The 118,935-nt window shown below is 45.0% G+C and overlaps 1 protein-coding gene across 2 annotated transcripts; it reads right to left on the bottom strand.

Annotated features, from left to right (window-relative positions):
- Positions 1-10,786: 10,786 nt before the first annotated feature.
- Positions 10,787-95,055, bottom strand: ANO1 (anoctamin 1). 2 transcript variants are annotated; one of them, XM_075280993.1, is made up of 26 exons: positions 94,608-95,055; positions 60,853-61,019; positions 49,394-49,726; positions 43,822-43,920; positions 42,053-42,204; positions 40,568-40,622; positions 39,964-40,015; positions 37,076-37,131; positions 34,589-34,627; positions 32,095-32,159; positions 31,838-31,972; positions 30,342-30,502; positions 26,893-26,975; positions 25,620-25,691; positions 22,949-23,026; positions 21,704-21,778; positions 21,089-21,290; positions 20,734-20,845; positions 20,027-20,084; positions 19,709-19,809; positions 19,481-19,626; positions 19,179-19,331; positions 17,570-17,622; positions 16,511-16,695; positions 16,314-16,419; positions 10,787-13,808 (listed from the first exon to the last, which is right to left on the bottom strand). In XM_075280993.1, exons 1-26 carry the CDS (start codon positions 94,669-94,671, stop codon positions 13,545-13,547), a joined length of 3,066 nt encoding a protein of 1,021 aa, XP_075137094.1. In that variant the 5' UTR covers positions 94,672-95,055; the 3' UTR covers positions 10,787-13,544. The 2 variants fall into 2 exon arrangements, with proteins under 2 accessions (XP_075137094.1, XP_075137095.1); XM_075280994.1 differs by lacking the exon at positions 22,949-23,026.
- Between the last annotated feature and the right edge of the window lie 23,880 nt (positions 95,056-118,935).

Genomic DNA, 118,935 nt, shown 5'->3' with positions numbered 1-118,935 from the left:
TGAAAAAAACCCGAAATAAATCATAAAATTTGAGAATTTCCTGCCTGTTTACCCTCTGACTACAGACTACAATGGGAGGGGTGACGTCCCTGATAGGAGTATGGGGGGTTCAGCTCCTCGATTTGAGTATTAAAAGGGTTTCCCACTAACGGGTCCGACCACTTGGATCCCACCGATCAGCGGAACGGGGACTTTCATATAGGGGAGGAGTGATCATTTATGCATACCTCCTAACCGTCCCGATTTCCACGGGACATTCACGATTCCGGTGACGTGTCCCGCGGTCCCGGTTGGAGGGAGGTATGTCCCGATTTCAACTCAGATCTGCGTCCAGAGGACGCAGATCTGAGTTGAACACATACGCGGCTGAAGCAAGGAGCTGTCACAGTTCAGCTCCTTGCTTCGCCGCCACACGCCGCCTACTGGCTGTGTAGACGCGATGTGATGACGTCACATCGCGTCTACAACTGTGCGCGCGAGAGAGAGAGCGGCGAGGGAACGTGGAGAAGGTACGTGTAATGTGTACACTGAGGTGGAACGTGAAACTGGGGGCTGATGAAGGAGAGGACGGCATGACACTGGGGCAGAGATGGAGGGACATGAATCTGTGGGCAGAGATGAAGGGACATGAATCTGGGGGCAGAGATGGAGGGGACATGAATCTGGGGGCAGAGATGGAGGGACATGAATCTGGGGGCAGAGATGGAGAGGACATGAATCTGGGGGCAGAGATGGAGAGGACATGAATCTGGGGGTAGAGATGGGGGGACATGAATCTGGGGGCAGAGATGGGGGACATGAATCTGGGGGTAGAGCTGGGGGAACATGAATCTGGGGGCAGAGATGGGGGGACATGAATCTGAAGACAGAGATGGAGGGGACATGAATCTGGGGGCAGAGATGGAGGGGACATGTATCTGGGGGCAGAGATGGAGGGACATGAATCTGGGGGCAAAGATGGAGAGGACATGAATCTAGGGGCAGAGATGGAGAGGACATAAATCTGGGGGTAGAGATGGGGGGACATGAATCTGGGGGCAGAGATGGGGGACATGAATCTGGGGGTAGAGATGGGGGAACATGAATCTAGGGACAGAGATGGAGGGGACATGAATCTGGGGGCAGAGATGGAGAGGACATGAATCTGGGGGCAGAGATGGGGGACATGAATCTGGGGGTAGAGATGGGGGAACATGAATCTGGGGGCAGAGATGGGGGACATGAATCTGGGGACAGAGATGGAGGGGACATGAATCTGGGGGCAGAGATGGAGGGGACAATTATCTGGGGGCAGAGATGGGGGGACATGAATCTGGGGGCAGAGATGGAGGGGACATGAATCTGGGGCAGAGATGGAGGGGACATGTATCTGGGGGCAGAGATGGGGGGACATGAATCTGGGGGCAGAGATGGAGAGGACAAGAATCTGGGGGCAGAGATGGGGGACATGAATCTGGGGGCAGAGATGGAGGACATGAATCTGGGGGCAGAGATGGAGGGGACATGAAACTGGGGGCAGAGATGGGGGACATGAATCTGGGGGCAGAGATGGGGGACATGAATCTGAGCAGAGATGGAGGGGACATGAATCTGGGGGCAGAGATGGAGGGGACATGAATCTGAGGGCAGAGATGTGGGGACATGAAACTGGAGGCAGAGATGGAGGGGGGACATATAACTTACGGGTGACTGTAGGAGGATTATACTGTGTACGGGCACATGAAAAATTAATGAGAATGGGCGGGGTCAACACAAAAGTGGGCGGGGCTAAATTTACCGCTACGCGGTTCTTGAAAAGTTGGGAGGTATGTTTATGGGATCGCTCAGCCCACATACGTTTATGTCAGCAGCACATTCCCTGCAGGGACCCCATCTGTTCTGAGAATGGGGGGCCAACAACCCCCACCAAAGCCGAGTGTGCACCGTTGTAGTCTCTGTAGCTCCCCTTTACTGAAATGGACACAGTAACCCGGCCCTCCCACTAGGGTGGAGCTGTGCACATGGCCACAATCTCAGTGTTAATTTCTGTGCTGCCCAATTCCGCAGCTGATCTGTGAGGGTGCCAGATGTTGATACCAGATCAGAGGGGTCTGACTCAGACCCCTCTGATCTGATATCAATCACCTGTCCTAAGAATCTCCCCCGAACGGAAACCCAAACGCAGATGTGAATAGGGTCTGACCCCTCAGGTGCTGTGATCAGTAGCCATTATGGCATCTGGGTGGTTAGAGGGTGCAGGTGTTCCTTGTTTCGGCCCTTGAGTCCCCCTTAGCACTGCGACATCACGGTTTCTCCATAGCTGATGCAGAAATAACAAAAAAAAAAAATAACAAGTCACTTTTCCTTCCTTTTTTCTCCTGAAATAACTGCAAACTAATTTCCTTGTGGAACGGCGACAAAATTTCAGTAGCAGCCGCAATAATCCGTAAAAAGTATGACGGTGGTAGACTGCCACCTAGTGGTGAAAGACATTAGTGCAGGTTCTAAATCAACCGTGTCTATCTAGTGACGGGGTGGTCCCATAGCATAGATCAAAATATGGTGTATTTTTTGTCACTTTATTCTCTTTCCATGACCTTTGGGCCAATTCCAAATACCTCCCCCCTTATTTGCTAACATTGCGCTTCCTTTGGAGGGGGCAGATCCATGGAGGTGCAGACATAGCCCTATTGCTTAGTGTGGCTGGGGTGATGACATTTATGGCCTCTAACACCTTCTTATTCAGGTGTGTCATTATACACTGATGTGTTTGCATTTTATTCAGGTTATGGATTATGGTTTGTACTGTCCATTGGAGTGAAGCGGGTCTCATCTACTCATCTATTTATAGTGGCCGTGTATGGCTTGTAAAGCAACAAAAAGATCCGTTTTCGGCACAGTGACGTGGTCCACGAGCCCCTGAAGAACCTGATATTTCTGAATGTGGATCAGCAGAGGAACACCTATGACTGTGGGGTATTTGCTATAGTGTTTGCCTACAAGCTCCTGGCAGAAGATGGTGACCCCACAGTCATGTATGACCACGAGAGAATGAGAAACCATCTTATATCCTGCCTGCAGAATGGCAAGATCACAGGAGGAAAGAACCGCAGAGCGTTCACGCCATGGTTCTTTCCGCAGCGTTTACGCCCAGTGGGGCCTTAGCCTAAGAGGATATAATATGATTCTTTATATTTCAGGTTTTATTTATACGCCCGTGTTCACACTGACCCGGCCAGCACAGCTATAATATATTCAGTGATAATATTTCCTCTGCTGTCATTAGAATTTTATGGGCATCCATTACTATTTCTTTTCAGCGTGTTTTCACTTTTTGGCAATAGGTCGCCTTTTTGCAGACGATGCATTGATACACATGTCCTCTAGGGGGCAGCCAGGTTCACAAGTAAAATTTACAGAGGCTGCAAGAGGATTTTTCCCACAGTGACATCTATGTAGTACGGGTGAGATGTGAAATATTCTGTAAGATCCTGCACATACGTCACGCAATAGCTCAGGCCTCTGTAAGATTCTGACCCACCTTCACCATCATAGCTGTCTTCATGTGACTTTAAAGGGGTTCTTAAAGGGGCTCTCTGAAGTCAGATGGATCTGTGTTTGATCCACGGTGTTTATACAGATACAGCGCCATCCATATGGTTGTGGTTGTGCTTGGTACTGCAGGTCAGCCCCATACTCTCAAATGAATCGGCATATCTAAAGTGTACAAATAGTGAAAAGGTTGTAGGTGTAACAGGAGCCCCTCAGACAATGAGATAGGACAGTGATGCCCTAGCCTAAGGGTGGCCATGTTTCTCTAGCCCCCACCATTCCTGAGCAATCTGTGTAGCAAGCTGTGCAGTTAGTCTCAGTACCCAATATGCTAATTAGGCTCTCTACTGTCAAGTGGGCCGTCCTAACCTGGGAGCAGATCGTCTGTGACACCAGAGAGCCTAAACTAACAACATTCATTGCTCAAGAATGGTGGGGGCTAGAGAAAAAAATTCCAATTGTGCCAGAATCGGCGGAGGGGAGCCCAACTGAATGATCCAAAAGGATGGAGGAGGTGGTGAAAAGGTCCCTTTAAGGATCCAAGAGAGCACAGTCAGATTTACGTTTCTGGGTGCAGGTCCTCTTTAACCCCTTCTGCTTTACACAAGGATCCTCGATCTTTTTCACGCGCAGTCTGGGCAGCCGGACACCTCTTCACATCTTCATCCCCCGACTGTTGTCTCCAAAGCAAAGAAACTTTCTCGAAAGAGAAACATTTAGATTTGTTAACACCAGGCGAGTAAATTGTCTGCTGGAGCCACAATAAGTCCATACAAGGGCAGCGCCGCAGCCAAAAACCGTCCACATACATCAATAATCGCACCGAGTTTATGCAACGCCGGGATCATCTGCAGCCTCCCACATCTCACAAGAGCCCGAGGAGCAAACATCTGCCAGCAGCTCCCGGCCAAGGCTACAATTACCGAGCGCTCGCTCTGTCATTACACCGTCCTCTGCTCACACGCATGGAAAAGAAGATGAGCTTCTGCCCTGGAAACCAATGGCCGCCGCCCGGGGATGGCAAACTATGGACTACACAGAAATACTGCATGTTACAGTACACGCCTCCGTCATACGTGTATTACATGGTCGGCCGTTCGTTTGATACTATATTACGATCACTGATCTTAGTGATCGCCGCTGATCACAATGGATTCACCATTGTCAGGCAATCCCTTTAATAGTAGGGACTTATTTATAGGGGGTGCGGAGGTCGCGGTCACACTTTGGGGCCATAACAACTTTTGACCCATCAGGGACACCGTTCCTTTAAATCAGGGGTCAGAAACCCTTGCACTCCTGCTTCTAAGGACAACTGTGCATGCTGGGACTTGTAGTCTCACAACCACTGGAGTGCCGCAGGTTGCTACCACTGCTTTAAATGATGCATAATAATTGGGGGCCCCTTTAAAAATTACACATTGGGGCCCAGGAGCTTCAACATAACATACTTAATTCTCCATTCACTACCAGAGCTGCATTCACAATGCTGCGCTTGAGGATGTAAGTTTTGTTTATATCACAGGATTATAGGTTGCCTGCTGTACAATTGACAGCTCCACCAGAGCACGAACCAGCAGGGGGCAGTAGTAACATTGAGAATTAATAGGAGATGAACAGAATTTTGAAGGCAGCTCTGGATGTGAATGGAGTATAGAACATGTATAAACTATTGCTTGGCTTTTTCTGAGGACCCTTTTGCTCATCAGATTTATTCTTTTAAGTTTAATGTCCCCCCTCTATCTATCCCCACAGTTTCTTGTCATTTGTCGTATGTAATGTGTAGTATAGGTGGTATAGATGGAATATAATAGAAGAACTGCCAACGTTTAAAGGGGTTGTCCTATACTGCTAGTTTATGTGGATATAAGACTTTTTCTAAATACATTGCTTTATCAAAACTGCTTTGTTTGGCGGCTATCTTAATTTATTCACTTCATTGTTTACACTGCGTTTCTATGACCACTGGCCCTGGACAACACGACGGGCTTATCTTTTCAGTCCCCAAGTGACATAGCTGTCTGCTCTCAGGGGGGGAGGGAAGGGCTGAGTGCTCGGCCGCAGCTCTGAGCTGTGTATGTCTCTGCCACATACGGAGCTCCTCAGATAGGGGAGGGGGGAGGTGAGAGCTCCGGGATTTCTGAGCTCTTATCAGTCGGTTTAATTGAATTTGGCTGATAAGGGCTGAGATAGGGAGTCCGGTACCTCTGTATGTATTACACACTGACTCAAGTCCAGCTCTGCTACATCAGCTTCATACTGTGGTAACTCATTTACAACCAATTCCTCATTACTGCCTGCAAACATAGCAGAGCAAGTGAAACCCCGCCCACCAATGTGCTGAGAAAACCAGGAAGTGAAGAGAGGACAAAGCCTGCAGGCTGGTGAACAAGCATGATGGGAATACCCCTTTAACATAAAAAAAAACCACTGCCCTCCCTGCTGCTCTGTCCCAGGTTTCTTGTCCTGCAGAGATGTGAGTGATGTCATCACATTGCGCCTACAGCTTCTGGAGCCAGAGCCCATAAGGGACACAATGTTGAGGCGGGGCTGTCTGCTCCTGCCTCCCCACTGTATTCAACACGTTTCTGCGAACGCAGATGAGTTACTGTATATCCGGGATATACCTCCCACCAACCGGGACCACGGGACTGTCCTGCAGAATCCGGGACGGTTCATAGGAGATTGCATCATCCCTAAGCAAGGACCAGGTGTATGACAGCAGATGGGACATGTAGTTCTCACCAACCTCTCCATATCTGCCTAGATCTTGAGCCCGTATCCCTGATAAGTATAAAAAGTACAGGGATTGTACAGTATGCCGTCTAAGGACCAGAACAATGGACAGGCAAACTGCTAGTGGTTACGGACACCATTGACTGGCAGTGGATTAGGCTGTTCTAATACCGTTCATTCATAATGTCTACGAGTCTATTCACATGTCGTTTTGTTTTTTTGGATGGACTGTTTCTGTGGTGTCAAAAAACACATGCTCGACCTTTACCCATTTTGACGGACATAAAGATATCCTTGTGAATGGACTCATAGACATTCATTGGCGTTAAAATAGCCATGTCATGTGAATAAGCCCCTTTGACGGACGGCTGCCGCTGTTTTGTTGAAACCTGAAGGTCAGATGTAGTAGAAAACAAACCGTTCTGGAAGTTTTTTGCCATTTCTGGTTGCAGTAGAAGACGCTGCAGAATATCCGATCATCATCCATCTTTATAGATTGCAGAATTTTTGATTTTCTTAGGATACATTTTGCAACCTGCTCATGGACCATAAGATCCCAAGGTTCCCATAGACTGTTCTATTCCGCAGAGCTACCTCCATGTTGAAGCCTCTGTCCTGCAAAAATCGTAGAATACTCCGCAATGCCGTCTCGCCCCCCTCCGAGTCCTTCTAATGAGTCATTATTTCAGGTTACCAATTAATTCCACATTGCAGAAGGTCAGGGTGTCGTTCTGTTCCTGACACAGGAAATACCTTTTCCTCCTGCTTCTTGTCACCAGTCACTCCGAGATTCTGTATACACAACCGTACTAAAGAAAAAAAAAAAAAAAAAAAGTTGCATCTTCTGGTCCTCAAAATAGCCACCTCTACTTCATCATCTGGAGCCAGCCGGCCCATAAGACGGATCTGCGTGCTTACTGTCTAAGGTCATCTCCTTGTTAATTCATAACTTTCAGCCGTTACATAAAACTTTAATTATGGCCCTGGATTCCACAAGGACTGGAGCTGGCACCGGGGCCCGGAACATCTGGCCAGGGTTCAGCTGTTAAGTCATTGAGCCACAGTATAACCGAGATGAGAGGAACTGGGCGCGCGGCTGCGTTCCACCGCTTGCGATGAGTGACAACCCTGGCATCGCGCGCTTGATTAATCAATTCCACATTCCGACTGAGGGGAAAAAAAAGGGAACAAATTTGTAAAATTTTTTGGTTTCGATTTAAAGGGGTTGTCCAACTGGAGCAGAGGGTGAGAATTGTATAAAGTTGGTAGAGGAAACAACACAAGGCTACGATCGTATCTGTGCTGGAGACTTCGTTGGAGACTCCCTCAACCAAAAAAGTTCTGCGTGGAGGACACCCAACAGACCCCAGACATAGTCAATGGGGTCCATTGGATTTTGTGTTACTGCCTGTACGTTGATCGGGTCTGCCGACTGTTCTGAACAATGGAGAGGCAATGCCAGTACAAATCTAAGGGTAAGTTCACAAGGCGATTTTTGGTCCGGAACCTGTGGTGGAGGCCACCTCAGGTTCTGGACCAAAAGCCGGGTAGCCGCGACTGAAAGCCAGTGCACTGCTCCGGCATCCAGCCGCGCACTCCACTCCAAATTAGGACCAATGAATGGGCCTAGTCCGGAGGAGGGAGTGTCTTCAGGTCGAATCGCGATGCAACTCAGCCTGGAGAATGAGCACCTTGCTTTTTTTTTTTTTCCCGAGAGCCGGAACAAATGGCTCCCGGGAAAAACTCCTGAGTTGCCCCCATTGATTTCAATGGGAGCTGTCTTTTTGGTCAGGATTTTGAGGCGGATACGGCTTCAAAATCCTGACCAAAATACTATGTGTGACCTTACCCTAACGCAACTCACCTTTAAGTCCCCGTTACAGCACCGGCAGCCTTGTCCTTGCTGGACAAGAAGTGATGATATGGTGGCCAAAGTTTTTTAATCCAACCCTATGTTGGTCATACGTGACTATCACCATAGACTTCAACAAAATTTGTGCATGAACGCAACGTATCGGTGATTTGGCAATTGCACAAATGTTTTTAGACTTAAGCTGAAGGAAATTGGGGTAAAGGAGTAAAAATTTGGGACTGGGAGTGCAGGGGAGTTTGATAATATCTGGCCAGATTCATCTAGGATGACGTAGAGGTTGTGTACGCCGGAGGACCTGTTACCTTAAGATGGAGCTGCTTCATGTAACGCACCATTCGTCACAGACAGCTAATACCCGGAAGGTTCCTGTACAAAGCTTTTCTAAGGTTAATGGTAAATCTGTTTCCTGTCATGGTGGAGCTGTAACAATAGACATTAATGTGACGGCCCGCTCTGCCAAGAATGTGTTTGCATCATTGGACCCCGTACTGTAAACTGTTGTACAAGCCGTCATACTTGGCCGTGTGTCACTGGAGGCCGCGGGAGATGACAGTAATAATATAATATTAGGATGTACAGGACCGCGCTGGTATCTGTGAAGGCCTGGGGCAAAGAGATAGACTTGGTCGGAAGAGACAAATTTGTATTCTCTCTGGGACGTGATGGTGAAGACCCCTAAAATCATGGGGGGAGGGGGGAAGCTACCACTTTAACAGGGCTGCTCTTTGCCTACATTGATATTGTTACCCTATGTAAATCAGAGGAGGGCCACTCGTTGGTGCATGCCATGTCAACCCAGGCCTGAAGGGGGCAACACTAACTACAGTCGTCCTCAATACCACTCCCTCTAGGATAGATTGGACCTGACTAAGGGCTTATTCCATACAAAGTTTTCTGTGTCTGAATGGAGACCAAACTGGCACAGGGGCGAGCTGACGATTTATAAAGAGGGTCGTGCCCTTAATAAAGACTGGCGTACAAATCACCAGTCTTAATAAATCTGCCCCTTTGTCTGCAATGTGACTGTTCACACGCATTTTTATGGTCAATTTAAGAGTCCTATTTTTGACAGTTCGTCACTGTATGAGGGTCCCAAAATGGACATGAAAAAACAGACCATGTGTTTGACAGTCATTACTACCCAAGACATTGTGAATATGTAGGACTTTCAATCTTTACGGGGCAAAGGGATTAGGCCGAGCCAGGTCCTTCTCTTCTCATGGGCCCTATTGCAACCACATGGTATGCATGCCATTGACTTCTAGTGCACAGAGTTGTCCTTAGATCCTACAGCTTATTGCAACCACATGTTATGCATGCCGTTGGCTTCTAGTGCACAGAGTTGTCCTTAGATCCTACAGGCTATTGCAACCACAGGGTATGCATGCCATTGGCTTCTAGTGCACAGAGTTGTCCTTAGATCCTACAACCTATTGCAACCACATGGTATGCATGCCGTTGGCTTCTAGTGCACAGAGTTGTCCTTAGATCCTACAACCTATTGCAACCACATGGTATGCATGCCGTTGGCTTCTAGTGCACAGAGTTGTCCTTAGATCCTACAGCCTATTGCAACCACATGGTATGTATGTCGTTGGCTTCTAGTGCACAGAGTTGTCCTTAGATCCTACAGCCTATTGCAACCACATGGTATGCATTCCATTGACTTCTAGTGCACAGAGTTGTCCTTAGATCCTACAGCTTATTGCAACCACATGTTATGCATGCCGTTGGCTTCTAGTGCACAGAGTTGTCCTTAGATCCTACAGGCTATTGCAACCACATGGTATGCATGCCGTTGGCTTCTAGTGCACAGAGTTGTCCTTAGATCCTACAGCCTATTGCAACCACATGGTATGTATGTCGTTGGCTTCTAGTGCACAGAGTTGTCCTTAGATCCTACAGCCTATTGCAACCACATGGTATGCATGCCGTTGGCTTCTAGTGCACAGAGTTGTCCTTAGATCCTACAACCTATTGCAACCACATGGTATGCATGCCGTTGGCTTCTAGTGCACAGAGTTGTCCTTAGATCCTACAACCTATTGCAACCACATGGTATGCATGCCGTTGGCTTCTAGTGCACAGAGTTGTCCTTAGATCCTACAGCCTATTGCAACCACATGGTATGTATGTCGTTGGCTTCTAGTGCACAGAGTTGTCCTTAGATCCTACAGCCTATTGCAACCACATGGTATGCATTCCATTGACTTCTAGTGCACAGAGTTGTCCTTAGATCCTACAGCTTATTGCAACCACATGTTATGCATGCCGTTGGCTTCTAGTGCACAGAGTTGTCCTTAGATCCTACAGGCTATTGCAACCACATGGTATGCATGCCGTTGGCTTCTAGTGCACAGAGTTGTCCTTAGATCCTACAGCCTATTGCAACCACATGGTATGTATGTCGTTGGCTTCTAGTGCACAGAGTTGTCCTTAGATCCTACAGCCTATTGCAACCACATGGTATGCATGCCGTTGGCTTCTAGTGCACAGAGTTGTTCTTAGATCCTACAGCTTATTGCAACCACATGGTATGCATGCCGTTGGCTTCTAGTGCACAGAGTTGTCCTTAGATCCTACAGAGTCCACTGTCCATTGGTGCGCCCAGGATCCATCAGGAATAACGCAGTCCACTCCTCCTCATAGAATTGCATATTTACTTTATTAGGAATAGGATTTAGATCATTTTCTAGAATAGATTTATAGAGATTTACAACTTTTCTTAAAAAAAAAACACACACACGCACACAAAACATGACACAAGGAACCTGACTAATGACTTTAATGTGCTGCCTAGCTCTCTACAGGACGTCAGCCATGGTTCACATTCACGCTTATCCCACGTGGAACCTTCTCCTGCAGCCGTCAGCGGTGTACATGGCCTGTGGTTACACAAATATACAGGAATGTCATTGAATAGAAGACACTGGACGGTGTGAGCACCAAGGGTTAATTCACAAAAGGCAAAGACTATGAAGTGTGTCCCGAGCTTATGACCTCAGAGTGGAAGGATCTTCTGGCCTGAAGGTCCACCATTGCTTTACAGTACTGAGGTGCTGCTGCGTCATAGGCAGAGACCATGCCAAGCCACTACATGCCCTATTTCCTTGTCCTTTGTAAAACAGCACCACACCAGGCCACAGGTCGTTTCTGGTATTGCACCTTCAACTTCATTAAAGTATATGATAAGTCATTCATTCAACCCCTGGACAGGCGTGGTACCGTTTTGGGAAGTAAGTTTTAGGACTCCTTCCAATGCTTTTGAAACCTTGTCTATCGTAGGCTTCTATATAGGAGAGTGACTTGAGACGTATGGATGTATGGCAAGAACCTGTATAGCCAGCTATACAGTCAGGTCTTCCGTAAATATCCTCACACCCTCGTATGACATTCCAGGGAGGGAACCATCACAACTGCTAATAATTTATAGGGTTTTTGGGCACATTGAAATTTAGGACAAAATATATGAATAGTATGTGGGGGGGCGGAGGCAGCCATCGAGTGAATGGAACCAACGGTCATGAAAGTTCAGGCCATGGATCCAGAACCTGGTGGTCTACTAGACGTGCCATGACATGGTGAAGCTTGCTTGGTAGCAAATTATGGTAAATTTTCCTGAGTATTGGTTGGGTTCATCTAACCTCACTATGGGTTTGTTTCCTCCTCACTATGTAGGCGTAAGGGTTTCCCCTACCTTTTCGATATTACGTAACTGGTTCACACACACATAGAACAGAGAACACAGAGAACCGGGTGGCGGAGGCAACCATTGAGCTGACGGAACGAATGGTCATGAAAGTTTAGGCCATGGGTCTAGAACATGGTGGTGTACTAGAGGTGCCGTGACCTGGAGGAGGCTTGTTTGGTAACAAATTATGGTAAATTTTAATGAGCATTGGTTGGGTTCACTTGACTTGCCTCCTCACTATGTAAGCGCAAGAGTTTCCCCTACCTTTTCAGCATTACATAACTGGATCACACACACGTTACAGAGAACCGGGTGGCGGAGGCAGCCATTGAGCTAACGGAACCAATGGTCATGAAAATTTACAAGAACATGGTGAAAGACTAGAGATTCTATGATCTATGTTGACCTGAACCTGCTTGGTGCAAGATACGGTAGATTTTCATGAGTATTAGTTGGGTTCACACCACATTTGCCTCTTCGCTACGTAGGTGATGGCTTCACCAAAAGTTCTACCTTCTGTTGACATGATGGAGCTGGATCATGTCAATAATGGAGAACCAGGTGGCAGAGGCATCCATTAAGTGGACAGAACCAATAGTCATGAACATTTAGGCCATCCTCTAGCACTTGGCCACATACTAGGGGTGACGTGAACTGTACAATGACGGGAAACTGCTTGAGAGCAAAATATGGTGGATTTTCATGAGGATTAGTTGGACTCACACAATAGTTGTCTCCTTGCTACGCAAGTGATGGATTCCCCAAAAGTTCTCCCTTCCTTTTCTGGACATGACATAACTGGATCACACACACGTTAAGGAGAAACTCTTACAAAACATATGGGAAAACAAAAACAATAACCATAAAATTTAGTGTCGTTGGGTGTTGCACTAACCACAAGGGGCGCCACCCACAATCCATAGCACTTCATAGGTTAAACCAGGGGTCTCCATCGCCGGTCAGTGCTAGTTTACCGAGAGGAATTGACAAGTCTGACCATAAACTTCACGTCAATAAATAGATTATAAAAAGATCCATACAAAGAGGGGAGGGGGAGGGAAAGAGGCGTCTTTACATTGCATAGGTAGTGTCTAAAAAAATATCTTCTCTGCAAGCTTAACCCCTGTAGTGCTGGAGGTTAAGCTCCAGTCCGACAAAAATTAAGGAAATTCTTCTCCGTGTCCATAGAATTGGTGCAGCATAAAAAGACGGAGGAGCTCAACGTCAGATTTGGCTACTGGAGGAGATCTCCAAGAGTCTTGTGTAGGTCGAGAAGACTCCGGGCATGTTCACAGATTGCTCAGGAGGAATGTCAGCAGCGAGCTGTCCGTTCATAGACCCATGAGGTCGTGCCCATGTCCCATCCAAACCTTACTTACAATAAAAGACAGAGGTGCAGTTTATGGTTATGCTGCTGCTAAAAATATTCCCCCGCAAGTGACCCAGCAGAAGGCACAATAGACTCAAGACAGAGGAAATACATTCTACCGCTACTGTGTAACATGCAGTGGTGACTCTGAAGTCATCGAGCCTGCCAAGAAATCCCCTGCCGCACTGCTCGTCCCCAAGAGCATGGTCCTCTGGCCTCACAAGGTGCCAGCCAAGATAGGCTGCACAGACAATAGGCGGCCAAATGCTCAAGAGTCAAATCTTGGAAGACCTTTCCGTCAGTGGAATGAATGCCCAAACAACGTGTCCTCCCGGTGACTTACTCTACGCGTCCACGCGGTTCGAGTACGCGGAGGCGGTGCTCCCCGTGTTGCTGCGCGAGAGTCTGGGGCTTTGGTTGTTGCAGTTTTCGTTTCTTTTCTTATCGTGTTGTTCCTTCCAGGTTTCCAGCATCTGTAGCTTACCCTGCTCTTCCTTCAAGAAGACCTCCACCATTAAGACTTTCTCCCTGTGGATCTGCTCGCTGATGTCTTTGGGAATGTCCGGGATTATCCAATCCACAAATTCGCTCATGAACATGACCAGATTCTGCAACAGAAGGAGAGGACGTGAGGCAAGGTCGAGAGCGCAGGTATGGAGATAGTATCCAGAAGAGATGGAACGCTTAGGGTTGAATTAAAAAACTGCTTAGTAGACAAGGCCGGGTGTGAACCATTCATTATTCATATGAGCACCACCAAGGAAAAGAAGGGCAAGATGTTCTAGCTTTCCTTTCTTAATGAAATCCGGTCGCCTCTTCCGACCGGTTTGTCATTCTGCATTAAATAACGATTCTGGAGTATCTTTTCTTAGAACTGTTCCTCTGTTATTCCTCTTGGAAATGGTTGAACTAGTTAGTAACAATATGTGAACATTCCCCTGATCAGCAGGGTGTGTCCCTATGGTCTGCACTGATTGGATAGTGTCAGACTGTTCAGGTGCACCCCGATTGATCAGGGGGAGGAGTGAAATTCCCAGGAGGAATAACAAAGGAACGCAAAACAATCTGGAACAGAAGATGCTCCAAAATTATTATAATCGATTTGTTTTTTTGGTTTTTTTTTTAAAGGGATCCTATCACTCAGACATGATTTTTTCTAAGTACCACGTCGGAATAGCCTTAAGAAAGGCTATTCGTCTCCTACCTTGCATTGGAAGCGGCCATTTTTTCATGGCCTGTGGGCATGCACAGACTCTGCCCAAGGCCCGAGGCCTTAGAAGTTACAAGCCACGGCCGGAAGAAGAGGATGAAGATGACGCTGCTGAAGAAGAGGAGTTCTCTCGCAGCATTGGGAAAGCCCCTAGTGCTGTCTGAGCGCTGGGGTCCGCCCCCAGTGCTGCGAGACAGCTCATTAGCATACCGACAAGAACCGGGATTGTAGGCAAACGGCGGCGTGGAGAAGATGACGAAAGGTAGGAGACAAATAGCCTTTCTTAAGGCTATTCCAATGTGGTACTTAGAAAAAAAAGTCATGTCTGAGTGATAGGATCCCTTTAAAGCAGACATGTCAGGAGAGCCAAAAGATCCACTGAAAGGAGGAGTGGGGATGCGTGGGGATTTGAGGCAAGTTATTATTTCTTCAGTTTTTAGCTGAGGTTTTTTATTTCACAACACCCAAAAAGGAAAAATAGCTGCAAATTTTTCAACAGAACGAGTCTCCTCTCCTGCCATGTCTGATTTGGCAACTACTTGTATACTTGTACTACTCCTGCCATACCTCTGCTACTCCTCCTGGAAATATAGGAATACATTGACATCGGGGTGTTATTAGTTAGGGTGTATTCCTACACACACACACAAACTGTGTGTTCTGGCAAAGCGATACTTTGTAGGGACTCTGGCTAGCAGAATGGTAACGCCCAGTTGTCAATTTATTCATAAGTTTCCTAAAGGAATGGCACAACACAGAATTATAACAGAAGAGGTTTCGAAATTATTATTTCATGAGGATTTACTAAGATAGGCATATCAGGGTGAGAGGAAAAAGGTAACACCCCTGTGATAGTGCCAGCCATAAAGTGAATCCCAGATGACTCTATTAAGGCTGAAAAACTCAAACCCGATCCTCAGCTGTGATAGTCTAAAGCCTGTTTGGCTTGGAGGGGTCTGAGCCAGGCAATTCATTAGTATTCATAGTGACAGCACTACAGTGACTACTAGTGAGGAGGGGTCTGGGCCAGGCGATTCATTAGTATTCATTGCACTGTGACAGCACTACAGTGACTACTAGTGAGGAGGGGGCTGGGACAGGCGATTCATTAGTATTCATAGTGACAGCACTACAGTGACTACTAGTGAGGAGGGGGTCTGGGCCAGGCGATTCATTAGTATTTATTGCACTGTGACAGCACTACAGTGACTACTAGTGAGGAGGGGGCTGGGCCAGATGAGTCATTAATATTCATTGCACTGTGACAGCACTACAGTGACTACTAGTGAGGAGGGGTCTTGGCCAGGCGATTCATTAGTATTTACTGCACTGTGACAGCACTACAGTGACTACTAGTGAGGAGGGCGCTGGGCCAGGCGATTCATTAGTATTCATTGCACTGTGACAGCACTACAGTAACTACTAGTGAGGAGGGGGCTGGGCCAGGCGATTCATTAGTATTTATTGCACTGTGACAGCACTACAGTGACTACTAGTGAGGAGGGGGCTGGGCCAGGCGATTCATTAGTATTCATTGCACTGTGACAGCACTACAGTGACTACGAGCGAGGAGGGGGCTGGGCCAGGCGATTCATTAGTATTCATTGCACTGTGACAGCACTACAGTAACTACTAGTGAGGAGGGGGCTGGGCCAGGCGATTCATTAGTATTTATTGCACTGTGACAGCACTACAGTGACTACTAGTGAGGAGGGGGCTATTTACACCTTCATTACGTCTGTCCCAGGTTTCAAACACAGAGCCTTGTGTATGGCAGGCAGGTAACCTTATAGTAGAGCCATGTTATTGATATTTTAATGTCCTGTTGCTCAGTTGCTATATTGAATTCAAGTTACCCCTCTATGTAGCAATGAGGGTCCAGGCTACCTCTGACCCAACATACCTGAAATACTATGACGAAAGCCAATCTTGCAGCCAGAACGGCCCAGAACTCCTTCGTGATATCATATTTATTCTCAGCCCATGGAGGTTCCCGATAATCTTTGTATCTGGAGAAGAAAAGATTCCCACTCAGTAAGACACATCTGGTATACAGGGGGTGCAGGGGAGACAAGACAGAGGTGCACAAGGCACGGCTACCTGCAGATCTCCACTGGGTAGGCTACTTCTTGCTCTATATTTGGCCCGGTACCAGGTTTAAAGTCACTGACATTAAAGTAGGCGAGTGTGTTGTTGAGAAAGCCATGCATGGTGCCATCTGGACTGTACATGTAGAGGTACACGAGGCGTGGGATGAAGTCAGAGGTGAAGGAGATGACAAAGGCCTGGGAGGGAATGTCAAATGAGAGGAATTAAATATATGGTAAATTCAAGTACAAGTTCCCTGGTATCTTCCTATAGGGCAAAGACCTTTGGTTCCACTTAGCCTTCACGGCTCTGCACCTTCTATAACATCCCGGGGTATGCGCACATTTCCACTATATGGAGGTGAAACATTGATGTCTAGACAGGCTCTGTGCATCGAGGGGGAGGAGATAGGCTGTGACATCATCAATTGTCAGAAGTGATGTCATTATGGCTCAGAGGTGTTATTTTCTATTGTAATCGCGTCTATAATGTAAATGAGCTGACCGCTGCAAAGGAAGAAACCCCCTAAAAGATTGGCAAGTGTCAGTCTATTATTAGGCTTTGCGGTCGGGGTATAGCTTTAAAACAAAAAAAAACTAAATTAAATAAATTGAAAGACTTATGGGGGCTTTACAGGAGGGTCTCCTAAAACGCAGACTTTGGAAACACTAACTTTACAGTAAGTCAGAGGACAGTATAATGCCGTATATCAGGGGGAAGAATGTAGCAGCACAGATGGTGCCTTGGCTATGAAAACGTATCTGTTATATGGCAGCACATGAAAGCGATATTGGGTTATTTATGAACGTCTACAGAAAGTGGAGACCTTAGGAGGACGAGCTTCATGGAGAACTCCCCCCAATAGTCCTATTTCTGATTGGAAACCCCACTAGATGCCCGAATACGGACAGACGATCACCGGTCTGTTATTTACAGCGCGCCGACCTGACTACCTGCAGGACGGACTCCCTCGTTCAGTTCCCCACCGCTCTGTAATTGACACGTTATCCATGGTTTCTCTTTGCAACCCACTGTTGACAAGGACATGACCTACAATGTGACGTCACTTACATTTATTATCACCGCCAGCTTTCCAATCCCTCGCAGAATATTATACCAAATACCTGCAAAGAAATAGCAATTATTGATCATTGCTAGATCAGAGCGCCCCCTAGGTTTTATATTCTCACACAGTTGACTTAAAAAAATCCAGGATTATTTTAATTACATATGTATACAAAGTTCCAAATCCCTGCACAGAATCAACTTAAATTCTGGCTTCTTGCTTCCACCACTAAGGGGGGGGGGGGGATCAGGAGTTTATTGCATACTGTGGTGCTCTTGGGTTCAATGTGTAACCAGTCTGCAGTGAGGGCCCCCTAGTGGTGGCTTCAGGTAGCTAGATTTTTATCTTTTTGCTTAATGCTTATGCAGAATTTGAGATTAATAGCCCCATGAGCCGTCTCTATGGGGCGCTATTTCTTAGAAAAAACAAACTTATTGCCAAATCCAAAAAACAGAGATTGGCAAATTTTCTGGTATCCAACAAGCTGGCCATCAGATGTGAAACCTATCGTAGCATTGTGTCTGGATTTATCACCAGGCTGTGATGACAGCTAAGGCCGAGCAAACACTGCAGATCCTGGAGAACAGAGATCCTTCTGATAGTGTGACACTTTATTAATAGCCATGGGTGCAAGTTATGTAAAGTGCTGCGCGTAGTTTACGTAGAGTCAGGCCTGGAGGCGACAGGGAACATTCTCCTTCTAAACCCTTCACAATCTCCAGGATAAGCATCCCCGAGGCTGCCGTATTGTTCTGGGGTATCACTAGGAGGAAAGGAGGTTTGGTGGTGTAGGTGCACTGGGTGCCCCCTGTCTTGGCCAAGAAGAGATAGATAGGAGACTCCTGTGCCACAGCCAATGTTCGTGGATGTGTGTGTGGCTGCCTTCATTCACGTCAATGGGAGTTTCGACAATAGCCGGGCACACACTACTAGGCGTCATTTCCTTTTTGCAGGAGAGGGGCCCCCCTGAGGTACCAGGGCCTGTGTGCAACTGCATCTACATCCCCTATAGCTACAACCATAAAGGCTCACGGGTTCTACAGAGCAACAACTATATGCTGTTCCCCATCCAACTATTTTAGCAGGATTTGCATTTCCCTTGCCTTCTCTGTTATGACCCAGAGCACCATTTGCCACAACATATCTATGCACACAAGCTTCCCATCATTCTCATGTTTCCTATGTCCCCCCTTTTGTAAAACAGTCTCCTCCACAGAATACCTCTGTGTCATTATATATTTGCTACTAACCAGCTGCTATTTTTGCCATTAAAAGGTTACTTTTCTCCTTTCTGACAGTGGAAGGCTGTGCAACATAAATCTTCTCCCACCAGTGCACCATAGGGTAGGGAGGATAACGTCACTATACACAGACTGCCAGTCATCAAAGACGTTTATATAGCCCTAGTGGGGTGAGTGTGACCCATGGGCCCCCTGAGCTTTGGGCCTGTTTCTGCTGCAACCACTGTGACCCCTATAGTTACACCAGTGATGTACCCCCCAAATAATAACAGATTGTTGCCAGCTGATATAAATATGTATATTAAAATACTCATCTGGCTCTGCTACATCCCATCAAGTCAGCACCATGCCGCTACGCTATACCGTGACGTACCAATGTCTTTTGCTCTGACGGCTACCGGTCTTCTGAGCTCGGTGATGAATTTCTTGGCGTCCAGTCTTATTTCAATGATGTTATTCAGTAAAGCAAAGAGAGGAGCCAGGGGAAAGGAGGCGACAAACAGGGTGACGAATCCAAACTGGATAACTGCGGAGAGGGACAAAGGAGCTGTGAGCTAAGGGTTAACTATAACTAGTAATGGAGTAACAAAAGTTGCCCTTCTGCCTTAATTTTGAGGGGAACTCCATTTACAAGCAATAAGATAATTTCAGGGTGACAACAATTCTTTCACATACTCATTTCCATATACTCTGGAGTCAGTCCGGCAAAAGGTTCCAGGTCATAATCCAATTCATAGCGTTGCTTCTTCTTCATTTGCTCCTCGTGGTCCATGTAGGTTTGTCGCCTTGACTTTAAGTATCGAATCAGCTTCTTCATTTTCCTAGAAGGAGCAGGAAGAGAGGTTCAGCACATTCAGGAATAACTGCACCGACACGGGTTATATCAGGATACCAAGCACTCACGGGATTCCTATCTCGAAGAGATTGTTCTGGATCAGCTGCTTCCCCAACATGATGATGCTCAGCTGGATGCACAGTTCCATTAAACAACCACCAGGGGCACACTGCAAAAGAACCTGCATGTGAGTACACACACCATCCTGCAGAATTAACACTTGTGCATGGCTTGGTGGTCTCAGTGCCGAGGCTGAACATCTTCTGACTCAGCTGATGCCCTCAACTAGGTCAGCTGCCTGTCTAATTCCATTCCACTCCATTTCTCGGGCATACCTGAGCCCATCAGCCCAACAGATGAGGCCTCGAACCTCTAGGGATACATACCTCTTCCATTCTGAAGGAGCCAAATATGTAGAGGTAGTCCCCTGGACGCCCAATAAACCTAAAGAGAAGAGGAAAGCAGTTTCCGTTAGATCTTTTACCTCCATTTGTGCAAGGTGAGCAAGAAACAAAGGCAGGCAGTGCAAGCAAAACCTCAGCAACGGCATAACATGGTGGAGGAGACAGACTAGGAGGCCATCTGAGACTACGCTATCCAGTGGTGTTCAAGTCTGTTTCCTCTACACAATGGACTGAAGTAGTGCATGCTACAGTTGTGTGAAATGCAGTCTAGACTATGGTTGTAGTGCGCGTTCAGCCAAAAATATGGCCGTCTGGAGGGGGCCTAAGTGATGGGCTATAATCTGTGCAGAAACCTAGCAGCGGATATTCAGATGACCTGCAACACCACCGCAGAGTAAGTGAAACATATCATGGTGCCCATTAAAGTCAACTGGTCGTAAGTGAGACATGCAGAGTTATCTAGAGCAAACTATTGTAGTCGCTATTGGTTCTGGATAATGGGTCTCCATCCTGACAGAGGAGGTTCCTAGGTAGAGAACCCCCTTAGGTAGACCATATGACTAAGACATGTCAAAGGGCTCACAAATAGGATCTTTGAACATCTGGTCACTGAACTCTAGATATCACGGGGCAGGTATTTTCTGGACTCACTCTCAGGTTAAGCAGTGTAATAGTAACCCTTTACTTACCGACCCTTGAAGAACGCAACGTAGAAGATGGGTGTGTAGGCATTGACAAACTTCAGAAGGAAGGCCTTGAATATCAAACGCTCCTCAAAAGTCTTATCAGTTTTCGGAACCTCTGTCCAGGACAAAACAAATGGATTGTATTAAGTCACCAGGCAATGTATGACTGCAACAAGAACAATACGGACCAGTCATATTTGCTCAGACCTAACTGGTTGTGAGTCTCCGAAATCTTCAGTCTCTGGAACATATCCCAAGTAGGAACAGTGCTGAGCTCTGCAGCTGCCCCATTTGGAAGGTGTATTGAGTGTACGGAGCAAAAAAAGTAAAGAATATGGTGCCATATATATCTACTTACCGATCTGGGTCAACCACCGTGCTATACAGCCATAAACCTCATCCAGAATCAGGATCACCACCAAATTGATGATGACGGCCGTCGCAGTCACAGTCACCCTGACATTAGCGCGGGCAGAAGGGCTAGAACTCATGGCTAATGCGGCCGCGGTGGAGACACGATATACAATGACGCCAAAGACAATGGCAAAGGTCAAACCAACCTGGTGGAAGAACAAGGAAAATATTATAGCTATAGGTTTCAGACTGGACCATGAATTTGGAGCTGCCTAGGACAATATATGAAAGAAAGTTGTAGGTTACTGTTGTGTTTGAAAGGGGTTTACTCCAGGTTTTTTTTAGATCGTTTGACACAAAATATTGGGCCATATCTCAATAATAGCGGGCCATGATAGTTACTGATGAGTAGATGGCAATTATTGGATAGAGGCTTTCCTTTGCTTAGGACGAAGATTCAGTTCACCCTGTACACCCTGGATAGGCAATGTGACTTGTTGGCACCCCGTGGCCCTGGGGTACTTGAGCTACCAGACCCCTTAGTAGTGTTAAAAGAAATCTTCACCACAACACCTGTTAGGACTACCGAAGGACAAAATATTGGTATATTACCACTTACCATGAAAATGATGCCCACTAAATTGGTGACGTAAGCCGGAACCCTGTCCCTCCAGGTCAGCTTTTCCTTTTCAGTCTAAAATGCATTGGAGAAAGAACAAAAATAAAAAAAAATTGACTGCGACATCATCGGAAAGCGTGAGCAACAAGTGGAGGAGATCCAAATGTGAACACACACAAGGCGGATGAAGTGTCAATGGACCACAGGCACACAGGAGTCAGTGTCTGGGGGCGTGGGGAAGGGGTCGCATCTGTTTAAAGATGTACAAGGGAACCCAGTGTTGCTCGATAGAAAAAAAAATTCTCAATGTTTTTATCCATCTTGGATTGAGTCTGTTACAATACATCTGTGTTGTAGCTACAAATCCCGTCTCGTCTGTGGGCCTGATAACCCGATACAGCAGCATTATAGGGATATAGAGTACCGTGACTGTCGGTCATTAGACTCCTGGTCGGGACGGGATTTGTGGCTGTAATTTGGACTGACGGTGTGAATCCAGTATAAAGATCCTGGACTCTCCACAAGCTGAGCCTACAATAGTCTTTCCCAAATTGTGGTTCTCTAGCTGTTGCAATATTATAACTCCCACCATGGCCTGATAGATGCGGACCCTAGGTTGGACCCTTCAGGACCTGGTTCTACACCAATGAATGGACCATTAATTGTTTGTACCGGCTACTGATTGATCGAATTGTCCAGACTAAGACTAGTAATCCACATGGATATAACTGGGAACATTCTACGTATAGAGGTTAAGCCCCGCCGCTACCCAACTTTAAATTCCAAAGTTCCCAGTTATGTCAATAGGTCACCACCAGCAATGGTAATGGGGTACGTTAGCAATGAGCCGTAATATTGAGGTTATAATAGATGAAGAATAGACAACACTAGAGCAGTCCCCTCGTACATGGTGCAGCATGCTCACAAACACAACACGGAGACTTTCCATACAATGTGCAGCAAGACAGAGCCAACGGGAGTAACGAGGAGCCATGCATCGACTGGGTGGTGGGGGAAGGTGGACACAGAGATGATATTAACATGGGAAAAAAAATAAAAAAAATTATTGTTAAAAAACTAAGCAGCCCGAGGGGATCATTCAATGGTCAGGGCTCGCCCTCCTCCGCCTGGCATTGGGAAGCCTTCCTGTGCTCAAATAATCCCCTCAGTATGCCAAACACAGTCAACCACGGTGTTGTCTAAATAAACCAAATCTTAACCCTACAAATTGGGCGTAACATGTACCAATTTCACCCCAGCCATGGCTGTCTTAACTCTCTGCCTCCACTTGTTTGTGTTCTCCTCAGGAACAGGCGGATGCTTCTGAAGGCATTTGAAGGAAACAAAAAGGACCATGCGATAGTGTTATAAAGCACTGTACAATCAGCAGCAATGAATGAGAAACAAGGTGTGTGTGTGCACTGCCCCCAGAATATCCCAGGCCAAGCTAGGAACTGCGTACACAATGACAGAATGGCCACGATATCTAGACTAGGCACGCATCTCTGGTCAAAAGTTAAAGAGGATCTGACAATTCCCATGGTAGGTCGGTTTTAGGATTTCCTATAATAAAATAACAGCCATTTTTTCTTACAGCTCTGGGTTTAGTCTTCTTGTAAATGTAACAATAAATTGACAATCACCTCCTTAGTCAAATGGGTGTGTTCATCCACAGTTTGATTTGGTTAGTAAAGACAATGCAGGGACATGACCCCAACTGGCCTAGCCTATGGGTTTGCATAACCAAGGCCTAGCCTATGGGTTTGTGTAACCGAGGCCTAGTCTACGGATTTGCATTACCAAAGCCTAGCTTAAGGCCTAGCCCACGGGTTTGCGTTACCGAGGCCTAGCCTATGGGTTTGCATTACCGAGGGCTATCCTATGGGTTTGCGTTACCGAGGCCTAGCCTACGGGTTTGCATTACCGAGGGCTATCCTATGGGTTTGCGTTACCGAGGCCTAGCCTACGGGTTTGCATTACCGAGGGCTATCCTATGGGTTTGCGTTACAGAGGCCTAGACTACGGGTTTGCGTTACTGAGGCCTAGACTAGGGGTTTGCGTTACTGAGGCCTAGCCTACAGGTTTGCATTATCGAGGCCTAGCCTACGGGTTTGCGTTACCGAGGCCTAGCCTACAGGTTTGCGTTACCGAGGCCTAGCCTACAGGTTTGCGTTACCGAGGCCTAGCCTACAGGTTTGCGTAACAGAGGCCTAGCCTGCGGGTTTGCGTTACCGAGGCCTAGCTTACGGGTTTGCATTACCGAGGCCTAGCTTACGGGTTTGCGTTACCGAGGCCTAGCCTATGGATTTGCGTAACCAAGGCCTAGTCTACAGATTTGCGTCACCGAGGCCTAGTCTACGGGGTTTGCGTTACCGAGGCCTAGTCTATGGGTTTGCGTTACCGAGGCCTCGTCTGTGGTTCTTCATACAGACATTAAGTGTTGACTAGTCTTCCAATAGGTCAAGCCCTTCACCTTTAAGGCAGTTCCCTTTAATGAAATATGGGCCCACCAAGGTAAATGAAGCCGGCTCCTAGAGGCCTGTGATGGTCGGGGCAGTGCACACGCTCATTCAATATCAGTCATACAGATACAGCAGTAAGGCAGCTGGAGACAGAAGAAGATATTAAACCAGTTTTGCGTCATGGAGAAAAGGTATTTTGCATAAGAAGGACTACACGGCAAATGGTGGGTGTGCAACAGAAGATCGCAATGTTGTGCTGCTATCCAATTGTTAATGTAGTTGCGTTGTGACCTGTGGGACAACGCGCCAAGACCATCGGCCAAAATCCAAACCACATTTACCATCACTATTAGCGGCATGACATTGCAATCTTATGTCTTGTGCCCGCATGTTGCCATGTAGTCCATAAGGGTCAATTCACAAGTGGCAGATGTAACATAGAAATTGCTGCAGGGGGTAATCCATTCCATTCATGGGGTTGTTTGGCGGCAAGCACATGGATTTCTGCAAGCTTCATTCAGATGAATGGGACGGATTTCTGCAACACATCTGCAGCGTGTGAATTCACCCGGTATGTCTAGCTTCAGATTTACAACATCTGAGTGAAGGTTAGTAACATGCTACTACTCTACATACGAAGTAGACGGAGCAGACCAGTGACACAGCATAGTAATAGGAGACGCGGGTGGACAATAGCGCCATTGCCTTCACTTACAGGTTACCTGATCCCGGGTTTGTGGATCAGATTGACTTTAGAATAAAACAAACCATTGTGTACAGGTGGACGCTGCACAAACACGGCCATACAGGGCAGGAGCGTGACCGCCTCAGGATTGGGTTACAGGACGTAAGGCTAATCACAACCACAGGGCGAGCGACGCAGTGACGAAAATGTCATGATTTATTTATGGACATGGAATATACAATAATAATCACCTTAGATCGACACGTATCCGGCCTCAGATTTGGCCAGGAAGGTTTATCCTAGTACTTCTAGACAGTGAATACACTCCAGTCTTGGAGACATCATACCCCGTGGCCACCCCTGAGGCCTATGATTGGGTCATTAATCGTCACATGGACACACCAAGTGCCATGACACTCAGCGGTCCCAATCACTGACCTCAGTGGTGATCCCGGGTACAGAAGAGACTGAACGAGAGCACCAGACACCACAAGGAGGCCATAAAAGAAGAGATAGGGCGAGCATAAATGTTTCTTACAACTCCCTCTATTATAATCTGGAATCTTGAAGAGACCCCAAAGTATAATAACTGCACTTCCGGTTCAATCCGAAACGAATCAGGAACCGGGCCACCTGAAACTAAAGGAATCTTAAGAGGTCTGTCCATCTCTATTCCCTGCCCAGTTACACAAGTAGACATGACAAGGCTAGCCCACTACAGGACTTGTTCCTATTCCTATTCCTGATCTGGTAAGACTGATCTCCGTACCTCTTTGCGCCGGCGCTCCTTTCTTAACGATTTTTGAAGGACCTTGGCTTCATATTCAGCCCTGGGATGATCCTGTAGGTAACAAGGAGAACAGAAGATAAGTTATCTGGTAGCGTACATCGGCCCGAGCAGATTAATTTCTGTGTCAAGATTGTAGCGCAGATCTGAAGGCGCAGGCAGGCAATGACGGACGCGGATCAGTACATAGATTGGTACGATGCGTTACCATCGGCGGACATACAAGTGCTGCTGTGAAACAGAATCAGGATTTGTGATGGACGCAAAACACGAGACAACGTAAACGAAGAGCCGATGCTTGCAGACAAGACAAGGTGCAACGTGTTCATTTGGGTTGGTGGGATCAGCCACAGAGCAGTGACGCACACGCATGACACATATATTGAGGCCTTTGCTGGGCATGATTTAAGAAGAGGGTGCAAAGAAAATTTGCTGAAGGAGATAGAAAAATATGAATAAATGAGTCCAAACCTTGACCATGCCCTTTAGGATACAAGACACAACACAAAGGGGAAAAAAAAAGATGATTATTAATCGGGGGTCCGGGAGGGGTCACAGTTAGTGTTGGGGTATTGGCTGGTCTACCAGATACACTATGGGGTATATCAAGGACACCCAATACTACAACATTACAATGCGGACATGAAGGGCATGAACTGGAGGACAAAGGGGTCTATTATGAACAATGGGGAAGATGATATGTGGACACAGGTGCGTATATATGGTATCACACACACTATATACATAGAAACACACACAAATACAAGTTTGACATTGTGTTGCACAAATACTTGCATTGTATTTGAATAGAAATCGTATAATTTAAAGGGAGTCTGTCAGCAGAACGCAGCCCCGCCAATGGATAGGTTAGGGTCACCTGAATAACACAGTCTCTTCCCCTTGTGAATTGGGGCCTCTGTTGCGGAGATAGCACCTTTCTTGTCAATGTGGCCACACCATTGCTTCAAAAATCTCATTTGTATATTGACAAAAACGGCGATATCTCCGCGATGGAGGCAATGAAGAGGTAACCTATCTATCTGCAAGGCCGGGGTCTGGCGATCGGCTCCCTAAAATTCCCTATGGAGCGATCATATTAACTCATTGCTTACCAATAAAGCAAATATTAGGAAGGACTATCCCATAGAAACCTGCCGTGTCCTTGAACCCTTTCTGTCGTTTAATTGGCCCCTAGGATAACACCTCCTGTCACTGTAGGAGGATTAGCATCTTCTTCATGGTTTTTCTTACTCACCTCTTCTTCTTCAAAACCGGTCAGGTCCCATCGGTAGTTGAGCCTCATTTGTCGCCGTTTCCAGTGTTCCATGAATGTGGCAGCTGTAAACACAATGAGGGGTTTCGAAAATGGTTACGGGGGATGGACAAGGAGCAGACAAAGACAGGAACTTCATAGACTTCTGTATATTCAGGAGTGTTACTGACTGAGCCTTCCTTTTTGTTGAGATTACTTTTCAGCTTGTAAGGTTTACAATGGGGGCAGAGCCAGCCATAATCTTATTATAAGGTAGAGACAGATAACATAGGATCATGCCGGTGAGGATAGGTAATGGGACAGCTCCTCCTCCATCTACTAGGACACAGCATGCCCACTACATTCTCCATATAAGTCAATGGCGATGGCTATACTGCAGTGTGATGCAAGGGTGCCAGGATTGTAGGCAGTACCGTGCTCCAACCCAAATGGCCCAATACTGAAGGAAAGCAATAACTATGTAAGATTAGCACATGAGGCAAGAGTTATCCAACATCCTTATGTAACGTATGGGAAGGCGATTACATCAGAACACGTCCATAGGGAAGATCTCATCTGGAGACACAGGGGATTGATCTGTTACACGCATAGATTCATTACTACGCTATATGGCCACGTTATAGGATCTGAAGCGACTGGCCCCATAGAATCCCTCCGTCTATAGGCGTCTCCATCTACCAACCAGGCACATACAAGAGGAACCTGGCCCCTGGCCTTCACCAGCTTCCAAATCTACCCTCCATGGCTAACCAGTAATTACTGGAAATTAACGCCTATACATAGTTACGTCCTAGACACCCATGTTAGAGGTTGCATTCATCTGACACGCAGCTCAGACGCGGCTGCAATACCAAACACAGCCACTATACAATGTATGGCGCTATGCCTGGCCCCCCAACTTTAATCTTGCCCTGATTGCCTTCTACATGATCTATTGCGGATTTCAGTCGTTCACCTCTCATCCGTATATACAGTATATCTCTTCCAGTGTACTTTGCCCGGGAGGAGGCAGTAACATAAGGTTACATCATAGTATTAAACGTGCAGTTTCGTACAAGGGGGTCAGTATGTAAGGGATTTACGATCATGGGATCAGCGCACTCACGAGTTGCTAAAATAGTTCAGGAAATGTGCGACTTCCCAGCTCCATCCTTCAGCCCGGTGACACCGTCGTATTTACACTGAGCAGATTTATTTAACTTTGTGGCTCCGCAGAGAAGCAGGAAATGGTCCAAACATCATAAACGCTTTCTTACAGGGTCTGCGTCTGTTCAGATTTTATTCTGTCACATTAACCCTTCAAATGCTGCATTGCAAAAATCATTTTTATGTGGGTTGGATTGTAGCACCGTATAGACCGGATCTTATACACATTTTAATACTGGAGAGCGAAACGCCCCCTACAGCCGAGTGTGCACTTTTTGCTTCTAATCCCTTTACAGTTGCAATGTGGCTACTATACTATACACTAATGATATTAACCCCCTATACAGAGGATAGGGGATAGAAGTTTGACCAATGGGTATAAATGCCACCGGGATCCAAAAAACAAGGGTCCACAAGAAGTGAGTGGAGCAGCGGTTCAGTATGTGCACCAATGCCCCATTCACATGGGGTGAATACAAACCTTCATATCCCCAGAGATCAAACCTTTATGCCATAGGGGATCATTTTTACAATTCTCTGCTTGCAGTCAGTGAATGAGATCACCCAGTTTACATTCAGAGAAAGTCATCCTGTTCTCACAATTGTAGCCAATGCTCTGTGAGCTAAACAGCCCAGACTGATACATTGTAGCAAACATGCAGCGAGGTTGCGCAGTTGTTACTAATGTATCTTGTCTAGACAATGCTCTGTGAGCAAACACTCGATCAGCTACAGTACTTTGGAGACCGGAGAGTATTGTCTAGACTGAATACAATTGTAACAGACAATGCTCTGTGTGCTAAACAAATCTGTGAGGCCTGGTTCACATCTGCGTTAGGGATTACGTTCGGGGAGTCCACATGGGGACAAGCGGTGAGCAATGAAAGTACATGGACCCCATAGACCATAATGGGGTCCGTGTGTTTTACGCACGGTGTCCGCACGGAACATACGAAGAGAAAAGTACTTTGTGAACTACTTTCGTTTTTGCATGACTCGTGCGGACACTGCACAGAAAACACAGACCCCATTATAGTCTATGGAGTCCATGTGCTTTCATTGCTCACCGCTCGTCAATGCGCTTGGTATTACATTCAGGAGGTCCCTCGAACGGCATACCGAATGCAGATGAGAACCAGGCCTGAGCCAAGGGCAGTATGAGCTATATACAGGGAGACTGCCTCTGAACATAACCAAGAGTGTCCTCCGTCACTGACAGCAAGCAGAGATTTTGGAAATGGTGAAGAAATTAAAGTCTATTAGAACGTTGTAGAGCTTTCCACCTATAGAGTGACAAGTATTAGTAACCTAGAAATAGAAATCATGTGACCCCCTATACTGTGTGTATATACCATGTACACTATGTATACACCGCCCGCCCCCGACATACAGACTTCAGCCGCCCCTCTATGCCATGCTCTAGTAGTTCTCAAAGGAAATGTGACTCAGATCTGGCTGGGAACAGCTCTTTAGCATATGGCGAACATGGTAATTGTTATAGAGGCAACTCCATCGAGAGCCGAACGTCTCAGGGGGACAGACGGGAACTAAATGCTAACAGATGCGTCTTCATCATCCTCATAGTACTAAATAAAAATAAGTCTTAAGATGCCAAAATAAGAACACCAAGAAAAAAAAAAAAAGTCCTGGGGGTATCGGGGAGGACAAGCAGGGATTTTGTGGGGAGAAAATCCCTCAACGCCGTCCTGGAAGGGGATGTGGATTTCAGAACATGAGAAACATCCAGACCGGAGATCTTCCGGCAGATGGGACACTTTCTCAGATAAAAACAAAACTTTCATGTCCGCTTCTTATTCAATATGTGGCCTTGTGCCAAAATTACGTAACGTCAAATAGAGGGAGCGATGGACGACTATTGGGGACTTGGTGGAGGGGGGGGGGGGATGCTGCAGATTGTCCCTAGTTGTTAAAAATACAAGGGGAGAAGACGTGCTTCCAAGAGGGGTGTAGCTGCACAAAGACTCTCGTCCTGAAAAAAAAAAATTGTGTGCGCACTCCCCGATGGAACCGGTTAAAAATTTGATTCCTACCCCTGTCACTATGGACAATGCAGCGTTATGAGGAATGGTGTTAGCAGGACATGAGCGTGATGGTCAAGGTGATGGTCTATGACAATAGCTGCTCAGAGAGCTGTAGGGTCTGTTACATTGTAACGAACCCTGCAGCTGTGTGAGCGGGATGTGTGCGCCCAGCTATGGGGAATTGCTCCCCTCTTATAAAGAGGTTCTGTCCATTACAGAAAAAAAAAAAAAAATCCTCCTTACCCCATAAAGCCATGAAGACAGAGAAGAAAACCGTGGCTGGGTTGTCGAAGAGATGACTGGCACGGGCCGTGGCACAGGCAGAGCTGATCCTCCAGTAGTTACAGGTCTTGTCACATAACGGGCACATGACAATGTTGTTTCGCTGGTCACACATCTCCATGCTGGGAAAAAGATGGAAACTTAGAAGAAACTTTGTGTATATAAAGGATTAGAGGCCCCGAGAGGCGCAGTGTGAAACGCCATGAATATAAACAATGGATCCCAGCTATAGAGAGGACACTATGGGGTTGTATATAGAGAGGACACTACGGGGTTAATAGGCCTTAAAGGGGCTCCACATATTCAATATTGCAACTTTGCAATGAACCCTACGAGGACATTTGGGCACCATCGGGCTCCGCAGTAGATCTTGAGTTATAGTCGCTGACTCTTTTAGGGACAGTTGGGGAAATATTGGGGGCCTTTCAAGGCTTACAATAGACCACATCCTCGTGGACACCTAATAGACCCAGTTATCATCAAAGGGGTCCCTTGGGATCCATCGTTATCCGTTATATTAACGTTTCCCATTTAGCCCGTTCTTCTGTAATGTAAAACCTCATAAGTGTGCTCGCTTACAAACCGTACAGCACTTTGCAGAGTTCCTTCCCCTTTGTTAGTTTCCCCCGCTGTGCCGGCCTGCATGTTATTCTCCATATGGCCCCGATAGAGGAGACGTCCTGCCGTCCTCGTTTTATGAGTTTATCATCATTTGGAGAGTGCGGCTCCTGCCCTGCCAGTCTGTGTGAAGGGTTACGCTGGGCTGGAGGTTCGCCCTCACATTGGCAGTGCAAGGCTCGCTTGGTTGCTTGGTTATACAGTGTTCACATTGCTGCTTTCATTTCTCTTGGCGCCTGTGTCAGATTTATGTCTTCCAATCTGTTTCCACGTGGTCTTGTAAACATTAGCAGAAACACAGCGCCGTGCGGGCCCGAGAGCCAAGTACTCACTATTGGGCTGTGTATTAGGATTCCAGGGGTCGCACTTGTAGATGGGCTAGAGGTGCAGCAATAGGTCACGCTAGAGGATCTAGCATATAATCACAGCAGGCTTTCAGGGCTTTGCTAGGCCCCAGACTGTCATGGCAGCCCATTTGTGTAGAAGGGGGCTAATGGGGGCTTCTGCCTAGATAAGGTGATCATATGGACTGTGAAGAAACCAAGTGATCATCAAGGATCAGTCATCTTCAGTCCCAACTGATGCAGCTGGAGTCTTGCCGTCAGTCACTGTCCATGTCCCATGACTTCCAACACTCCCTACAGATGATGAACATGTGCATCACTTTGCATTAAAAGGAGATTTCTGACCCAAACAGCAATCAGTGTGGGTCTGATGGCTTATGTGGAGACCAAAACCCCCCAATTTCTCAGATATCCACTCCAAAGCTCCTCAAACTATAAGTATAATATTATATAATAGCACAGACATGGCTGCAGAGTAGACAGTGTAAGAGATACCTTGGGATGTCGTGATCCACAGTCGCACATCCATAAAGGAACACAATGATCCCTACGAGGGATGCGGGAATAAGCATCTGAGTGTAGACACCGAGCCAAGCAAAGTACAGGGCGATCTTCTCACCAAAATATTTCCTGCAAAAGAGATAAGAGAAGGAGCTAGCGATGAAGAAGAAGGCGGCGGCCATAGTACCCCAACACTTCAGATCAATGATGATGGGAGTTATAGTTCTAGAACAGCTGAAACATAAACTTACCGGACAAGGTCAATTGGCTGATACTTGTAGAAGACGCCATAACTGGCCCACTCGTCACACAGAAGCTGAAATATGAAGGAAACGGGACAGAGGTTAGAACATGGCGGGCGGAGATGGAGATCTCTGGAGGTTGTAGAGAAGAAAAGTCACCAGTCTCTACTGCTTTAGAGGTTCAACGGGTGTCGACCACATAGGAATCCACCAGTATTATAAATGGCGTACCCCATTACAGATTCTGCATCGGAGTCAAGAGTGTTAAGTTACATTCCATGTTTATAACAAGGCAGAGAAAAGATGATACCTAGGAAAGCAGATTACTGCAAGGTGGTGGGCTGTGCAAGGACTAGGGCGACATGGCAAATTTGGCCACAAAACATGTTGCACGTTGCAGAGATCAGAGGGTCATACAGTCCTTGGGAGTAGTGAGAGTGCAGTAGCTACGACACAATGGTCTTGAGACATCCATCGGTCACTATCCCCAGAACACCCTGAGATTCAAGCAAGGGAACTTAGACCAACATGGAGTCCTATAGTGCTTGGATGGTCATGGCTTGTCTTGTGGATCATTGGCAGGCAATGGTATTTTGGACAACCGAGAGAGCGTAAGGGCTCATGGCCCCTTATAATATTCACAGATATTGTGGCCTCTAGAGGAGAATAACTATATTCACACACAATAAGATGGAACATGGCGCCATTTTTTTTGCTATGTTTCCTATGGATGAAATCAGAGGCATATGGAGGATCAAACTCTATCAAAGCCATATTAATGTGAACCACCTAATGGAAAGTGGGGGTCTCCTGCCTTTACCACCATGGCATATGTCTAGGGGATAGAAGGATATCAACATGCCCAATCCTTTAGTTCTCAGGGCAGATGATTGGTTTACTCCACTCTCCCCATTCCGAATATACTCATGTTGATCTGGACTTGGTATAGGGGGAAGTCAGGGGGACTGACTGGCAGGTGAGAAGTGTATGGCCAACCTTATAGAGTGCAGGCATGGAGGACGTCCATTAAAAACCCATATTAATATAGCGCTTGCCATATCAGTTCAGGTCGTAAAGATGCGATCCACTACAGCTTTGTGGATTGTGGCCAGTGCGTAACAATGAAACACATCTGCTAAGAAATCTCCTGTTGGTTCCCTGACAGGATCAGCCAAGGAACTCCCCTTTAATGAGCACAAAGGCATCAATGTTTAATTTTCCCATCAATCTTCCTACACCCACACCAGCCCCATGGCAGGGACCAAAAGAAGTGGAGTGTACAGAGAACACAAAGCGCACGGCTCACATTGTGTATCTGCCCCAACGAGAGACTGCAAACTGCGGGTTAGAGGCAGGAACCCCACACTGTATGGAGATTGTTCTCCTCGACAAGGCCATACTTAGAGATGATGCCCAAGACATTGAGTGAGGGCCCCCCATTATTACTGTACACATCCTTTACTCAGTGCCCCCTCCTCCAAAAGCTTTACTTAGAAAATGGGAGGTTTGTAATGTTCAAGTAGCAGATGAAGAAGAGCTCAATATATAGGAACTGAAACTACATAACGTGTAGGCTATGACATATTGTCCTAAACCAATGGTGGTCAGCCTATTACATAAGCTGTAAATGACGCCATATTGTCGAAGACCAACGGTGGTCAACCTGCTACAAAACAAAGGAGGCCATACTTTCCCAGACCAGTGGTGGTCAACCCATTACATGACGTATATGATGCCATGTTGTTATAGACTAGTTATGGTCAACCTACTACATCATATATATGATGCCATGCGGTCTTGACCGATGGTGGTCAACTGACTACCCAACATATATAATTCCATGTGTTTGTAGACCAATGGTGGTCAACCTACAACCTAATGTATAGAATGATGTGTTATCATAGACCAATAGTGGTCAACTGCCTACCCAACATATATGATGCCATGTTATTGTAAACCAATGGTGGCCAACTGCCTACCCAACATATATGATGTCATGTTATTGTAAACCAATGGTGGCCAACTGACTACCCAACATATGATGCCATGTTATTGTAGACCAATGGTGGCCAACTGACTACCCAACATATATGATGCCATGTTATTGTAGGCCAATGGTGGCCAACTGACTACCCAACATATATGATACCATGTTATTGTAGACCAATGGTGGCCAACTGACTACCCAACATGTATGATGCCGTGTTATTGTAGGCCAATGGTGGCCAACTGACTACCCAACATATATGATGTCCAAAGGACCCCATTGACTATAATGGAGTCTGTTGGATGGCTATCCTTTTAAAACTGAAACCTTGCAGGACTTTTTCTTCCACCGGTTTTCAGGTGAGATACCGCAACAGAGGTGAACCAAGCCTTACAACTACATAACAGGTGTATGATGCCATGCGGTCATAGGCATGCCAATGGTGGTCAACCTACTCCATACACATATACGCCATATTGTTAAAGAAACCAAGTACAAATCTGAAGGAGCGCTTACCTTTCGGTCATTGGGTTCAGGGTCATCTTCGTAGTCTCCCTGTGAACAGAAAAATAGCTCACGTTAGCGATCTACACTCCAATAAGAGGATCATTCATGTTCAGCCAAACCCACATTGGTCGGGGGTTGAGAGGAATCACACATGGTGAAATATTACACGCCTGACTACTGTCATGGCTTCCATTCTTGGTGGTCAATGGAGACCTGCTAGCCATGATGGAGCCCTGCCAGCCATTCTACATCCCAATGGATCTATTGTCATATAATGGAGTCCATCAAGATTCCATTGGGATCCCAATATTTTTGGCTACGAGACAATGCTACGCCTTCAGAGAACACTGTGTACTTTATGGTGAGCTTATAAAGACTGAAGGAAAGTGCGCACAATTAGTATCGGCTTTATTCTACGTCACAAGATGGAGTTTGCCAAACAGATTGGACCTTGGCCATGACAAATAAGAAACTCACACGATCACAATAGAAACCAATGCACGAGGCCAGGAACTGCCATACAGATATTCAGCTATAGTGTTATCACCTTCAACGAAACTGGTGTCAAAGAGAATATTTTGGGAGTTATACATTGCGCCGCATTCCCTTTAAATGTATTTTTTTCCCATTTTCTGTCCATGATTATGGGGGCGGCCATCTTGCCTGAGCTTCTCCTCTCCTCTGTTAACAGCATTTAGTGATCTGCTTTACAGTATAATCTTGGCCATAGGCAGCAATAGTCTGGAGCCGGCTCATTGAGATCTGTGCGAGTTTTCTAGAGGAGGGGGGAGGAGATAAGCTGTGACATCATCTATTGTCAGAAGTGATGTAATAGAAGTTCAGCGGTCTTATCTATAGAGGAGTTATCTTCTATCCTGCCTGTGCTGTATTATATTTTTTAGGTTTAGTGGTCAGGCTGAAAATTGGAGGATGTAGGACTTTTCCAAAAAATATTCAGTTATTGGACTACTCTAGAAGATCCCTTTCCAGGATCCACTGGATCCCACATATGGAAATATCCGATATTTTGCCATTTCTAATATAGCTTAGATATTAAACTTAAAATGGACTTTGGTCCATTTGTCTTTAAAAGAAGGGTTAAATCTGTTGGGAACTCTGGGTGTTTAATTTCCCTGCAGCGCCTCTAGAGGAGAAATGAGGTATTGCACAGGGATTCTAAAAACCAATGAGCTTTCTTTGTAACGTATACGGAGTGAAATGCTGTAGTCACTCTCAGATTTGGAGGGGTCTGAATGTTGGAACCCCCCTCCATTAAAGGCATATTTTAAATCAGGCAACCCCTTTAAAAGAAAATCCAAAAGAGCTGCAGATTCTGAGAACCTCATTTTCTCTCCGAGTCAGCTTTGTACTAAACCCGCTGGCTGTGTCTCCATGAACTTCTCAACTATATTACACAACACCTTGTGCGTTATCCCCTGGGGGGTCCCGGATAAATGATTTAATAGGGAACCTTCCCCTGTGTATTGCACGCGCTCCTTGGTCAGTTTAATATTTTAGAGCGTTCCTGCTGCGAGGCCTGGGAGAGGTGACAGCTCCTCTCCGCCATATAGACACAAAATTGCGATCGATGGCAAAAAGTGCAAAAAAAAGGTGATAAAATCTGAAGAACCGAGAAACGGCGGCAATGCAGTGCTGCAAAGGGTTAAAGAGGCTTCACATCCAGGATACCTCAAGACCTCCGCTTGCTGTCAGTAAGCAAGATCATTCCCATTTATATTCCGAGTCTACAAAGTGACCAAAGAGAGTAACACACGCCTGTTATTGCAATATTCAAGTGGTGCAATACCAGACACAACCCATGTGCAATGGTGGCGCTGTTTACAGAAATAATAAAAAAAAAAATCTGATCCCTTTAAGGCAGCATTATGGTCTTACATAAATATGGCTAATGTTTGTTTCCCCTGGGGGCCGACCTCAAGGGCCACAGCTGCAGGAAGAGATTGTTTGTTTACACAGGTTCATCCATTGACCTAGGATACATCCATAGGGATCTATATACGGCTCCAATACAAGAGGCCAGAAAATCTAAGCAGCGTTCCCTCCGACATAAGACTCCGTAACAGACTGTCCAAAAGTTGATACCCAAAAACCCATAATCTGCAGAACCCGAGATATTCTGCAGCGCGGTCGACAAGACCGTGTATGGTGTGTATCCAGCTCAGTACACTGGTCATACCCAGAAGCTGATCAGCAGGGGTGCCTTAAAGAGAATGGGTCATCGAAAAATGTTTGTTTCTTTTACATTTTCCATGTCATTATGTAGAATTTTTCCAAAAGTAGTATAGCCTGCAACTCCCACTCTGGCCACTAAGCCTAATAATAAACTGGCACTTATCCGTTTTGTAGGTCACACAGACGGTATTACAAGAGACGATAACACCTCTATAGATAACACTACTGACCCATCATTACATCACTACTAGCAAAAGATGATTTTGCAGCTTATCTCCTCTTGTCGCCATTGGTCATACTTACATCATGTAGCGGATAGGCAGCGCTGTACACGCCATTAGCAAGTAGGCTGGTAATTCCTATGAAATACAAAGCATATTATATAAGGAAACATATGGGTAAGGGGTTGGACTATTCCAATATTACGTAGGCGGAGGGATCCCCAGGCCTCCATGCTGACGTTCTCCCTACAGAGGATGCATTTGGTGTATTATTAAAGCTGTATTAAATCTAATGATAGACCTTACATTAGGCCCGGTAGACATGGCCTCCTTGTTCGCGCCAGGCCTTATACTTATACAGTGTTTAGCTGCTATTCTTTTCTTCTAAGGAGTCTCAGGGTAACCGTGTATAAAACGGGTCACTGCGCTCCGCAACGCCGGCAAGCTATTACTCACTTGGCCAGGGAAGCGTGTCCACGAGACAGATCCAGGCAGCTCGCCAGGCCGGCCATTTATAGCAGCCACACGTCTCATGTCTTAAGTATCAGGGATGCGCACTCACTTATTGTAAGGCCTGATGTGTATGGTGAGAATTTTGGGGAGGGGAAAATGCATCAAATCTTTTGAAAAGGAGGAGGAGTTACAGTCCATCGCGTCCAATCAGGTTTCAAAAACTATTACGTGGCATCTGTGATCGAAGCAAGAACCTGACAAGAAAGGGTTTCGTTTGCCTGCACTGCCTCCAGAGGGCAAAATAAGAATTACAACACTACTCCTATGTAAGGCGGAGGCCACGGGGTTAAAAATGCAGCAGAAAAGCCCAAACTTTTTGGGATTGCATTTTCCACTGTGTTTTTTTCTGCCGCTTTGTGTGGCCTTAACCTAACAGGGTTTGCAGGGCCTCTCCCAAATATAGCTAAGGGTGTGTGTGGGGGGGGGTGGGGGTAAAGTAAATTCAAAAACATAAACTCCCCACTGCCCCAGCCACAAAGCTCCAGTCCTTGGGGGCTGGTTTTTGGTTCCACTGTTCCAGTGCCAACATCAGTGGCTCCCCCATGTGGCTGCTGAACTTAGTCGGGTACATCATGTCTGACTACGGCATGTGAGAGCTGCGGCTAGTGACTGACTACAGCAGCCATATGGTGGGGGTATCGGAAACGGATGTAGAGGACTGGGTCCCTGTAATGGGGCACAGATTGGGTAGCAGGACCCCCACTGATCATTAGAACATGGGTTTGCATGTTCCCCCCATTTGATTGGGAATTTGCGCTGTCGGGCACAGCCTCGTACAGCCGGTCAGCAGCGGCCATGCTTTGTGAGCCAATTTGATAATGATTTGGTTAATTTTGCAATCCCTAATCCTATGAGCGTTCCCATCCCATAAAACTAAATCCTCGAATCCCCCTAAGGAGGATCCCCTTCCCATCACCTTGTACATGCTACAAGAGCGGATTGAAATCAGGAAACTCCCCCCTTATGTAGGTCATATAATGTTGGAATCCGATTAACCGAGCCTGATTATTTTCCGATCCTATATGGATTGCTTTATGGGTTTAGCCCAGCCCCGCAGGTGGAGCGGTGACAGCGACCCCGTCTACGCCATGAGTACAGAGTATCGAGTGTGTGTGATACAAGGGCTGAGCAGACGCCGTGTTCTTCGAAAGCTGGAAAAACTTACTGGCAAACGACGCCTAATCCCTGCCCTCGACCGTCATAGAGGGATGAAAAGATTATTATATGGTATGGCGGTGACAAATAACAGGAGCGGGCTTTCTACAATGCCTGGATTAATGCGCGCAGAGAGTAAACATTTCCCGGGGCCATCTGTAGAGCCACGGCTTCTGCTAGCGTGCATCCAAAAACAGGGAGACATTGAGGAATGTGAAGTGACACATCTACTGGGTGGAGGGGCCAACGCCTTCACGGCAAGACGCATCAAAGCAGAGGCATGTCGGGAGGTGTACGGGTGACACGCACATATGGGGGAAGACAAAAACATTCGGCAAGTCTGCAAAAACAGAGCGGGCAATTGCTCAAATAGGAATACCATAAACCAGCGATGGAAGAGAGAGAGGTTAATGATACGGAAGGAGGGGAAGGCTTGGATACCTGGCAGGGCAACAGTAAAAGGGGTATTCCTGAATCTACATGATCGGGGGGTATTGTTGCTGATCAGTGGGGGTCTAATCGCCAGGGTATCTACCAATCACGAGAATGGGGGTGTTTTCTACCCCAGTTTGAATGGAGTGGTTGTCGAAATCTTCAATCCTGGTCTATTCATCTCAGTAGGATAGCCAGAGATGGCCGAAGCGTACCTCCACCACGTTTCCGACCACCACGATAACCAAACTTGGGTGCAAAACATGGTTGGTGGGGTCGGAGTGCTGTGACCCGCACTCATTATGCACATAGGAGGTATCTTGTCACCGGACGACCCCTTTAAACAAATAAGAGTAAGGACCCATAGACTGGTTTATGAAGTAGGGATAGGTTTCCTTGGGTGGTGTAGTGTGGACATATTACAGGGTAGTAGCCATTTTTAGTTTCCGTCAACATCCCCTTTTTGAGGTGGTCGTTGTGCCCATTGCTCGTTTGCTTCTAAGGTTCTGCTCATACTTTGTTCACTCACTTCTAGGTATACGCTCAAGACGTACAAAGTTTCCAATTGTTCCAAAAGTTCCAAATTTTTGGAAACAATGCTGCCAAATTTAGGCTTGTAAAGGGGTTGAGTTGGCCCTATGCTGCATGTTGGCAAACCTTGGGGTTCGACGTTTCTACAGACCCAAATTTTTGAGGTCTGGACGAAGATCGAGCGATACCCATAACACACTTTGTTACGGAATTGACATTTAGGGACTCTACGTTTACGCGGTTAGGAGGACGTGACCCTTAAGGTAGAATTACACCCTTGGCTTTCTTTAACGAAACGATAGCCGCCATTAAATAAAAGTCATGAAATTTTGTGCTCACCCATGCTGTATTTGGCTTTGGTGCAGGTCGTCCTTTTCAAGATTTCGTACACCTGTACGAAGAAGATAGCAGATGAGATCACAGGTGGAACAAAAAAATTCTGCCCCCGACTATTAGGACAAGTGCAGATGTTCTGTGCAGATTTGTTCACAGCAGATTACAGTACCGGCCACTGAAAGTATATTTGCAAGGGAATTTGTCTCGCCCCCATGTCCCCTTTTGGTACCAAAGGTCCTTTGGATAGGTCACCAATATCAGATCCCTGTCAATCCAACCGATCATCACAGCACAGCACCATAGATTGTATAGTGTCTGTGCTTGGTATTGCAGCTCAGCCCTGTTCACTTGCAATTCCAGACACAGCCTATAGGTAAGAGGGGCGTCGTTTCTGGAAACCCTTCAGATAATTGTTTTATCTGCTATGAATCGGTCTATAACATCTGATGTCTTTAGAGGTGAAAAGCAGTGGAGGTTCTCTTGGGTACTGTGCACACCATGTGCAGTGATACATTGTACAGACTAATGACACTTTGTAGGTGTGAAAATCTAATTGGAAATCAATTAACACCTGACCAGCGAGGGACGGGGAGAGTTTAACACTTACAATTGAGCTTCTTGTTTTGCTGTCGAAGAACGAGTCTTTGTCTGACATATCGAACCTGGAAAATAGTGAAAGGTTATATAGTGAGCGGCAGATGCTGGAGGATTAGAAAATCCAAAAACAGTGCCACGCCTGGCTATAGGTCTTCTCTGGTACTGCAATTCAACTCCATTAAAATGAGTATAGTTGAACTGCAATACCAGGCACACTGTATGGACAGGGTGGTGCTGTTTTTTGATGTTTTTTTTTTTCCCCAATCCCGACAACCCCTTTAATAATAATAATAATACATTTTATTTATATAGCGCCAACATATTCCGCAGCACTGTACAATTTGTAGGGTTAAAATACACTACAGATACATTACAAAGAAAATCATTTCACACAATGGGACTGAGGGCCCTGCTCGTAAGAGCTTACAATCTATGAGGTAGAGGGGGTGACACAAGAGGTAGCAGGGGCAGCATTACTTATACAGGGGTCAGACACTTCTGTAATAGAGGTGACTGTCATTACACAAACACAAAAATTTATGAGCCGTCACCAGTCGTGTCCTGTAACATGTGGATGGAGCTTGGACCTATAAAGTTAGCATGAGATGACATCATATCATGTGGGGTAATGTGGGAGCGGGGACAGGACGGTTAAGGGTTTACGTTAGACATTGTGATAGGCTTGTCTGAAAAGATGCCTCTTTAGTTTGCATTTGAAACTGTAGAAATTGGGAGTTAATCTGATTGTCCGGGGTAGAGCATTCCAGAGAAGTGGTGCAGCTCGGGAGAAGTCTTGTATACGAGGGTGGGAGGTTCTGATAATAGAGGATGTAAGTGTTAGGTCATTGAGTGAGCGGAGAGCACGGGTTGGGCGGTAGACAGAGATGAGGGAGGAAATGTATGGAGGTGCGGCATTATGGAGAGCCTTGTGGATGAGTGTGATAACTTTATATTTTATTCTATAATGAATAGGCAGCCAATGTAGCGACTGGCACAGACCGGAGGCCTCGCTATAGCGTCTAGCCTGGTAGATGAGCCTGGCCGCTTTAAGGTTATGGCCACACGCTCTGGTCAAAAATACCATCATATTATTACACTTAGTGTTTAACAATGCCCAGTATATGGCACGGTCCTCCAGAGACTGGCTAAGGAACGTTTTTTTGGCCTAGAACCAGATTTTTTGGAATGAACAAAGAAGACCCGATGGAAAGCCACCAAGTACAAGTAGATACTATGTCCATGCACACGGCCTGATCCTTGGGCACCATATGGAGGGAAACCTAACCCCCTATGGTTGTCTAGGTTGGGCCGACCCAATTCTTTTCCAACTAGATGCTTCCAATATGACCATATGGTGGTCTACCGGCTCCCGAATCCATGGTTCTCCCTCCACGCCAATCCATCAAGATCAATGCCCATGACAAATCCAAGCTAGCCGTCCAGTACACTTGATATTATGGACAAGAGGGCAGCAGACTGTATCCCGTATACTTACATGTGTTGTCTTTCTCTGGAGAAGGGGTAGGAGAGATGTTTGACTGTCTGTGGTCGGTGACTAGCAACCTTGGGCTGGATGGGTTCTGTTATTTTCTGGAGGACAGAGTTGAGTTTCTGCATCAGGCCCTGTTTCTGATTGATGTGATAGATCTGGAAGGAATAACACAAAAATGTAGGATCAGTCCATGGAGGCAAAAAACAGCAGCAATGAGACACATTAAGGACAAGGACAGGTCTTTGTGAAGGGTATCCTTTATTCCAAGCTATGGACAGACCTTCATCTGAGTACAGGGAGGAGCTATAGACAGTATAGAACATTGCAATACCTCCCCCAGAAGATAGGTGGCGCTGGCACAATCCCATTAACCCTGATCCAATAAAATAACACCAATGTATGATAGATATCGAGGCTTTCTGACGTTAGATTTGAAGTCTTTGGACTGTCATAAGTCGCCCTTAAAACAGTGCCACCCTTGTTCATAGGCTGAGCCTGGTATTGCATCTCAAACATTTTCTATACTAAAAGAGCTAACAAATAAGAAAACCAAGACCCGACAAGTCTACTGCAGGTGTATAAAATTAGGTCTATAATAATAGTTTGGGATGTGGTCTGCAGGTTCCATTATTAGAACTAGGGTGACTCATGAGGACTTTCCATCGAATGTTCATGAGTAATGCTCTGGAGGTTTGTTAAGGCATTGCCCTAGATACACCCCGGGATTCCATTACATTTTGTGGTAAGAGCATTCGTCCTGCCTCCCGCCCCCAGTAGGGTAGTGGTCTACCCTCATCTGTACGGAGACTGGCACGGCGTCCCTCCACCTCGAGTCCAGGCCTGCAATAATAAGGCTGACACTGCATTAGAGGAAACTTACGGCAGGAACGAGACCTTTCATACTTTGCCAGATTGCTACTTAACAGAGACTAAACAAGTCTCTTTATAGGTTTCTAATAGTAAATGTAAGAGAGTAGTAATTGGCTCCTTCAAGTCATCTCCAATTTACTATTCCACTTCTACGGATCTACAGGGCAGCGAAGACAGACTAAGATCCCCAATTAAGACCTCTCGGGGATGGTCGCCAAAATTTCAAGCCTCGACCCGCAATGTTTTATAAGCAACATGTAGTAGGAAGAACAGAAGAATAAGTGGAAATCTCACAGTTGCCGCTTTCCCGCTATTGCTTGTGGATATGGAAGATGCCCGAGAGACCCTACACGACTGATATAGAGTATAAAGAACAGAGAAAGTATCCATTAGGAAACCGTCTGACAGGCGGGAGTCCAGTGGGGTTCCTTGACTCTTGTTTTGCAGGAAAGAAGAGACAATGACCAAGAGATAGAGTTCCACTAGCTACGGGAGTTATCAAAATATCCAAATATACTCTAATAAAAGAGCCCTGTCCACATCTTGTGGAGGCAATCAACTGTGTCAGGGCACCCCCCTCCACCATGGGTCCACCATGCCAAAGGCTTCTGCCTAGAGTCGCTTGGTGCGGATGCCCACTTGGATGTAGGAAAGCAATCTACGCACGATGCCAACATCACAGTGATGTCACTAGTTCTTACAGTAGGCTAGCCGCAAGTGATGTATCCATAGGTTATGGGAACACTTAATCCCTTTAATGGCAAACATACACAATCGTATAGGCCTGAAGCATTTCCTACAAATCATTGCCCTGAATGAAGCTTCGGCCTATATACAGTCACTATATATAAACGTGTCCCGGGGTTATTTATGAGCGGCCGGTAAAAATTGTGAGCACATACCTTCTTAGTTGGCATCTTAAGTTTCATAAACTCAGCTTCTCTGCAGAGAACATTCCAGGGAGCGTGAATCTTCACAAATCCAACACCGTGCATTTTAGTCTGGACCAAGAAAAAGAAATAGGAAGAGAGTTAGAATCTACGGCATAAAAGTAGTAAGAGTTCCCATGGGTCTGAGAAATATCCGTCACGCCATATTGAAGCTGTTTGCAGGATAGCCATTGCTGAGGAATGAGATTATAGGGGGCAAAAACCCCCTATGGTTGGAGGTAAGGTCTGCATCACTATAGGGTTAATAGGAAATGGAAAATACCCAATTGCCTACAATGACGTATTAACATGACCCATTTATGATCAGGCCTGATGTTTAGCGTAGGTATTCATGACACATGGAATCGAAAGACATGAAATTAACATATGCTATTGTCATTTTGTCACGTGAGGACAAGCCAACTAGGAGGACCTTGATCATCTCTGCACCTTCCATCACTACTTCACACATCTCCAGTTCCAAGATCCCACAAAAATATTACAAATTTTTGTGCACACAGCTCCTATACACAGCCTGGGACTGGCCCACCGGGGTACCAGTGAATCCCCCAGTGGGCCAGTGCCTTTTAGGCAGGGGCCAAAAGGGCCCTCAGGATCTGGAGCCAGTCCCGGCCGCATCTTTAACGGGAAGGGGTCCGGCATCTTGTGCCCCTTTAACAGGGCTCAGTGTCTTAATGGTTACAGACCGCAAACCTTGTGTAGTCTGATTTTAAAGCCAGTCACAGCCCGTCCGTTTGTCCCCTACTTTTTGCAAACCTATAGTATATAGTTGAGAGGATAGCAAGAAATAAAGACAGATGTATAGAAGGATCAGACTACACAGGATGGGTTTGTAGCCTATTAGAAAGAGCCAGAGTCGGAATCTACCACAAAGTGGTTTCCAGGATTAGAAAAACATGGCTGCCTTGTTCCAGACAACGCCACACCTGTCCATGTGTTGTTTATGGTATTGTAGATTAACCTCATTGGTGCAAAGCTTGGGTGTATTGCAATACCACACGTAACCAGGCGTGACGCCGTTCCTGGAAGAAAACAGAGATCATGATGATGTAACCTGATGTACAGGAAGTCACCTAATCTTCACTAGGCCCTGCGGCTCACAAAGCCCTCATTGTTCTTCCTGGCAGTCATGTCCACCTGCTCACCCAGCGTTGTTTATCCTGAGATCACCTATACATTGTGTCATGTGCTTACCAGGATGACACGCATCACGACGCCTGGACAGAAACGCATCTTTAATAGCCTTGTATTTGATCTCGGGAGAACTTCAAAAGGTCCCCATGTAAACTGAACGGCTACTAATGCCCCTTCTGTAAACAGCGGCACAAAAGCCGGGATCCTCTCCAATAACATGTCCCATCCGTCACCCATGGTGTACAGAGTAAATCTTCATTTTACAAAGCAGACGTGGATCCTCTTGCACCATTGTTCTTTATTGGTCATATACAGAACGTGCAGTCCCATCAAAACAATGAACCAAAAAACTGGAAGATTAAGACGTGCAAGTCATTCCTCGGTGTTGCCAAGGTCCTGTGAAATCTAGAACCTATCGGATGGAGGACCACAGAACGACCCCTCACCCGTTTTGCAAAGGCCTAGGATACAGCCCCATAATATATCATCCTAGGGACTGTGCGCTGCTCCGCAGGCTCCATAAAGCGCCCTTGTGGATTGTTCTATTCTGTAATACAAGCTTAAACTGGAATTGGGCAATGAGGACATTCTGTTTTTGGAGACCGCTTTAACCCTCGAGACTCCTGCCAATAATCACAACCTCTCCGGCTGTCAACACATACAATAACACTTTATTTCATTGAAAACTGCTGCAATTTCTAGAAACAGGTTCTATTTATCTCGGAGGGGGTCGGCAAGTTTAAGGCACAATCATCCTAGTCATCACCAGAGACTTTGCCCGGTCAGCCCTTAAAGAGACGCCCTCAGAATACATTCCTGCCCACTTCATAGAGACTGCGTCACGGACTCTGCACAGTCATCGTATCAGGCCAGTAAACCCCAGGAACTCCCGAATGGACCAAAGCCAAAGGAATAGTTCTAATCCAAGCTGTCAACTCTGTATACTGAGAATTTTTGATGTGGAAAGGTTCCCTCCGAGCCTTTACAGACAGAACTTATTGGGGCACGTGTCAAAAGGAAAGCGACCCATTGCAACGTTTTTGACTCTGCGGTGTCAACGTTGCACCCGAACCCGCCCAGATCACGACTCCAAAAAGAGAAGCCTCAGGTCCTTATCTAGTACATAGCAAAGCGTGTCTAAGACGCCATACATCTTTACTGTCATACAGGACCAAACTAATTTAGAATAACTTTGCATAGAACAATTTTTCTTTACCTTTTGCTCTCTTTAAAAGGATTGTTATATACACTACTAGGGAATTCTGGGGTAATGGGGCAGAAGGTCCTCATCTCTTATCGCTCACAAGAGTGGAGAGCGGTTATAAAGACCGTCTCTTGCTCTGGAGGACTTGTCCGTTCCTGCTTTACACAGACAACCCATTGATCTGAAGGGAAACAGTGTAATACTTTATATCGCCTGTGGTGGCGCTGCAGGGAAATTAACACTGCTTTCTAAGTTTGTTCACAGATTACAACTGGTTTCTGGAGGTCCTAACTGGCCGATAATTCATGACCCGCTTATAAAGCATGGACCCGTTTAACCAGTGCGGTTTTATCATATTGGTGGGCCCAGTGCAAAAGGTTTCAGAAGTCTCCCCAGTCTGACACTAAAGGGAAGGTTGTGTGTGTAAAGCCATACCCATAAGCCCACAAAGTCAACTTGTGCCTCCACTCAGGGCATTATAGGCACAAAGGGAGCTATGTCCCCCACATAGTATAATGCCCCCTTAGTGGTCCAGTACAGTATAAAGTTTAATATATAAAATTATACTGACCTAGACCCGTTCTCATGGAGCCGTCTGCAGGCACCGATTCTGGTGCAGTGTCCAGATAGGTGCTCAATACGCCGCCCTGCCGCAGACAACACTAGTCACTCCCTGAATGGTCAGCAGGGGCTCAATAGCTCCTTGCTCACCACTATATTCAGAGGAAAGATAAATTAGGACCTTTTGCCCAAAACAGTGCGAGGGGATTGTCCTGCTGGATCTGGGAAGGCTGGCATGGGCACCCCGACGGCCATAGTGCCAAGCCCAGGTGCAGCATTTGCTTTATGGTAAATATGGCCCTGCTTTTAAGTAGCGACTGTCCAGGTAGGAGTGCGTCATACACAAAGTATTATATGGGTAACCCTTAGCTGGGTCATGTAGAAAGGAAGGGGGGGGGGGGTTAAATTGGACCAGTAGACTGCACCTTATTTGGCCAAATTTCTACAGAAGCCAGAATGGTTTCGCCATGGATTAAACACGTCCGCTGCTTCCCACACTCTGAACAATGAGCTCAGATTAGATCAGGGACAGAATACTTTGGCGATGACTGGACTTGTCTTTATTAAGCTCTAAGGCCGCCATTAAAGGAGTCGGTGGAGAGGCCAGGGGGAAGCTTTCTACCGTAATGAGGAATCTATACATGGACCGATGAAATAAGATGAAAATCCTTCTAAACTTTTGTACAGAGCCCAAAAAAGTTGCCCAACAGATGTTTGGTTCTTTTTGCTTAGAAAGTGACCTATGAAGACTACAAGCCCAGAGCAAGCTCCGGCCACCGCGACATCTAAGACACCGTATATTACTTCTAAAGTTAGCAAGCTGTAAAAACGCCACATGACTTGGAGAAGCGCAAACATCTGCAAGCGTGCCTGCCGTCTGCCGACCTGCCAGAAAGTAAGAGGAGCTGCAACGTGACTTCATGTCTGCCGTGATAGATGGATATTAGTAGAAAACATTCATCTGCTGTAAAGACAAGATCTGGTCCTAGTTCTAGGATTCATGCAAACCTGCTTGTTGCCCCATTCAATTTCCATGGGTCTGATACAGTCAGGGGTTAACATGACAGCTGACCTACAAGTAGAACCACTTTTTTGGTGTTCCCAACTTCCAGCTTCTTCAATGGCTCAAGTCCCATTGACCATACAGAGTTATCCTACTGATTCCAGACTATGGGGTGACTGGATTTTGGGACTATAGGCATTATCGAGAACAGAAGAATGCATTGCAGAATGCTTAAGCCCACCATACTCCATACTCATGAGATAGTTGTCGACCAAAATGGCCAATTTGGTCATTTCGGCCAACGAATGGAAGTCGATCAGATGATTGTTTGCAGGTGGTCGATGGAAGACTTTAGTCTTCTGAAAGCAGAATTTGACATTACTGGCCACTTTTGGCTACCATTGGTCAACTTGTACAGACCCCTACCCCTACCCCTACTTGGGCAGTTTAGTTCAACAGGAGGGGTCCGTAAGTAGAGTGTAAAGGATTGATATAAAAAGCGCATAGTTGCAGATATACAGGAATCTGAGTAGAAAGGAAGGGGGAGGGCGGTGGATACCTGGTTTTGGTTGCCATCTTCAGGAGAATTGAACAGATCACCAACCCTCCCTATTTGGGTGGTATCCTGGTGTAAGGATCTGAATGACAGCACATGAGAAGGCGGTCTTGGTACAAAGTTATTGAATGGAGTGCTGGGGAGTCCCATTGGAGGTATGGTGACCCTTCTTAGTGGTTATGGAGAAATGGTGCTATCTTATAGAGCATAGTCCGGGTTGACAAGAGTTTGATATAAAGTGGAGGTGCAGCACCCTCTAAATAATTGTGACGGGGCTTTGCTCAACTGGGCACTACTTGGACAATTGCCTAAGAAGGATTCCTTCCAAGACTATTCAGGATGTTTAGAGGTTTACAATGTTCTGCTAGATTGTATATGTAAGAGCCATTAAAGTCTTATTATGGTATTATGTTAATAAAAAGGCCACCGTGGCTAATAATGTCAACCATCATGTGGCGAGTTGAGTTTTATACTACAAAAGGGGGTAAAAATCTGGGATTTAGTAGACCAACTCTACAATACCTAGTCATGCTTGTACTTATACCACCATATTCCAAATGTCTAGTTATCTTTCAGTCATGCCAATGTAGTAGGACATGGTTTCGGCACCCGCCATAGTGTCCGAGGACCACATGTCTTACCATTGATGTTCATCCACCTAACATAATAACATAGACAATTCTAACAAAGAAGTCATTCAAGTCTTAACGATTGGATGGAGAATGTGACAAATCTACAATCCAGAAACTTGGCACCAAGACTCGAAGACACGCCTGGTCAGAAGAAGTTTATCTGCACCACATTGTAATTTATCTGTATATTTAGGAAGCAGGGAGTGGAGCCTATCAGGTGGGTGGATGTTACCTTTCTAAATTCCACCAGAATTACGATGATTAATAACCAACATAATATTACACAATACTGTCAGACTAATTCACACCTTCTGTGTCGTCATAGATAATCTCAAGGCATTAAATTGTTAAGATCCTATGTCACACCTCCTGGTTGGTGCACGATAACCTTATCTAAATCGAGTTTCCTCCAGTGACCCAATCTTAAGACTCACCTCTTCATCTTTCTCCAGTTCGAGACCAGTTTCCATCAGGTTTCCCTCATACTCTTCTCTTCGAAACCTTTTGTCGTCCTCATGGTAATCTAGCTTGGGTTCCATTTCCACAAACTCTACGTCACCAGTTCCCCCAGGAAGGTGATGACTGTCTTTACTACTCCGAGATGTGTGCAAAGAGTTATTATGGAGAGACTTTCTACTTGGCGTTCTGCTACCTGAAGACTTTTTGTAGGTGTAAGCCAAAATATAATCCACTTTCCTCTGGCCATCTCTGAAGCACAAGCCATGTTTACCGGCAGAGTCCTGATCAGCACCCAGAGCGTTCAACAACTGCAAAAGAGAAGCGTAGGTTAAAGATAATGATAATAGACTAGTCAGAGGACTGTCGAAATAGAACGAAATATACGCTAAATTCAGGTATTGAAGTTTCCATGGTGGGTCTAAATGATGAGATGTATTCGACGAGAGACAAGAAGGAAATCCAGTTGATAAAGGGTCATTCCAGTACAACACTATTGACACAACCTCCTTGTCTAGTAGTCACACCTTCCACCTTACCTTTGTCGTAACAAACATCGCTCTTATCAGTGTTTTATGTCTGGCAGATTGCCCTATAAATCTTGACGTTCAGCCATAACAGGAGTCCTCGATTCCACCTGTTGGACCATCATCTACACCAAGCTCAAACTTTCCTCTTCCCAAATATATAAAACCCAGCCATGAGACTAGGTCCACAAATTTGATGAGCTATTGCAGCCAAACTTCTATCCCAGAATGGTTTCGTTGTGATCTATGTTTGGTTCAGTAGACCTACGGTGGGGGAAGTGGATGTGATTCACACCATTACAACGCCAAGCTGTGAGAAGGTGTAGGTTCTCTTAGTGGTTCCATCTGGTTACGAGCTTTTAGGGCAATGCTCCTTGGCAAAAAGTATGCAGAATAGATATTCATCACTATATAGATAGAAAACACTTTAGTGCCACCATTGGGTGGATACCCTGCAAGTCAATGTTTGACCCATTAAAAGACCTTAGGTTGGAATAGAGCAGAAGTTGAGTATGTGCCCTGCTATACAACTTTAGAAAACCATCTTTTGGCTCCATCAGTCCCATAGCTTTTTAATGGAAGTTAGTTGAGCAAGTGCATTGTCGCCCCACTGAGTAATGGGCAATCGGTGGGGGTCTCAAAGGTGAAGCCCTCAGTGATCTGACATGTATTACCTAATCTGTGAATAGGTGACAACACGTGTCCGCTCTAGAGAAACACATGTAGACAGCACTGTCTCGGATCCATTGCTCCTCCTCAGGTTTCAAGGCCTTTGAAAGGATCGGACATCATTGTACAGGAAAGCAAGAAAAACTCCGGATTCCATTACACCTCCTGCCACCTGTAGGATAGAGTCACCTTTCACCCTGGACAACATAACATAAGACAGATGGCAGACAACTTGTAATATTCTCACCTTGTAGCAAGGCTGCCTACTGGCTAAGGAATCCATTTTAAGACCTTGGTGGGTAATTACTAAGGAGCTTGGGTTACTTAAGATCGGTTCTCTACCATGGAGAATATCATTCAGTATTAAGAGGTTTTTTTTGCATCACAGTTTGTGAGATGGATGAAGACATGGGTTACACTAGTGCCCAGAACCTGATCCCTCCAGATGGTGGTAAACAGTGCTGATCCTCAAGAGGCTAGACATCCTAACCCTCGGTATGCAAGAGAAGACATCTGTGTTGTGCTATTAGCCTTCACTTTGCAAGCTTGCATAGATGGACATGAGTTTGGGATGACCTAAATGGATTACAGGATGGGTTTTAATGATAATTTGGATGATATAACATGGGAAAATGAAGCTGTAACTAGTATACAGGGAAATCTAGGTTGTCCATGTCATGTTTTAGGCTCACCATAGAAAGAGCATCAATCTTTGTATCCACCAAGATTTGGAAGCCCCATATGAATGAGCCATAGCTATAATAGCACAGATACAAAAGTGGCAACCAGGTGAGTGAGGGGGCTTTCCAGGAGAATGGCGGTGGCAGGAGTGCCACAGATTGGTGGTCCATTGGAAGAAACCAGGTGTTAGATAGCTATAGGAGATTGGGTTAGGCAGCAGATCAGACGGGAGAAGGCAAGTCAAGCCCATACAGTGAGGGAGGTCGCTTTGCAGTGAGTGGCATTAGTATACCACCAGGTACCTGCGGCTGGACTCTGACCTGAACAGAGATGAAGTTATTGACTAGAGATGAGTGAGTACTGTTCGGATCAGCCGATCCGAACAGCACGCTTGCATAGAAATGAATGGATGTAGCCGGCACGTGGGGGGTTAAGCGGCTGGCCGGCGTCAAAGCGGAAGTACCAGGTGCATCCATTCATTTCTATGGAGCGTGCTGTTCGGATCGGCTGATACGAACAGTACTCGCTCATCTCTATTATTGACAATAGCTGTATAAAAGTTGGACCTCTCCGAAATTGAGAAGAACAAAGAGACCCAAGAACAGTAAAAACTGTTGTGCAAAGCACCCAATGTGTATGTGTTTGTGCTACCCGATTGTTCCTATCCCTGACATATTTCGGGGAGATTTTGGAAGCCCCCACACATAAGATGGTTGGCCAGTCTAACTAAAATGTTGGTATGGCTGAGATCCCTCTTATGTGTATGGGGGTCTTCAGAACGAGTTGTGTTCTCAGTGTAGACTGTACTCAGCATTGACACCATCGTCCGGCTGCCGATCCTGGCTCCAGTGTTAATTATGACATTATGAATAAACTCATCAATTTCCAACAGATTGATGTTTAAACAAAGTGTGAATGTTGTATACAATGTGCGGGCGCGATGGCGACCCCTCTCATTTAGAGAACATAAACCCAACCATAGTTTATACAAGTGTGATATACAGTCAGGATGAACTGGTATAACCCTCTCTACATGGTTGACCCCTCTTCTCATAGACCCATTGATCAAGTTACATCTCAAGACATCAATGCGTTACGCTGAAGAGGATGGCGTTCCCGTCCATGGTGAAAAAAACCCCCAAAAGGATTCTGGAATTCATAGAGTGAATACATTAGAAGGAACCAGAAACACAAACCGACCTATTGTGTCTCTAAGAAGGAGCCTCTTATCTAAGAAGACATTCTGCCTTCCTCTAAGAACTGGGTAAGACCCTACCCAGCATCGCTGCTTCTCAGGACCTGCTTCTGGAAGCTGATAAGATACAAGAAACAGAAGATTTCGTAACAAATGTCACAAGGAAGGTGGCGACATATTAAGTAGAACTGCAAGAAGTTTGTAGACCTAAGAGTTCCTCAAGTACATGGTCCTTTAGTATTACAACCACAACGTGGGTCCAGTCTCAAAGCTGACGGAGCAGAAGACAGAGTTATTCCACTATGAAACATGATGAGATAATGTGCGACTTGTACCGAATATAGGCCCAAGTGATATCTGGACGTGAATGGTGAGGTCTGTGGTCTTAGATGTGTCCGTAGATTGTATAAAATGGAACAATCCTATGCCATAACCATAAAACTCCTGGACTCCAAGGCGACATCTGCATCAGCTTCCACCACCTACCATGTTCCATTTACAATTCTAATGTAGTCTTAGGTGGCGTAGGGGCTAATGTCAGCCCTGCACACATTTTGGATGGTCATCTGATCGATGATGGAAATATTTGTACAAATGTTCTCACCATCAACGCTACCTGTCCGATCAGATGTGCATGGTCTATGCAGGATGGCTGATGATCGGCCAAAAGTGACAAATTTCGCCGGGGTGGCTGATCTGTTTTGTGGCATCTATGGGTCAGATAGCTGACTCTTCATCTTGGCCAAATCGGCAATTTCGGCTGATGAAGATATAATGTGTATGGCCAAGTTCAAAACCGAAATGTGCCCCCCTCCCCAATACGTATATGTGACTAGCCTGACTATCAGCATGTTGTACCCCAATAGTGATCGTAGTACTCCACCTAAGTCTCAAGGATGCCAGAATCCTCCTGGTAGAGGTGTCCGTCTAATGGGCTCTTACTGGGGCGAAGGGAATAAACTCAGACCTCTCAGTTCCCCTCTGGGACAATCAGAGACACCCCCATACTCATCCACTTTCATCCATTCAATCTGTATTGGCATATGCCCCATCACAAAACAGAAAGCCCGCTGCCGCTCAGAAAAATAAATTCACACCAGGTGTAAAACCTTGCTTCGGGTTGAATTCACACATGCATTTATGGATGCAGTTTTTTGAGCCAGAAACAGATGCTAAAACCTAAAAGTAAGGCTCTGTTCACACATACATTGATCCAAGCACATGTGAACACAAAATGCTAAAGATTTTGGCATGCGGTCCCTATTGCAGAGTTCCATCCTCAGGAACAACCCAATGGCTGGGGGACTACAAGCTCCAGCCTAACTTCTGTCCTACTTCACATTACACAAGCCGTACAAGTTGGAAATGGTCCCGAAAAATTAAATAAAAAAAAAAATTGAAAAATTTCTACAATGTGAATTTCACGCAAGTGCAAGCAGGTTGCAAAATTCCAGAGGAACAAACAAAAATCTAAAAATGCAACAAAAAGGCAATACAATAAAGTAAAGAAGAAATGCAATGTATCCGAGAGAGAATACTCACATTTAGTGACACCATCGAGGTGCAGGGCGGCCGCTCGTCCTCCTTATGACTCTGGGGCATGCAGAGAAATGAGACAAGGAAACCTTAACCGGGGCGAGGGCAGGCAGAGGTGGGTGGGCACCAGTGTCACCCAACACCTCACAGAAACCCAACTGCTTACACTCACTACAGAGCGTGCACTGTGCCGCCCCTCCTGGATACACCCTGGACGACTCAGCCCAAAAACCTCACATTTCTAAGGAGATATTCACAGCCACATCTGCTCTGCCCAGCCGCAGGGACCATCTGCAGGTCAGGCACTGCCACCTACTGCCCCCACTGACCAGTGACCAGGTCATCACAAGGACCGCTCCTCTCCTTACCCAGACCAAAATGCATAAAAATAAAGGGTTAATCCTAAGGAGTTATGCCGTAGTGTTTTTGCGCTCCCTCCCATGCCACTAGTTTCCAGGGTCTATTTATGGGTTTTTATGGTACAAGCCTGACTCAGCTTCCTGCTCAGCCTATGATGTATGCAGCGCTGCGTGTGTCAGTACATACTGAAATTCTTCAATTCTATTCACTTCACAAGATATATCTGAATATTAACGGAAGTACGGTCAGCTAGGAGGGTGAAGCTGAATGGCAGTACAATATGGTTGGACCGGCTCACAGTGCAAAATTTATAACAGGGCCTGCAATGTGCTATTATATCGGTTTCTTCTAATGTGGCTCCTGCAGGAACCAGGGCCCATAGCTATGGGGGCCCCACGGGCTGGAAACGCCGCGATTTGCCCGTGGCGGAGATGCTGCGGGAAAAATCGCGGCGTTATACAGTATCTGCAAAGTGGATGGGATTCGTGCAAATTCCATCCCCACTTTGCAGAAGAAACCGTTGCGGTTTTGGAGATCGCAGCATATCAATTATATCTATGGAAACGCCGCAGATATACACAGCAGTTCTTCCCGCAGTGCTTTAGCACTGCATTTACGACCCGTGGGGCCTTAGCCTTAGGATAAGTTCACACTGAGTAAACGCTAGCTTATTTTGTAGAGTAAAATAACACTTGTAAATTTTGCTATCCCATTGACTTCAATGACATTTTACAGGCGTATTTTTACAAGCGTATTTTTACACGTGTAAAAAAATATCATTGAAGTCAATGGGATAGCAAAATTTACAAGTGTTTTTTTACTCTACAAAATAAGCTAGCGTTTACTCAGTGTGAATTTAAGGGAGATTTTATGGGATTTTGATATTGACGACTGATCCTTAAGATCGGTCATCAGCGGTAGATTGGTGGGGACTAGAGATGAGCGAGCACTATTTGAAACGGCAGTTTCAAATTGCACGCACCCATAGCAATGAATGGAGCCGTCCAGCACGCAGACGGGGCCGGCGTCCTGCCGCTTAACCCTCTGCGTGTTGGCTGCGTCCACTGCCGTTTCGAATAGTACTCGCTCATCTCTAGTGGTGACCCAACACTTCATCAGCTGCTATCGGGAGCCACAGATAGCAGAATTAGCACAAATGCACAGAAGTGGAAGCAGACAGCGCCATCCACTGTGTAGTGGCCATGCCAAGGTACTGCAGCTGAGCTCTCAAATCGGCGCAAACCCCCCCCCTCATGTGTTTCCCCCTACTTGGGGCTTAAGCCTTAGGATATGTGCACACGGTGCAGTTATAACTACATCAAAACCGGACTGGGAAAACACTGCCTGCAGTTCTGATGTGTTACATAAATGTGTCAAATTAAGAAACGGTACCAAAAACCTCATCGTAACTGCATGTAGATTTTACTGCACCGTGTGTATGCACCCTAACCCATACACGTAGAATAGGGACAAGGTCTGCACTTACTTTTATTAATCCAATCTCTTTGGTCAGATCTACACGTTTCGGAGGAACTGGAGACTCAAACACGCGCAGGTCAGCCTCTATAGAGGCCATGGTCAGGTATAGATCACTATGGCAGCTACTCACCTGCAAATAAATCTCTGACTCCACCCAGGCAGCGCCCGGGACATCTCAGGAGCTGCTAAACCAAACCCTGGTGAGTCCAAGCTGCAATCTGCTCTATGTTCTGAACATTTTGGTGCGTATTTGGTCTTGCAAATTATGCAAAAAATTTTTTAAAATCAATAGCTCTGAAAGTTGCAAATCTGCTGGTAATTTCCAATGGGGAAAACCTGAAAAATTTTACATGTCGTGGAGTTTCTACAGCAATGAGATTTTTAAAACTTCCACCATTTGCCTGCTATTGTAATCCATGGTAGATCCACAAGGAAAATCTGCAGCATGTCTATGTTTTCAAGTTACATGCACGCATTGCGGTAATAATTACTGCAGTTGTGGAACGATACGGTTTTTCACAACAATTTTTTTTCTGTGATTTTATACACCTCACTGCAGCAAATAATACATCTTAAGGCCAGGGCCCCATGGGACAGAAACGCCGCGGGAAAAAATCGCGGCGTTTTACGGTAATTGCAAAGTGAATGGGATTCTTGCAAATCCCCAGCCCACTGTGCAGGTAAAACCGCAGCACGAACATGCTGCAATTTCCAAAACTGGCGCAGTTTTAGAAATCACAGTATGGGTGCATTCACACTGAGTAAACGCTAGCTTATTCTGAACGTAAAACACGTTCAGAATAAGCGGCGTCTAAAGCAGCTCCATTCATTTCTATGGGAGCGGGGATACGAGCGCTCCCCATAGAAATGAATGGGCTGCTTCTTTCACTCCGTGCAGTCCCATTGAAGTGAATGGGGAGTGCCGGCGTGTACGCTCCGGCATGAGCAGAGCTTGCCGTATACGCCGGCACTCCCCATTCACTTCAATGGGACTGCACGGAGTGAAAGAAGCAGCCCATTCATTTCTATGGGGAGCGCTCGTATCCCTGCTCCCATAGAAATGAATGGAGCTGCTTTAGACGCCGCTTATTCTGAACGTGTTTTACGTTCAGAATAAGCTAGCGTTTACTCAGTGTGAATTCACCCTATGTTAATTATATTTACGGAAATGCCAGCGGCTTCCCCATAGGTATAAATGTACCAGAAAGTCCGTGCAGGAAAGCAACGAGAATTTTCTGCTTAAAGCGTTGCGGGAAGAACCGCAATGCGTTCCCACTGCGGTTTTTCCTGCAGCGCTTTAGAGCTCCGGAACGTCCCTTGGGGCCTTAGCCTAAGTCTATGTTCACACTTGCTTTGTGGTTTCCCTTTATGGTTTTCAGATATCCATGCGTTTTTGAACGTTGCAGCATATTAAATTTTTTTGGCGCGTTTTTTTCCCCATAGATTTAGCAGGGAAAGAAAAATCGCAGATGAAAATATAGCAAAAACTTAGAAAAAAATAATAATTTTTGCCGCGTTTTTTTTTCTACTGTGTTTTTTAGCTGCCTTTCACTACATGGCCCCAGGAAGGAAACCACACCACATTGCTGGATCCATTGTATGACAGATACCCCCATTGTTATATAATAGGGTCTGTCCTTTACCGCCATGTTGTCTATAGTTTGGATGGGAAAAATTGCGCTGCGTGAAAGTTGCGATTGAATTAGTGACGGAGCTAGATATACTAACCCAAATAGTAATATAGCGATGTTATATTTGTGTTTTAAAGGAGAAGTCACAGTGAGGCGTCAGAAGAGGATTATAAGACGGGTTCCCCTTCAAGTACAGGTCAGTATGACATTTTTAAGACGCAGCGTCAGCGCTTGGTTATTTTTGGATGTGGTTGTAACGTATTACTTTGTGACTGTCTAATATATGATAGAGATACCGTATGTGCATGAAATATTCACGTGTATAGGGACAGGGTAGTTTGCCGGGGCCGTAGGGGGGCTTTTATAGATCAAAAACCCTGCGAGGTACCAATCACAACGCAGCTTTCATTGTGTATTCTGCTCCTGAAACATGAAAGCTGCGCTGTGATTGGTTGCTATGAGGTACTAAGACAGTTTCGCTTTTGGACTGTCTTCCCCTTTGTGTCGCTGCAGTTTATTTCGGTTCACACAGGGGAACCATGACTCCGGCTATAATGTGTATATAATATGAACTACGTGGACAAAAGGGAAATGTGGTTGCCGTAATAGGCCTATAGGTTGTAGTCTGGTCCGTCTAAGACATCCCAAGACTGATTCATAAGTTCACATGATGCAAAGTATGAGAGATGGGAGGATGACTGCCAGGAAGAGTTGACAGAGGGAGAGGAGAACCCATTGCCCACTATGTGTATATGTATAGTATTGACTCCATTAATCCTAGCAGAGACCCTTCTTGTTGGGATCAGAGTCCATGTTTGTGGCCCAGTGGCCGCCCATGTGCACATCCTCTCCATTAAAGTCAATAATCTGGGGCATATTTACGCCAGTCTTCATATAGGACCCACGTGGCTGCATCATAAAGACACCCTGTGTGCCCCAATGCCAAATCTATGCCCCTTAGCCCCAGTTATCGGGATGCCAGTACTAATGGTAGGGTGGTATAAGAGGTCTCCCCTTGTTGTTGCTTTGAGCCTGGCATCTCAGGGGTTAAACGTCCAGGATCGGTCTTATCTTTGATCTTGGCCTGTCGCCTTATGTGAGCGATTTCTTCTATGAATCACCGCACTGTAATGTGTACAGAGATAAGCCACAGATGCCAACAGGATGCTGTGCAGGAAGGGGTTAAATAACTATAACAATTCGGTCTGGGGGATCATCCATAGATACGTCCACAACTGCTGCGTCCACACGTCCACCCAGTATAGACCTTGACACGTTGTGTGCAAGTGGAAACTTCGATGAAACGTCTCCTACCGTTTTGTGTATACAGCTACTATGCAAACATATGTGTGTCCGTGTTATCCATCGTATAGCATGCACACGTAATACAGGATATTTTATGATCTGGATTCATTCAATAACTGTAAATCTAACTGTGCAGCTCCTGTGTGGAGCGCAGATCGTCCGGGATGTAATAAACACCAGGTAGAGGATATAAAATATGTCTGTACATATTGACATAAGAGGACGCGGCACAGCCTGAATGTCTGCAACACCTGCAGGCACGTGCAAACTACTGAGCAGACACAATGTGCAATAGGTATAGTAGGGGGGTAGCTATAGGGGGTATCAGTAGATCCCAGGTCCTGGTGCTTGAATGGGTCCAAGTACCCCCCTTCCTTCCTTACAGTTTTAGTTACTTTTGCCTATGTGGGGCCACATTATAACCGTTTATGGATGACCCAGTGGTCAGCACTGTTCCCTTACAGGGGTCCTGGGTCTAAATCTGAGCAGGGGTAACATCTTCTTGGACATTATATTTTCTCTCCATGCCTACTAGTGAGCGGCCTTTGGATAAATTCACTTTTAGTGTGTTCAATATTTGAGAGTTAGACTGTGATCTTTAGTTCCATACCGATAAGAGGTGGCCTCAGAGCAAAAATCAAACTGGAGCCATTCATGGTGCGGGGTTTTGCTATGTAGACAGAATGTGTAGGCAACTGTTTACCCGTCACCCCTTTCCATGACCCTTGGACCAAACCTATTGTTAGCTGGTAGCAGAGATGAGCGCGTATATTCGATCGAATACCTCCCCTGCATATTTTTTGGTGTAAAAAAAAAAAAAAAGCGCCAGGGAAGGTGGGAGGGGAATTGAATGTTTACTGCGTGGTATTCAACTGAGTACACCAATAACTATGCAAAGGGAGGTATTCAATCGAGTACTACTCGCTCATCTCTAGCTGGTAATATAGGTCCTCTGGGGAGGGGTGCGCAGGTCCTCTGGGGAGGGGTGTGCAGCTCCTCTGGGGAGGGGTGTTTAGTTCCTCTGAGGACAGGTGTACCGCTCCCGTGGGAAGCAACTTTTCTGAGAAGGAAGGTGCAGCTCCTCCGGGGAGGGGTTTCCTGTACAGGTCCTTAACATCTAATTGGAAAGATAATACAACCAGGACTGAAGTCACCAACAGCCCCAAAGAAGCCACCTCTATGGTTTGTACCATTTTTGGGAAGACCAGAGCTGTTACCCTCATGCGTGCCGTGCCATGCGTGCTACAATAAACCACATAGAAGTCCTGTGCAGTGGACTTTTTTTGATACCCCATCCTTTTTGCTATCAAATATTATTTTTTTTACTTCCTCATTGATGTTAAACATAAATTGTAGAAATTTATTTCAAAAATTATTTTTTTTTTGCATTGTGCCCATCTCTGCCTTGCGCACCAGCCGCGCCTCGTGTCATCCTGCTTAGTTGTCCAATAAGTATAAACTTTTTGGCAAAGTCGAGGACAACTGCTGGGCGCGAGATTATCAGATTATTAATCCACCAGCAGGAGACAGTCTATTTTTGGGGGTTATTCAGCACCGGAGGGATATTTGGGATTGTCGAAGAGATATTGTTAACCCCTCCAGCCCCAGAACCCGTAATCTTACAGCACATTGACTGATAGGGATAGACTAGATACGGGCTCTTTGAGGGCAGCAGAGCTGAGATGGGGCTGCAGGTAAAGGCTAGGTTCACAGCAAATTTTGCCAAATTTTACCAAGAATCTCTGTATAGTAGTAAATGGAGGTAACTGCATAGGTAGAATATATGATATAGTGTGCGAATGTGATGCACAACGGAAACTAGCGACAAATTCACCTCTGCTACATTTCCAAAAATTCGCAGTGTTTTCATCGAAAAGCTAAAATTCTCAGCTGGCGGTGAAGGGGTTAAAAAAAGAATATTTACAGTAAAATTCCCCGAGGGTCTGGGATCTCCAGCTGCAGATACTGCGACCGTCCAGGCTCCTTGTAGATATGATGTACGGTGTGCCGGTGACATATGTTACATACAGGTCAGAGGAACATCTGTCACTTACCAAGGTGTCCGGTTGGATGTAGCCGATGTCTTCAATGGCCTTGATGTTGATGATGTGGATCCCTTTCTCCTGTTCGGACGTGACATGGTACTTGTCATTCTCCTTCATTGTGTCCTTTAAACTTTCTCCCGGCTGAGCCTTCGAGTCTCCACATGCAAAGTACTGGTCTGCAAGACACAAGAGGACGACATCCAACTGAGGCAGTGATCTGAGGCTGCCTCTCCCACGCCTCTAAAAACCTGCTCTCCCAAGCTCAGCCTCCCTTGTCTCCTTCCTTGCTCTGCCCAGCAGCATTAACTGAGGGCCCCCTGGGAAATTCATTGTCAAAGTCAATTACTCAGCAAAGGGCTAATTAATTCACACATTTGTTTACTAAAGGGCGGCTCTACTTAGAAGAAAGTTATTTTAGTGGGTGGTAAATCTGTGATGGGGACTCCTCGTAGTGCCAGGTGACTGGTACAATTGGCACTAGAAACCAGAAGTTACTACATAAACTCAGCATGTAAAAGGTAGAGGATATGAGGGTACCCCTGTCCAAATCCACTAGGCTAACGGAGTCTTAGATCTGATCCACCTGCTTAAGGAACAACTAGACCTGAGACACCCCCTTAATGGAGCACAAGATCAGATCCATCTAATTAACGGAACGGGAGGGGTGGGAGGGACATGATACAGTGGGGGCAACTTGGGAGGACACAAGACACAGTGGGGGCAACGAGAGTGGTGGGGGAATATAAATCTGGAGGGTAACCTGGAGGGGGACATGAAAATGTTTTGGCAACCTGGAAGTGGAAATTATGACATGCATTATATATGGGGCCACTAGGAAGGCATTATACTGTGTGAGAGCAACTAAGGGGCATTATTCTATGTGGGGGCCATTGAGGGGGCATTATTATTTGTGCAAGTCAAGTATTTGTAAGCGGTGGTGATGGGGGGGGGGGCACTTATTTAACTTTTGTACAAGACCCACCAATGTGTTAAAACAGCCCTGATCTGACCCACCTATTCATGAGCACTAAATCTGAGTCACCTCATACAGGATATAATTCATCCTGTATTATACTCCAGAGCTGCACTCACTATTCTGCTGGTACAGTCACTGTGTACATACATTACATTACTTATCCTGTATTATACTCCAGAGCTGCGCTCACTATTCTGCTGGTGCAGTCACTGTGTACATACATTACATTACTTATCCTGTATTATACTCCAGAGCTGCGCTCACTATTCTGCTGGTAGTCACTGTGTACATACATTACATTACTTATCCTGTATTATACTCCAGAGCTGCGCTCACTATTCTGCTGGTGCAGTCACTGTGTACATACATTACATTACTTATCCTGTATTATACTCCAGAGCTGCGCTCACTATTCTGCTGGTGGAGTCACTGTATACATACATTACATATCCTGTATTATACTCCAGAGCTGCGCTCACTATTCTGCTGGTACAGTCACTGTGTACATACATTACATTACTTATCCTGTATTATACCCCAGAGCTGCGCTCACTATTCTGCTGGTGCAGTCACTGTGTACATACATTACATTACTTATCCTGTATTATACTCCAGAGCTGCGCTCACTATTCTGCTGGTACAGTCACTGTGTACATACATTACATTACTTATCCTGTATTATACTCCAGAGCTGCGCTCACTATTCTGCTGGAGCAGTCACTGTGTACATACATTACATTACTTATCCTGTATTATACCCCAGAGCTGCGCTCACTATTCTGATGGTGAAGTCACTGTGCTCCTTCATGTAGTGCCGTGTCCTTTAAGCAGCTCTTGGGAGTGGATGACATTCTACACACTAAAGTAAACACACTAGAGCCCCGGTGTAATTAAAGGGTTAATGGTAAATTTATGCCGTTCACATCCTCTTCTGAGTCCCAAGATATTTAGGGAATTTTAGGCATAAATAATGTTGTAGCAAAATCTTCAAAGTTATAGAAAGGAGAAAAAAAAAAAAAAACAGCAAAACAAATGTAAAAATAGCAAAGAATCTCATTGTCCCCTGAAATATCCAAGAAGTTCATGAATGGGATGAAGAAAGTTGCAAGAAAGAAGGACAATATATTCTACTGCTGTGGCCTGTGACTACCCAGCTGTGGAGAAAAATCTACTACTGACATTAGTGATGTCATCACTACAAGTAACTTAGGAAATATAACCCACCCCCCCCCCCCCCAAAAAAAAAAAAAAAAAAAAAACAAAAACAAAACTTGAGAGTCTTCAGTAGTTGATACCTTTTTAATGGCAAACTAATAATGATGACAGATTACAACGTTTCGGAACTCTAGGCTCCTTTCTCGGCACTCTCCCTGCTGGACGCCAAGGGTTTCAAAAGTCGACCTTTGGCCCATCTTTTAGCCAGGACATAAAATTGGCGCACAACATTACACAGTGGGGCCCCTGATTTCATCGGGGGCCACATCACTATAGTGGGAACAAAAAGAAATTGGGACTCTAGTTGATGACCACTGATCGTGGGGGTTTCCAGTTGCAGAACTTCCCCTGAGATCAGCCGATCGTGAGATTATCTCCTGAAAAGTGATGATTCAAAGCAAGTGACCCCGGTGGCCCCCCAGCTATTATAAGCCTTAGTTATCAATGTCCTAATTCTCTGTTCTGACTAAATATAGTAATTGGGGAAATGACATCCAAACGTCTTCAGCATTTGATTAAATAATTTGTGGACATCTAGTTTTTTGCTATTTTTGTGGCCTAATGTTTCCCTTCGGATATTGAAGCTAAATTTGGCACTTGATGCATCATTCTTACGTGTCTGAACTGGGAGGATTTGCCATTTTTAGGGCCCCAAGTAAACATGTGAAAATACCCTGATACTGCAGCGTTAGTTTCCCCGGATACAGCACAATGCCCCCTATACTGTCCCCACACAATATAAATTACCCTTTAGGTGAAACATAATGAAGGGGGCCCATGAAACTGGGGGCAGATGAAGGGGGGCGGGGGTTGGGGGGGCGGCATGAAACTGGGCAGAGATTGGGGGACATGAATCTTAGGGCAGAGATGGGGGGCATGAATCTGGGGGCAGAGATGGAGAGGACATGAATCTGGGGGCAGAGATTGGGGGACATGAATCTGGGGGCAGAGATGGAGAGGACATGAATCTGGGGGCAGAGATGGGGGACATGAATATGGGGGCAGAGATGGAGAGGACATGAATCTGGGGGCAGAGATGGGGGACATGAATCTGAGGGCAGAGATGGGGGGACATGAATATGGGGGCAGAGATGGGGGGACATGAATCTGGGGGTAGAGATGGGGGGGACATGAATCTGGGGGTAGAGATGGAGGGGACATGAATCTGGGGGTAGAGATGGGGGGGACATGAATCTGGGGGTAGAGATGGGGGGGACATGAATCTGGGGGTAGAGATGGGGGGGACATGAATCTGGGGGTAGAGATGGGGGGGACATGAATCTGGGGGCAGAGATGGGGGGGACATGAATCTGGGGGCAGAGATGGGAGGGACATGAATCTGGGGGCAGAGATGGGAGGGACATGAATCTGGGGGCAGAGATGGGAGGGACATGAATCTGGGGGCAGAGATGGGAGGGACATGAATCTGGGGTAGACATGGGGGGGACATGAATCTGGGGCCAGAGATGGGGGGGACATGAATCTGGGGGCAGAGATGGGGGGGGACATGAATCTGGGGGCAGAGATGGGGAGGACATGAATCTGGGGGCAGAGATGGGAGACATGAATGATAATGGGCAGAGTCAACATAAAGGTAGGTGGAGCTAAATTTGTACATGCCACACATTTTGTCCCCCTCTTTCGGCTCTTCAGAAGTTGGGAGGTATGTGACCCCAATGTATAGTGATAGCAGTGTGTATTATGACCCCTCTGTATAATGGCTGCCGCCTCCTGGAGTGTCTCTGATTTATTACTAGTATTTTCTCTGCCTCTGGCTGTATGTGTGTGTAATATGTATATTGCATGTATTTGCAGCTTCCCCTATGTATTCCCCTGTTGGTTTGCCCCACTGTTTGTTCCACCTTCACACATGGTACAGCCCTAGTCTAGGAGATTTTCAGTCTCCTCAGGGCCTCAGTTGCAGTCAGTTGTGTCCGGTCAGTGTCGGCCATGTCAGTAACACTCCCTGAGGGGGAAGATTGTAGCCCAAGGCCTTGCTCAAGACAACCCTGAGACAGGGGAGAACTATCTTCTACCAGGCACAGTGCCAGGAGGAGAGAAGGAGTGCTGCCTGCCAGGAGGTGTTATCTGGGATCCACCTTATAAGGTAACTGGGCCCAGAAAGGACTTCCTTATTATCAGCCCCAGAACCAAGTACTGGCCGTGTCTAAGATACGGAGAGAGTGCTCGGAGTGGAGAACAAGGACCATCGCCACCAATCAGCCTGGGCATACATAACAGTGGGAGACGACTAGGGTCAGAGAGGACCCCACCCCAACTGGAAGCCCCCGGGGGAACTACTACCATCACCATCCGGGAGTGTGCAGGCCTCCATTGCCAGATTTCGGCCTAGGAGGTGTGCTGGAGGAGATAGGCCGAGTGCCCTCAACCTATCCAAATAATACAATAATAACCCGCGGGTCGGTGTGTGGGGTCAGCAGGGGCCCCCGATCTCTGGGCCCTCATTTGTAGATAACGTGGGGAACATCTACACAATTTGGGCCTCACCGAAGGGACCACAGGGATCGCCAACCCCCTTCAGCACAATCTTATACAATGCTTCAGTCTGAGTTCAATCCAAATCAATGGCGCGGTATAGCGAGTCGGTATTATCATATAGCTGACCTCTTGCCACGATAGCCTGCTCCCTGTATACGCTGTTATACTGCTCCCTGTATACGCTGTTATACTGCTCCCTGTATACGCTGTTATACTGCTCCCTGTATACGCTGTTATACCGCCCCCTGTATACGCTGTTATACTGCTCCCTGTATACGCTGTTATACTGCTCCCTGTATACGCTGTTATACTGCTCCCTGTATACGCTGTTATACCGCCCCCTGTATACGCTGTTATACCGCCCCCTGTATACGCTGTTATACCGCCCCCTGTATACGCTGTTATACTGCTCCCTGTATACGCTGTTATACTGCTCCCTGTATACGCTGTTATACTGCTCCCTGTATACGCTGTTATACTGCTCCCTGTATACGCTGTTATACTGCTCCCTGTATACGCTGTTATACTGCTCCCTGTATACGCTGTTATACTGCTCCCTGTATACGCTGTTATACTGCTCCCTGTATACGCTGTTATACTGCTCCCTGTATACGCTGTTATACTGCTCCCTGTATACGCTGTTATACTGCTCCCTGTATACGCTGTTATACTGCTCCCTGTATACGCTGTTATACTGCTCCCTGTATACGCTGTTATACTGCTCCCTGTATACGCTGTTATACTGCTCCCTGTATACGCTGTTATACTGCCCCCTGTATACTCTGTAGCGCTCTCCTCTGTCTTCCCTTTTTTCTGTTTGCTGCCAGCAACGATCCCCAACAGACTGCACAGCCGTGAGCTCCAGCATGAGGACACTATCCAAGGCCTACTGGGCCACCAGGGACCATAAAAGAGGCCGCACAAGACGGGAACACAGACTCCGATGATACAGAGTACTCTGTCAATACCAGAGGACACGTAACATGAAGCTCCAGGGTGCTCTGTCCATTTTGGATTATATTGGTAGACATAGAGACTACCATTCCCTTTGCTGTGGCTAATAAGATCTTGATTAATAGACGCCCCATTTATGGTGACATTGAAACGTACAATCCGCCGTTCAGGTTTTTCTATTTTTATTTTTTAACAAAATTGCTTATTTTTGAGACTCCATATCCCACCCAGTATATACGCAGTCCTGTATCCGCTGACGTAATATTTGATGCATTCTGTCACTTCACAGAGAACCAGCATGACGATCACAACTACGATAGATATGGGAGAACTGCAAGCAATGTAGCCCAGCAGGTAGGAATCAGGAACTGAGACGTTCAGATGGTTTCCTGAAACCAAAAAGTGGGTGATACCTGGCGATTCCCATGAGACTGAATGTGTAAATATCTATAGTTTCTACCTAGCCTGCAACAGCTGATGACAGAGAACAATAGACTGTATTCTATTGGCCTGTAAGAATAGGTATCAGGCGGTTCTCCCACGTAATTGATAGTGCAAAGCTAGGAAGTGAATAGTTGATAGTGACGAAGAAGTGCCAGCAGGACCAGCATGTCCCCAGTCACGCTATTTTTGCAACATAGTTCAGGCCCACTGTGAATTTTTGTGCTGGGGTCCATAGGTGACCCTCACCACATTATGGCTGGATAAATTTCTTTGATCCCCTTAATTTAAACCTCTGATGGCTGCCAGTCTTTGCTTCGTAAATTTATCACCCCTGACCTCTGGTGCACTGGAGTGAGAAGATTTATGATACACTGCCTTCCACTGTCAGAAAGGAGACAAATAACCCTTTAATGGCAAAAATAGCAGGTGGTCAGCAGCATATGGTCAAGGAGGTATTACGTGGGGGAGGATGTGGTACAAAAGAGGGTATGATAATTATTTGGGGGGCAATGGCAGCATGTGTGCACAGATATGTTGTGAGGAAGTCTTCATGGCGGTCTGGGCCGGATATAAAATGAAAGTGAGATGTAAATGCTGCTAAAATGTTGGATGGGACGCGGCTGATGGCTTTGACGAGAGGTTGCACAGGGAGTGCCCAACTTGAGCTTTTGCAGCAGGTACTACTAATTCAAAAACTGGACATTGCAGCCACTTGGAGCTAGCAGCTGAAGGGCTCCTCTCCACTCAGAGTTTTATTGCAGTTAGTGAGAATATTAAGAAATAATAGTGGAAAACTGAATATTGGGAGATCAATGAAAGGAAAGGAAGGGGAGACTAAAATAATTCTAAGCTTTCCATCTCCATAAGCTGCTGCCGGTGGTCATGGTGGAGTCGGACGTCACTTCACCCCATGGCTACTTGTATGACAGCTGAATATGAGTAGAGGCCTCTAAGACATGACATGAATGGAGGGCAGTGAGGGATGACCATCTTGTGCGCTCCTTCTCTCTGCAGTGTATTTTTAAGGCTGCATACCATGCCATCCTGAGACTTTCGGCATGTCAGGCGGCAGCATTTCAGACGTTTTGATCATCTGACATTTCCGGTAATGTGAGCGCTCCGTGTATTTGTGTTAGAATGTATGCAGCGTCCTTTATGTCTCTGGCAGAATGATCGAGGCGCCAACTTACATAAGTCTACACAGTCATTGAAGTAAGGGCCAAGGGCCCCATGCTATAGAATACCGTTCCGACCGTTCATCCAGTTATCTAAGTATATAATTAATCCCTCGTCACCCTCCGCCATACACATACAAGGCCGGGGCTTGTGCTTATAATAGGCTGGGTTCTGGTGACAGACTCCCTTTAATGCCCAGTGCAGTACATCTATGGCGCTGGGATCACATGGGCGAGCACAAGGGCACGGATCCCTTTTGGTTGGCAAATAATATTCATTGTCATGGTTGGTGGTTTTATCGGACAGCGCTGGGCATGACAAGACCGAGTGTGCAGGTCGAGGGAGTTTCGATTTTTGACAACTGAGAGCCTTCCATGCTACATTGATTTCATGGTGCGTTCCCTTCCATTTTTACGGAGCTGGATAGGACTTGGTACATAATTGTCAGAATGGAACGGACAATGGATCTGGACTGCACAACACTGAGTCGGAATGGGCATTTTTAGGTAGAGTTTGCACGAGCTAGGCCACTTTTTGGGTCAGGGCATGCCTAAATTTTTTGGGATTATTTTTGGAAATTTGAGTCCGGTCCGGGAGTCCCTTTCAGTCTTTGTGTATTATCCTGCAGTGCCGTATATGGACACGCCCGTTGCAGCTAATCCTTGTCTGAGCGGTGATGCCTACAGGTACGCCATACTTGACAACTATCCTGAAATATCTGGAAGACTCCTACTAAATGGGGTGGCCTCCTGGCATCTCAGAAGAGTTGGCCAATCTTCCGAGCCACTGGACTACGTCTTATAGCGGCTTGGGTACAAAAATGTGTGTAGATGGCACATTGTGTGTATATGTCATGACACGGTGTGTGGCATGCAACAAAAAGGGCAGGCTTGATCGAGAGGGGTTGTGGGCGCTGGGGCCTACTGGGTTTCCTGGTGGCCAACTTTGAACAGTGAGCAAGCTTGATGTGCGCCATGGAATTGTGGAGTGCTGCAGAGGTCGCATGTACACATATGGAGTGTCAAAAACACATACAAAAAATTTGTCACAGTCCGATAGTTGGCGTATCAATTTAATATACAATATATACACTCACCGGCCACTTTATTAGGTACACCTGTCCAACTGCTCGTTAACACTTAATTTCTAATCAGCCAATCACATGGCGGCAACTCAGTGCATTTAGGCATGTAGACATGGTCAAGACAATCTCCTGCAGTTCAAACCGAGCATCAGTATGGGGAAGAAAGGTGATTTGAGTGCCTTTGAACGTGGCATGGTTGTTGGTGCCAGAAGGGCTGGTCTGAGTATTTCAGAAACTGCTGATCTACTGGGATTTTCACGCACAACCATCTCTAGGGTTTACAGAGAATGGTCCGAAAAAGAAAAAACATCCAGTGAGCGGCAGTTCTGTGGGCGGAAATGCGTTGTTGATGCCAGAGGTCAGAGGAGAATGGCCAGACTGGTTCGAGCTGATAGAAAGGCAACAGTGACTCAAATAGCCACCCGTTACAACCAAGGTAGCCAGAAGAGCATCTCTGAACGCCGCACAGTATGTCGAACTTTGAGGCAGATGGGCTACAGCAGCAGAAGACCACACCGGGTGCCACTCCTTTCAGCTAAGAACAGGAAACTGAGGCTACAATTTGCACAAGCTCATCGAAATTGGACAATTGAAGATTGGAAAAACGTTGCCTGGTCTGATGAGTCTCGATTTCAGCTGCGACATTCGGATGGTAGGGTCAGAATTTGGCGTCAACAACATGAAAGCATGGATCCATCCTGCCTTGTATCAACGGTTCAGGCTGGTGGTGGTGGTGTCATGGTGTGGGGAATATTTTCTTGGCACTCTTTGGGCCCCTTGGTACCAATTGAGCATCGTTGCAACGCCAAAGCTTACCTGAGTATTGTTGCTGACCATGTCCATCCCTTTATGACCACAATGTACCCAACATCTGATGGCTACTTTCAGCAGGATAATGCAATGCCATGTCATAAAGCTGGAATCATCTCAGACTGGTTTCTTGAACATGACAATGAGTTCACTGTACTCCAATGGCCTCCACAGTCACCAGATCTCAATCCAATAGAGCATCTTTGGGATGTGGTGGAACGGGAGATTCGCATCATGGATGTGCAGCCGACAAATCTGCGGCAACTTTGTGATGCCATCATGTCAATATGGACCAAAATCTCTGAGGAATGCTTCCAGCACCTTGTTGAATCTATGCCATGAAGAATTGAGGCAGTTCTGAAGGCAAAAGGGGGTCCAACCCGTTACTAGCATGGTGTACCTAATAAAGTGGCCGGTGAGTGTATTTCCCTGGAAGAATTGCTGTGGTAATAAACCACTTCAGTAGCGTTATGACTAAGTTGCCACCACTTTGGCTGGAGGCACCACCGCCATGTGTTTCTACCAGAACCAGGACGGCGTGTTCTTATTTCTTAGGTATTACTTCCAGCTAATCCCATTTTCTTGCACACACCAAACAAAAGTTTTGTGATTTATTGGTATCTGTGTACCTGGATCCTTTAAAAATGAGGTTTGTACACCTGGTGGAAACATGGGCCGGGTAGTGAAGACATAAGAAGGCATGTTAGGGCAGATTTCTGGCCACTGGAGTCCACCAATCCGTCTCACTGATTGGATGCTATACATGGCGTCAGTGACTATAGACGTGTGGCGGGAAGCATTTGGTGAAGGGTATCTGTCTTTCCTGTGTTTGACTAGCTGCGAGGCTGATATCACCGACACATGTTGCACATTCTGCCGTCGGTATGATGACAGTGAGGTATCACCTGCCATGGGTCCGGCGGTCACGCCTGTCTTACTCCTCCTACATGTCTCCCAGATGCAGTCTGAGAAAACAATGCCCCAAGACATCACTTATGTCTGTAAACCTTGAGCTGACACCTGGCAGTAACCTGACGGAGCTGAGCAGACGAGGACGGTGACGCCTTTCTTATAAAACTGTCTTAATGACAGCTCTCGAGTTTGATTAGATTGGCGCGGTATGCGGCAGTGACTCATATAAAGGTGATGAATCAATAATGCTGATATCATCAGACTCGCCTATAGATAATGTTACATAAGGATTGTGAATATGGATGGAACAGACTGGTTGCGGTTCGGCCTCCTCTAACCATGAAGAAACTCGGGTCAGAAAAGCAGTTTCTTTCCAAAAACAGCGCCACACTTGTCTACAGGTTGTGTGTGGTTAAAACTCATCCCTGTTCACTTAAATGGAGTTGAGTTGTAATACCAGACACTACCCATGGACAGGTGTGGCGCTGTTTTTGGAAGAAAGCAGCCATGTTTCTCTAATTCTAGGCAAACCTCTTTAATGATTCTGTATAGTTCTGCTTATGGGAAGAATTTGGGCTGGGGGCAATTACAGGGACCTGTATTGCTGAGGTACCTATCAGGGTACCTGTGGCCTACATGCCACATGGAGGGGCATCATGAGGGAAACTGTTTGCTAACTCACCATCAATGTACTAGCAGTGTTATTTAGCCAGCAGTGTATGGACAGCTGAGTCATGTGATCACCAGCCCGCCTATCAGTCCAGAGGTGCATCTCCTGCGGTTGTCAGCCTCCCCATTGTGACTGACTTTCTGTGAACTATAGGGTTACCTAGTTAACCCTAAGGGCAGCTCTCGAACCTTTTCCAACCAAGCTCTGCCCTATCTAGTGGAAGAGCACTGATAAAGTAGGTGAGTACACTGGATTGATTCAGAGTTATAAAGCTCCCATGCACTATCTGTGAGTGCTATGTGCAGAATCTCCAATGTATTCTGTAAGACACTGCTTCACACTTCTTCCCTCTAACTCACACTGCCTGCCTATTATCTGTGAGTTCTGTATTCAGTATCTCCAGTGTACCTTATGAGATGCAGCTTCACACTTCTTACCCCTACTTCACACTGCCTGTCTATTCTGTGAGCGCTGTATGCAGAAGCTCCAGTGTATCCTATAAGATGTAACTTGACACTTCTCCCACTTGACTCGTACTGTCTGTCATCTGTGAGTGCTATGTGCAGAATCTTCAGTGTATGTTTTCTAAACATGATGTAACTCTTAGACTCTGTTTACTCTACTGTCATGACTTCCATTATTTGTAGGGACCCCATTAAACGTTCTAGGGTCTATTGAAGATTTTACATGAAAGAACAGAACTGCAGATGTAATGTAATGTCCGACAAACCCATGCCCGAGGTTGTTCATGTATTTGTGAACACAGCCCTTTATTTCCCATACAGGTAATATCCTAACAAACAAGCCTGGGCCGATTAATGATCTCATCAGCAATTCAGCAGTAAACTTGTATTTCTATAGAAAATGGGCGCATGTCAATAAAGAGACGCCTTAGTAAGTAATTTTCCAACCAGAGTTCTCTAAAGACATCGAGAGCGGGAGAGAGAGAGCGCCCACACCAAAACCAGGATCCACGTGATCTTGCACAACCTTGGTGACATCACACATGGACAGGGTAGGTAAGCGGCCATGTTTTCAAGTCCTGCACAAACCCTTTAAGTAACAGTCTAGACAGCAACTGGATCAGCCCACCGTTTTCCAAATATTCCAAAAAAACCCTCGGTTTTGGCTGCACCCAAAATTTTTGAGGTTCACTACCCCTGAATCATTTTTGTACTCTGACATTAGAAGCCCCAGGAGACCACTAAGGCCTAATTGCAGGTGACAGTGGTCCTATTGGGCCTGCAACGGCATTCACGAGGCTAAAGGAGGACCCCGATGGGGTTCCGGATGCCACAGGAGAGGTGAGGGAAGGTGAGTATCCTTGTGTATGTGTCGCACCTCCTCATGGCCTCTGTTTAGCAAGCGTCGCTATCTCGCCAATATTCGTAAAACCAATCTTGCAAGCTTCGCCCATCTCTAGTTTTGATCATTTTCCCCGTGATATTTGCTACTGTCCATTACAGCTCTTAGGATGACATCTCCGATACCAGCTGCCTCTGGCACTGCACAGCGCTCTAGATATGGACACGCTGCCAAGTGACCTGTCAGACTGGATCCTACTAAACCAAATGCCAGCCGCTGACTACACCCTGAAAGTAATCACAGACTTCTGGTGGACAAATATCCTGCAGGTCTGTCGTAGAAGCCGCCACTGTGTCACCCCCCCACCCTCCGCCGCAGGCACCCCCGCTCTGCAAACTTCAGCATATCGGACGCTTATTTATTCCCTCTTTGGTCGGCCTCTTCTGTATCCCGGATATAAAATATTATTGTGATGGGATATGAATCACGTACAGGGCGTGTTACACTGTATCCTGAATGTAAGGTTTTCCAGAGAAGCCGTGTAGTGTTTGCGGGTGGTGACTGTGGTATCCATGCAGGGTGTGAATTTGGATCACTGTACACGAGCCAAATAACACTTTCATATGGTTCCCTAAATGGCAATACCATATAATGCTGCCACCACCGCACACTGTGAATACGATGCACTGTACAGCACCACACAATACAAAAGTGAATACCGCCATACAGTGCTCAGATAATACCCACATACGTAGGAACATGATGCCATATCTGATCTAATAAAAGTGCTAAACATTTTGTTGTAATAATACTGCTATATATTAAAGGGATCCTATCTTTTAAACACAATTTTTTCTTCATAACATGTCGGAATAGCCTTAAAAAAAGGCTATTCGTCTCCTACCTTTCCTTTTCTACTCCGCGCCGCCGTTCGCCTGCAATCCCGGTTTTCCTCGGTATGCAAATGAGCTCTCTTGCAGCACTGGGGGCGGGCTCCAGCACTAACAGCACTGGCGGTGATCCCAAAGCTGCCAGAGAGCTCTCCAGTGCCGACTCCATCTTCTTCTGCAACGAGGTCTTCACCGCGTCTTCTTCTAGTGGTGTCTTCTAACTTCTAGGCCTCAGGCATAGGGCAAGCCGACTGCGCATGCCCGCCGGCCACGAAAAAATGGCCGCTTACAATACTATGGAAGCAGCCATTTTTCTTGTGGTCATGGGTATGCGCAGTCGGCTTCGCTGAGGCCTAGAAGTAAGAAGACGTCATCAGAAGAAGATTCGGTGAATCCCTCATTGTAGAAGAAGATGGAGGCGGCGCTGGAGAGCTCTCTGGCAGCATTGGGGACGCCCCCAGTGCTGTCTGAGCACTGGAGCCCGCCCCCAGTGCTGCGAAAGATACCATTTACATACCAAGAAAAACCAGGATTGCAGGCAAATGGCGGCGCAGAGAAGAAAAGGAAAGATAGGAGACAAATAGCTTTTCTTAAGGCTATTCCGACATTTTAGGAAGAAAAAATTGTGGTTAAAAGATAGGATCCCTTTAATGTTATTACGGCCAGATTTACATCGATTTCCGTCTTCCTTTCTGCTTCCATCAGGACGCATTTTTCATTCGGAAACCACACGTACACCATTATAGTCTATGGGTTCCGCGGGTTTCCTTCGGTAATTGCTTTTTTATGCAGATAGGTTTTTGTCCCCAAACGGACTTCCCAAATGGACACCTAAACACAGATGCGAATTGGGCCTTAGATAGAGAGCTATGGAGATGCAGAGACAATATCTAAATGAGGTTTGTATGGGTTTCCCATGTTTCCTCCAACACTCCAAAGACCTACATGATGGATTGCGAGCCAATATCTGTAGAGCGCTGCGGAATATGTTGGCGCTAAAGAAGTAAAACCGCTAAATAATGTCTAGATGTATAAATTGTTGCATCCGTGTTCTCTCCTCTGTCAATGACCTGAGTATCTTCTTAAAGGGCCACACGAAGTATCTCGGCACACCACACGGTCTTTGTCCTACTCCATCATGTTCTAGTGACGCGACGCCAGTTTATTTTGCAATATCGTTCCATTGGAAACCACAAAAACGACCATTATCATGGCTTACTAGTAAGGGACAAATACATTCCGCTGCGGCCGCAGAGAGGCCCCACTAGGACGCCCATTCAAGATTGATTTATGGATTTGATTCATAGCCATTTTCCCATAGAAGATAACGGTATAAATAGCAACAGATTGAAAGATTGGGCTCGCCAGCACGTGGACACTTCCTGTTGTGCAAAGGGATCCTGCACACAGCAGCGCTTGTTCGGTGCTACTAGTAACAGCTGGGTGGTGGGTAAGGAGGGAGGGCGCTCCGTAACCCTTGTACAAATAGAGGAAAAGTTATCCTGAAATATCCTGCAGAATCTTATAGGGGTAACCAGCGCCGGCCGTGAGTAGCGCAACCAAAAAGGGGGCCATACATTGCATTGAACTGACCGAAATTGGTAAAATAGGTGCATTTAACCCCCATCACCAAACTGTCTAGGCTTACCCTAAATCCAATGGATCCGCCCACTTTGGGTGCGGTTTAATAAACCACACCCTCATTTTAAACTGGGACATGTCTGACCCAGCAACCCTGTAGGATTGGAGGGAATTTGCTGCCACTTTGGATTTTTGCATAGATGATAATGTAACTAGAGTCTATAGATAGATTTGAGTATACGGACAAGAATTTGTCCCTAGATTCACATGTAGGGGTCAAGTTTTCACTATGTTTTGTACCCCTTTCATATCGTGTTATAGCAGGTTGTTACCCACGGGGGCAGCACTTGTGTTGCTGTGAGATTTTGGACTTTGGATCCTCCACCTCACACTCTACGCTTTCATCATTTTACTGACAGCTGAGACCAAGATCAAGAAACCCGACTCAAAGTCAAACCATCCCCTTATTAACATCCCAAGGTGTCACAGACGGAAAGTATCTGCCACCTGGCCCTGCAAGTCTATCACTGCCAGATCATCACACACCCCCACAAAAACTCCCTGACATGATCCGGGGCGGAAGGAACATCTGTGACCCTCCTGAAGAAGTCTCCAAATCCAAATATCTTACATCGAAAGTGTATGTGATTGTGTATTTGATACAATGTATCCAGAATGTAGAGGACTCAATGTACCAATAGTGTAGGGGATTAAATGTACCAATAGTGTATGGGATACAATGTACCCATAGTGTGCATGATACAATGTACCCATAGTGTACGGGATACAATGTACCAATAGTGTACGGGATACAATGTACCCATAGTGTGCATGATACAATGTACCCATAGTGTATGGGATACAATGTACCAATAGTCTACGGGATACAATGTACCCATAGTGTGCATGATACAATGTACCTATAGTCTACGGGATACAATGTACCAATAGTGTATGGGATACAATGTACCCATAGTGTGCATGATACAATGTACCCATAATGTACGGGATACAATGTGCGTTTAGTGTATGGGATACAATGTACCAATAGTTTATGGGATACAATGTACGATTAGTGTACGGGATACAACGTACCAATAGTGTATGAGATACAATGTACCAATAGTGTAGGGGATACAATGTACTAATAGTGTAGGCGACATAGTATACCAATATTGTAGGGGATACAATGTGCCCATAGTGTAGGGGATACTGTGCACCAATAGTGTAGGAGATACAGTCTGCCCATAGTATAGGGCAGGGGTAGGGAACGTACGGCTCTCTAGCTATTGTAAAACTACAACTCCCAGCATGCATACTTGCTCTGCTGTTCTTGGAACTCCCATGGAAGTGAATGGAGCATACTGGGAGTTGTAGTCTCACAGCAGCTGGAGAGCTGAAGGTTCCCTACCCCTGGTACAGGGGAATAATAATAATACATTTTATTTATATAGCGCCAACATATTCCGCAGCGCTGTACAATTTGTAGGGTTCAGATACAGACAGATACAAAACAAAGAACGTCATTTCACACAATGGGACTGAGGGCCCTGCTCACAAGAGCTTACAATCGATGAGGTAGAGGGGATGACACAAGAGGTAGCAGGGGCAGCATTGCTTATACAGGGGTCAGACAATTTTGTAATAGAGGTTGCAGCCATTACACAAACAAAGCTTTATGGGCCGTCACTAGTAGTGTCCTTTAACATTTGGATAGAGCATGGACAAATATGTTAGGCTGAAAAGGCATCAAGAAGGGTTTGCATTTGGAATTGTGATCAGCCTGTCTGAAAAAATGCGTCTTTAGTTTGCGTTTGAAACTGTAGAAATTGGGAGTTAATCTGATTGTCCGGGGTAGAGCATTCCAGAGAAGTGGTGCAGCTCGGGAGAAGTCTTGTATACAAGCGGGGGAGGTTCTGATAATAGAGGATGTAAGTGTTAGGTCATTGAGTGAGCGGAGAACACGGGTTGGGCGGTAGAGAGAGATGAAGGAGGAAATGTAGGGAGGTGCGGCATTATGGAGAGCCTTGTGGATGAGAGTGATAACTTTATATTTTATTCTATATTGAATGGGCAGCCAATGTAGCGACTGGCACAGACCGGAGGCCTCGCTGTAGCGTCTAGCCTGATAGATGAGCCTGGCCGCTGCATTCAGAATAGATTGTAGAGGAGAGAGTTTAGTGAGGGGAAGACCGATTAGTAAGGAGTTACAGTAGTCAAGGCGAGAATGAATCAGAGAGACAATAAGTGTCTTTAGTGTATCTCTGGTAAGGAAAGGGTGTATTCTGGAGATATTTTTGAGGTGGAGGTGACATGAACGTGCAAGTGATTCAATATGAGGGGTGAAGGAAAGGTCTGCGTCAAACATGACCCCGAGGCAGCGGGCCTGCTGCCTAGGAGTTATAGTAAGGCCTGAGACTGTAATGGATATATCAGGGACAGATCTGGGGATACTGTGTACTGATAATTCAGGTGATAGAAAGTACTGATACTGTATTAGCTTTATGTGCCGGGTGCCTGGTATGGGTGAGTATCATCAGTATTAGATTGCTTGGTGTCCGACCCCCAGCACCACCGCCAATCAAGTTGGTTCAGAAAGTAACACAGAAAATAGAGCCAGGTGCACAGCTGTATTCTCTGCCTAGTGGGCGAGCTGGGTTACTGCAGCTCAGTGCCCTTTAATTCTTAAGCAGGGGAGTAGCTAGGGGAGGGGGTCACAGGGGTATTTGCTCCATGTGCTGGGTTTTAGAGGAGAGGCGCCAACAAGCACAATTCCCTTGGCCAGGGTGCAGGGCACTGAACTGAATCTTTGCCCTGGGTGAAGTAAAGCCGACCCCTCCTTGGCTCTCTCCACATCTTTTTGTCACATTTCTTTAGCTTTCGGACCTCCTGAAGATTTTCTGCAAAATGTCTAAATCTGTCTGACAAATAAAGTCTCCTAATCTCCCTCTATCAGCGCTGCACCAGTAAGATGGCGGATACTGAGACATACACCATGGCTTATACCCCGGGCCTCCACCTGACTCTGACAACTCCTGACTAATCTTTTCTTCCTAACCCGAGAGTTAATAACTTTCTAAGCAGAATATCCAGAGATATCCAGACAGACGACAGGATGGGAAGATTTATGTTACCCCATACAGTTAGGGCCAGAAATATTTGGACAGTGACACAAGTTTTGTTATTTTAGCTGTTTACTAAAACATGTTCAGAAATACAATTATATATATAATATGGGCTGAAAGTGCACACTCCCAGCTGCAATATGAGAGTTTCCACATCCAAATCGGAGAAAGGGTTTAGGAATCATAGCTCTGTAATGCATAGCTTCCTCTTTTTCAAGGGACCAAAAGTAATTGGACAATGGACTCTAAGGGCTGCAATTAACTCTGAAGGCGTCTCCCTCGTAAACCTGTAATCAATGAAGTAGTTAAAAGGTCTGGGGTTGATTCCAGGTGTGTGGTTTTGCATTTGGAAGCTGTTGCTGTTACCAGACAACATGCGCTCAAAGGAACTCTCAATTGAGGTGAAGCAGAACATCCTGAGGCTGAAAAAAAAGAAAAAATCCATCAGAGAGATAGCAGACATGCTTGGAGTAGCAAAATCAACAGTCGGGTACATTCTAAGAAAAAAGGAATTGACTGGTGAGCTTGGGAACTCAAAAAGGCCTGGGCGTCCACGGATGACAACAGTGGTGGATGATCGCCGCATACTTTATTTGGTCAAGAATAACCCGTTCACAACATCAACTGAAGTCCAGAACACTCTCAGTGAAGTAGGTGTATCTGTCTCTAAGTCAACAGTAAAGAGAAGACTCCATGAAAGTAAATACAAAGGGTTCACATCTAGATGCAAACCATTCATCAATTCCAAAAATAGACAGGCCAGAGTTAAATTTGCTGAAAAACACCTCAAGAAGCCAGCTCAGTTCTGGAAAAGTATTCTATGGACAGATGAGACAAAGATCAACCTGTACCAGAATGATGGGAAGAAAAAAGTTTGGAGAAGAAAGGGAACGGCACATGATCCAAGGCACACCACATCCTCGGTAAAACATGGTGGAGGCAACGTGATGGCATGGGCATGCATGGCTTTCAATGGCACTGGGTCACTTGTGTTTATTGATGACATAACAGCAGACAAGAGTAGCCGGATGAATTCTGAAGTGTACCGGGATATACTTTCAGCCCAGATTCAGCCAAATGCTGCCAAGTTGATCGGACGGCGCTTCATAGTACAGATGGACAATGACCCCAAGCATACAGCCAAAGCTACCCAGGAGTTCATGAATGCAAAAAAGTGGAACATTCTGCAATGGCCAAGTCAATCACCAGATCTTAACCCAATTGAGCATGCATTTCACTTGCTCAAATCCAGACTTAAGGCGGAAAGACCTACAAACAAGCAAGACCTGAAGGCTGCGGCTGTAAAGGCCTGGCAAAGCATTAAGAAGGAGGAAACCCAGCGTTTGGTGATGTCCATGGGTTCCAGACTTAAGGCAGTGATTGCCTCCAAAGGATTCGCAACAAAATATTGAAAAAAAAAAAATATTTTGTTTGGGTTATGTTTATTTGTCCAATTACTTTTGAGCTCCTAAAATGTGGTGTGTTTGTAAAGAAATGTGTACAATTCCTACATTTTCTATCAGATATTTTTGTTCAACCCTTCAAATTAAACGTTACAATCTGCACTTGAATTCTGTTGTAGAGGTTTCATTTCAAATCCAATGTGGTGGCATGCAGAGCCCAACTCGCGAAAATTGTGTCACTGTCCAAATATTTCTGGCCCTAACTGTATGTGCGGTGTACATAATACTATATGGCGGCAGCCCTAGTAATAGCCCAGCTCTGCTAAGTGCAACTCAGCAGAGCGGATGACGAGTGCAGCATTTAGTGCATCAATATCCTAATGGTCACATATCTTACGTCTTATATCAGCACACTCATCGTCTCTTCCTGTAAACTCCCCATTGATCTGATCTGGTAATGTATGATCCTTCTAGGAACACAACAGGAATCTGAAGGGTTGTATTATGTATACTCTGTGGATATTATATATTTGGGCACTATATGGCAGTATTATGTGTCCTTTTTGGATATTTCATACTATGTGGGTATTATATGGTGATATTATGTGCCATCTTTGAATACGGCATGTCATTTGGTGATTATATGTCGATATTATGTATCCTCTTTGGATGCTTCATATTATTTAGCCATTATATTAGCGGTATGTTATGTCCTCTTTGGATATTGCATATTATTTGGGCACTATATGGCAGGATTATGTATCCTCATTGGATATTGCACAGTATTTGGGCACTATATGGTGGTATTATGTCCTTTCTTTGGATAATGAATATTATTTCGGTACTATATGGCGGTATTATGTATCCTCTTTGGATACTGCATATTATTTGGGCACTATATTGGTGATAAGTTATATCCTCTTTGGATATTGCATATGATTTGGGAACTATATGGCAGTATTATGTGTCCTGTTTGTAAGCAGCATATTATTTGGGCACTATATGGTGGTATTATGTGTTCTCTTTGAATACAGCATATTATTTGGCACTATATAGTGGTATTATGTGTTTTCTTTGAATACAGCATATTATTTGGGCACTATATGACGGTATTATGTGTTCTCTTTGAATACAGCATATTATTTGGGCACTATATGGCGGTATTATGTGTTCTCTTTGAATACAGCATATTATTTGGGCACTATATGGCGGTATTATGTGTTCTCTTTGAATACAGCATATTATTTGGGCACTATATGGTGGTATTATGTGTCCTCTTTGGACATGACCCTTACTGTACCTTATACAGAGGGGATCTTCTTATGAATCCATATGGGTCTGTGTTCCATCCAATGCTGTATTGCAATGTGCTATACCGTAATACCACATAGTAGGATATCACCATATAAGAACACACACCCAGTACACCTACACTGGCGCCTACTGTTGGGCCAGTCTTGCAAGTGTGATTTAGTTTTTATTAGTCAGCAAGAAATAAACTAGGTCATACTGGAGAAATGGAAGAGATAAATTTGGAATTTTAAGAGCTTTTCTTCTCTGTGTATCCGATGAGAAGACGAAGTTACTAGGACAAAGGTCTACATTACGCAAGTTCATTAAAGGGGCCTTCCAGGATTACGGGATTGATGACCTATCCTTATATCAGATCAATGGAGACTGACACCCGACACCTGCACCGATCAGCTGTTTGAAGATGCTGCGACCTCTTCATTATTTACCAGTCATGGGTCTGTACATACAGTGCCATGGCATATGGCAGGTGGGGGCCTTGTTACAGATTTTGGATTGGGGTCCAGGAACTTGAAGAGTATGACCAAAGATGGCGAACCGATTTGTTACAAGCTGGATTCGACTTGAATATTCCAAAAGTTTTGAATTCGTCCTGAACCCAAAACTTTAGGGGATCGTCACATGCACACGAGGGTGAAGAGACCCCAGAGTATAAAAGGTGGCGGCCTCATGATGCTTGACGCGGAACATGTGACCGCTCAGACCCAATCACAGGCCTCAGCAGTGACCCTGGGCGTATGATGTCACCAAGAAGGATACAGAGAGCACCGTGGTGGCCACGAGGAGGCCCAGAAGAGATGAGGGACGGTAGTATAATTGCTTTTTTATTTTTTATTTGTTTCAGACCGCTGGGGTCTGAAACAAATTTTCAGAGATGCGCCAAAGCGTAAAAAAACTGTAAGTGTTGCGTCCGGTGTGTGATATCACAATAACAGCTCAGTTCTGTTCGCTCTCTGATATCTCGCTCGGATGCCGCCATCACTCATCGCTCTCTCGTGTTGTTTTTTTTACTCTCTACAAACAGTTTACTCAAATATTCTTTCCAACAAGTCGTAAATCTCAGAAATCCCATAAATCTCATCACAAACAACAAAACAAGAGTAAAGAGCAGCGGCGGTCACATCCGGGAGGCTCCTGCAGTGAGAGCGGACCAGCCTCGGGTCCAATAAATAGAAATCTGATGGGGCCGCCCTGGAGCACTGGGTAAGATTCACAATGAACCGGGTCGTAGCTGCCGTCGTGTACTTGTAGTTGTGCAGTTCTCGTCAAAGTCTCTTCATGTTGGCAGTGTGTAAAGGTCTATCTGAAGGGTCTTTGAGGCCTCCACGGTGATAGAGATGTCTAGCAATTAACTGTAGGCGGAACCAGACCTAAAGTGCTTACTTGTTCTACAGCACCCCCACAGGGGAAATCAGACATTACACATTTCCATTAAAATCTATATGTATATGGGTCATACTGTGGCATATCACTGGGGGTCATAACCTTCTGATCAGTGGGTGATAGGTCCTTCTCATAGTGTTGCGTGATGGGACATCTTGATGTTACTTCACAACGATAATTGGCTACACAAGCCAATATTAACAATTCAGCAACTGAATCATTTTGGGTTCATCTAGACTTTAGAGTCCCCTTCTTCCACCAAATAATACCTCAGGCCAGTCATTCAGATAATGTATCTAAGGCCAGCCTTACACTTTATATAGCTGTCTCTCCTGACCATTTGATACACTTTCATGCATAGCCAAGAACAGTATGTACTATGAATGGGGAAAGGGTAGAAAGCTGCTGTCCGTCATCTCTGTCCCCTCCAGACCCCTATGTTCCCCCTCCTAGACTCCTCTCCCCTGTCGAGATCCCTCTGTGCTTCTCTAGAATACTCTTCCCCCATTCCTTACCCCTCTTTCCCCCTTCCAGACTCATCTGTTCCCTTCTAGACCCCTCTTTCTTCTTCCAGCCCCTTCTATCCTTTCCAGACGTCTTTGGACCCCTCCAGACCCCTCTTTCTCCTCTTTTGCCCTCTAGACCTCTCTCCCCACTCCACTGTTGTTCTCTAGACCCCCTCTGCCCCACTTGCAGACCTCTCTATTCCCCTCCTCTGTTGCTCTCTTGATCCCTTTGCCCCCCTTGCAGACCTCTCTATCCCCATCTATCCTTCCAAACCCTTCTGTCCATTTAAGACTACTCCAGTCTTGGCTTACTTCTCCAAAAGCAAGAGGATCCGACATGTTGAAATCCAACATCTGCCATTCCAGCAGAGTTATGAGACCTCAAACACATTAGATGGTCTTTAAGACTATTATTTCATGGAAAATAAGGCTTCAGTCATACCTGCGTTGGGTGACCATTTGGGGACTCCATCCCCGATTCTGATTGAAATATGTGGAAGCAAGCAGGTCTTTTTTCTCCGCTGATTTCAGACGTAAACCTTGCAGACTCCATTATAGTCTAGGTGGTCCATGGGTAATCACTTTTTAAGCAGATTGGGTTTCTGTCTTTTGGGTCCCCAAACGGACCCGAAGAATGGAAATCCCAACACTAGTGCAAACTTAGCATAAGAAATAGGAACTTTTTAGGTAGGCCCAAATGGAATATGCGGCTATGGAGCTCGTGGAGAGAATGACTAAGCTTAGGATGACTTCATGCCTAATTTTACAAATACTACACTAGGCCAAGGCCCAAAAGCGATCCCTTATCTTAGTAGTGATGGGACCCCAATCTATCAGACCTTTATCCACAGGTTAGATGATACGATTTATGAGACGACCCCCTTATCCAAAACTTCTAGTCTTAGCGGCAGATCACAACAGTATTGTGCGGTATTAAGTTGTCTTGTTGCACAGATCGATAAAAAAAATTTTTATTGGAGCTTCCAATGGTCTACCTTATGTTTTTACCCCGGCTCCCATCGCTCCCCCCTCCGTCCTTGCAGCACACAGGTTAAACCAAGCACACTTTAGGAATGCGCCAAATATTTTCTTGACAATAAATCCTCGTGAAGCAGGAGACAGGTTTATTTTAAGCCGTGTATTACCAGATTTGCTTCAGTAAAAATGTTTAGAGTCTGAGTGAAAAAAAGGCACCACGAGATTAGATCTCAAAAAGAGAGATGCGTAGAATGGGAAAAATATTGTGATTAGCAAAACCACTTCCACATTCTCTCTGGAGACACGGTCGTCTCGGCTTATTTATGGTTTGCGGCCGGCCAACATCTTTACGGGAGGGAGCCGAGGTATGGCCACTTATGTAAACACTTAAGAGATAAGTGGAGGACAAGTAGTATGGTTATTGGGGCGTAAGTAAGTCAGTGTAAATATGTGCAACCCCTCCAAAAGGTTGTACTGCTGCAAGATGCGGATGAGGATGGGGTCAAGTTCTATACCTTGTGCAAATTTGGAAAAGTTTTACAACTGTGTAGGTAACGATGAGCACAAGGTGGTGCACTCACTACTCAGTCGGTCCATGATATTCTCTCTGCGAAAAATTTGCACCAGGGAATTCCCTTTCCGTAGACTTCTATTCTCTACTGGGTCCCCGGGATTTTGCATAGTGGAAGCCATCAGATGGTTCCCTTAAAAAGGTGCAAAATTTGAAGTATGGTGGTAGGCGATGGCCGAATATAGCTAGCCATGTAAATGGGACTTGTCAACCCCATTGTCAACTGGCTAGGGTCTTAAAGGAAACCTCTCACCTTTAAGAGTCTGTTACCAATTGCCCCATGTCAGGGCAAAAAAATTCTTCCTGATTCCAAATTCAGCAATCTGTATAAAACCCAGATCAACTTGTCTTGTGACGAGAGATTTAGTCGGCACATTGTGTAGACATTACGGTGGCTCACAAAGACCAACTCAATGACCACGGGTCACCAATGGAGACAATCTGCTCTGGCCATAGAAAGCTCATGTTTTGCTGTGGTTACGGCCATTTTCGCACTACACAAACAGGTCCGGTCAAGTTTCATGAGGTCACTATTGGGAATCTTGATACCACTTCCTCACCTGTATGTGGTCAACTTACTACAGAAGCTCGTAGGCCTGATCATGTTACCGACCCGCGGTAAACTTTACTTGTAATGATCCTTATTCATCCCTGGTTAATGGAGCTGAACAAACGAAGTCGCCTGAAGTTCCCGGGTGCAAAATCTGTAACTGAGCCCCAATACCTGTTCTAATACTGGTGGCGTCTTATCACTGGTGGCACTATAGGGGTTGCAGCTATGACAGGCCCCAGAAGCGAGGGGTTTCTCTTACCACACCAGGGCTGGAAAAAAATATTTGCCTCGTAAATTTATTCCCTCCTGTCCTCTGGTGCACTGGTGAGTTTATACACAGCCTTCCACTATCAGAAAGGATCAAAGTAACCCTTTCATGCCAAAAATAGCAGTTGGACAGCACTGTAGCCTATAGTAAGGGGGTGTGGGGGGCACTGATGGGGGATGGGAAGCTTGTTGTGAAGGAGTCATCATGGTGGTCTGGGCTGGATAGAGAAGGAAAGGGAAATGTAGATGCTGCTAAAATATACAGATGGGACGGGGCTGAGGCCATCATGTGGGGGGCCCAAGCTTAGCTTTTGCACCAGGGCCTGTGAACCTTACATTACACCTCTTCTTATATACGCCCCGTCACATACCCCAGCTCTCTCGCTGTCTCTATAATCTTATCCTTTTGTATACCTTTCCCTTACCTATGTAGCAGAGTTGTACATGTTTCCAGTAAATATTTAGTCACGTCCATAGCTTATAATTCTGTCCGGGCGCGATAACATCTCTGCACTTGTCCTATCTGGCAATTTGCTCCCCGCTCACACTTCTTGTTCCTATTGGAGATAGCCATCGCGCTTTGGAATTTGTCCTTCGGAGGCCGGCGGGCGCAGCCAGTATTATTTTGGGTCTGTTTATGCTCTATAAATATGTTATCTCAGGCCCGGAGGAGATATACAATAAATGAGTAATATTTTAGTTTGCAGACCAGCTGCGTTACGTCTGGGTGATGTCTTAAGAATGTATTTTTTTCCTCTGTGAGACATTCTGGCTGCCGTGCCTTTCGCGGTGACTGCCTGATGTTGTGCACACAGCGCTATAGTCTCGTTGTTTAGACAAGCGCTCATCGGAACTGCGGCCTCCGTGGGAATTAGATGGGAAATTAGCAGCTCCGAGGGCTCCCCGTGTCTATTATTAGCCTCCTCAGCTTTTAACTGGAAAACATGGGAATGACACAGACCTGCTCTATTTATAGGGCTCGGTATCATACATGGGATCTAGCAGTCATCTCAATGCCATGCGGGGCCGCTGCCGAATGCTTGACCAACACCTGGGGCACAGTTTCTATGCCACTGTCTTACTGCCTAATACAACTTCATTATCGCTTACCGTAGCGCCTACATATTACATAACATAGGGTCATGGTTTCCAGAAGATCGTATTCTATATATCACTAGTACCAGAGTATGTATTCCCTGGGGTACCGAAACACAGTGTACAGAGCTGACACTGCATAGTGTAGTGGCGAGCCGGACTCTTGTAACTCAACTCAAATTTCATGATCTTCATTAGCTCCAGGTCTTTATATCATTTGATAGATGGCGCTTCATTGATTCCAGCACAGTTGGAATTTTTTCTATAACCCACACCATTCCTGAGCAGTAGGCACTGTTAGTTACAGCACCCAATACATTACAATCCATTAGGCTCTATACCAGGTGGGCGGTCCTGGAATGTCTGCTCTCGGTTAGGACCGCCCACATTACAGCTCAGCTGAAACTAACAGCACTGATTGCTCAGGAATGGTAGAGGCTAGAGAAGAACTTCCAACTGCATCGGAATCAGTGAAGACTAAAGGAAATAAAGAACGGAGGATAGAGGAGGCCATATCGGACACAACCCATAGAAAGCAGTGAAAGTGTTTGTGGGAAAAAGCAGAACTATTTTTTTCAAATCCTGGGTGATCCTATTAACTAAGAATTTATTATGAATTTCTTATTAAGGTAATTGGAAATACATTTTGTAAACCAAGTAACCCCCTTGGGTCGTCCCTATGGTTTTAACATAACTGTTGTGTCCTCCATTGACTTCAATGAATAAATCAAAATTGCTGAATAATTCCATAGTCTAGAAGATTTTGGTCTCCAGGGACTGTGCCCAGCTGTAAATAGCAATGAAGGGTCCATTAGGTTCTTAAACAGACATCAAATCATGGCAATGGCCATAGCTGCAAGACGAAACCGAAAACAGGATGTGAACTGCCATATGTATATAGAGGGAGATTTATTACTGCAGTAGTACCATAAAAAGCGTGGAGTCACTGTGTACATGCATTACATTACTGACCCTGAGTTACATCCTGCATTATACTCCAGAGCTGCGCTCACTATTCTGCTGGTGCAGTCACTGTGTACATACATTACATTACTTATCCTGTATTATACTCCAGAGCTGCGCTCACTATTCTGCTGGTACAGTCACTGTGTACATACATTACATTACTTATCCTGTATTATACTCCAGAGCTGCGCTCACTATTCTGCTGGTACAGTCACTGTGTACATACATTACATTACTTATCCTGTATTATACTCCAGAGCTGCGCTCACTATTCTGCTGGTGCAGTCACTGTGTACATACATTACATTACTTATCCTGTATTATACTCCAGAGCTGCGCTCACTATTCTGCTGGTGCAGTCACTGTGTACATACATTACATTACTTATCCTGTATTATACTCCAGAGCTGCGCTCACTATTCTGCTGGTGCAGTCACTGTGTACATACATTACATTACTTATCCTGTATTATACTCCAGAGCTGCGCTCACTATTCTGCTGGTGCAGTCACTGTGTACATACATTACTTATCCTGTATTATACTCCAGAGCTGCGCTCAGTATTCTGCTGGTGCAGTCACTGTGTACATACATTACATTACTTATCCTGTATTATACTCCAGAGCTGCGCTCACTATTCTGCTGGTGCAGTCACTGTGTACATACATTACTTATCCTGTATTATACTCCAGAGCTGCGCTCAGTATTCTGCTGGTGCAGTCACTGCGTACATACATTACATTACTTATCCTGTATTATACTCCAGAGCTGCGCTCACTATTCTGCTGGTGCAGTCACTGTGTACATACATTACATTACTTATCCTGTATTATACTCCAGAGCTGCGCTCACTATTCTGCTGGTGCAGTCACTGTGTACATACACTACATTACTTATCCTGTATTATACTCCGGAGCTGCGCTCACTATTCTGCTGGTGCAGTCACTGTGTACATACATTACATTACTTATCCTGTATTATACTCCGGAGCTGCGCTCACTATTCTGCTGGTGCAGTCACTGTGTACATACATTACATTACTTATCCTGTATTATACTCCGGAGCTGCGCTCACTATTCTGCTGGTGCAGTCACTGTGTACATACATTACATTACTTATCCTGTATTATACTCCAGAGCTGCGCTCACTACTCTGCTGGTGCAGTCACTGTGTACATACATTACATTACTTATCCTGTATTATACTCCGGAGCTGCACTCACTATTCTGCTGGTGCAGTCACTGTGTACATACATTACATTACTTATCCTATATTATACTCCAGAGCTGCGCTCACTATTCTGCTGGTGCAGTCACTGTGTACATACATTACATTACTTAGGCTGCATTCACACTGAGTAACGCTGGCGTTTTTTGTGCTCATTTTTGCACATAGCGCCGCGTTAATGCTGCGTATACGCCGCATTTGCGCCGTTCAATGCGACCGTAAAATAGCACGGCGCAAACGCGGCGTTAACACGGCGTTCACGCGGCGCTATGTGCAAAAATAAACACAAAAAACGCCAGCGTTACTCAGTGTGAATGCAGCCTTATCCTGTATTATACCCCAGAGCTGCGCTCACTATTCTGCTTGGGCAGTGACTGTGTACATACATTACATTACGTATCCAGCTCTGGAGTATAATACAGACTGTAATATTAGTCCAGTACAGTATAGGTAACTTAGGACTGTCTTCTTACGATGACCTTCCACCTCTATGACAATAGTCTTCAGAGCCGATTACGTCTTCACTTTTCTATAGATCTCCTCAGACATATCTCGCACGGTGTGATGCTTGACCTGTTGAAGCCCAAACAACTACGACTATAATCCTTAGACACGCTGTCTCCTACTATGTGTGAAATATCTGCAAGGCAAGACCGAGGAGTTGTCAGTCACTACCCGTCTACTCCTGGTTACTTCTCTTGTACAGGTGAACATTCTCATCTTCACCTCAGATTTTACCTCTGTTATCTTACTTCTTTCTGGATATAAGGGCATTTTTCAAGTCAGATGGCCGGCAGTAGTCGGTTTGCCACTTATACAACCACACGTGTGTTGAGCGCAGACTTCGGCACGGTTGCCTCTAAGGTGGTGACCTGTAAAATCTTATGGTGGTCAATTGGCGCGATGTAATGTAGAGTAAATCAAAGTATGTAGTAAAATACAAAGTAACAATCTTATAATAGTTCTATCCAGACTGCCCCATTACAGGGCCATCAAAGCCTCTCCCAGTAACAGTGACGATGTGGTCCTACCCCGGTGGCATCAAAGGACGAGTTAGTAGAGTGTGTACATGTATAGGGCCAGCTGCTGGGGTCACTCAGACCATTATGACTGGCTGTAGACTGTACCCCATCAATACCGCCATCATAGCGCTCTCCTATGTAGTGTCAGAGCATCTCATTCATAGTCCCCTCAGGGTATATTGCCATCAGAGGGCTCCCATAGCAGTAATGGGTGTCTCTAGATCAATTTAGGACTCTGCTTCATTCCCAGATACGGATTTCACAAAGCCTACACACATGAGGGGGTTCAGGACACTGGGTTGCATCTCACAAATATGGGGAGAGGAAAGAAATTTAAGGACGGGGATTCCTGTTATTCAACAGTAAGGTCTGTACAGCTTGAGGTCTAGTTAGACAGCTGGGTTCCTGCAGCTTAAGTCTGCCCTACAAGAGTTATAGTTTTGTAACCATTTAAAGGGGTTCTCTGGGCCTTTTTATTATGTACATCAATATATGATCAATGCAGGGGCCAATTCTGATGAACTGCTGCTGGGTCTCATACTATACAGTATACAGAGTCGTACGCAGAGGGCTCATAGTGGCTATGTGAGGGTACTGCAGCTCAGTCCCCATTCACTCATGCAGTAATGTTAGAGGGGCACCATACAATTTACGGATCCCTCTGCTTCCAACTCCATACATTCTGTAGTACTGGACATGGCAGAAGTCATGAACAGCTGATCAGTCTAGGAGCAGCGTGTCCCCCGCTCCTATCAGAAAAGATACTAAAGTGCATACAGTAGACAAACGTCCATAGTGTTCACACTGCAGACGTCCTCACGACCATCACTACCACTCCCAATATGAGGACAGATGGTGACTTACTGCTATCTGGTTGCAATTTGCAAGTGAGATGTATGAATCCCAAAACATGAATCCTGCGGGTATTACAGGGCCGTCTCCAAATACATCCGAAGCCTCCAGTACATTGGAATCCTTCATTCCACCTCCAGTAATGTCTTTGGCTTTAATCACACCAGGCTGTAATCTCCTGATCTCAGAAGACGTTGTAATTTATCCTGTGTGTGAACTTTTCCTGGATGCGGCAGCTTACATACCTCTTATAGTAATCCTCCCGAGTCCTGGGTGGTGCAGCACGGCCCCAGGCAAGCAATTTGTAGATCATCTGGGACATGGGAAAATCCTGCCAAAAATGATCCTTTGATATGTCCTATAGATAGATTTCAGAGGGTGATATCGGGGTCAGCACCAGATCCAGGGCTGGGCTGAGCACGAGCAAACATGGGCCCAGGGGCGTGACTTAAAGGAGGGCAAAGACTACGGTCTTATCTGGGCCCAGGAGTCCTAGGGAACCCATAAGGTGAGGAGATCAGTACTGTAAGCAATACATTATAGTTTTGGTCTGGACACATTGGGGCCCAGAAGCTTTATGTTATGTGGGACCATTGGAACTGGAAATCTCAAAGCTTGTTAGTTAAGGATTGGGTAGACAGGGGGTCCACATACCCTAAAAGAATATCCATCCTAGGACTAGTAATGATATAGGACTTCTTTTAAATTAAAAAAGTTGTCCCGCCATAGCAAATTCTGACCTACCCAGAGGGTAAGTCCTCACTCGCTGAGAGACCAAGCCCTAGGACCATTATGGTTCCCAATAACAGGGTCCCATTTCTCCTGTGTTAATAGAGCAGTATATCATGGACATAGCACTGTCGGACCTTTCAGGGGAGTAGATATCGGTAGGGGGTATTTATCAAGACTGGAGTTTGCTATGCCAGTCTTGACCTCCCCTGTGTGAGGTGAGAGAGATTTGAGTATATTATAATAAATCTACCAGGCTGTGAGCAGACCTGTCCTCTCCCCCTGAGTCCCCTCTCAGTCTCACCTACTTTTTTGCAAAATTTTGGTACAAAATTGGTTCTAGAAGAATACAGTACCATATGGCGATACATGGAGTATCTAATGGTGAGCAATGCAGACCTGTAGAACTCCTATGTAGTATCGAGGCTGAGCATATATAGGTTACATTAGATTCACACTAGTGACTGCCTGTCCATTGTTCTGGCCCATCAGGGGGCCTCGTACGACGGAGAGTTGGACCACTAAGACTACGGTTACACACAGAGCCCAGCAGACCCCATCGGCTATAATGGTGTCCATCTGGCATCTGTTGTTTTGAAACTGAAAGCAGTGGAAAAAAAATGTCCTCCATCCAATTTTCGGCGGACTCCAATGGAGACGCCAGTGCAGATGTGAAACCAGCCTCAGCCACAAAGCAGAAAACCATTCTTCCTTGTGATAGTCTCTACTGGTCTGGTTAGAAGTTGACCATAAAGTGTCCTCTTCTCGGGATCTCCAGCGATCAGCTGTGATCTTTATACTGAGTAAAGTGTTTAATTTCTCTGCAGTGCCACCACAGGACAAATGAAGTATTACACAGTGTCCATTAATATCAATGAATTGCCTTTGTAATACAGGACAGGTCCTCCAGAACAAGAGACGCTCTTTACAACCTACAGATGGGATCCTGAACAGTGGATCATTGACCCCTGACTTACTAAAATTTGGAAATCCCAAAAGATTAAGCTCACGCTTCATACGTGGCAAGGAGAATTATGGCGGATCCCGCTGTGACAACTATATGTGTCTTCAGGTTTCTAATTACTTGATGCCATGAAGAAGTTGTCGAGCTGGATGGTTTCTATTATACGTGTGATAATTCCGGCTCGGTGCGTTCAGCTACAAAAAATTCACATGTAAAGTATGTGGAGCGCCGCTAGGTATCAGATACGCAGCTTGACTCATCGGGTTTCCTAGAGATAAGCCTTAGCTACCCTGTAACACAAGCTCCGAACATAGTAGTTTCCTGGTCAGAGCTGTATTCATATATTAAACATGGGCACTACAAGCATTGACTGGGACTTAGGTCTAGAACTGCTGACTCACATTATAGGGGTCAATTTTGGGTAAATCACAAAAAAATCAATAATTCAGTGTAAGGAAGAAACTCATCAAGAGTGGTAACGGATCAAAATGTAGAAAAAAGAGGCAAAAAGTACATAAAAGATAATATAAAAGGATAAAAATGCATAAAAGAAAATATAAAAGGCCAAAAATATGCAAAAATACAAGGCCAAAAATATATAGAAGCTAATATAAAAGACCAAAACTACACAGGAGAAGGTTTAAAAGGTCCAAATGCATAAAAAAAATCTATAAAAGGCCCAAAAAATGCCAAAAAAAACCCCTCAAAAGGACCAAAAACCTATAACGAATTAACTCCTAAAAATACCTAAAACCATTTATCATTGAAGAAAATATATTTTAAAAAAATACACGGAAGAAGGGCCAAAATGCAAAAAATAATCTATAAAAACAAACCCAAAAAGGTCCAAAAATCTCTAAAAAAAAAAAAAAAAAAAAAAAAAAAAAAAATTTTGCAGCTAAAAATACCTAAAAGAAAATATAATAGAAAAAAAAATGTAGCAGGCAAAAGTAATATAGAATGGAAAATTAGAGAAAGCAAAACTACGTAGAAGAAAAATGTAAAAGGCCAAAATTAAATAAAATCTAAAAGTCCAAAATATGCAAATAACAAAAGTGATAAAAAAAAAATAAAAAATTTTGAAGCGGCTAAAAATACATAAAAGAAAATGTCATAGAAAAAAAATATAAATGGCCAAAACCCCCCGAAAGAATGAACAAGGGACAAAAATACTCCAAAATTATTGATTCTCCAACCTTTTAAGTAGAATATTTCTAATATGAAATCTCGATTTATACTCAATAAAAAAATTTTTTTTAATGGCCTCCTCCTCCCCTTATATCCGGCCCCTCTATTCATACAATTTCTATGGTTTCCATTCATCCATGACACTGTGATAAGTTTTTGAAAGGCTCCAAGTGGATCCCATTGGAGTACTGACTTCCATTATGACACTGATATGTTTTTAAAATATTCTTGCCATCAAAAATAGCGAAACCCCAACAAAAATTTACCCCACTAGATAACTGTATGGACGTTTCCTGGGTTCACACTAGCGTTGGGGTTTCCGTCCTTTGGGTCCACCCAAAAAATGGAAACCTAATCTGCTTAGAAAGTGGTTACCTGTGGAAACCCGCAGACCCCATAGTCTATAATGGGGTCTACTGGGTTAACGTCAACGTATTTCAAGCGAAATCGGGGAATGAAACGCACAATTTTTTAAAAAAAAGTCTTCCCCAAACTGTTAGTTCTTGACAAAATTTCTTAACAAAATTTCTTAACAAAATCCTGATGCGTTTTCCTTCCTCCCGTATTACATCTACACGTTCCATACTCGGGTCACCATGAGCTAAAAGTCGTCACCTGCTGTAGTAAAACCTATATATAATATTTTTGGACAAAAACGTCAACCCTTCAAAAAAAAAAAAAAAAAAAAAAAAATTCAAAAATTTTCTATGAAAATATTTCCTATCCAAGATGATAACTTCCTCAATAATTGTTTCATTCTCTTATCGAAGGTTGAGAAGTCGAATTGACCATGAAACCTTCCAATAATCAAGACAGGCCACAAGGGATGAGGCACCATAGTACCATCTACCCAAATTTTTACCCCCTCCCCATGCACCTAGGCATCTTCCAGGTGACTCTCTATCTCTAAAACACAATGCAGTCCCATAGGTTAGTGGTTCCTCCTACTAAGACAAATTTCCGACTCGCATGGACAATTTTTTGGGTCCCCAAGTGGAACCCTGTAGATCTAGGGTAACTTAATAGCCCCCTACTGACTGACACTTCATAAAGAGGGACAGATGGGAAGTAGGACATGAGCCCTGACCCTGCACATCCTATCCACTGACCTGCAGTTGACCACTCGTCCGCGGTAGGAGGGTCCTCATGGTCAACGGGCTCCTTCTCCTCCATCCTGAGACTTCTTCGGATTGAGTCACAGCTAGAGATCAGCGAGTTTCCTTTTTTAGGGCGTTTTATGAAAAGTAAACAGATGTCAGGCTTCACGTGTCTTCATCCCAAGTGGAGTCCCCACCCTCTTGTGCACCTCCACTAGTAGGACGAGGCTTGGAGGAGAAGAGTCCCTGGACAGGCACTGACTCATGTAACAAAGGGCTGTCACAGGGCACAACACCTTGGTCAGTGACTAATACATCCAGAAAGCAATGGCTAGAGATCCCTCCTGCACTTTCTTGGGGGCACCTTGCAGGTCTTCTTCTTGCAGGTGGCTCTGAGGGTCTGTTACATCCTGTTGCTCTGCCGGTTGCCCCCTTTGCCAGTCTTCTGCCTGCCCTCCTTGCCTTCACATACTCTGTGCACTTTTCAGAGTACTCAGCAGAATCTTTATGGCCGGGAGGGGGGAGAGGAGACGCAATGTGTCAGTGGCAATGAGATACACAACCCTTACTGCCACTACTCCGATAAATATTTAGACAGGACCCCAGAGAGAGGAGATTTTCTAAACATTTGTCTCTCGGATCATTTCTACAAGCTTGTCTCTATCTCATACTGGAACCTCTGCACTCAAACACTCAGGGGGTCACATACTTTTCACATTTCAATAGGTATTTGATTGTTTTCTTGCGCGGTACAATGGAAATCTGAGAACCTGCTGTTACATCGCAGTTCAGACCTAGCAGAGCTGAGTTAGTCACTGAGTACACTTTATCACCGTGTAGTTTGTAATCACAGAATGAAGCAAAAATATGTAAAAATCACAAAATGTATCACAATGACACAAAACGCGCAGTGTACACACAATACTCAATGTATCTGCTGACAGAACTTACACTGTGTGTATACAATCACTTGTGTACACAACAGGCAATAGTGCGGCTACAAAAGGTCATTTTGTGGTGCAGAATTTGATTTGGTCACATGGAAATTTAGGTTGTGACATCGTATGGTTTATATACAACATTACAAAATTATTAGTGTGTATTCTGTGAAAAACAGCTTGAAACTTCTGAAAATCCAAATCGAATCCAGTTTATGAATCAATTTGCTCATCTATCTATCTATCTATCTTCTATCTATCTATCTCGTTCATATCTATCTATGTATCTCCTATCTATCTATCTATCTATCTATCTATCTATCTATCTATCTATCTATCTATCTATCTATCTATCTCATATCTATCTATCTATCTTCTATCTATCTCGCTCATATCTATCTATCTATCTATCTATCTATCTATCTATCTCATATCTATCTATCTATCTTCTATCTATCTCGCTCATATCTATCTATCTATCTATCTATCTATCTATCTATCTATCTATCTTCTATCTATCTATCTATCTATCTATCTATCTATCTTCTATCTATCTATCTCGTTCATATCTATCTATCTATCTATCTATCTATCTATCTATCTCATATCTATCTATCTATCTTCTATCTATCTCGCTCATATCTATCTATCTATCTATCTATCTATCTCATATCTATCTATCTATCTTCTATCTATCTCGCTCATATCTATCTATCTATCTATCTATCTCATATCTATCTATCTATCTATCTATCTTCTATCTATCTATCTATCTATCTATCTATCTATCTTCTATCTATCTATCTCGTTCATATCTATCTATCTATCTATCTATCTATCTATCTATCTATCTATGTATCTCCTATCTATCTATCTATCTATCTATCTCATATCTATCTATCTATCTATCTATCTATCTATCTATCTATCTATCTATCTATCTATCTTCTATCTATCTATCTATCTATCTATCTATCTATCTATCTTCTATCTATCTATCTCGTTCATATCTATCTATGTATCTCCTATCTATCTATCTATCTATCTATCTATCTATCTATCTATCTATCTCATATCTATCTATCTATCTATCTATCTATCTATCTATCTATCTTCTATCTATCTATCTCGTTCATATCTATCTATGTATCTCCTATCTATCTATCTATCTATCTATCTATCTATCTATCTATCTATCTATCTTCTATCTATCTATCTCGTTCATATCTATCTATGTATCTCCTATCTATCTATCTATCTCCTATCTATCTATCTATCTATCTATCTATCTATCTATCTCATATCTATCTATCTATCTTCTATCTATCTCGCTCATATCTATCTATCTATCTATCTATCTATCTATCTATCTTATATCTATCTATCTATCTATCTATCTATCTATCTATCTATCTATGTATCATCTATCTATCTATCTATCTATCTATCTATCTATCTCCTATCTATCTATCTATCTATCTATCTATCTATCTATCTATCTATCTATCTATCTCCTATCTATCTATCTATCTTCTATCTATCTTGCTCATATCTATCTATCTATCTATCTATCTATCTCATATCTATCTATCTTCTATCTATCTCGCTCATATCTATCTATCTATCTATCTATCTATCTATCTATCTATCTTCTATCTATCTATCTCGTTCATATCTATGTATCTCCTATCTATCTATCTATCTATCTATCTATCTATCTATCTATCTCCTATCTATCTATCTATCTATCTATCTATCTATCTATCTATCTATCTATCTATCTCATATCTATCTATCTATCTATCTTCTATCTATCTCGCTCATATCTATCTATCTATCTATCTATCTATCTATCTTATATCTATCTATCTATCTATCTATCTATCTATCTATCTATGTATCATCTATCTATCTATCTATCTATCTATCTTCTATCTATCTTGCTCATATCTATCTATCTATCTATCTATCTATCTATCTTCTATCTATCTATCTATCTATCTATCTCATATCTATCTATCTTCTATCTATCTCGCTCATATCTATCTATCTCCTATCTATCTGTCTGTCTATCTATCTATCTATCTATCTATCTCATATCTATCTATCTTCTATCTATCTCGCTCATATCTATCTATCTCCTATCTATCTATCTGTCTATCTATCTATCTATCTATCTATCTATCTATCTATCTATCTCTTATCTATCTATCTATCTATCTTATATCTATCTATCTATCTATCTATCTATCTATCTATCTATCTATCTATGTATCATCTATCTATCTATCTATCTCCTATCTATCTATCTATCTATCTATCTATCTATCTATCTATCTATCTATCTCCTATCTATCTATCTATCTTCTATCTATCTTGCTCATATCTATCTATCTATCTATCTATCTATCTATCTATCTATCTATCTATCTTCTATCTATCTATCTATCTATCTATCTATCTATCTATCTCATATCTATCTATCTTCTATCTATCTCGCTCATATCTATCTATCTCCTATCTATCTATCTGTCTATCTATCTATCTATCTATCTATCTATCTATCTCCTATCTATCTATCTATCTATCTATCTATCTATCTATCTATCTCTTATCTATCTATCTATCTATCTATCTATCTATCTATCTCCTATCTATCTATCTCTGTATGGTGTGACATGTTCCACCAGTTTTCCGTTCTTCTCCGGCCCGCTGTGATTTTCCGTAGACACACAGGAGAATGTTGTCTATTGTGTAGGGCAGGTGGATGTATGGAAGAATAAAAGCTCTGTGTGTATGGAGCGTGACAACACTGTCTCAGTCTGCAATATCCGGACGTCATAACGTGAGCAAATACTTGTATGTATCAGATGTATTTGTATACGTGCGATTGTTCTGTGTACAGTAGAGAAGGTTTCGGGGTGGGGGGGGGGCTCTTACATTTTAAGCCTTCGTGTTCTCATACGTCAGTCAGATAGAAATATCTTGTTCTGTTGTCTGGAGGGCTGGCGGCCTGTCTGGCTTATAAAGGCAGAGCAGAAGGCGCCGGTGTGTATACCATTAAACGCGTTCACCGATGTCGCCACCGCCATAGGGTAAGCACTATAAATCCTGCTGGGCTGGAATCACACATGCAGGTTTTTTGGTGCAGTTTTTGGAGCCAAAACAAGAAATGAATTCTTAAGGAACGGCAAATCTAAAGCAAGGATTTACAGTATACCGCTACTACGTCTTCCTGCAGGATCCATCTTTGTCTTAGGTTTTAAAAAAAACTGCATCAGAACCTGCATGTGCGTTTCCAGCCAAAGTGTTTCCCCATAACATGACCTTGTGCGAGTGCGGTGGGGCGGTGAGAGACAGGAGCAGCTGACGGGGCTGAGCGAGGCTCACATCTAAGATTTAAAGGTCACTACGAGATGTTTATCGTGCTATCGAATGCGCGTACATATATCTCTGCTCCCACATACGTTATATCGGCACTCATGTTACATACACGTATACTGCATGTCTGTCTATAGGGACACCTACCTACGGTATACCTGTATACATACACCAGCTCATCCATATGTTCCTACAGCTAAAATTCCTGCGACTACAGCTCAGCCCTTGATTGAGTAGAGCTGCAGTACCAGGGACAGCCACATTTGTATGTATGGCGCTATTGTAAACAAGTGCAAGTGCAGCACCATATATTTGGTGGCATATCCTCTGGATAGGCACGGGACCCATCTGGTCTGTGGACATGTTATACGTCTCTGCTTGAATACGACTGAGCTGCTGTGAGCTGCAATACTTGACACAGCCACAACTAACTGTATGGCGCTGTGTAAACAATGAAGTAGCGCTATGGAGCCATCACTGGGTGTTCTGAGATTTGGGCCTTTACCCATTTTTCGGGCATGTGCACTGATGACTTATCCTTAGCATAGGTCAATATGTCATCGGGTGGGGTCCGACACCCAGGACCCCCCAAATCAGCTGGTTAAAGTGGTTACAGTATTCGGGTGAGTGCTGTGGCCTCGTCACTAAATACCGAGCACAGCGCCATATATTGTATAGTGGCCATGCTTGGTACTGCAGCTCAGCCCCATATACTTAAATGGGGCTGAGCTTCCGCTGTATCAAGTGACCACTGAACATGAGGTCATTGGCATAGGAACAAGGCCGCAGTGCTCATGAGAGTCTCTTCAAACGCTGATCGGTCGGGGTCTCGGGTGTTGGATCCCCACTGATCATCAATATACATGAACCCCTTTAACCTCTAACTAAAGCTATTAAAGGAACCGTCCATGTAATAATGGATAACAGGCCTTGTTACTATACCAACCAATGACTGCGCAGCTTTCATTCATCCTGAGCAGCTTGGGTTTTGAAAGGTGAGTTCTGATTGGTCGCTGTGAGCAACAAGGCCTGTTTTTGAGAAATGAGGCCTATAAAATGGAGTGGCCAGGTAGTCTGGGGTTATGGTGAAACCCCTGTCGTAATGGCAACTGCTGTGATCATATTGGTGGCTTGCATATAACTATTGAGGCCTAGCAGGTGATCTCGGCCCTAGGGCTGGCGTCACTGTGAAGATAGGCCGGGGCCCGATCACAGTCTCTGAGGCTGCCTGTTACACAAACACATAATATTTTACCACAAAAACACAAATTTTTACATTTACATAGTACATATACACAGCGCCCCCCTCCCCCACGGCTGAGTTCACAAGGTCATATGGAAAATTGTTAATTTTCACAAAAAAAGGAGGGTGTTTCAATAGGTGTCAACATCCGTAAGTCCAAGGAGGAGACTGTCAATGTCCTACACAATAAGGGCTTTGCCATCTTGTCTTCGTGCCGACGCACATCTTTTCCAGGTGACGCCTCGCTGCTTTTCTCCTTCCAACATTGAATACTTGTCAGGGCATCCATCAAATCTATGACGTTCATGAGACCTGGAAAACAGAAGAACATCAAAGAGGACCTTTCACCACCTCCACCTACTCCAACTCCTTTAACAGATGCCGATTCCAGAGCAATTGGAATTTTTTCTCTAGCCCCCGCCATTCCTGAGCAATCGGCGCAGTTAGTTTCAACACCCAATACATGCTAAATACTGTCAGGTGGGCGGGTCCCGCATTAACTTCCAGCCCAGGACCACCCACCTGACATTAAAGAGCCTAGTTAGCATATTTGTGCTAAGACTGACAGCGCTGATTGTGCAGGGACGGCGAGGGCTAGAGAAAAAATTCCAACTGTGCCGGAAATGTCGGAGCGTCGTCTAGTAGAAGTTGCAAAGTCTTGGAGTTGACGGAGGTGGGGAAAGGTTTAGATTAGTAAAAATAGTTTGCTTTTTCCTTTAAAAACAGCCCCAACTGTGTCCAAAGTCCGCACCTAGTATTGCCCTACTCACTTAAGGAGGAGCTTTCATGTCCGCCATGATGTGCCATATTATATACATATATTCAGGGATCTCGGTGTGTGCCCCTGTGTCAGAGGTATCGACACCATTAGTTTTGGGTACCTATATCCCTGCACTGTCAGATTTGCAGGTCTGAAAGTTCAATGCCATTGCTGGGTGGTGAGGAAGCCCCCCCTGACAGTACGCTTGCATAGTCTTGTACTTGAAAGGGGGCTGCCCAGTGATGAGGCTGAGGTTTAAGGTCGGACCCTCTGACAGTGCGGAGATATAGGTAGCCGAACCTAGCGGTACTGATTTCTCTGACATCGGGGGAACATACCTGGAAAACTGAATTCAGAATTGCAGCAGGTGACATCACAGGCAGTAAGGTGCAATACCAGACACAACCTATCCATGGAAGTGGCGCTGTTTCTGAAAATAATAAACAACAACAAAATGCCCCTCTTATTTAGGACAACCCCTTTAAGATGTTACTATTGGTATAATTTTATATCATTAGGCTATATTTAACTTTTGGTTGCGCAAAGCTTGTGCTAATCCAGCAGGTTCCCGCCGATATCACTGAACCTTTGTATTTTGTTACGGGGGATAAAGCTGTGACCGTGTAAAAATTCCTGCAAATGTTCCGCAACTTTTTTTTTTATCTCTAAGGGAAACAATGAGATTGCTCAATCACTGGTGATGTCACAACTACAACTCCCAGCATGCCCCATGTCGGGTTCCGTACCTGTGTCATTAAGATATTGTCTGTCAATATTCACCCCAATTATCACTTGTTCCCTGGTAAGTAGATAATGTCCGGCCGTCGTCCTCACTGGGTGTGGCGTTACTTTTGCAGATATTAAACCAGCGCTCAGTGGGCAGCTGCCACGGTCAGACTGGTGAGCGGAGGAACGCGGGGCCAGCAGGTGCCTGAACCGGAGCCCAGTGACCTCATGAAGTAACAGAGAACGGTGGGATAGAAGATAATCCAAGCGTTGCGCCCTCCACCCCCATCCTGCGGTACGTCACACAACTATACACATCATTCACTTTCATGGTGCCCCCCCCTCCCCCCATCCTCAGGCCAACAGGAAAAATAAGTAAGAAAAGGGAAAAAAATTCCCGTACGTATCGAGCTGCTTAGAGAACAGATTATGTTTTTGGACTTTCCCCATATCTTCCCAGAATACGTCTCTGAGCACCTTGTAAATAATTCATCCCCGGCCCCCCGAGCCCCCGCCTAGGATCCTCCTTCTCCTTCCAATTTTTAGCAATTATCTTCCATTAGTTCTCCCCAACAATATTTGCGGCTTCCATAGGGACCTAAAGCGGCTCTTCGGACCCAGTAATGGTGGAGCTTGGGACCTCTCCATGAATTCGATCTGCGCTCAGGGGCGATCTTGCTTGTCTTTGGGACAGGATAGCAGGACACGGACCACAAAAATAAGTCTCCTGTAGTCTGTTGCCAAAAACTCCACTGCAGACCCTTCTCCTGTGACATTTTAATAAAAGGAACGACATGTGAAGTCTCCTTGAGCCGACCACCCAAATTTGCACAGAAAAATGCTCTTTTCCTCCCAACTGTCCCGGAATCAGCGGGACAGTCCCAGATTCTGGGACAGAGGGAGATATGTTCCAGATTCAACTCACCTGCGTCCCCGTCTCTGACGTCACTACATCATGCCTGCTCCGTGGCATAACTAGGAATGGCAGGGCCCCGTGGCGAACTACTCCAGCAGGTAATGGCGTATTAAAAAAAAATCTGATTATTTCTAATTGAATGGATGATAATGATATTTATTTCTCTATTATACTGATTTATTCCATTTTTTTCCATAATATAAAAGGTGTAATAGAACAAAGAAACAATAAAAAACGGAAAAAGTTGAAAAAAAATTTAAGGATAATACAATTGCAATACTACCAAAGACCACTGGGCGGTGTCATACTGAGCTTTTTATATCATGATCCAGAATTTGTTGTCTATTTTAATATCAGTCACATATACCGGACTGTATATGCAACATTGTAATAATATAGTATTATTATTCTATATTATTACATTCTATACATTCTCAGCTGCTGCAGAACTTCATCATGAAAAGGATGAGTTTGCTTCAGATCTTCATACACATATATATATATATATATATATATATATATATATATATATATATATATATGTACACACACACACCTACAGAACACCTCTGTGACCTCTAATATCCTTATAACTTACATGGTGGGGTTGTGGGTAGAATATTTTTGGACTGCTTTTCTCCTTGTCGTGCAGATGACAGACGGCTTCCATGAATGATATTTGCCCATTAATCCGGCCATGTAACGACTAATTCCAGATAATACATTCGTGTCAGCCGCCTTCATATAGACATGTTAATGTACACAGTGACAGAAGCCAGCCGTGTAATCTCCGACATCCTCCAAAGGAATACAAGTTCCTTATTGTACTTTGGGCTGTAGCCAGGGGGGAAATGGAGGAAATAAGGAGGACACGTGCCCACTGCCCCGGTGCCAATATTGCTTTCTGCCGTGACCACCATAGGGCACCTTACTATATATTTGCCCTGGTGAAGGATGGCGCCCAGCTACAATATATAACTACAACTATATACGATTTGTACTGTACAGGTGGAGCGGTCTTTGTTGCAACTTTAACTGGTTCATTAGATAGAATAGTCAATATTTGAATGGCTTACAGGAAGTGTTCGATTCTTCTACAGCGCCTCAAGAGGGGAGAGGAAGAATTACAGAGTGGCCATCAAAACGTATAAGCAGCAGAGTAATGAGAGGGAGTCTGGTGGTCAGGCAAATTGATGGAGCCCCCAAATAGATTAGGTATTAGTGGTATCCCAAGGGGTTATGGTTAAAACCCAACTTTTTGGCTTTGTAGTTGGCCACAAGGCAGCCCTGGTAGGCGCAGACCAATGGGTGCAATGAGAGTGACAAAAAATTATTACAAGAAAGTAAATGGACGGACCCATTAACACCATTAGAGGTCCTCCACCCCTTGTCCACCCCCAACCATTTCCCCTCTGACCATTAGATGGGTTCTCTTACATAATTCCATAGTCCGTATTGAATCTGCCTCTTTCTATTAGTAGCCTCATACTAATATCCCGTCAGGACTCTTCACACCTGTCAGAGCCATCGACACCTCCAGCGTTTTACATAGTATTTTGCATAGATGATGGCGGACAGGGTGACTTACATGGAAAGTGGGAAATGAGGGAGGAACGAGAGTATCTGCTAACATGATTTGCACACTCTATGTATTTGGCTCTTCTTTTTACCTATAACCTTATCAGTGGGGCCTTTGTACCCCCTTATGCCCCAGGACCCAACCTCGGCCCCCCCATATCTGCATCTCCTCCATTCCCTGCTGTCATAAAACCCAATTACAGTCAATCCTTCCCGCTCGTACATGTCGTCGTGCCGAGGACCAGTTTTCCTTTAAGAGTCTATCATGTCTCAATCCTTCCCGTATGTTGACAATTAGTTTAATCTGGCGTAAAAGTTTGGGAACTTTTTTAATTGCTTTGGGATCAAAAGAGAGGAAACCGCGTCACGGTCTTTACTTTGAACCTTAGAAGTTTATTGACCGATGCTTCAATAACGCGTAAAACCGAAGTCCGGAGATGGGTTTATACACGTACGACATGTGGGCATGTGCAAATGGACACACATCGTATAGAGTTAGTTGGAAATGTACACCACGTACAAGCAATGACCCTGACGGGGATAAAACCCAAGGGCGTATGTAATATGGATGGAAGACATGTGGGGAGCGGTGCTTAGTCCCATCCCGTTTGCTTTTGGGCGGCAATGGCCTCCAAGCCTCTGCGGCGCTGCTTATCTTGGAGGACACAATGGAAAAAGACCGTAGAATTGGGCTGATTCTTTCCATATGGGTTTGGTATAGGGCTCTAATGTCTGTAGAGTCACCCCATAGAGTGGTGAAGAATCCTGCACTCCGAAAATGACTCCATATAACTAAACAATACGTTTGGGTACGGTGTCCTAGTGGGACCCCTTGTTACCCCCTCCTCATCTTGACCAGAGTATTTTTGGTTAGATCGCCATTGCCCTATTGGGACCAAGTGACCGCTGGCACCTCCTCAGGTCCTGTAAGAGGCAGTAATGTCCATATATACAGGCAAACCTTGCAAGAATTATTTCACAAATTTTTGGGGTTTTCACCCTTCAAGATTTTTGCTCCTTCATGGGCATCTTAAGTCTTCTTCTGGCCTTCTTGGTTACATCAGTGTCCTCCGGGAACTGCTGAGGCCCAATCATAGGAGTGACGTAGGGAACGTTGATGATGGGGTGTCAGTGTTCCCCCTGGGGCGAGGTCCGTGATGCACCCTGGAGGACTGAAGACATCTAGGAAGGAGCATAAGACTCTTGACAGAGTCCAGGATATCGGTGCTTATTTTTTCTCTCCTCCGCTCAAAGACAAACCTCACCGTCCTTGGGTTCTGCCTAACCTGAGATTTTTGGAAATTTTGTAGTAAACCCGGCTTGTTTCTATTTGGTTTACAGCACACAATTTCCTATGACTCTAGTGGTTTTCCCGTTTTCCTTGCATATTTTATAAGCTATTCAGATCCTACACAGTAGCCGGGCCCTAGATTAAGAAATAACCTGGGGCCCTACGCACTTCTAGCCATGCCTATGCTATGTGTCCTATATCCCAACCAAGTCCTGATTTTCTTCTGACACATAGTCCTGAAGCCGAGGATCACCGATCGCCTGAGGATCCACCCTGAGGCCTGTCTTTGCCGTCTTGATCTTTTTTATACCTTTTTAACCATTTAAAGGATTTATCTTCCATGCACAATATTATCGTGGTCACTGCACTAGCCCTGGACAGTCCATGTAATGCAGGACTGAAGTGCTTGCCACGAGGCCTCCATACTCGAACTTGATCTTCAGCCCAATGATGCGCCCTCTCAAAGTCTGTTAACTGGGCAAAATGTCTTTGAGTGTGTCGTAGAGCCATGTCTAGATGTCATTGATTTTGAGGTACACTACCCAAAAGTAGCCTCTGAGATCTTTAGATTATGTCCTCTTGTGTATCGTCAGACCACACCTGTACTCTTACATATCTACCTATCCCCAAGTTGTGGCCGATGTCTTGCCCAGATATGCAGCATATTGGCATATACTGCCACAGACCATTATACACCCTGCTATATACTGTATATAGGGAAGGTGCTTTACTGTCCCAGGTACTATAAGTGGCTGCAGCAGAGAGGCCGGGGGAAAAGTTCAGTGACGCTTCTAAATAAAACCGTAATAAAGTCTTTAAAAAGAACAAGAATCCATTGGGAGTATTTAGTGCCAGAAAACCAGTAGCAATAAAGTACAATAAATGACAAAGGCTGGAAGATCAGATCACACAGAATCATGGCGACCTGTCACACAGCGGAACATTCCAGGGAGCGGGAAACGCACAACAACATGTACAAGAGGCAGAAATGATGGGGGTTGTGGTGGAGCGTAGTGAGGGCGTAGTACAAGGACACACAAGGCATAGAATGGCCCAGTGTAGTAAGGCTAGAAAATATCTACCTATCTATCCTATCTATCTATCTATCTATCTATCTATCTATCTATCTATCTATCTATCTATCTATCTATCTATCTATCTATCTCCTATCTATCTATCTAATCTATCTATCTATCTATCTATCTATCTATCTATCTATCTATCTATCTATCTATCTATCTATCTATCTATCTATCTATCTATCTATCTATCTATCTATCTATCTATCTATCTATCTATCTATCTATCTATCTATCTATCTATCTATCTATCTATCTATCTATCTATCTATCTATCTATCTATCTATCTATCTATCTATCTACAGTGTTGGTCAAAAGTATCGCCCCCCTGCAGTTCTGTCAGATAATCCTCGGTGTCCCCCAGATAATGATTACAAGCACAAACTCTTTGGTAATTTCTTCATTTATTTTGCTTGCAATAAAAAAACACAAAAGAGAATGAAAAAAAAAATAAATCATTGATCATTTTACACAAAACTCCAAAAATGGGCCGGACAGAAGTATTGGCACCCTCAGCCTAATACTTGGTAGCACAACCTTTAGACACAATAACTGCGCACAACCGCTTCCGCTAACCAGCAATGAGTTTCTTACAAGGCTCTGCTGGAATCTTAGACCCTTCTATCTATCTCCTATCTATCTATCTATCTATCTATCTATCTATCTATCTATCTATCTATCTATCTATCTATCTATCTATCTCTTCTGTCTCTGTCATATCTGTTTAATAGTACATATTGTAAGATATTATACATTGCAACAGCGCTCCACTAAAGCATTCACAATATCTCTGCTATGTCTACAATACATGTTTAACTATGAAAATGAAGTTGTTGGTGCTAGAACCTCATTTTCATAAAACACATGTGTAGACATAGCAGTAATATTCTTAGTGCTTTAGCAGAGTACTGTTGCAATTTTTTGTGTTTGCATATCTATCTATCTATCTATCTATCTATCTATCTATCTATCTATCTATTGGTATAACTAAGAAAGTGAAGGCCTCATGACAAGCTTTTGAATTCTGTCTTTCTGCTGCAAACTCCAGCGCTGAAAAACAATTTTATCTAGATAATGCTCCCCTGCTGCTCAGATATGTACAGAATGATGCGACTAGACAAATAAAAATATGAAACGATGACATGATAGAAAACAGACATAGTTCAAGCAGAACAACCAAAATCTCGTCTGTCAGCCAAGATGGCAACATACAATTATATATGAGTTTTATAAGAAACATGTATACCATATAAGTATCTATATTCTATCTATCTATCTATCTATCTATCTATCTATCTATCTATCTATCTATCTATAGATACCAGTGTGTATCAATAAAAATGGAGATTATTTTATTAGGCCAACCCCACCATGTATGATTTTCTATCCCTGCATTTCCTTCCCAATAAAACTCCAACTTTAAAATACTATTTTATCTAGATAGATCTCCCCCGGTGCTCAGATATTTCCAGAATGATGCGACTAGACAAATAAAATAATGCTGAAATACGAGAGGGACGACCTGATGCAATATAGCCATATTTCCAGAAGAACCATTGTTCCCTGCGCTCGCTGGTCTTCATGGGGTCGTGTTTATCCAGACTGTACAATCCAGACGGTTTTCATTCTAAAAAAACTTACAGAAAGAAAATAATAATTCCGCACATTTCTGTTCTATTTTAGTTGTTTTATCTCTGTTGATAAGTAAAACTATGTACAAACTGTAGTCAGGAAAATGAGATGTTACATGGGGTGGGGGGTCCGGTGCATACCATTACTGTATAGGGGCATAGACCTGACAATGTGTACAGAGCCTTATCTGTGTATATACGGCATAACATTACTATCTATGCCTGCTTCACTTGCTAATATTGAGGTGACTCCGTTCATATTGCCCCAGTCTATACGGTAAAGCTGCCAAGTGATCTACAGAAAACAGGACAGTTCATTATGACTATGCTACATTGTGCCATTCCTCTGTTATCCTTCCTGGACATGCATGCATAAATTGACAAATGGGTGTCGCTACACGATAGCTGCCAGTGTCAAAGAGTATAAGGACACGCCCCCAAATGGTAACATCCAGCTATTTATCAATACATTTCTCAGAGGAATAACGGAGGAACAGAACGACATAGAATTTTAAGGAAAGCTATTCCAGCATTGTAATTTCATAGGGACTACAAGGACGTAATAAACCAGACAAGTCAGGAGAGCGGAGAGTTCCTCTTTAAAATGCTCAGACTGACCCGAAGTTATGATATCGGTATTTTCCGCAGGTTTCTAAGCTCAGATCTCATAGTATTACCTGCTTGTTCACATCTCTGAAACCTGTACCATATAGTAATGTGATATATGAAGACCTCAGCACTAAATCAAGGAAGTTTATAACGGAACAGCAAGATAGAAAGCTTGAGGTGTGAACAGCGTCTAAAGTGGTGTCAAAGGAAATGAGTATTCTTGTTCCTCTGGAGTATAAGTGTTAAGGAAAAGAAAACGAAGACATAAAGAGAAGATATATAGCCTTCCGTAAACTCTCCCGGGCAGACCTTTGACCGTCATGGTGGCGTCTACACATTTTAGAATATACAGTCAGGAGAAAAACAAAGTCCACTCTCTGTGAGTTGTTTGGTTTTACATATCAGGACGTCATAAGAAGTTCATCTGGTCCTTAGAAGGTCTTAAAATTCAATAAACCCGACTTGAAAGGAAGAACAACACACAACAGATTCCACCGCGTGCAAAAAACGAAGTGCCCCCATGAATCCATAGCTCGTAGAACCATCTTTACAGCAAGGACTTGTCCTCATGGTCTTCTGGATGACTTTCTGAGACTCTCACATCGTTCTGGAGTAGTTTTGGCCGAATCTTTTTCATGACGTTGCTTCAGGTCATTGCGGTATGTGGTCAGTGGTTTCTCCTCCACTCTCTTAAGGTCCTGTCACAGCATTTCAGTTGGGTTGAGGTCTGGTCAGTTTACAGAGGACTTCACGGTCTACTTGGTGACTGCAAGGTGCGGAGAACCTGTGGCTGCAAAAAAAAAAAGAGTCAAATCACCGTCCTCCACCATCGGTGTGGTGTCGATGAGATGTGGAGTTGATATGTTGGGTTTGGTCTTCACCAGACATGGCCAAACATCTCATCTCCCCAATGGACAATGTTCCATAAGTCTTGTGGAAATTTTTTTAAAGCCTTCTCAGACTGATGAACAGCAACAATTGCTCCTCTAAGATCATTGCTAATGTCTTTCCTCTTTTAATGCTCCAGATCAGCAAACTGCTAAAACCTCTGCTTTTATACTTCTGATGATCAATTAATCGGGGGCATTTGATTATCGGCATGTGTCTGCTACTTACCCGATTTATTTGCATGGAATTAATAAGGGTGTACTTAGTTTTTCTTACAAGTCTTCTGCATTTGGCCTAGTCTTTGCTAAATAATGTCCTGATGGAATCTGCAGTGCGTTCAAAGAGGAAAGACATCAGCAATGATCTTAAAGTCCGCAATTGTTGTTGTTCATCTGAGGGTGGATTTACTCAACCTTAAGACCCTCCTAAGGACCATATTTTTTTTTTTTTATTATGCCCTGACACATAACAACAAAATATAATTCAAGGTTGGCGGACTTTTTCCCGTGACTGTATATTTGTGACCCCCTTGAAGCCGCTACAGAATCACTGGAGAAAGATGAAGCAAAATGTAAAGCTCAATCAGCTCAGCAACAAGATTAAACTGCAATATCCCAGACTGAGGAGGATTTACAGGATACACACTGAGGATTATACGGTTAATATTCTACAAGGACTTGGCCTTATTTCTTTTTCTCAAAATCTACTGCATGAGGCATCTAAACATGGCGAGCCAGCCAGGGAGGGTCGAGGCTCGAAATAGTCATGACATCACAGGTAACTAAACAATGATGTCAGGAGGTGAGCAATGGTACAAAAATATTTAGATTACAAGGAGATTCCAGCAAAGATGGCTTCAGTAGGAAGTAAAGTGTCCGTCTTCTTTGACATCAGAAGTTGGTGCTTGGGGGTGCAACTGGGAACGAGGAGCGACCTTGTGGCCACCTACTCGGAGCTGGTGATTGCTCACTGGTGCCTATGACACTAAGATACATATTCATAGTTGGAGTTGCCCTTTAACAACTTCCACCAACTCAAGCTCTTTTCATGCTTTAACAGCCTCCCCTCCACTAATTCCTGCACAGTTGGAATTTTTTCTCTAGCCCTCACCGTTCCTGAGCAATCAGAGTTGTTAGTTTTGATGCCTGAAATGCAATCTAGACTCTCTAATGTCAAGTGGGTGATATGGGGCGGGAACAGGGAAGGGGGCGTGACATCATGCTCCAATCAGAGGTGGACAGTGTCAGAGCTCAGAATAACGCCCCTTACCAGTTCCCACCTGACACCACCCAGTAGGTCTTAGAGAGTCTAGTTAGAATATCGGGCACCAAATCTAACAGCACTAATTTCTCTGGAATGGTGGGGACTAGAGAAAAAATTCCAACTGCATCGGAATTCTGGGAGGGGCGGCTATTGGGGGGTTGAAGGGCAACTGTGTCAGAATTGGTGGGGAGGAGTCTATTTAGGGATGACAAGAACTGGAGTTGGTTAAGATTATAGGAAGATTGCTTTGTCTCTCTTAGTTGGCGTCCCGTCCATACAGGTGTCAGCGCTTCCCTTATCGGGTACAACCAGGCGGGTCTCTTATTCGTTCAGTAATCCGCAGTTGTTAAGGAGATGAGATCTGTCAGAGCTGAAATCTTGGAGATAACGTACAATCTTAAGACGTGTTTCTTTTCGCATTGTGAAACTTCATGAATCACGCGACGATTATAAACACTATAATACCTTAAATGTTTCAGTTGCCTTTTATGGCAAAATCAAATACCCCCCCACCCCCTCCCCCAGCCCTGATATATCTGCAGCCTCCACTAATATACATATTACATAACCGCCCTGCGCCTGGCGGCAGGCTGGGGTGCTACGGATTTGTGCAGCCAAATAGCTGGGAAGTTTTGTTTAAGGTACAGTTCATAACCTCGGCTTGGACGCGCTCCTAATGGAACCGTGTCACAGAACATAATGTTTGTGCGACCGAGAACAAAGGAAGCCCTGACGGCCGCCATGCTTAATGGACGTGATGTTACAATATGTGTCTGTGTAATCTGCCTAGCATGAAGGGCTGAGGGGAATCAAAGGGAAATGCGGTCGTGTAAAATCCTGCGAGCTTTATTTGTTTTAGCTGCCATTTTTCATCAAGAAATGTGGCAGACTGTCTCAGCGAGACTCTCAGCGAGACGCTCTGCAGGAGCATAGAGCATTGTCCAAGCCAGGATCCTCTGACAACCTGGTTTACAATAACAGTGCCGGATGCAGAGAGCAGGTGTCAGATCCACTGACATATCGGAATGTTTAACGCCAATGCAAAAAAGACACAATAAAAAGAGCGATATGGCGCTGAGGCGGAAAGTAAGCATACGCCCAGACTTGTCAATCCTCCCAATGTGTCCCCAGAAAATGGGGAGACCTCTTGGACGAGTCAGCAAATCACCCAGGTACCCAGTGAGGATATAAGGAGGGTGCAGCAGTCCTGTGTAAAGAAAGAAGGAGGGACAGAAGCCCTAAAATATAGATGGGGTATACAGCAGTCCTGTGTAATGAATGGAGGGATGCTGCAGTCCTATGTAATGAATAGAGGGATGCTGCAGTCCTGTGTAATGAATAGAGGGATGCTGCAGTCCTATGTAATGAATGGAGGGATGCTGCAGTCCTGTGTAATGAATGGAGGGATGCTGCAGTCCTGTGTAATGAATGGAGGGATGCTGCAGTCGTGTGTAAAATATGGAGGGATGCTGCAGTCCTGTGTAATGAATGGAGGGATGCTGCAGTCCTGTGTAATGAATGGAGGGATGCTGCAGTCCGGTGTAATGAATAGAGGGATGCTGCAGTCCTGTGTAATGAATGGAGGGATGCTGCAGTCCGGTTTAATGAATAGAGGGATGCTGCAGTCCTGTGTAATGAATGGAGGGATGCTGCAGTCCTGTGTAATAAATGGAGGGATGCTGCAGTCCGGTGTAATGAATGGAGGGATGCTGCAGTCCGGTGTAATGAATGGAGGGATGCTGCAGTCCTGTGTAAAATATGGAGGGATGCTGCAGTCCTGTGTAATGAATGGAGGGATGCTGCAGTCCGGTGTAATGAATGGAGGGATGCTGCAGTCCGGTGTAATAAATGGAGGGATGCTGCAGTCCGGTGTAATGAATGGAGGGATGCTGCAGTCCGGTGTAATGAATGGAGGGATGCTGCAGTCCTGTGTAATGAATGGAGGGATGCTGCAGTCCTGTGTAATGAATGGAGGGATGCTGCAGTCCTGTGTAATGAATGGAGGGATGCTGCAGTCCGGTGTAATGAATGGAGGGATGCTGCAGTCCGGTGTAATGAATGGAGGGATGCTGCAGTCCGGTGTAATGAATGGAGGGATGCTGCAGTCCTGTGTAATGAATGGAGGGATGCTGCAGTCCGGTGTAATGAATGGAGGGATGCTGCAGTCCTGTGTAATGAATGGAGGGATGCTGCAGTCCTGTGTAATGAATGGAGGGATGCTGCAGTCCGGTGTAATGAATGGAGGGATGCTGCAGTCCTGTGTAATGAATGGAGGGATGCTGCAGTCCTGTGTAATGAATGGAGGGATGCTGCAGTCCTGTGTAATGAATGGAGGGATGCTGCAGTCCGGTGTAATGAATGGAGGGATGCTGCAGTCCGGTGTAATGAATGGAGGGATGCTGCAGTCCGGTGTAATGAATGGAGGGATGCTGCAGTCCTGTGTAATGAATGGAGGGATGCTGCAGTCTTTTATCAAATCTGTCCATCTGTGTGCGTTGTGTTGTGCGTTCAGACACGTTATTCAGACATCAGTGTTTTATTCGTCCTCATTTTTACCCAGGCTCCCACTTTCTATCGGTTCTCTTCTATTTGAGACCTCGGTCTCATGCACAGATGCTGACTTCTTAAAGGGCCAGTGCATGCCATATACAATGCCCACATGTCATAGCCTTTAGCAAACCTGTAGCAACCCAGTACATCCCATATCAGCAAACTCCTGGATACTGGTATTCATGTGCGTGAGGGCTGAGTTGCAATACCAGGTCCATCCTATGGACAAAAGTGGCACTATTTATGGTATAAAGACCCTTTTTCTACCCCCAAACAACCCTATCATTGGGTGAATGTGATGTGATTGTTGTTGGAGCACTACCGTCCAAATCTACATGATCCTTACATGCAACCCAATATCTAGCGTGGCGACCGTACAGATAAATCATCACAATAATCTTCTTCAGGTCTGATATTTGCAAAAGAGATTAATTTTACTTTATCTGCGCGGCCTATTGTTGGGAGGCATGGTATATAATTATGAGGTTTTGTTATGTATACCCCCCCCCCCTCTATATGGAGGATTACTTACCATTCAGCCACAACATATTACCCCCCAACCATAAATACACAAGATTATCCTGCATTCAGTGTGGTTCGGGTTTAGTGAGCAGAGAACGGGTTTGGGACGTCGCTCTGTATACCTTGGAGTCACTCCAATATAACCAAATGACAGAAATCAGAAGGTTATATGTGTAAAATGGTGAACTTAAAGGGGTAGGAAGAAGACCCTCTGGTGTCTCTGATCGGCATCAGGCTGGCAGCTGAAAACCCTACTGATCAGCTATGATCGCTGGTGGCTATTTTAGGTAGCTGCACGTTTTCCCTGCAGTGGCCTCTACAGGAAACAAATGGTACTACACAGACAGATGTGGATCAATCATAGGCCTCCGTGATCTCCGGACAACCTATGACGTCACATCAAGAGGCTGGAGAACCACCAAAGAGAACCGTGAGGGAGCCTAGAAGATGTGAGGTGAGTATGAGCGTCTATTATATTTTCGCACCTCCCTTGGGCCTCCACTCTGGGGTCTGAAGAGACCTCAAAATATAATAGTGATTCATGGATGGCAAACCCCTTTTTGGAAAATTCGGGCTGAATCCGGCTCGATTGAAACCGCTTCGATCATCTCTAGACACAGTACACAGGGAATGTAAGCCGCAATGACTATTGGATATTGTATCATGGTAGTTGGGTCCATGCCCATTATACCACCACTGCTATGAGCGTCCATCATCATCGACCAGGGCTTACTATAGACAACTGGCTGCAGCAGGAGCCTCCCCCCACTCTAGTAGAACAAGAGATTCTTTGCCCCCTTTACTAAGCCCAAGCAGCCAAAGATGGCGCAGATCAGCAGATTAACCCTATATTCTCTGCAGCATTCCTACATGACTTGGCCAGGACATCCATATTTCCCGTTCACTTCTATCCTTCCTTTTCTAGGTTTCGTGTGTTCCTTTAAAGGAAGTCAGTCGTGACATAAGCGCTAAAGGGAATTTTGGAGCGATGGGATTTCTGTGACCTCTCGCTGTGCGGGGTTCATTACCAGGAATCTTCTTATAAGATTTGCTGTAAATCTTGATTTCCTATTAAGATGACTATTTTTGCTCTATTTGGACACTTTGTATCATTGTCATCAGGAGGACCCGGGACATTCAGGAAGACTCGAGTCTTCATTGTCATCTTAAGGCGTCTTTTGTGTTTGGGAATGTCTTCTGTTTGGCAGCTCGGTATAATCGACTCCCCCAGAGCCTCTGCAGATCGGAAAGATGGGAGACAGATGTTCTTGTTTGTTTTTTCATTCATATATATTATTAGTGCTGGGAACCGAGCAGATTTAGCCCAATAAGATCCCTGGAAGGGTCAGGCTTAGTACTTAGGCTCCTGTTGGTGATGGATTGCCGTCACCCATAGATCGGCCCACTTTATCTCCTCGGCCTCAGGCCGCCCCCAGGGGGTCCCCTTGATTACTATTTACCTACTATGTTATTAACCCAGGTGGCTTTATTTTATTTTATCGTGTTCAATTTTTCGGATGTATTTTGTGCTTTTCTGGTATTGTACTCAGGTATGTGGTTATGTTGTTTATGTCATTGTTTGGTTTTTTTTTTGTTCTTTTCTGTTCCTATTCCGTCTCCCTTATTTCTCTTTTTCTTGTTTCTTTCCTGTTCCCTTCTGGTTGTGTTCCCCTTTTCATTCCTTTCTTGTCTTCTTGTAGAATTGGTGTCTTTGTAGCGTCTGTGTATCTGGCCCTTTGGTCTTTGTATGTTCGGTCATGTTTGTGTCATTCATGTATTTGGGCTACAACCCGGAGTTCCAGCTTGCGATTCCTATTTTACTGCTTGGACGTATGCCGATTCTTCTTATGTTTGTAATTGCTTTTTTATTGTATTGTAAAAGCTTTCTTCTTTTCAATAAAAATCATATTTAAAATAAAATAGATCGGCCCACTTATACCAAGGAGCCGGGCTCTCGATAAGGTGACTTATTGGAGGGGATCTGCAACACCAGACCCCAATGTTTGTTTGTCTTTATTATGCGGAGTCCTGGGAACGATTCAGTGGGGTCCGCGAGCTCGGGGTCAACTGTGCACAGCGATGAGAATATGGACAGTGCGAGAGAATGGAGCCACTGCAAAAATAAGCTCATGGAGTGTATGCTATAGGTCATAGATACATCCACCGGAACGGGACATCAAGCCCAAGTGTCCAAATAAAAACTTTCATAAAAAGAAAAGTTACTCCTAAAAGGCAATCTCTACTTTGTATCACCAGGTCGTATTAAGGTCTGAAATTCTGACAATGAAAGTCTCATCATATCTTTACAATAGTTGGGGCATCTGCAGGGATAGAGATAAAGGGGTTGTGCTGTTATGGACACTCATCCCCTTTCCAATTGCTGGGGGACCCCTGGCCCCCAGTGATCAGGAAAACAGGGAACAGAAAGTCCCCATAAAGCCTCCTTGTAAATAAAGTGCCAGTTTGCTCCCATGGAGAGCGGGTCATACAAACGCATTGGAGTTCCATTCACAATGAGGATTTAGGGGGACTTTTGGTCACCTGTCACTGTAGGACCCAGAAGTTGGGCCTCCGGCAATTGGACACTTACCTCCTATCCACAGAACAGGGAATAAGTGTCTATTATGATACAACCCCTTTAGGTGTAAAAATTATTCTGCTTTCAGTCACCGCTAGGGGGAGCTCAGAATCTTACTGCATACAGGTGTATACATCCACCACTAAGGGGAGCTCAGGAGCTTACTATATACAGGTCTGTATAGCCACCACTAGGGGGAGCTCAGGAACTTACAGGTCTATACAGCTATCACTAAGGGGAGTTTAGGAGTAAACCGCATACAGATCTATACAGCCACCACTAAGGGGAGCTCAGGAGCTTACTATATACAGGTCTGTATAGCCACTACTAGGGGGAGCTCAGGAACTTACAGGTCTATACAGCTATCACTAAGGGGAGTTTAGGAGTAAACCGCATACAGATCTATACAGCCACCACTAAGGGGAGCTCAGGAGCTTACTGCATACAGGTCTGTAAAGCCACCACTAGGGTGAGTGATGGAGCTTACATATGTATACAGCTACCACTAGGGGGAGCTTAGGAGTATACTGCATACAGAGCTATAAAGCCACCACTAGAGGGAGCCTACATATCTATCTACACCTCCTCTGTCCCCTTCCAGGCTTCTCTGGTTGTGGCTTACCTCCTCTGAGAAAAAAAAGCATTGGCCGACGTGGCAAGTGTGTTTTAAGCACTTTTGGGGTATCTGTGGCTGGCTTACTATTATGTGGGGACATCTGAGCCCAGTGTCCTGAGACCCTCAGCTTTATCTCAAGAACATTGGCACTTCAATGAGGCAAAATAAAAAAAAATTGTAGAAAACCTTGCGCGCCCCATATATTATCGTACCAGTAATGTCTTCTCCCCTTTCTTCTGTCACTTTCTGGGGCATGCATGTTTTGTTGGGGGGTCTGGTAGACCCTGACATCGGTACAGGCCTCGCCCTATCATACCAGAATTCAGGTAGGAGAGTGACGGCAGCGATGGCGGACATGGTACCGCCATAGAACTAGCGTAATACAAAGGCCTGTTCTATCTCCAAGGCCTGGAGACATTTGTGTCTGTTGCTTATGTTAGAGCAGGATGTGTCGTCCCTTATTCCACATCTCCGATACTTAACCCCTTGCATACTGAGAGCGCCGTGATGCAAGACGAAAGCCTCGTCCCTCGCTGAATTAAGGGCTGGGAAGCGCGGCGCAGCGGCATCGGCGGCATTCACAGGATGTGTCATCCGCTGCAGATTTAGACGAGTTATGAAGAACAACTTCCTTTTTGTTGACACATGGGAAGTCATTTGTCACGACACAGGAGAGTCTGGAGCGGCGGCTGTTTATGCGAGCCGGGAAATGAGCCCTGGTCCACTCCAGATCAGCGCTTCATCGCTCCATTTAGGAAATGATAAATAAAGGAATTATTCGGCTCTGGATTATACCTGCGTCCTCGCTTCCGACCCAGGTCAATCATATTGTTTGCCTGCACAATCTCTGTCATATCCTCGCTGAGCCGCGTTCTCACGTATCACTGCCAAACGCCGCCGAGAGTTACACTCTTCAGGCCAGCGAGGGACATGATAGACCTCTGTCACCCGAAACTCCCGGGTCCTGGTGCTAAATCTGTAATGGAGATCCTATCAGCCGTTTATAACACCGGCGCCCCCTTATGGGCACGAGATCTGGTGCAATAAATGTTCCCGTTTATTGATGACCTATCCTATCCGCGAGAATTTTTTCGTCTTCCTCCTCCGATCTCGGGCTGTCCAGTTTGCAGAACTTGATGGCTTCCTCTGGTCCTACACTTCCAAGTTATCCCATAAACTAAGTGCGTGGGAACGGGGCCTCCAATAGGGAACCATTACCTCTTTGGGTATCCTGGGCAAAGCGTGATGTCATGTGTTGTCACCCATTGTAAGCCTCGCCAACCCTGGTGGTGGTCGGGGTGCCCTTGATGATAGTGCAGGACTGAGGACTCAGGAGACAATGATGAAAAGTGTCTATAAAACTTTGACTAGAACAAAGACATCCCCAATAATGAATATCTGAGTATAATAAAGTGATTGTGCTGTAAGGTTTTTACTTCAAGGCAGCCGAGCAAACTAAGTGTAATATACAGTAGGGCAGGTCTGACCCGCATATGATGTTAGGCTGCCCCCTGCTGGCCGCTCATGTGATACATCTATAGGCAGCGCTGCAGTCACACATACGGTATCACTGTTGAGGACTTCATTTTTTTTGGTTTGGTTTGTGTTCTGCTTGTTTAGCTGTAACTGCAGGAAGCGAATAAAAGTCTTGTCCTGACTACAATGAAATTGTTCCATTTAAGCTTAATAGTATAGCATGGGCAATATGGTTGGCACTGTTGGTGGCTCAGTGGTTAGCATTGTTGTTGGTTCAGTGGTTAGCACTGTTGG

Source organism: Leptodactylus fuscus, chromosome 7 (assembly GCF_031893055.1).
Source record: "Leptodactylus fuscus isolate aLepFus1 chromosome 7, aLepFus1.hap2, whole genome shotgun sequence".
In the NCBI taxonomy this organism is placed as follows: Eukaryota; Metazoa; Chordata; class Amphibia; order Anura; family Leptodactylidae; genus Leptodactylus; species Leptodactylus fuscus.
The sequence above is the reverse complement of the archived record's forward strand: the minus strand, read 5'-3'. Positions and strand labels throughout refer to the sequence as shown.

Bases quoted from the DNA above. Each gene is read 5' to 3' on its own strand.
- ANO1 (XM_075280993.1), bottom strand. From the start codon at position 94,671: ATGGAGGAGAAGGAGCCCGTTGACCATGAGGACCCTCCTACCGCGGAC. The intron at 31,973-32,094 runs GTAAGTTTATGT...TCTCTTTTGCAG, and splicing joins CAGCCAATTGACCTTGTCCG to GAAATATTTTGGTGAGAAGA. The intron at 23,027-25,619 runs GTACGGAGATCA...AAATGCCTTCAG, and splicing joins AGGAGCGCCGGCGCAAAGAG to AAGCATCCGCCTGTTCCTGA.